Here is a 144,179-nt window from a genome sequence, read left to right as displayed (position 1 = left end):
TATCCAGTTCTATCGCATGTCGACCGTAATACGGTGTTCAACTGTTTATTGAATTTTGAATATTGAACAAAAATCAAAAGGAATATTCTTACGTATCGATTTAAGTTTAACTGAAGTAAAACATTCAAATTTATTTGACGTGCCGATGCGAGTTGTTATCACCTCAGATACTCCAGTAAACTTTCTAGGCGATCATCAGTTGATTCAAATAATGATTCATTGTTGAATGGACAAAAGTAAAAAGAACCTCAACATCGTTCAGTTAAACATACAAGTTTATTCAATTCAATTCAATTAATTGTTTGACATATTGTGGTCATTACAAATTATAAGTTAAAGACGTTTACAACATCATGAAACATTATTATAAAGAAGAAAAAAAAGTAGTAAAAGCTATAAAAATATTAAAAAAAACATCATATAAATATACAAAAGCAGTGAAAATACAATTATACCATCTATATAAGTTCAAAGAAGTATACCAAGTTTGCTAAAGAGATCCTATTTTAATAATTTATGAAAAAACGTCCACCTTAACTCAGCTCACGCTAGTGGAACTTTGTTGAAATAATTCTCCGATGTATCAACTGATTTTCAACTGTCATATCAATATACAGTTGAACGACAAAAATTCTACATAAAAACATAGTATTACAGTCATCAAAATTGACCTCGAATTAAGATTTTGTTCGTCTGAGCGCATTTTTTACAACTCTGAAAAATATTTATGAGGTTTAGTATTTTGCAGATTAATAAAGGGTTCGTTGACTTAATTTTATTTATAAACACTGCTTTAAATAATAATTATATATTTATGCATCCATAAATAAAGATTATTAAATATTTTACCCATTAGAGTGTCAATATCGTATAATGAGTAAATAAATATTAAATTACATTTTTTCTGTAAAAATTTTAAACTTACTTAATGACGTTTAATTTTAAATTGGTGATGTATTGTTAATTATATATATATTATAAACGTTTTAAATATATATATTCGAAAAACTTCAATGCAATAGTGTGTTGCGAAAATTCGCTAACGATGAAGATATGTACTTAAGATTAATTATGTCAAATTGTATAAAGGAACGCAAGTATGTAATCTTTTTTTACTGTTAATGATGTAACGTGAGCCCATATTGCTAGATGGGCATGTAATCGTGGCCACATTTTAAAAACCCGTTGTTCAAACAGCAAAAAATGCATCAAAAGTAAAATTAATTTATGAAAGTGGTTTGACATCTTCACGACTTCAACTGGAATAAAAGTAGAACAAGTGTAAACGAGATATGTAATAATATTATGTAATGGATATAATATAAAACGGATATTACCTTAGTCTAAGATAGTAAAAGATAATCATATATAGGACGTGATGAGTAAGGTTTTAATATAAATTTCTGGCTTCTATAACTAGAACTGGATATACATAATTTGAAAACACTTCTGAGAAATATAATCCCTATAACCATTAGAAAAAAACCTTTTTTTTTAAATACGGCACCCAGCATGATTCGAACCTGCGACTCTCGGGATTCGCACCCACGTGCATTAACCCCTATGCTATAGGTATCTTAACTAATGAAAGTAAAATAAAATGAATGAAAATAAAATAATGTTACATTCTTAAATCTTGTGAATTATTCGTTTGAATAGAAAAATAGTTAACTATAACTAGACTATTAATTGTTTTAGAAGGGCATGTTCTTGTTACACTGATAGGTAGGTATTAGATAAATCTTTATAATTGAACTATTTTTTTATTAATTTATAAATAACGCATGTGTCTATGAAAAAAAAATATTAAATACAACCGTAAAATAGAGCACACAGAATAATAATAATAATAAGATATTACAGTCGAGTAAAATATATACAATAAAAAAAATATTATTAAACAGAGGTATTGAACATGTCAATAGAATTATTATTCGAAAGACAATGAATCTAGTTTTTGGTTTGCATTCTGGAAGTTGGTTCTTAATTAAAAATCAGCATGAAACGGGGTAAAAAAATGTCAGCCTAATGGGGACATGAAACTGGATCATGCTCAATAGTTTGGGACAGTCAAAGATTGAAAATACGTAATTTTACGTAATATTAAATATATATATATATATATATATATATATATATAAACCTATTGAGACTTAAAGCCATTGCCAGTGACATGTGTATCATGTGAGGCTGAGATGTGTACTAGACCACCCCGTGTTCAGTTTGATACGATAGTCAAATCAGAACTGCTCAACTTATTAGGTGGCTACATGTTTTGGGTCCAAACACAGATTAAAAAACAATATGTGAATTTTTTCAAAACCTGTGATTCGAACCCGACTTACCAAGCGGATACGTTACCACTCGCCCATCTCGGATGCTTCTCTTTCTAATTAAATTTAGCTATGGTTGGACCGTTTTGAAGATGCTTTCTGTTTCAAAAATTGTTTAAAAACATAAAACCTTCATTTTAGAGTAACATAACATTCTTTACCATAAAATGTTTAAAAAAAAAAAAATAAGATGAATACGATGTCCAACGGAAAGTTTTTTTCTTTTTAATGTTTTTAGATTCGTATTGATTATTTAAAATACTTTAAAATGTAAATTATCTGTAAACTGTATTAAATAGTGACACTATCGTATTCTGTCAAGAGAAGTATTATAATAATCCGCCGTAACAATGTGAATCTGAGTAGAGAAAATCTTCTTCTTTTTAATTGGATTATGTGGAATTTAAGATTAAGCATGTACCTAGGTAATCTCTAATATTATAAAATTATATTTTTCAACGTAATAAATATCCACCAAGAATAATTACTATTAGTGGATACAATTTAAAAACATTACGATTCTTTTTTTTACAGATTATTCTCAAACGAGTATCAATTAAATGAAACGCATAGTGATTGTATACACTTTTCTTTTTAATCAGGTCTACACCTACTCTCAATAGTGCAAATTTTGTAATGTAAATTATAAGTCTGATTTGTTTAACAAAAAATGAAATGTTATAATAATTCTCTGAATTTTGCAATGTTTCTTCACATTAGCCACTCTTAATCCATTTATAATTGAAATTTGCAAACGTCAATTCTCTGTGTAATACCGTTTGGAAAAAATACATAAGTATTGCAATATTTTACTCAGGCATATAAAATTTCTTTTACGTTTTATATTCAATAAAAAATATATATTTGTAATATATTCACTGCGTAGTGGCGCGTATTGACGGACTATTAATTATGTGAGTATCATGTTATACGTATTACAATGTTTTTGCAATGTTTGTTCAAAGGTACTCAGATATCCAGATACTTAATGATATGGAGAAGTGCATGCTGGACAAAACGCGAATAGACAGAATGATTGAGTTTTTTAGTTCGGCAAAATACCAGTCACGACTTAAGCGCGAAATATATTACGGTACATGTTGCGGATTATCATGTGATGTCACACTGAGCTGCCGCTACAGGAAAAGGGTGTTTAATGTCGTCTTTCTTGTTGTTTAAAATGCTACTGGATGGTCCCATCCCGTAGCACATTTTGAACCTTCAAACAAACATTGAAAGTTGGCAAAACATGCCGATATCACCAAAACAACAATGAGGTCACCTCACGTTGAACCACACTGCATCGACACCTGCATGACGTTTTTAGATGTCTACACTTTTTCGAATCACGTAAAAATTACGTTTTTGTTTTAAGTGGTTAGCACTTTGTATTTTCAATAAGAATATTGTCTATTATCTGTGGTCTGCAGATTGGGTTCGGTTCAAAATATTATCTATGGATATAATATTGCAAGTAATTTTTACGTGCGTATACGTAGAAGCTGTTAAAATTAATTGAAATAAGCATGCATTATTAATAATATATCAAAATACTGATACATTAGAGTTGGCACTATCTATAATTGAATTTAGAGAGGTGATGATCGTTCAAAATATTATGCAAAATAACCAAACCATAGACTGAATTTGTCGCCGTGACAGCGTGACAGTGACGTGAGATGCATCTCAATTCGATCACAACTTAATATGCACCTAATCAACATTATTAAAAATGACCCAACAATACAGGGTGACTTTCTCCATCTTCCCCTACCCCGGCCCAATGTCATCAGATTGACAGTATCCAACCAGCGGAGTCTAGACCTGCTAATCGACTTTAGACCGGTATCCAGGATTCCTATCAGCAGTTAAGCACTGTCTATTCTTGCTACATGCCCGCACATCGAAACCTACTTAGTTTAACGAATGTAAAAATATATTTTTCTTCAGGTTATGCCAAATACGAAATTTTCTCATTCTAGTATAACAAGCCAATATATTCTACGTAGTACTTTCCTTTTAAATATATAGAACGCACGTTCATCGGCCTTGGTGAGAATCCAACCTTCCGAGCCGTTCGTAGGTAAGTATTGATCGGATCGGAGATCTAGGGATTTATGTATTTGGTGTAACTAATACCTTCTACCTACTGACTTACAATTTAATATAGATTAGTTCAACAGCAATAAGAGGTTAATAAATAACTTAACACACCTGTGCTAAATCAAAAAGTTTGCCACCATCCCCACTTAACTTTAACTTAAATGTTTGAAATTAGCCTTAAATCCCAGCTTAATTAAACAAAAACAACTTTAACAAGTTACGTTAATAATTATTAATTATATCACATCACATTATGTTTTATTGTATTACTCAAAATTATTAAAAATCGTATTATAAACACATAACTTATTTAAAAAATTAGGTTATATTTTGATTTATTCTCGTTATAAAATAATTACCGTTTTTTGTAGTATTAGACGGCGTTGTTGTATTTTCAATTATTAATTTTTATGTTAATTAAACGTCATGGGCCGAAAAATTTTACCTACTAACGGAAAAAAATATGTTACCTTTGCATTTTAAAACGTTATCACGATCTGAATACGTATTTTTTGTAATATTTTAAATTAATACATCACTAACTAATTTGCGGTAATTGTTACCTACAATTTAAATTTTGATTTATTAAGAGTTGGGTGAAAAATTTCTTATGCTAATATGCATTATTATGTATAAATAATGTAATCAGCTCTGATTCTACGATCCGTTATGGATTTTGGCCGACTCTCATGTGGATTCGCTCTACCGATTAGGTCCATGCTCTGCATCCAAACCCTTAAAAAAAACCACGTGTTAACGTGGGTAACGGAAACACCCCTCCCAATATCTCTTGTTTCATGCGCAAATTATCAAATATTGCTGGTGACGCAGGTAAATCAAATACAAATGAAACGCAAAACAAACATTTTATGAATAGAACAAAACATATTTTTTTCGAAATATATTATTATATTAATTAATTCATTCATTAATTATTTCGTTATTCTTTTGACTTCAAAATCAGATCGAACACACATTAATTTATTACACAACGTCGGGGACTATTAATTTGGTTTTGTGTATACAATGTAGAATCGCAAAGATCCTCATATTTCGATAGTGACACTTGGTGAATCATATACACCAGACGATAATCTGCACCAAGTATTTACAAAAAATGACTTCAGAACTCTATGTCTGCACAACAAAAAAGAAAGAATTCCACCAAATATGTATCTTAAATAGTATGTAAATTAAAAAATCGATAACTTTAAATTGAAAATAATAATAATAATAAATTACTTAATAATATGTCTTGCATTTGATGGTCGTACATTTTGATCTTTGCAGAAGATTTCAAATCATTTCACGACTAATGTATAACCTTAAATGATTGCTATATCGTATAATTAATTTCTTGGTATTAATATTTTCAATTAGTTTGGATCTATTTGATTTAATATTTATTATCTCTCACTTTTTTTGATCACTTACAACCTTGGTTCTGGGATGTATCACTCTTAATGATATACGTATTATTTACAACGTTTCCGGTATAATCAATATAACATCAGTATTAATTACTACTTTTTATTTATATTGTATAATAACATTTTATTCACCGTTGATAAATAATCAAAATATATTGAAGAGTCCTATTTTTGAGTCAATGAACAAGTTCATTTACTTTTTAAGTGTGTTGGTATCAACCCTAATACGATTTGTCATTTTTAGCATTGTGACCTCATTTTGAATTACATATTCCTTAAAAATATATAACTAGTTAATTTTTTATTTACCTATTATCATACAGCGTGTGGATTTGATTTATTTTTAAAATAAACTTTTGTGTTTAAATCTTATTAAGTATCAAGTCTTTGCTACCAATAATAATTATTATATGCCATATGTATAAACTTTAATTAACTATTTTATTCAACGAATAATTCACAAGATTTAAGAATGTAACATCTTTTTTTTAACGTACCTACATAACACTTCTGAGAAAATATATACCTGACCATTTAGATTACGTTTAGCTATTTTTGATTATGTAGACTTCGCTCTTTATTTCTATCCTATTTCTAAAGAAAACGATATCCGAAAGACTAACAACTTTTCCATCAATATGTTTCCATCTTGAACAATCCTGCGTAGATCTGTTTGCTCGATTTGCTTTTTTGATAATGTTACTCGTAGCTTAAGTTACGTTCTATTTCAATTGTGTTATGTATTTCTTTATAACTAACAATAAAAAGGATTTCTAGTTATACATATTTTTATAAAAGTTGATGTTTTTTAAAATAAATGTAAAAAATATTATTAAATAAATATAATAAATAAAAATAAATAATAATAAATTAGTCAAAAATCAGACTAAGAGAAAAAATATTAAAAGTTTAATAATAAAAATATGAACATAAAATATAATGCAATAATAAGATGTGGTCCTTTACATTTTATTTTTTACAATAATTGTAAGTGTTTATCTATGACTTAAAAAAAATCTTTTTAATGTTTTCAAAAAATGTCTCAAATTGCAAGCTTAGTATTTTTCCGCTAGGTAGCTCTATTGGTATAAGAATCCCCATTAGAAAAGATTTTTAACCAATTCATAGGTTTAATATTTTTTATATTTATTTTAAAAAACATCAATTTTTATAAAAAAAAATATGTATAACATGAATTCCTTTATATTTATATCAAATCGATTTTGATTTAGATCAGGATTTAGGCAGTTTAGTTGCGGGAGTGCGACTTATTATCACTGTTTTCTAACAAATTATTATTCACATTAGATTCAGCTAGAATAACAAGTTTTAAATTAATAAAACGTACAAATTAATACATATTGACATATATCAATAAGATAAATGTGAACTTAATACAATAAAAGATATTAACTTAGGAATGTATTTCAGAAGTAGTCTCACAAATTGAAATTTTGACATATCGGGATTATAACTTTACTCCAAGATAAGATGAAACCGCGATAAGTTGAATTTACGGTCGTTCCGCTCATAAAAAAGCTCCGGTGTTTTATCGCTCTCTTAATTAAAATTAAATTTCGACACTCGACGGTTACAACTACAATAACGAAATACTATACTTGTACGGAGATAAATTGTATTATACCTAATATATATCTCTGAAATCTGCACCATGTGCAAGAATAAATCAGCGTAAATTTGATCAACATGAGTAAGTACTATAATATCATTAACATCGAGTAAAACTGGAACACGCTTTTTCAACGCAAGATGAAATTTCTAGATCAGTTATTTTTTTACAGTTTAAACATTTTTGCACATAAATTATTTTGAAACCACTTTATTTTCGCCTAGATATCGAAAGTTGTGTGCAATTCATAATATAACAATACAAATATATCAATTCCAAAGTTTTTCAAGTGATATTTGAAATATATATACATTCTATTTAATATAAACCCAAGGAAAATTGGAAAGTTGAGCGGTTTATTCAAACATCATTTATTGACAATTTTTTTATGATGGAAATTCATTGTACTATTAATTTAAATAAAACAAAATTTTATCGTACTCATTCCACTTTTATTATATAACTGACCGGTTTTTTCCACCGCAGAGGGACAATTTCAACTAGTATAATTATAATATACAACAAACACACATTAAATGTATACTAATCATTTTAAATAGAGACAAAACCATTCACAAATAAAACAAATACATTCAACTACCTTTTTAATTATTTAAATAAATTTATTTATTTATGTATTCTGTGCATTTTTATATATTTTGAGTCATATAAACCCTATCTTCTTCTTCTTTTCATTTATAATATTCACTCATCAGTTAGAGTATATGGATAGAACCCCGTGCATTCATGAATTCTTGACTACAAGCAGACTATTATCAAATTAAAAACGTATATTTAAAACTCTTATCATATCAGTACACTAGATATGAATGATTTTACAACGTTTTTATTAGATCGTATTCTTGTTTGTCCGTTGTGTATCCAGTAAAAATCTTACAATCGATTTTTAACTAACTTTCCGACTAGCTAGACATTTGAAACTTTTAAAATATATCAGAACACGATGCCAATGCATTCTTTTAATACTTTTAGCCATCTTCAAGTAGAATAGAACTCATTTTCAGTTAATTCTGTTTTGTATGAACAGTTATTTCGGAAGAAATCCATAAAAAGTAAACCACCATTATTGGTTGCTAGGGGTCTGGGGTCCTAGCAACTAAATTATTTATATATACGTGCGTTATTATGGAAATCAATATGAAATGTAAAAAATGACATTTCAGTATTCTATATTATTTATTCAGTCTTTCTATCAAGTACAATTTTTTTTGATCGTTTAAGCTAGTCAAGTCAAGTTTATATGATTTAACAGAAAATTTAAAAACGTTGTATATAAAAAGTTATTTTTATCTTGTAATAATTATTTATAAATAAAATACATACACGTCATGATATTATCTAAACTTTAAAATAAGAATATTTGGCACATATTTTTGTAAACCAGTTTTCCACAATATTGCATATCTTTCTTTATACCCAAGATTTAATTAGCTTCTATATTTGTCAGTTTAAAATCATTTGAAAGGCTTGATTAGCTTTTCTTTTTTCACCAACGTGTTCACATTTTTCCAAAATATTTCATCGGCAGGCATCATTAATTGCTATGAGGAATAATGTAAACATTTTACTTATTCCCGAGATTCTAACCCATGACTTGTGATAATATGTTACAATAAGTAAACGTTACATATAAATTGTGCTTTATAATTAGCATGCATGTTGTATTTAAAATATTCAATTAATTCTCACAAACAATTTTTGAATCAAATAAAGTGAAAAATTATACATTTAACACCACCTCACCCTACGAATTATTGTTATTTTCAGATAATTACAGGTTAGTTTAATCGGTTTTTATTTATATTTTTGTCGGAATATAATTAGTTAAAATATTATATTATATCAATGAAATATATAAACATTTTAGAGCATTTTTAAGAATTATTTATTTATCATTTTTTTATTATATAGGTAAGGATAATCAATTTTCCACTGTGCTCTCCCAAAATGTAGGAAATATGTACTAAAGAGAGTGAATGCTTATAATTATATATGTTGTACATATAATATTTGAAGTCAAAAGTGTGGTTTAAATTAATATACTAGAATAACGACACAACTTACAAAATGAGAATTATAATGTTGTTTAATTATTAGTGTATTTTATCCGAAAGAAGAATTCAAGGTTTTAACGTTAGTTTCTTTTTCCATTTAATTGTATTTTAAAATTAGAACAATATGTCTATTTGTCTTATCCAATAAATCTTTTAATGCCATCAATCAAAATAAAATATTAAAGATATAAGCAACATCATTGTGTTAGTAGGTTATTAAAACATTTGTTTTATACTTTCGGCGGGGCTTGAAAGTTACATATCATTACAATAATATTATCTACCATTATTATTTTACATTTATTTTGACCGTATGCAATTTTTTTTAAATAGTCGCCTTTATTATAAGTGGTCTTATGATAAAATGTCGATCCCTAAAAATGAACGGAAGTTATAATATACTATAGATTTCAGTGGCTAAGGGAGGAAATAGGCTGTAAAATTCGACATGAATTAATAGTACACACTACACTTTGACAATCATACGTATTTGTTTCCATTGAATTTGGAAAACAATTTGCAGATTGCGCTGGATACTTTTTTAAATTTAATTAAACCCTGCCTAAACCAAACCATAATAGTTAAGGCATGTTATGGGCGATCCGACAAAAATATTGCACACCTTTCAGTCATACTTATTTGTTATCGCTGAATTAAGAATACATATTGCAGATGATGTTAGTTAATTTTTTAAAATTCATAGTTTAATGGCATACTTTTAGATATTTTATAAATAAAGTAATATTTTTCGACTATTATCTACTATGGCTTGGATGAGGCAAGGTTTAATTGAATTTTAAAAACTAACAAACACTATCTACTCATTGTAGACTTAGATCAATGAAAACAAATACGTTTGACTGACCAAGTTTAGTGTTCACTATTTATGTCAGATCTTAACAGCCTACCTTCACTTTTTTATTTTAAAAATTACACATATTATGCCAAAGTATGTAGGTAGGCTCAAATCATTCACATACATATTATGTTTTTTCAAAAGTGCTGTAATTTTTACACTTTTCTAAACTTCTGTTCCATAATTTAAAAAAAAGAACAGTAGTGATTTAGTAGTACCTAATAAGGTTTTATTTTAAGACCAATAATGAGTAGTAGGTAGGCATTCCCGGGATCCCAAGATATTTTCGATACTTATGAATCCCGGGATTGATAAACATAATCCCGAAACTTTCGGTATTGATTTTTTTATCAATTTTTATGGAAAATAAAATAAAAATGAAATATAACAGAAAAAATACTTTTAATAACAAATAACTTCATTAGAAATAAACTGAGTATGAATGGAGTTTGATTTATACCCATGTGTAAGTTGCCGATTCATTTTATTTTTTCACATAGATTCATAAAAATGAGAATGATTGGAAAAAACAATGCTTCGCACTATTAACAAAGTAATTCCACCATGATCTCATACGTATTACAGAAGTTTCATATTTGGCTGACTAATTAGATTTATGAAACGGAAAGGCCATAAGTACACCATGATTTACTTTACTATTTTTAATCTCACTAACCCTTTCATTAAGTCTTTACTATCAGAAACAGCAATCTCATATTAAATTCACATTATTATTTATATTACAATATTATTTACTCCATTAAACATATGCATTTCTAAGATTGAACGTATACAATATTAACAATAAATGTCTTAGATAGTATAAATTATACTAGATATATTTTTGACCGATTTTATCAATGTTATTTGTAAATATAAAAAGTTTATATTAACAATGGAACAAAATGCCAATCCCGGGACCAGTCCCGGGATCCCAGGATTGTCAAATTGTAATCCCGAAATCCCGGGATCAGAAGTTTGGCTCGGGATTGGATTCCCTAGTAGTAGGCATTGTAACAAAATATTCTATGGATTGCCAAACAACAAGTAATTCACAGTAATCAAACACAGAGCACTTAATTATTAACTTATTGTAAAAATTTAGAAAACATCTTCTCTATAAGATGCAAGCAATCTCTTTCAAAACGTTAAGTGCATGAAATGGAGAAATTATTCTCATTCACGGAACTGTTAATTTTATAAAAGTGGCACTCGTAATATTTTATTGGTAGACTTTATATTTTGCAATTTTTAATAATTTGCACTACAATGAATTACATTATTTAAAATGGATAATAATAACACACATCAATAAAGTAGGCTAAAAATAATTGTGATTAATTTTTATCTATTCTTTTTTCTTCTTTCGACCATGTCCGATCCTAATAGGATCATATGGGCCTCCACAGAGTGGAGACTTTACACAAAAAAATCACTTTATTTAATTGAAAAATGTGATAATAATTTTGTACTTTTATTTGAATGTATACAACAAATTGCATGGCTTTTGTGCAATCCAGTTAATTGCATCAAGATATTAAGCAAAAAGTATTCAACTTTCTATAGTGTTTCTAATTCAATAATTGAAACCACCCCCTCAATAATGACTTATATGTTATATTTGGGTATTTTGAGATAATCAAATAAAACTAATTTGTTGAGAAGAAAATATTTATAATCCCTTTCCCCGCGGAGCATTTAATTACTATTTAATTACCGCATTTAAATAACATGCTAATTATATCGAACGGCCAACTAATGAGGGCACTACAGTTGTGTCGTCAGAAAGCCTCTCCTGAATTCTTTAATCACTTATTTTTATTCCTCTTCCAATTTTTCATGTGAATTTTTCTCTGTGAAGTCTTTTTGCATCCGCAGGTTAACAAAAACTCTTGTGCCATCCTCCATTTTGACAGGTGCATAGATCATTATTGTAGGGAAGCCAATATAATGGATTGAAAACTAGTAACTTAATGTTGCTAGATCAAAAAAAAAAATGTCAAAAAAGAGGCAATGTAATGTAGATCATTGTTGCATATTATTTAGTTCAAAACTGCCAAAATATAACATAGATCATTATTGAAAGGAGGCTTCAATTATTACAAAAGCATTCTGTGATAGCTATGATGAAAAATCTAAAATGTCAGATGAGTTCTTCCTTATATAGTTTAATTTAATTAGTGAAGAACCGTATATCTAGAAGTCGTTCATATGTTATGATATAGCGTTCTAAGCGATGGTGCCCACAGACGCGTCGGGCGCGCGAAGTCGGCGATACAGTGTTTATTCATAACCATAATCACACGTCTCTTCCCGCGCATTACCCTTCACCTATGTTATAAGCGGCCCAAGCAGCACAAAATAAATATTATTACAGCGCCTCTCATAACAAAGCAATAAAAATATTATATTATTTCGGGCTTGTAATTAAAATTTACGATGACATTATTCAACCAGCGATAAACTGAACACGCAATAAAATAAAACAATGACTTCTCTGTAATTAAATAATTGCTTTCCGCCCGTCGATCGACGATGCCTCGCGCAGCATGTTTTTGCTCGCTGTGTTCAATGAATGGACTCATTGTATTTTCTTTCATTCGTATCGCCGAGAAGCGGTGATTCGCGAAAAAACGATGATTCATGCGGCGCGCGCGTATAATGCGTCGCCATATCCAGTGGGCGCTGGCGTATTTGATTACGTTGTATTTTCAATGATTTATGCGCCACTTGTAGAAATTTTGCGCGAGTGCGGCGCCCGACGCGTTCTGTGGGCACCATCGCTAAGAGAGGTGTTTGTTTGAATGTAATGACGGGGATAGGAGAGTTGTAGAAAATGTGTCATTACTGACCTAAATTGACAAAATACTGATGAAATATACCATAAGATCGTTATACTGACATCAATCATTTTCATCGAATAGAATTTGGACAGAGGATAAATTATTTTGTAACGGAGTGTGACCTTAGGGAAAGAGGCTCAAAAGTCATTTATTGACGACTCTGTACTCATTTAAAAGTGACATTAGTGATTTAGTTGTATCTACGAAACATTGATTTGTAGTAAGTAGTAAATTTAATTGGCGCTCCTAATGCAATACGTAATGCAATACGCAATGCACTAATATTAAATTTGAGGACTCTGAGTTCAATTCCCAGTAAGGTCATAATACGTCTATATGATTATCTCAACACCTAGGTGTTTTTTTTTAAATTTGATTCATTACTACTGCTATTGGAACAATGATAACATTAATAGGTAGTGTTTATTAATGCCACTGATGATTTTTATATATATATATTGTATTGAGGTGACGATATATATACAAAAAGAGGAATGAGTGGATAAGGAAGCAGACAAGGGTTTGCGATGTAATAGAGTTTATTAAAAGCCTTAAATGGAGATGGGCTGGACACATAGCTCGAAGAAGAGACAATCGTTGGACAAATCTAGTCATCCAGTGGTATCCAAGAAGTACAAAACGTCCACAAGGTAGACCTAGAGGCCGCTGGATCGATGAAATGATAAAGTTCTGCGGAAGTACGTGGCAACGCAATGCACAGGACCGAGAGAAGTGGAAGCAACTTGAAGAGGCCTTCATCCAGCAGTGGATAGATTCAGGCTGATGATGATATATATATATATCGTCACCTCAATACTACAACTAGATAACTCTGATTTGGTCATTAAAATTTAAACTTTACTTGATTAACATAAATATAGGCTATTATTATTATTTTAAATAGAAATAGGTGCTTGTCTAATTGGGAACAATTAAATAATGTTCAATTGTATCAACAAAATATTTTAGATAAATTATCTTATTTATTTATTGCATTTATGGTTTTAAAGTTATCTAATATTTTTAAACACAAAACTGATACAGTTCGCATTAACTTCTGACATACCTAGTTTTATTATTTTGTAGAGAAGGAAATGTAGATTCATATTCAATAGCTATCTCGAAAACAGTGAAAATCAAGTTATCTAGTTGTAGTATTGAGGTGACGATATAGTATGTTAAAAATATCACTGCCATGCATTGAGTGATGTTTTTTATAATTTTGTAGGGAGTGCTGTGCACTTTTTCGGTGTTGGAACAGCCGCCGTTGATTGTGATATAATTTGATTATCTTACTGCTTCTATGACACTGTCATTGGATCTCAAAACTTGTTGAACTGTTAAAAAATCAATGTATATTATATTATTCAAAATAAAACACTATTGTTCAGAGGTCAAAGTAGTATTTTTTCCGTTAGTTTAGAATAACAACAGCTGATATTAAAGGATTATACAACAACAAAACACTGCGTATACAAATAAAAATTCATAAATCTATGTGACGTCACAGTTTTGCAATAATAATAATTAGTATTAAAGCCTCTGACGCAATATACTTATTGACAGCACTTGTGCTCATTACCATTGTGTACTTAACTGGCAGCTTGTCCGTCTATACAACGCAGCCTTATAGAAAAAATGGCGACACAGTGATCCGGAACATTGCTTACTTTTTTCGCGCTTATTTTTAAAATCGAAAGTGTCTTTTTTAAATCGAAATATTTACGCAAATTGCATAAGTAATAAAATGTCCGCAGATGACATGATAATTTGGAATGCCTCAGAATAGATTAATAATATAGTAATGTGAAAAACAGTCGCCGTGGACTAAGATTTTGAATCAGTGTATAGTGTTTTACCGTATGGCGGTCAAACCATACATGAATGCGCGTTTTGTATACGTGATAAACTTCAATGTATCTTTGATACGTATTTCAATGTATCCTATATTTTTCTACACTCGAGAATTAAACATTGTTACAATGTCATCCAAGGTATTTCCTTCTGATTATCGACGGCCAAAACATCGAGAGCGTCGATAGCTTCATATACCTGGGGGTACACATTACGGGAGATGGCATTTTGCAGAGAGCTCGCTATCCGAATGGGAATGGCTGGAGCAACATTCATCTCGATGAGGAGTATCTGGGACTCACAATTGTACTCGGTCAAAACCAAAATCCGTCTATTCGACGCTTGCATTCTGATGGTGCTACTTTGCGGTAGCGAACCATGGCACCTTACGAAGGCTCAGAACAACCGTATATTGAGCTTTGATAACATGTTTGTGACGGATACTGGGTGTGCGGTGTCATGACTTTAGGAGCAACAAGGAGATAAGAAAACGCACCCAGCAACCTCTCATTATGCTGAGAGTGAAGAGGTTACGTTCTACCTGGCTCGGCAACGTGCTGCAGATTCCAGAAGAGAACCTCAACCCGGCTTGCCTGTTCTTCAAGCTAAATTCTATCATGTATATGGTGGAGTTACGGGATGCTGGTTGACCTGGAATGAAGCAAGAAGACTGGCGAGCGACAGGGATTCTTGGAGGCGCCGCGCCGCGTAGTGTCCATATGCTCCAACTAAGGGGCGGATATGGCAGAAAAAGTAGAAGACAGTATTATCCAAAAGACTAATTATTCCAACTAGTTAAACAATTATTAGGATTGGTTTCGTCCGCTTCAGTTGAAATATCTCATTGTAGCGAAGAAAATCGGTATTTATTGTATAGTATCTATCAACATAAAATGGAACTAATGATCTCAGATGATAAATAAATACTCGTCACTCGAACTCATCATATTACATTGTATTAGATAATGATTAGTCGATGTCAAACCTTTAAATTAAGCAATTCACAAATAATCGTTCCTTGAATACTGTGTTTGTTCGCAATAGACAGAAAACTATAAATGTAATATAAATGATTACAAGATAAAAAGAACTTTTTATAAACCACGTTTTTAAATTTTCTGTTAAATCATATAAACTTGACAATTATATGTATTAATAAATACTGTTTTTTGTACTTGATAGAAATACTGAATAAATATAGAATACTGAAATGTCATTTTGACATTTCATATTGATTTCCATAGTAACGCACGTTTATATTAATAATTTAGTTGCTAGGACCCCCTTAACAACCAATAATAAATTGTGTTCCGAAATAACTTTCCATACAAAACAGAATTAACTAAAAATGAATTCAATTCTCAACGTATTAAAAGAATGCATTGTCATCGTGTTCTGATATATTCTTAAAGTTTCAAATGTTTAGCTAGTCGGGAAGTTAGTTAAAAATCGATTGCAAGATTTGTATTGGACAAACAAGACAAAATTTGTACTGGACAAACAAGAATACGAGCTAATAAAAACGTGGTAAAATAGATATGAAACAATAAAAAACATTAAAACAGTTCTATGTTTATCAATCAATTATGTATCCATATAAAATTTAATTTGGTAACTGAACATCATACCAAATTAAAATACCAAACAACTACAAATGGTGACCCTGACGGAAAGTTTTAAGCAACTACAATTCGAGTGCTTAATCCGCAAACCAGTTAACTGCACTTTTGACCAAAAATGATATTTTATAAATAAATGCGTTATCGTTCTTCACACACAACAGTCAACTGCATGTGCCAAATTTCCAATATCGTAAATTAAACAACTCCGCTCTTTATATAATTTTTCATTATTTATATAAAAGGGAAGCTAATATAGCGTAGGAATTAATTCATAGTGCAGCTTATTTATAAAAAAAAATGTTTCCAAGTGTATTTTTGGAATTGTTAAATTCCGCTCGATAGTTATATTATTAAGTTTTTCTTCTTTCTCAACCATTTTCTCAAATGGAGTTAGCCGATTTGAAGATTAAGCAGTCAAATTATTATTAAACTATGTCAAAACTACGAAAAGATTTATAATGTAGTTACACTTTATTTTACCACGTTTTTGTTAGCTCGTATTCTTGTTTGTCTAGTACATATTTTTTCTTGTTTATCCAAGATTTGTATTGGACGATTGAAGATTTTTAACTGACTTCCCGACTAGCTAGACATTTGAAACTTTTAGAATATATCAGAGCACGACGACAATGCATTCTTTTAACACTTTTAGCCATTTTAAGCAGAATTGAATTCATTTTCAGTTAATTCTGTTTTGTAAGGAAAGATATTATTGTTGGTTGCTAAGGGGCTCCTAGCAACTAAATTATTAATATATATACGTGCGTTACAATAAAAATCATTATGAAATGTCAAAATGACATTTCAATATTCAATATTTATTCAGTATTTCTATCAAGTACAATTTAAAGTTTTTATTAATACATAGAATTGTCAAGTGTATATCATTCAACAGAATATTTAAAAACGTGGTATATAAAAAGTTCTTTTTATCTTGTAATTATTTAATATATGTATATAGATGACAATAGATGATAATATATATATAGACGAATAAGACATTGTGTCTTTAAAGTCGAGTATCCAAAGTTATTTTAGAAGTTTGTGGCTGTTATCGGATTCCTGTGACCCAGATCTTAATTATAATATTATTTATTAAACATACATTTTCACGTATATTCAGTCAGTACTATATAATACGATTTCGTAATATCATGAGATAGCAGATCCGCAATTTTTTGCATAATCATTTCAATATATTATTCCATAGTGCGCCGGTCAATAAATAGCGGGTCATAATTGATTGGACATGTCACTCGATTATGATTTCCTGTTAACAACACATCGCACAGAATTTTCATTGTATTTATTATATTGTATCGATTGTACGCTTGTAATTATTGAAACAGTAAATAATTTTTCGCCTCCTCCATCATCACAAAAAATTACTACTGTCTTGGTACAAGTCGGTAATGGGGAAACCAGCAGCAAAGACATTTTGAAAATAGCCGATATACTGTATTATTTGTTAGGTTGGGTTAGTTTAGGTTAGGTTAAGTTAGGTTAGGTTAGGTTAGGTTTTTATTCTTGAATTCATGAATTTTGCCAAAATTGGCTATGACAGTTAGCGTTTCCCGCCTGGCTACCCTATAACCGACTGTCTTTCATCTGCAACACCTATCCACCGCCGAAGTAGAATACCTACAAGTCCAATAAACAATTTATAATTTGTGATACTCGTACTTTGACTTACTTTTTGATCTGACGCACAGAAATGAATGTGATATTTTAATAACCAAATGTGTACACTGTTCACCGCAACTGCGTCTCATTTGCGGAAGGGAGCTCTCATCAAAGCCTCCGTGAAAAGTGTTATGTGACATAAGAAATTGTTCTCCGGAAGTGTGTCAATGGGTGGGACAACCATCTTAATAATAATTCAAGAGCTGTGTAGTACCAACGTAAGCACTAATCAGCCGAATGATATCCGGTTTTTCAACGCAATGCTCATTGTTATTAAAATGTCATAAAACTGGAATATAATAAATTTTACTATACAGCAAAAACTAAATGATCTTCCACCACATTACTCTGTTTTAATGCGGTGGTTATAATATTATAACAGTGGTCGTATTCCAATATACATATGAAGCACTTTATAAGAAAGAATGATTTTTTTTTAAATTACGGGTATTGTTCATATTACAAGTATACATATTATGTTTACGTAAACAAAATACATATCAATATAATAAGGAATCACCAACAATATGTAGAATATTAAAATTTGTAAAGTTACTAATTAAATAATTCCACTCTGACTATGGTATACAAATATTTCGGAAGAAATATTCTTTTTATAATCCAAACCAAGGCTTTCAGTTAACCGGTGGAAAACATTACCCGGTCAAATGGTTTTTCGAATAATTAACCGTTTAAATCCGTAGGTAAATCAGAAAATGAAAAATTGTCTATTCTGTGATTTTAGCCCGGTCGCAAATACAAAATCGTTTCCACTGGGACATGGTCATAGGTCAAAACCACTGGCAATGTTGCAACTCTCTTCCACGCGTATAAGTGAGAAAATGACGAGACTGTGACGTCACACGGCTAGCCGAAACGAATGAAAAATAATTTTATTAAACATTTATTAGTTAAAATTTCCATGATAATGTTTGCAGAAATGTTTATTTTATAATGCTACCACACTGACCCATTATTCTAAATTAAGTTAGACTTTGAAACGGTGCTTTTCGGTGGTTTTACACACGACTGTGATGAATTCTTCCCAGGTCAGAGATTTTAAACTCCTAATACAATTCCACGATGGCCGCGCAGTCAGTCAATAGCGTCTTAGATCGCAGGTTCGAATCCTGGGTATGGCAAGTACATACATTGTTTTTCAATTTATTTATGAGTCAGAGTATGGACCTAATATGTTGAGCAAGTGGCTGACATCCATTTATCGTAAAAACAAAATCTGTTAATACAAACTTTCACTATGTGGAGGCCCATATTATGATCTTATTAGGATCGGATAGGAAAATATGAATAGGTATCATCAGGTAATGTTTGTATATTTAGATGGTAAACGCCCCCCTTTGGCAGTAGGCAACGTAAATATTTATTTCATAACATATATCGGTTTATATAATTAAATAAAATATATGTTTACTAAAATCGTTTAAAGTGTATTTTTCAATCCCCACTTGGCGCATCCCTGATAAACTGTACATCGGTTAAATTTAATATAATACGTCATACAATTCACATGTAACTTGTAATTAAGAAAACATACATCATGCTATTATTTTACGTAGTATCAAAATAATTATTACCAACTTCGTGTGTCAATGTGGAAAATATTATGCATTTGTGAAAATATACATATTAATTATATAATTCATACGTAAGTAAGTGTTTTGCAATACTTTTTCTGATAATAATTTTATTGGTATTCTGTTGTTTTGGTTTCAGTTTTTGTTAATTTTTAACATAAGTATAATGGGCAATAATTATAGTTTTTGTCAAATTTTGTTTAATTTAACACTGATAAAAAAGGTGAGTTTTGAAGGTTTTGAATACAAAAAATGCATGGGTAAAGAACTGTCTAAAAAAACATGAAGACTTATCCCTACTATTGGTAAATATCATTATTTTATCACGGCTCTAGGATTTTTTTGGTACCTATGTAAATAATAATATTATACTTCTATGTAACAATAATCCATTTTTCTCAGTATGTTTTACGGACACGGACACTGTGGTTCTGCCTCCAAGTTGTCAGTTTGGATTAATAGAATCTCCTATTCTCTTATGTGACGAATTGCAGGATGCCGATTACATCCTCTAGGAGTGTCCCCATATGTCTATTGAAAGATAATAACTTATCAAGTCTGTCCGACCCTCAGTTGGACCGGTCAATCATTGCAAATCGATATCTATGAGGGAAAATTTCTCAGCTTTCATAAATTTCGCGGCATTTTACAACTGACAATAAGGTCTTTTTTTTCGTATCCGGAAATTTGTTCGTAAACTGTTCACCGCAGGACACTTATTCATGCGCCGCAGTACGTGAAACATGAGTTTGTGTAACATTTAATCAAATGACGAGTTCTTCGTTGAATATTTCATCGTGGAGTATATTTGTACGTATGCTACAACATGTGGCGAATTTTATGAGATGTCTTTACTTGGTAAGGTTAGATTAGAGTTAATCTAATTAGAACAGTGCTATTTGCAAACTATCGCCGCATTTTGTAAGATACGTACAAATGTATTCCACGGTGAAATATTCAACGAAGAACTCGTCATTTGATAAAATGTTATATGAACTCATGTTTCACGTACTGCGGCGCACGAATAAGTGTCCCACGATGAACTGCATACGTACAACTTACATGTAACCCTTTTTTATCGACAATTGACCATAATTCACTACACTTATCAAGATGGGTAACGCCAACCAAGGTTTTGGAGAGTTGCTCCTGGGGCATTCTCAGCACAACTTTGAAGGGCACTTAATGATATTATGCCACGGTATACGTCTGCATAACAAGTATGGAGACTTGTCGAGGGTGGAGGGAAAATAAAGTATGTTTTATCATACAAAGTAATATTATATCGCCTGAAGTGTTTGATTGTTTATATTTATTTACATACAACGAATATGCAATATAATTTATTGTATTCATCATTCTTTCATGTATTGAACATAATAAGATGTAGGTTTTATAGACAGATTAATAATTAGGGTCAGCTTATAATGTTGTGAGTCCCAAGTTCGAATCCTGGATCTGACAAATACACATATTGTTTTTCTATTTGAATTTGGAGTCAGAGTATGGAACTAATATTTCTCGTAAAAATAAAACTCTGTTAATATAAACCTACACTCTGTAGAGGTCCATATGATCCTATTAGGATCGGACATGGTCAAAAGAAGAATAATTAGGGTTTTGAACATTCTTTGAAAATTCGTACAGTGTATATTATAATTGGATTGAATTAGTGCTCTTGTCACTTATTATAACAATTTTCAGCTATCTTGTAAATCTGAAATAGTAAGCAATAGTTACATACCTACATAACTTATAAAAGCTTAATATATCCAATAGACAAATATAATATACTGGATGGAATTTGTACAGGATTTTTTACTATCTTCCAGAGGCTTTTATCACTGAGTTACTGATTCAAGAAAGTAAACCTTGTAGATATTACCAAATAACTACGCTATTTTTTTTTCAAATTCTATCAAGAGTGCAACTATATTTTTTGACGCGTTTTAAAGAATACTTCATTTCTAATTAGTTTGCATAAACCGTAAACAAATAAAACTAATTAATCATTGACAACTAGGTAGCTAGGAGCTTTTTAAGGAGTGAGGATTATGAAGATACCTATCTATTTTTTTATAGACTTTTATGAATGGTTTCTATTGAATTATGAATGCTGCATAAAATAAATAACTGAGTTGTAAAATTGAGGTGATGATAATATTATGCTCATAATATTATATATTGTATGACACATTTTCAATGAAATACAATACACAGTGTTGTGTGACCTACCAGTGTAGTATGAAATGACCTTTGGTTTATTTACATAACCGAATAACAAGTGGTAAAAGGCTGTACTTATCGAAAACAAAATGATAATTTTTAATAATAGACTTTCACAATGATAAAATAATTACCATCCGCTCGGAGAAAGATATAAAATTCAGAATCACACTTGTAAATAAGATGTTTACATTGAAAACTGTTGTAGGTAGTTTTTTCCTCATTACAACGTTTATATTAGCTCGAATTCATGTTTGTCCGGTGGTTGTTTGTCCAGTACAAATCTTGCAATCGATTTTTAACTAACTTCCCGACTAGCTAGATATTTGAAACTATTAGAATATAACAGAACACGATGCCAATGCATTCTTTTAATACTTTTAGACATCTTTAAGCAGAATTGAATTCATTTTCAGTTAATTCTGTTTTGTATGGAAATTTATTTCAGAAAAATCCGTAAAAAGTAAAAGACTATTATTGGTTGCTAAGAAGGTGGTCCTAGCAACTAAATTATCAATATAGACGTGCGTTACTATGGAAATCAAAATGACATTTCAGTATTCTATATTTGTTTGTTTATTTGTTTTTTGATTTACTTCATATCAAGTATAAGTTTGAGCATATTGAGCATAATAATTCAACAGAAAATTTAAAAACGTTGTATATAAAAAGTTCTTTTTATCTTGTAATTTATAAGACTTTTTTATAATTATAAAAAGGAATATAGTTATTATCTTTTTAAATCTCTGAATAACTTAATTTGTGTAAATAACAATAGTAAGGACCGTATAATTATTAAACTGTTTTTAATAGACCTGATATCACGACTATCCACGTAATATTGGTTTATTAAAATTGCATATTATATTATAATAATCTTTTTTTATTCATTCAACGAATAATACACAAGATTTTAGAATGTAACAATTTATATAATATGTAACATAAATAATTAATTTGATAACATCTCATGCATATACACTAGAAAAAAATCATTTTTAGAAAAAAGATACGCCACCCGACGAGACGCCAGTATCCCAGCCAAGTGAAGCATCTCGTAGTGATTACGTCACTCATAGAGGATTTCCATGTCCGCTCATGAACTCGAGTGTTTGTAACGCGGTCGTGCCAAAGTACTGACTCTAAGTTGGCTGAATGTCTCCGCCATACCCATGCGGATTCCAAGTACACCGGAAATACCACCATCATCTGAAACTGTAGCATCTAAGTATTTTAACCTGGTCATCAGCTCGCCGGGCAACCAGAAACCCACAGAAGAGTGCCGGCGCTAATACATCCAGTACTGCAGATAGATTTGATCTTCGTCGCATTCAGATGAAGACCTACACGGTTTAATTTCGATTTTGTGAACCGACTTTAGGTTATTTTATTCGTTATGATGATAGATAAACAATTATTGTACAATATAATTCATGTATAACCATACTGGCAAAACTTGATCATTGTCCTATATATTTGTCATTTTATTGTGCCATCACAGAACAGTTGTTGTTGTTGTTTTACGATGCTGTGTATCGTACAGTTGTGTTTTATGAATTATGTAATTTGTTTATATAATAAATACATACTATTACACCTTTCACGACGACATAAATTTCAACAAAAATTGATAAATGTACGAAACAAGATATTAATAATAATATTTTTTATATTTGTATGTATTACCATATATCACCGTCAAATTTCAATAGCAAAAATATCACTGTAAGGAAGAATATAAAACCAAATTAATAATAATTAATTTATGTAAAGTCTGTGAACGTGTTAAGTAGGTTAAATTTATAATTGCTTATTGCATAACCACTATAATTGATGATTTATACCTAAAAAGTATTTACATCTTCTATTATATAATATTGGTTTCTAAGTATGTACTACTTACATTGTATTATTTATATATTCTAGCAAATTTGTCAATAATTGTATGCTCACGATACTAAATTTATTATTCAGTACTGCTCCATATATGAGAAAATATAGTATGTTGTGGGCCAGAGAAGGGGAAGATTTTTATATTGTAAGACATATTAAGTTAGCTGCAACATAAGAGGCTCTATTTAATAAATTTCAAATATATGGAACTCAAAAGGAACATTATTTTCAAAAAATCTTACCACTATATATTATGGCTTAACTTGTTCTTTCTCAAACACTGAAAATATTATTGATTGTCTGCCAAACTGAGTACCGCAAAAGATTCCAGGTGTGCTGTAAAAGAAGAAGTATATGCATCTGTCCGTATTGTGTAGTAAACTTTAAAACTCAGAGTTTCATTGCTTCTCAGGCAATGGGTATACAGTTGATATTTAAATTGGAATAAAATTGAAAACACTTGAAAAAAGATCCTGTGCACAAAGCCTCATTTTATGTGCTGAAGTTTTTAGCATTTTAGATTACTGCTATTAAATCTATATTTCCGTTTGGATCGTTGTATCTTTTCGAAACAGATTTTTCAGCGCTCATGAAAACGAAATTAACAAAACAGTAACAAATAAACCTATCTATATTATATGCGTTGATCAAACAGCGTTATTTTATTGTTATAAATACTAAGAGTTTTTTTATTCATATTAATGAAGGATATTTTTTGGGAGATTTTTATTTGGTGTGCCGAGAAACAAACTACTCTTGCTCAATGTACTGTCAAGTAAAAACGTTTGACAGATACTGCTCTAGGTGGAAGGAAATCGTTGGCAGTTAAGAGTCAAAGGATGTGAAGTAAATCATATGTATTCATTCAAATTTCAATTGTTACATTTCTATTTTAGTAAATTTGATTTTGATAAGGATATATTATTGTGTCATAATAAATTAACTTATAAGTTGTTTGTAATTAAACTTGATTGTTCTTTTATTTTAATCCTACAGTGCACGCCATATTTTTGAGTTACGAAATATTACAAATTAAATATTACGTAAATTTTGAAATATTATGATCATGACTGAAAAAAATAGATTAGATAGCAAGAAATCATAACGTTCATTTAGTTTTGAATCATGACACCGTACAATTAGCACCATGTAATAGGTCTATTGTAGTAATACTTAGTGAGTTTTTGCGATATGAGATTCAGGTCACAGACCACTATGGGAGAAAGACATTACTTGGAAATAATCATGTGTGCTTATATAATCAATCAAACACTCGGGTAGAGACAAACCAAATGTCCAGAAATAATAATCTACAATCTTTTAATTTATCTTCAGCATCTGGGTCACAATTATTTATAGTCTACATTTTAAATCAGAGGCCAAAAATCTTTTTAGGGTATTAATAACTCTAATCTTTTATATGCTAAATAATACTACCCTTTCTTCTAGAGATCAAAATTAACAAAAAAAAACCTATTTTTTATTTATTTAGATACTTGTTTTTATGTTCCGGTAATGAAAAGGTTATATTTCCGTATCCAGAGAACGCTTAATTAAAATAAACGTATTCAAGTCCGAGTGAAAAGGGAATGGGACGATTTGACACCGCGAACTGGCCTCCGCCGATTGGCCTCCGGTAATTGGCCGCCGGTACAATCGGACGCCGGCCCAATTGGACGCCGACCCAATTCGACGCCGACCCAATTGGCCTCCGGGAGGATTGGACGCCGCACAGTTGAATTAAATGCGCAAAGGAATAGACGTACGTTACGATTTGCTGGAGTAAGTAAGCAAGTCAGTTTAATATGCTTTTATCTTCTCAGTAGTTGTACCTTATACATTTCGCGCTTGACACATTTTTAATATAGATTGAGAATAATTATTATGCCTTATGATGTTTATTAAAAGAAAATAAGTCTTCCCTCGTTAAAACTTAAAGATGTGCATAATCAATTAATTTATTGTCTATACACGGGTACTTATTTATATTTACAACAAATATTAAAAATAATGTTAGATGTTATAATGAAAAATACATTATATTTCAGCGTTTTATCGACTTAATATTATAATAAAGCTTAAACATGTATATTATTATGCATAAATGCGTATTTTAAGATAGTATGAAATTAAAAACAAAATATTAAGTAAGTTATCTGCTAAGTATAAATGTTTCAGTAGTTTGATTGATAAACTACTTAGGTACTGGGCGCTGGACGAAATCCCGAAGGCCGAAATCCCGAATGCTGAAATCCCGAATGGCCGAAATCCCGAAAAATAAAAAAATACAAACATCAATAATTGCGCAATTTTTGCAAGAGAGACAAAAACCCATTTTTTGTGGAAATATAAAAAAAAATGTAAAATATACACATCAATAATTGCGCAATCATGCGCGCAATTTTTGTAAGAGAGACAAATCCCATTTTTGCGGAAAATGGGTTTTCCGATTGCACAATTTTTTTTCAGGAGAGACCATTTTATAGAACGAATGGATTTTGTGTCTCTTGCAAAAATTGCGCAATTTACGGTTGCGCAATTACTGATGTTTGTATTTTACATTTTTTTTTATATTTCCACAAAAAATGGGTTTTTTGTCTCTTGCAAAAATTGCGCAATTATTGGTGTTTGTATTATTTTTATTTTTCGGGATTTCGGCCTTCGGGATTCCGGCCATTCGGGATTTCAGCGTTCGGGATTTCGGTATTCGGGATTTCGGCTTTCGGGATTTCGGCTTTCGGAATTTCGGCCATTCGGGATTTCGGCCATTCGGGATTTCAGCATTCGGGATTTCGGCCTTCGGGATTTCGTCCAGCACCCAGTACCTAAGTAGTTTATCAATCAAACTACTGAAACATTTATACTTAGCAGATAACTTACTTAATATTTTGTTTTTAATTTCATACTATCTTAAAATACGCATTTATGCATAATAATATACATGTTTAAGCTTTATTATAATATTAAGTCGATAAAACGCTGAAATATAATGTATTTTTCATTCTAACATCTAACATTATTTTTAATATTTGTTGTAAATATAAATAAGTACCCGTGTATAGACAATAAATTAATTGATTATGCACATCTTTAAGTTTTAGCGAGGGAAGACTTATTTTCTTTTAATAAACATCATAAGGCATAATAATTATTCTCAATCTATATTAAAAATGTGTCAAGTGCGAAATGTATAAGGTACAACTACTGAGAAGATAGAAGCATATTAAACTGACTTGCTTACTTACTCCAACAAATCGTAACGTACGTCTATTCCTTTGCGCATTTAATTCAACTGTGCGGCGTCCAATCCTCCCGGAGGCCAATTGGGTCGGCGTCGAATTGGGTCGGCGTCCAATTGGGCCGGCGTCCGATTGTACCGGCGGCCAATTACCGGAGGCCAATCGGCGGAGGCCAGTTCGCGGTGCCAAATCGTCCTAGACCCGAGTGAAAATCTTCCTGTATTCTCATTTCATGTTCTACTACTAGCACTTAATATTAATAATATATCATTTTGAAGATGAAATAAATAATATATTTAAATATAAAATTACACATAATATGACAATTATAATTTAAAAGGTTTGATTCAAAAACTTTTATTGTTTCATTGTTAATGATATAAATCTTTTTACAATTTAGCAAGAAAACCTCCAAATAAAATAAAGCACGATACAGATAATATTATGTGCGCACTTAAAAAAATAGTTAATTTAAAAATTTTACACATCTTACAATAATTTATTAGGTATATTTTTTTTACTAAAATTTTATTATTTTTCTTTTTATCGTCCTTAAACACTGGAAATGTGCGTGCCTTAAACCGCCTCTGGGATACGACTATAATAACGTTACGGTTATGAAACAGCGTTTCAAAAGCCAATGAAAAACTACCGGAATAAAATAATCGAAACATGTGGGTCGGGTCATCCATATATTATAACATCACATTTCAAAACGGGGGTGGTGTCTGCAATGCGATTATTTATGATGAACGGGATAGAAGATAGGAAGCGTGATGTCATAAAACTAACAAAATATAAACTGAGAATAAGGTATTCCATGAGAATAGGTATTATGCAGAATGAAATCAATAATTATTATAAAAGATTTTATCTTTTAACGAGTAGGTTATGTGAATTCAAAAATGTGACATACTTTATACAGGACGAATCAAAAATTCTGAAAATCATATGATGTCATTTATATACGACCCCATTATGTACCTACATATTACAACATATTTGAACATGTTCAGCTTCCGCTAAGAGAGTGGACTCGAAGAAGAAGCAAAATAAGTATTTATTTATATTTAAAAATAAACATCAAAAATTAACAGTGATTTTTAATAGTACCCACCTACCTAGGTACTTGTTGATCTAATGGAAATTTTAATAAGAATTGGTCTCAATTAACCTTACATGGATCATTGGTCACCTTCCTTATACCGAGGCACTTCTGAGGCATTAATACCGCCTACTCAAAGCACCTGTCTCAAAAATCAAAATATCTGCATACTATCCATTACCGGTAGGCAATTAAATTATTTGCAAACTACTTCACCTTGTGGGATTCGATCGAGGGACCCTGATGTGGAAAGAACTCTACACGGGCCAGTGTACCTACTGAAGTGAATAATTATTGGCCTTCGATGGTGTACAACAAAATTTTTATTTATTGCTCTCTGTAAATATTTGCCCGGACCGCAAAAGATATCAACGCACGGGTAAACTCGAAACCTGTGCCAAGTGATAATCATAATGATAAATTCATTTTTTATAAGTGAAGGTTGTGAATTTCGGAGATAATAATTCGAGAAAAATATCCAAAATGAAGGTTAATTTACTCATTTTTTAAAAAAAAATAAAAAATGTTGAATTTCTTTACAGAGAAATCGCATCTTGCTATTCGGATGTCTAAATGCGCTCCATCCTAACATGGTATACAAAATATCTCCTAACATAGTATAATAGTCTATTGGTACTTTTTGTTAGAGATATGTGTACATACTATTATATATATACGTATAGATCATCATTTTATATTGTCAAAATCGGCCTCAGTTTAATAAATGTGAAAAAATACCATTAATAAAAATAATATCATCAGTTAGTAGATCAATCTATTAGTGGATGAATAGCTGATCCCAGCTGATTCGATCATTTTTGCCCTATAAGTTACGTTGCTATGTATTTCTACCGAACACAACTATGTCATGGAGTCAATCTTTTAAAATAAAAAGTGTCTATAATATGCAAAAACAAAAAAAAATCAGGAGAAATGAAAAACACTTAGCGAAATAAATAACAACAATTTAATGTTTATGAGTATACTTTGAAATATAAACATTTCCTTATCTTAAAAACAATATTTTAATAGAATTGAGAGTAGAGCAAACAATAAAAAAATATCAAATAAAAAAAATCAAAGTAAAAGTATCAAATGTTACATCGCATGTAGACCCCTCTTCCACGTTATCCAACCTTTATGAACGAATTTTGATAATAAGTGTGGCGATATTATGAAAATTAAATCCCCCACGTTGTGTACACTGTTATAGGCCCTTTAAACACAATAAAATCACTTTTAATGCCAGTGTATATAGATCCCTTTTATAGGGATGCATTCAATTACTGTATCACTACATGACAATAATTTCACAGCGACTATCTTATCTTTTAGTTTTATATTCTGATTATTTCCATTTAAATAAAGTATTCAAAATCAAACAGGGATCATATAGTTAGCGGTTTCAAACAATGGAACAGATTATAGTTTTTTTTCGAAAAATGGATGTTAGCCACTTGTTCAGCCTAAAGAATATCTGTATTTGCCAGACCCATGATTCGAACCTGGGACCCACGACATTATATTATGCCGACGCGTAAACCACTATATATTACCAACATGATAATTTTAATTCAATTTACTAATAATTACCACGTTTTTCTTAGCTCGTATTCTTATTTTTCCGGTGGTTGTTTATCCAGTATAAATCTTGCAATCAATTTTTAACTGAATTCCCGACTAGCTAGACATTTGAAACTTTTAGAATATATCAGAACACGATGCCAATGCATTCTTTTATACTTTCAGCCATATTTAAGTAGAATTGAATTAATTTTCAGTTAATTCTGTTTTGTATACAAATTTATTTCGGAAGAAATCCATAATTCAATCCACTAATATTGGTTGCTAAGGAGGTGGTCCTAGCAAGTAAATTATTAATATATAAGTGCGTTAATATGGAAATCAAAATGATATTTCAGTATTCTATATTTGTTTGTTTGTTGCAAAATAGCAAAAAATGATTTGTTGACAATTGCCTTATTTGTCTTAAATTATTAATACATAGAATTATGAAGTTTATAATATGATTCAACAGAAAATTTAAAAACTTGGTAAATAAAAAGTTCTTTTTATCTTTTAATTATTTTTAAATTACCTAACATTATTTATTGACTGTGCCGTGCCTACTTGATCTAAATTGAATTTATATTCAAACGTATATGACTTATGTACGTAGATTTAAAGTTAAACATAAAACCATGTTTATATTTTTTGTGACATGTAGTTAACTGTTTGGCATCTTAATACCTTTATGTATATAACAATATGTATGTTGTGTGTATTCTTTTCATTATTATCTATTTTTTAAAGACAACATTTTTTTCTTCAGCTCGTAAGATCTCGTTAAAGTTCCATTTCACTAACCTTGTAAGAATGTCACCATATTATCTGTAGTATGTTCGCAAATCAATGGTTTTCAGTTGGACAGTCTGTGTTCTTCGAGTGAGATAGTCAGAGATGTTAAGTTGTTTCCATAATGCTTACCTTGCACTTATACCGTGTTTTTCATATTTGTTTATCATTAGTAAATACTGCTTTTGACTTAGGAAAGCATTATTTCTATCATCGCATAGATACACATTCGAAGTATTAAAATAAAAATGACTCATCAATAATGATTCATAAATGCAAGACAAGGAAAACTTTTCCTCCCACAAAATATTAGCGAAAATTCTAAATGAAGTACATATTCTTCGGTACTTACATTTTTTTAATCAATTCACAGAAAGAACTTCTTAAACTAAAAGCTAACATTACATATTATTTAAATCTCATCAAAGCAGGCAAATAATGTTAATATTTTAATGTATAAGCCTAATATTACCGTGATTTATGTCACATTATTTTTAACCTTGCTACACATCAGTCGTATTTTAAATAAACGTACAGCGTGTGTATATTTCATTTCGGTGACCTAAACATTATTTTTATTAATTATATTGAACACGCATTAACGCGATAGAACTTCAATATTTTATATGTAATTATAAAATTATCTACTTTGAGTGCAAACTAATCTAATAATGATATCTAAAAGTGAATTATTTTTTATTGAAAGCTCAATTTTTGTCGCAGAATTTCATATTTCATATATTCGTTTATATATATATTTCGTTTGTTATACATAACATTGGTATAGTGAATTAATATTTGTATATTATTTTTTTAATATGTAAACCTAGTTAAAAAGGAAAGTCTGCAATTATAGTACATACTAAAATTATTTGTTTTAATAATTATATAGTTGGATAGTATTATGTAATTCTAGTTTTTTTTAGATTAAAGAAATGTTTAAAATTATCGATGTAGTATTAAACATTGTTTTAATGGTGTTCACTGTCAAATTTTTGTGGAACGATTATATTGATTACTACTAACACGACTAAATTAAATGTAATATTATATAATTATGAACGATAAATTGTTTTATACTCATCTTAATTGACATACATTGTAAAGTTTATTTTATTCGTCAGGTTTATTGACTAAAAAACTGTTATTAAATTATGTTTTTTTTTGTTTATTTCAGATTGTCGCGACGAATGACCGCTGAGGCGTAACAATAGAAAAAAAACATTTTTTCCCGCCAAAATTGCATTTTTCCTGCATTCAAATAAATAAATAACCATGATAAGACACCATTCGGTCACACATAAAAAGAAGCACGGAAAAACAGAACATTGCGAACACACTCTAAACTAATAGGTATCATTTTAGTACTAATAAAAGAGCAATTAAAAAAATGTGAATCAAATCACTTTAACGGCTATTTTTTTATCGTAGAAAAAAATAGCTGGAAATATGTGTTGGATTCATTAATTAATAATTAATTGTCTAATAAAAAAAGTTTTTAATCCATAAAAATACAGTGCTTATAGTATTATTTATTTTAAAATTAAACGTATTATAAACCCATTAAAATTTATATACGAGAAGTATTATTAAATTGACAGTATAAAAATGTAAAAAGTGTTGAAAAAGTATAAGTATTAAAATTTCTAAATACCGTGGAATATTAATTAAAAAGTGCCTTATATTAAAAAAACTATTTTGGTAAATTTACCTCACGTGTTTAATTAATAATAACTGTTTTTTTAATATTTTAAATCATTTTCATTGAATGGAAAGTGACATCTATTGAATTTGCCGTAAGCAATAATTTAATTAAAATTTAAAGCGTGCCACTAAGTTAATTTATTGTGATTGTAAATAATAGTAAATAAATAAAAATGGGGCTGCATAAACAGTATATGAAAGTGGGCCAAAGCGCCAAGAATAAGCTGTTCGGGATAGGGGCCGGGGGAGAGTTTGGGGAGAGAAATAGCAACACTCCGCTCAACATGCTGATTTCGGAGCAAGGGAAAATCAACCAAGGTTTGTGCCAACATATTTTATTTAACTATTTTACTATTAAAGTATTTGTAACACATTAAACGAATTATTTGTTACAGCTTACAAAATTACGCAACGTGTCTAAAGAAATTACATAGGTAGACTATACATTTTATAATTTTGAACTTTTTGCTACACTGATACGCCTCTTTGCCTGATTACCTCGCATAAAATTAGATCAAATTATATTCATTGTTATTAATATACCGTAGAAATAAATAAATAAACTGACAATACGTCAAAAAATATATTTTTAGAATATATTACATCGTTTTCACCCTAGAGCCGGAGTACAAAGTTATGAAGCACATACTTTACAATGCTTTGAAAAAAGAACTACCTAATTTAATGTATTGTAGTGTTAATATTAATACTATCGACCGATGGTACATAATGGAATTTGAATTTAAATTCTTTGGATTTAAGTTTTGTACTATTCTATTTGAGTCGTTTTTTGCGGCCCGGGTTTCGCCTTTCGGAATCTTCAGGCGCTGTGTATACTCACCACTGACAACAAACACTTATATTATGTAAATGACATTATTTCATAATCCTTATTAGTCAGGGTCAATATACTGCTGGATGAAAGTCCCCCTAGCATCTTCCACTCTTCTCGGTCTATAGTAGTTTGTTTCCATGTACATCTACAGAACTTATGAGTTCATTATATATTCGGCAGTTTTTACGACAATCCTGTGGCTGTTTAGTGCCGCTTGGTTACCACTGTATGACGGCATCAGTCCATCAATAAATTTTGTCCGCTCACCGAGTGATATTTCTAGCCCATTGCCATTTCATTTGCTTAAAAACCTCTTTCATATAGCGCAATCTTGTCTGCCTTCTTCATAATAATCGGTAATTAGTTTCCTTGTAAACTTAGCGGTTTTTGTGGCGTGGTTTTCCATATTCTCTCACATATCTGCTATATTTGGTAAATTGCGAGATATAAGGGGTAGTGCGCTTGGATTTAATGTGGTAATGTATAAATTTTCCCATATAGATTACCACATCTGAAAAGAGTTCATTTGTTTTCTCTTCCATTGCTTTGTTGTATCGGTTGATATCGACTGCCTAATCTGCAAACCAGCTAACTGCACTTTTGACCAAAAATAAAATGTTGATGTCATTTTATTATAAAGCATGTTTTATATGCTCATGCAAATTGTAAAATCCCTAAACTTATAAATAAATGCGTTATAGTTATTCACACAAAACAGCCAACTGCAGTTGCCAAATTTCCAATGAACAACTTTGCTTTTTTATATAAATTTCCTTTATATTTAAAAGGGAAACTAAAATAGTATATTAATTCATAGTGGAGCTTTTTTGCAAAAAAAAAGTGTATTTTTGGAATTGTCAAATTCTGTTCGATAATAAAATTATTAAGTTTTTTCTCTTTCCTGATCAATTTGCTCAAATGGAGTTAGCCGGTTTGCAGAATAAGCAGTCGATATATATTATATATTCTTTATAACACCACAACAGGCCTAACGACAATAGTGTTAGTAATAGAAGTTTAATAATCAAAAACACCCAGGCTTTGAGAAAATCACATAAATATAATTATTGTAACTTCACCGGGATCGAACCTGGAGCTCTCAGATGAAAGACTAGCGCCTTGCGCATTACATTATGAAAGTTACACTGTTAATGCATATGAAGAAGACCAATGATCATAATATATACATAAAGTTTAATATTTATATTAGTAATAAACACACACAATGAAACGAAAAATTCAAATCAATATAAGAGTAATATTCACAATCTACTTAAAACTATAAGTATATAATTTATTTCATGAATATATTACGTATCACCTATTTTTATAGATCTTTAAAAAGAAACAAATTTTAATGGGTTAGTTAACCTTTTTTGTTACTTGATAATAACAGCTCTCAATATTCCTCGATTTATTTTTAGCTCAATTTGAGTTGTACTATATTTGCATACTGTTTTATATGCGTCATAAATGTAACGGTACGTGTTTAGTTTAAAATAGAAACTAAAAATATATTTTAATAGGTCAGGTTTTTTATGATAAACAGGTGCTATAAAGACATAAAAACGTGGTCGGTAGTGTTTATATTAAATAATGATACATATACAACTATATAAATAGTCTATTAGACAATAATCAATAGGTAGGTACCAAAATTATAGCTCTAAGCGCTCAAAGTGGACGAGTGGTAAAACGTACACTTTTTAATCCAAAACGCCAGTTCAAATTTAGCGTCTGGCAAATACAGATTATGTTTTTTCAATACGTATGAGAATGGGACGATTTCTTTTGGGATTCAGCCTAATTCAATTATTTTTAAACCGAAAAATATGTTAACTAAAACAACTAATTATCAGGGATCGAAATGCTTTCAAAATGATCGTCTATCCTGAAGTTTAGTGTACTAGAATCATTCGATGAGATTTTTATTCTTTCGTTTTAAATAGATAAATACAGCTAAAAACTTACAGTATAATAAGTGTCATTTTACAAATTATATCAATTTTTATACCTACGTTAATTTTATTGCACTAAACATTTTTTTTTGTCACAATGACGTTGTTCATTACCTGAACACAAAATAATAATACGAATCAAAAAAATAATGGTAATTATGATCAACAATGAACATTGACTTACTAATGAACATCTTCTTCTTGTGAGCGCTGAAACCTTGTCTGGGCCATGGCCTCCTCCAACATCTGCCTCCATCCAGGTCCGTCTAAAGCTGCTATTTTCCAGTTTATGGTGCCATTAAATCTTACTCGACGCTATCTCTTTGTCTTGTACGAAGTCGACCTGGTCATCGTTTGCCTTCTGATTTCCTCATGCGTGACTATTCCATCCTACAAGTACATGGCCCAGCCACCTAAGGCGGTTAAATTACTAATGTACATAACACGTAAAAAAATAAACGACCCAACTTACAGTTTAAACAGATTCCAGTATTTCGTAAATTGATAAATACAGATAGTTGTAGTTTAAAAAATTACTCTATCTGCCTTACAGTATTAGGTATCCGTTAAAACGCCATTATAAAAATATATAACGCTACAATATCACAATAATAATATCATAATAACTCACGGTGGCCGCGCACGGCCCACGTGCTCATCGTAGGTCAAAATTAAGTTTTTATTGTATTTTCAAACCATGATCCTGGACACTCCTTAAACATTGTAGATAATCTATTTATATAATTTTGAAGCCTTATTATCTTTTATAGTTATTTTAAACATTTGATGACTGCATAAAGTATTTTTGTTACATAAAATAGTATTCTTTTAAACCTCTCGCTCTAATGTTTTAGAATATAGTCATATTTCAGTACATCCATGTGCAGTGGTGTTAAGATTTTTTACGTTTATTAATTTTTAAACGCATTTATGAAACCATTAGTATAATTTATTACGAGATAATTTTTGTAAAATATTCACGATAAAAAATTATATTGATAATCTCTGTGATCCCAAATTTGACAAGAATTAGGCATTTTATTATTCAAAAAATCGGCAAGATTAACACATTTGAAGATGATTCTAAAGATACTTATTATAAGTTATGTCTTTGACCATTCAAGTGTGATAAACATCTTATGAATAATGATTGCTTTATAATAATTATTGACCTAAGAATAAGGTAGTGTTTTTTTGAAATACGCCATTTCTTTTGTCATTTCCCAGTGGTTAAGCTACAACATACGGCCATAGCCATAAATTGACATTAAACTTTGGACTATCACGCCGTGGGTCTCAGGTTTGAATCCTGAGTCTGGCAAGTACACATATTGTTTTTCAATTTGTGTGTGAGTCAGGGTATGGACCTAATAGGTTGAGCAAGTGGCTGACATCCAATTCTTGTAAAAAAAAAATCTGTTAATACAAACCTCTACTTTGTGGAGGTCAAAAAAAAATATATATAGATGACAAATGAACTCGACTGATAATGCAAGAAAAATTATTATTGTAGAGTTTCGTTCATGTATTGAATCTATTCTGCTAACATGTCCACTTTGACATTGAGATTTTGTATCCCGCTGTAATAATATATGTAAGGCAACATTTTACTATTGTTGAAAAATATTTGCCAATAGCTTTCTTACGGTGACAGTGTGGAGATGAGATTTCGATTTTGATTATGTATTAATTAACGAATGCGGAAAACTTTTTATTTTTCTCATCTGTAAACAATTAGAGCAAAATTTCTGTTGTCAATAATATTTTGAGTAGGTATGTATCAATAATTAATTGGTTTCATATTTCAACAAAAATTTACTCACATGTTCAAAAGATAATATAATGAAATATTTAAATTATATAATGCACCACTAGGTGGTACCTATACATCTGTTTGATAACACATACCATACAATTTTTAAAAATATCTTGCACAATTTTCAATTTGACAGTTATCCGGATGTGAAAAAAAATATAACTGCAAGTTTTTTTCAATTATGGGTATCGTGCAAGGTAGGCCTCTGTCTATTGACACCTGTTTTCTTATTCACAATGGCAATTATTTATGAGCACAATTGGGTTGACTTGATCCACTTTAGGAGTTTCAAAACTTTTTGGGTGCATGTACCACATTAGGGTATTTTTGTTTATATAACCTAAAATGAAATCAATACAAACTTATTTTGATTAGGTAATTAATATCTTCTAGTGAAAATAATATAAAGAGTGGTCGTTGTTATGCTATATGGATAATCGATTTGTTTTCTCTAGATCTCTGGCATTATTGGTGTAATTGACTTATATTATGTGCCTCTGATAACTATATAATAATTGAATACATTGGTTACTAAGTGTTCTCCCAATGAGTGTTCTCCCAACTTATATTAAGGGGGGACATGCTCAGCGTAGGTCAAAATGGAGCTTTTGTTCTATTTTTAAAGCATGATCTTATTTGATTTTATAATTTTGAAGCCGACAAAGATGTCTAAAATGACAAACATTCAACCGAATCAAACACATTTTTGCCAAAAACGAGAAACGCATCTGTACCTACGAGGTACAGTTTGGTTATGAGGAATACAGCGGAAAACACATTTTGAAAATACTCGATATACTGGATTATTAAATTTGTTAGTTTGGGTTAGTTTAGGTTAGGTTAGGTTGGGTTAGATTAGGTTAGGTTTGGTTAGGTTAACCTAACAAATAATTCAGTATATCGGCTATTTTCAAAATGTGTTTTCCACTGTATTCCTCATAACCGAACTGTACCCAATAAAATTATTATTTAATTATTCATACGTTCTCTAATATAACGTTTTCGACCAATTAGGCCCTGTTTATTTTTTTCTTTATATAATAATATTTTTTTTCGTATTTAATAAGATTGTTTTCAATCGAAAACTTGTACTTTTTTCCTATATTCAACTTTCTTGTCCCGTAAGTATATCGTTGATGTTGTGTGTTGTGGTTTTACGCGTCTTTGATTATTTTCCTTCAATAACTGCATTGCGCATTACGTTATTATATATAATATATGAAAACTGTCTCAATTATTTCACCGCTAGTGACTGACTGCAATTGTAAATATAAATTGAAACATGATGATTTCATTGCAATACTTAAATACTCGTATTCTCTTGAGGCTTTATTTTGTCTGTTTTACATACTTTTTACTTACACTTTAGTTATGATTTTTTTTTAAATATTAATATGTCCACAAAAGTCGATATTTTTTTTTGTAATTCCAAAAAAATGTAATTATTCAAATACTACCGGAAAATTAAAACTAGGTACCTACTTATATAAAAACTATAATTTATACTCCTAAAAAAATAAATATTATATTGTGGGCCTTTGTTATATATTTCAAATAATTAATATCGACCGTGTTTAGGATAAAGGGCGTAACCCTCGATTTTTCGAAAAGTGCTTTTATTAGATATTAACAATGTATACAACTGAACACATGTTCTATAAAAATTAAGTAAGCCGAAAATGCCGAATTATTACCTAAATTGAAGTTTTAATTGAGCTTTAATTAAGTTTTAAGTTAAAGAAAAAAAGCATTTACCCTCCATTTTAATGATTTTTCTGCAATAACTTCTTTAATTATTATTAGATCAAAAATATATTACACCAAATTATCAATCATCATGCACCCAATGTCTGTGCCTATTTTTTTTTATTATTAACGCATTTGCTGCTGAGTAGATAATATTTTTTTTAATTAGCACCTTTAAAATGCACATTAATTACATCGATCGGCCGCCTGGTCATTACGCGCCGGGTGCGTCTTCCGCGTCCAAAGTATTAAACCAAAATCTTTCAAAAAAAGTTTTTTTCCTCCTGTAAAATTTGTTCTGTGAGGGTTACGCCCTTTTTCCTACCTAAACATGGTCGATATGTAAACTATGCCTATCAAAGTCACTTAGCAGAAAAATATAAAGATTGGATTTTGACACTTTTTTCTGTTAATTTACACATTTTGTGTTACAAATGTTTTAAACTAAGAAATGTGTACGTACCTTAAACATTAAATAACTACTATTCTACTGCTGCTCTCTACCTTCCCCTGCATTATGAGTTGGTCAAATCATATATCTCAATCTCATTACGGAAAATATGGTCGAAATATTATTTTTTCCTGCAAAGCTATAATTATGTAAGTAAAGAATTAAGTTAGTCTAAGCATCATTTTTAAGATCAATGAATCGATTAAAAATTTATCCAGGAGCCCTTAAATTCCAAGATGGCGGAGAAACTTTTAATTGTAGGTATATTATAATTGTTGCGGTTTGGTTTGATTGATTTTCAGTTTGTTATTTTATGCTTTTATATGAAAGTTCACAATCTATTTAGCTATGCCGCTGGACTATTATTGCATATTACCAATTAGTCTACAGATTAAGCCCATACGTGTTCAACGCATCTTATTAGCAGTTAACTTACGTTATACATCCACTATAATATTACATCTATAGATGCTAGATTGCTTGATACTTTCATTACTCGACGTTTTATTTGCAAGTAATTGGATTATCACGAGATCGCCATTTATATTCTCCTCTTCGTATTTCACTTCACTATTCTAACTTCTGAGATAACTTCCGGTAAAAATAAAAATGACAGTAATGTCACGCTATTCCATCCAATATTCATTCTTATTTAAATAAAATAAAAAGGCGGGGATAGCCCGACCAATCAGCATTACTGTTTTCTGCCTCTCTACCATTCTTAGTAAGAGTTACCTATCTAAGAAATTTAGAGAACTAAATTGCACTGTTTTCAACAAAATTGCTTCAGAAATCAATATAATTTGTTTGAATGCAGGTGAATTTTTGTAGACTTAAATAAATTCAGTCAACCACATAAGCCTAGATCATCCCGAGGAGCAGAACTAACCTGCCATCGGTGATACCAATTGGGAGGGCAATAACTCTGTTCAACCAAATCGCTTCGAATGTTGATATATTCTACCTACGTGAGGATGATGTATAGGCGACGTTGTTTTACAAATTCTTCCATGCTTTATAATTTATATTTTTTGTACTTTTTTACTTTACTTTTCATAATGTTTTTGTAATACTGCATATATTTATTTCTTTGTTTTTAAATGTCATGTTGCGAACGTCTTAAATTTATAATTTGTAATATTCACGGTATGTAAAAATAAATAAATTTGAATTTATTACACCATACTTATTTGCTTGAAAATCAACATGGTAGCCTGTTAAACCATATATCTTAAGATTTAACTAAATGTAACAAACGATTTTTAAGCGATGTCCAAATTTGGGTTTCTAGATTTTAAAATTTTCAGAGACTCTATTTTTTCTATCGGCCAGCATATTATTTTCATTCCTTGTCATATAATATATAAACATATTTTAGTCAACAATAGTTGGAAACACTATCTGGACTTAACCCCATATTGTACTTTTATGGTGTTGTATTTAGTTATGTTATTACACTGTTATTTTTTATAAATATTGTTAATATTGGTAATTATATTATTATAATAATAATAATATGTAATGTTCACTTTATCTATATAATATAAATACATTTTAATTTGCTGACGAGCCACGATTTTGGAATCTCCGCATATTTTTTTAAAATATTTAAAATGTGGTATTTGGCAATGCAGAATATATTACACGCTACGATTTAAATGTAACCATTATCAATGTTATATAACAGTCATCGTCCATACCTACATAAAGTTAATAACTTTAATAATAATTCCTACATTATGTGAACACAATGCGCGGTGGGCCTTGTGACATAACCCGCCGCCAAGTAGGTAATACACGGACCAGAGTGTTTTATGTTTTACAGTAAGTTTGGTTTGGACTTAACCCTCTACTTCCCCATACACAAAAAAAAACTTTAAAATATGAAATCATATATTAATAATTATGATTATCGTCAGGGATTTTGTGTTAACTGACTATCACTAAACTCCGAATAAATACCACGTACATAGAGTTCATTAATCTACTGGGTTTTAAAGACGTCGTTTAGTGCCATTTTGGAACCATCATAAATAACTGCATTTGTCCACTTGCCAAGTGCTATTTGCAACCCTCTGACATTTCATAAGCTTGATGACCTCTATTATATCACGTACTCTAATCTACCCTCATCTTGACTATTTTTTCTTTCCACGATATGCAGTAATATCTCAGTCGGTGCTCTGGTACTTTGTCAAACATCTCTCATCATTAAAATTATGTTATACCCAATAATTTAAAACACGTGAAGTCATAAAATATGTGGTTATTATATTATACTTACATTAGAATTTTAAATATGTACCTAAATAATATATCCATACCCGGTAAACTGAAAATCCAAGGGGAGGGATAAAACAGTCGAATTCCGAAGTAATTATGGGAAAACGTATTGCTTTTTTTACTAACACCGACGTAAATGAAATAATTACAAGATAAAAATAACTTTTTATATAAAACTTTTTTAAATTTTCTGTTGAATCATATAAACTTGACTTGACTAGCTTAAACAATCAAAAAAATTGTACTTGATGGAAATAATACTGAAATGTCATTTTGACATTCATATTGATTTCCATAGTAACGCATGTTATATATTATTTATTTAGTTGCTAGGACCCCAGACCCCTAGCAACCAATAATAGTGGATTGGATTACAGATTTCTTCCGAAATAGCTTTTCATACAAAACAAAATTAATTGAAAATGAATTCAATTCTACATAAAGATGGCTAAAAAAATGCATTTGCATCGTGTTCTGATATATTCTAAAAGTTTCAAATGTCTAGCTAGTCGGGAAGTTAGTTAAAAATCGATTGCAAGATTTGTACCGGATAAACAACCACTGGACAAATAAGAATACGACCTAATAAAAACGTTGTTAAATTTTGATAAGTACATAAACGTTGAAAAAAATATCCTGGGTGTTAGGTTAAATAGCCAGTGTCTCAGCACTATTTTATTTAACACTACACTACTGACGATATGCCAAGCATGCATCTTTTCGTGCGATATAAACTTTTTAATATATTCAATGTATTATGTCTTCTTTCATTTAGATAAAACGAAATTTGTCGAGTTAATCAAATTAACGATTTTTTTTGTACCATTATTTATCTAGACCCACGATGGCCGCGCGGCTTAATCATTGGCCTATAGCGTCATGGATCCCAGGTTCGAATGTCTGGGTCTGGTCAATTTGTGCATGAATCAGAGTATTGACCTAATAGGTTGAGCAAGTGACTGACATCCATTTCTCGTATAAAAAAATCTTTTAATACAAACCTCCACTTAATGGATATCTATATGATCTTATTAGGATCTGACATGGTCAGGATTAATTAAAAACAATCATATTGAAGAAACATAACGATAAATTTAATGTACATTATGAGCGACATAGTTAACCGTCCGAATCAGACGATAGCGACATGCGACATTACTACTTCTTCTTCTTTCATTCTGTTACGTTTCAGCATTGGAGTAGTTTGCGCCACTTCCTCCGGTGCATCAACAACTCCGTCTCCCGCATAGCATGGCAACACTTATAATTAATAGGAACCATTTAATATATAGATCGCACTCGAATGGCTGTGTCGTGGTCGCCGAGTTCAAATGTTTTGATTTAATCGCATATCATGAATTAAATAAAGCAGATATTATGAAATCATGATTTTATTAGTTATCTAAGTTAAGGTATGTTGAAAATGGTCAGCACCAGGCATCAACTGTTTAATGGTATAATAATTATTAATTCAGATCTTATATAATTAATAACATAAGCTTGCTCTATTATTTCATGTCATATATTACAATATGTAAACATAATCGACATGGATAATTAAAAATTATCTAAATTTTGGAACACTTTCATGATATTTAATTATGTAATATTTATACAAATATCAAATACATTATAGATTAATCAAATATTACCACATCATACTTTAATGGGTAAATTCAAATAAAAAGTAGTCAAACGCAGGCATTGGTTTACCGGATCTCAAAGAAAGTTGTAATAAATTCTGTACATTTTGACGCGGTGAATAAATTTGGAAGAAATACATACACTTTATAATTAAATGTTTCGTCATTTATTCCTATTAGAAGATAATTTCTTCAATTATAAATCTTGTTTGAAGTTATAACCACTTTTTCATATATTTGTAATATACCCAAAAATATTTTAATACTAAATGTTTTAGGAACCGCATTACATAAGACTATGAAATAAACGTCATCAATACTACAAATTATTATATTGAACAACTAACATAATATAAGAAAAATACTTTTAACAAACTATTTCTTTTATTCAACGAATAAAACACAAGATTTCAGAACGTATCATTCTATATACTGAATATATATAATTTGAAAACATCTCATGCATATATACACACTAGAAAAAATCATTTGTAGAAAAAAAAATACGACACCCGACGGGACTTGAACATGTATCTGCGACGTCGGTTAGTAATTAAGGAATTAATTAATACCTACTTTAATTTAATATACTTAAACCGACAACCAACATTAAAACGCAATTCGATAAGCATTTCATGTAACAACTACTAGTTAAAATTGTCGTAATTAACTAAGATGCCCGTAGTTTAATTGAAAAAACATACTGAATCTGCTGGATATACAGCTTCAAGCCCCGTCGGGTGTCGTATTGTGTTTTACAAAATGATTTTTCTAGTGTTTATATGCATGAGATGTTTTCTAATTATCTGTATAAGAAAAATACATCTTTTGTCTATTATATATTTGTGAATTAAAAAAAATACATAATATATTATTTAAATATAAAATATTGAGACTTTCACGGTTTTTTTTTATTGTACCTAATAAATTTTTGGGTTTCCACCACGTATTCTTCGTCCTCTTTTCCTCGACGCTTCGAATTCTTGATAAAAGCCTCTGCAATGAAAACGAAACGTCTAAGGAAGAAGGAGGAAGGACATGTAGTGAAAGCTCAAAAATCTATTACAATATAATTCATTATACAGTATATAGATATTTGTGTATAATAATAATGCAGACGGGGAATTGTAATTTTGAGATCTTAATTTTAATTGAAAGAATTAGTCAATATGATGATTTCTATTAGAATTCATAATAATAATTATGACCATATTATGACAAAATATCATAACTTAGAGGTTTTCAAACTTTTACGCTTCGTGAATATGTTTAATCACGTCCTAAAAATATACCAATTAGTAGGATAAGTGAATCTGATATTCACCACATAATTTTTCAAATAATCTTGTCATCAAACTTTACACTGCTAACTATCTTCATTTCCCGTTCCACGTTTAAATTTGAACTGTGTTTCGTTTATACTCATATTGCAGCAAAACCTTTTTCGATTCTTCAGATTGGAGAATTCTTGAGTTCCAGATTTTTTCTCTCTTTATAATATCTTTTTATTTTTTAACTAATCCGGCCTAAATTTTCTTGCCAAATTATTTTCATCGGAAAATTTTAATAATTCCAATTCGGTTCAAAACATGCTGAATTGACACTCTTGCCAATTTGTTTTTTATAAGTAAAATGCATTCCAGGGAACACAACATTAATGGTAACTGGCTTACCCTACCTGGTATGGTTGCAGTTTTGAAACACGTTTCACTTTATTACTTTTTGCTAAAAAAACCAAGAGATACAACACGCGCCAACTGTCCTAAAATATTGAACGCTCTTTACGTTTACATGATAAACTTTAATGAATATTATGAGACAAACGTAACTATTGAAAATAGCATATTCTTTAACAAATGTTTCAGTTTGTCCCAAATTTTTACATACTCAAAACCTGTACCCTGTTATATGACACCCGGAAGGAAAAGGCAGTTTCCATTAAGTAATGCCTGATCCATAAATATCATTTGATTTTTTAATGCCACCGTGAAATTCAATAATACCTTTCAAATTACGTGTCGCTTTTACCCTACTGCACCATATAATGACTTTGATGCCTGATTCTTGGATAGATAAATACTTCCTTGCAAGCATTGCGAAATTGGACATAGAAATTTGGCATCAAACCATTTTGATTACATGGTATCAAAAATCAATCCATGTTACGGCCGAAATGCATTTCAAACGTATTATTATAAAATATTTCTTAGAAGCAATCACGGAGTCGATCATTGAATAAGATTAACACCCATTAATGGTTATATAACTCTATTTGGGTGAAATATTTTACGTACGGAAGTGGTACACATTACAGGTTTGAACACTTTTTATCTAGGCCGACTTCTGTGCTGTCATATTATGTAGTAAGACAGTGGCGTGCGAAGCAGGTGCGAGGCACTTCTTGCATATTTGCAGGTGCTATTTTGTTATATTTATGTATTTATTTAAAAAATACACATTAAGCACATAACAAATTATTCATTCAAGACGTTCACAATATGTCATTTCGAATTTCGAAAAGTACAGGTAAATCAACTTAATAAAGAAAAAAACAAAACAAAAAATTATTTTATAGAAATGAAATATAAGACAATAATTCAAAAAAAAAATACAAATTAAACAATAAAGTTGAATTTTATAAACAAAATAGATATTCATCTCTATGAAGTGCATTGACCAACCACACAATCCTCGCTATTGGTGCCTGGTGAGCCTGACATAAGGAAACAGCTTTCACCCAAAATAAGCCATGGCTGCGACCACGCATGTAATTGACGGGTGCATAAAAATTAAAATTTTCCAGAATATTGGGATTGGAAACTATACCACTTGACAGCAGGAAAAATGCTCTAAGAGCAGAAGTTACTTAATATTTTAAAGACGCATACAGACACAACGTTTCACCATAGCCAAGTCAATTGATGTATATACATGACATCACTCCTTAAGGGAGAGAAGATTTGATATAATCTGATAATTTGTGATGAAGACAAAAATCGATTATGTTCATCAAATGTGTTTTGAACGTGGTATAATTTGGGCAGGGGTGTTAAAGATTTTTGACAATGTGTGGAGAACGGCGAAAAAAAAATACCACATGACTTTATTTATGGGTGATCCTTGACATTACATTTAAATTAGTGCTATTTAAACACAATGATTTAATAGTATTATTGATTTTTTTTTGATAAAATATATAGGCATCAAAATATAGATGAAACAAAAATGATACGACTGAACAAAACTGTCTTGTTGCTGATCCTATCATAACGGGGTTGAAACATGGACTTTATGCTCCACTGATTATCGTAAATATGTTTAATAAAATTAAGTAAGTTGGCTTCGACTGATTGGATAATGTCAAGTTTATAATAATCCGAAGACTCCACTGGACGAGATCAGTAAGAATAAATGACAAATCGTCATCGTTGACAAAGATACTATAGAAAAAACGACCACAAGACTCTCGGAAAAAGAAATAGTGAGTGAAGAGCGATATTGATAACCCTGTGCCGTTAGCTAGTGATGATTCTAGCATTCTTTTTTTTGTATTTTACAACGTTTTAATTAGGTCGTATTCTTATTTGTCCGGTGGTTGTTTGTCTGGTATAAATCTTGCAATCGATTTTTAACTAACTTCCCGACTAGCTAGATATTTGAAACTATTAGAATATATCAGAACACGATGCCTATGCATTCTTTTAATACTTTTAGACATCTTTAAACAGAATTGAATTCATTTTCAGTTAATTCTGTTTTGTATGAAAAGTTATTTTAGAAGAAATTCGTAATCCAATCCACTAATATTGGTTGCTAGGGGTCTGGGGTCCTAGCAACTAAATTATTAATATATACGTGTGTTACTATGGAAATCAATATTGTCAAAAAGACATTTCAATATTATTTCTATCAAGTACAATTTTTTTGATCGTTTAATCTAGTCAAGTCAAGTTTATATGATTCAACAGAAAATTTAAAAACGTTGTATATAAAAAGTTATTTTTATCTTGTAATTATTTATTCTTCTGGTCGTAAATCCAGCGCCCGCCACTGCAGTGGGCAGATAATTCAGAAAAAATAATGATAGTCTGTTGAATGCCTGTAGTGTAATATTTAGATCATTTTGATAGAGTCGTTATTGATTTTTTTTTAATTTCAATTTCATTCATCAGTAAGTAATGTGTGTGAAGTTATGTACATAGCTATATTGATTTTTAAGCGTCATCGTGGTCACGTAAGTATTTTTTTTATACTGGCAACCTTTTTAATATTAGTGGTCTATTATTTTCCCGTCATAGAATGACAGTGCGTAAAATTAACAATGCAGTATATTATTACATTTGACAGCTGTCTTAGAAAAGTTTGAAATACTCTACATATAAAATAGTTGACACAGATTTATATTAAGATCAGTGCCTTTTACAGGACACAGCCTACATAGAACATTGTGATATTGAAGTAGACACGTTAGCAGAATTGGTCACATTTACTGCAAAGCACATTCCATTACAATACTGTAGGTATTAATAGATTTTACTCTGAATGGTGACGAAAATGGCAAATCGAGAAGTCCAATTAAATGAGTTAAATCATTGAATTTAAAAAAAATGATATCTGAACAAAGCAGTCACTATAATATAAACAAATGAATGGTAAAAAAATCATTCAATTAAAATAAACAACAAAATGCAGTCAATTTATTAATCGTCGTGAATTATAAATTAGTGATCAAATTATTGACATTCCAATTAATACCGAATGAAATATCACAAAATCTAGATTAAACTTTACTTATGCAAAAAGTTCAACAAATATGCTTGTATAAAAATATATACATCCCATTTTATTTGCAACAGAATATTACAAATGTTCCTAGGTAATGTAGCCGTCAAAAATGTTTATTGCTATTGAATGTACACATAATAAATGTATGCAAAAAATAGCAATAACCATAAATGAAGTAATAAAATTTTCAAATTAAGAAGTAAAAAATATATTATATTTGCCGCAAGTTTTTATAGCCATAAAGTATTTTTTTCTTCTGTGTCAGAAATGTTCTATTTTTTTAAATACTGGCGCACAGGATGAAATAATAATGTATAAAGTAAATTTATAAATAGGTATATACTCGTATATAAATAATATACCGTACTTTTGTTAAATTTATATGGAAAACGACAGAATTATTTTGGGTTTTGGATAAAATAAATCTGTATTATATAATAATGAACTTAAAATCTTCTTTGTAGATATTAAGACCACATTGATTTTAGCAGGAGAAACGCAAACATACTAAAACTAGAGCTGCAGGCTATTGTAGTGTGATATAATATTATAGAGTTGCCGAAATATCATGATATAAAAATTATGTACATGTCGAATGTCACGTACATGATATTATTATATATCTCTACAAACTTATATAAAAACATAGTTATATATTTTTTTATTAATAATCATGGTTATTAAATAATATATATATACAAAAGCAAATAAATTTCCATTCTAATGGATTTAAGTTTTGTATTATTCTATTTAAGTCGTTTTTTGCGACCCGGGTTTCGCCTTTCGGCATCTTCAGACACTGTGTACACTCACCGAAAGGCAAATACACACATATAACATATAAATACAATAAATTAGGTAAAAACTCTATCACCTACATATTAAGTCAAGGGTCACAATAAAAAAATATAACAAACAAATTATGAATAGTTGTAGTAATAATAATTGTTTAGTAAGTGAATAAATAAGTTTGTAAAAAATCCCAGACCTTATCAATAATCATACACTCCATAATCGTATAATAAATCGTAAACCTAATAATAGATCATTAGTAATTATAAACAATAAAAATACTCCACTCAAGAGGTGTAAAATCGTCCATTCTGGGAACAATAGTAACGCACTGGGAAAATAATAGAGTTAATTAATGAGATATAATATATATGATATCAGTCTTTAAAAGTTATTAATTAAATAATTAATATTCTCACAATATACCTATTTTTTATAATAAGTACGTATTATTTTTTTAAATATAACAAATCAACCCACCTAAAAAAGTATCGAAAGGCGAAACCCAGGTCGCAAAAAATGACTCAAATGGAATAGTACAAAACTTAAATCCATTAGAATTTAAATAAAAATTCCAACAAGTACCTTCGGTCGATAGTATTAGTAAAATAAATATCCGTTGAGCTAGTGGTAAATGCAATGCTTTAATGTTCTTTATTGTCAGTAATCCTTCGTTACTAAATCCACTAGGATTATATCATGATTTATTTATTCAATGCGAAGTTTATTGTAAACTTTCAACGAAGGTTAGTTTATATCCGTACGTTCAATTAATATTTAGTGAATTAAAACAAGGATATCATTATAAATACCCGTGACCTACATTTATTATATCTCAAAAATGAATACAGCAATATTTATGAAATTTGCATAATTTATAGACCACATTTGGGTAGCAATTCATCTTGATATATTAAAAGTTTCCAAAGATACAATATAAAACTTCTCGAAAATAATGTATGTGCAATAATCGATCACGAGTAGGTAAATTTGTCAGATAACCACTGTAAAGTGGTGAAGTGTGGTGCTGATAGAAAGGCATGCGCCTACAACCAACCGTTGTTCGGCGATCGAACTCTCAGTCAAGTGTGTTACTGACGTACGTGTCTAAAGATACTAACTGTATATTAGCAGCGAATACTCCATACTAGGCGATTATTTAAAACCTACCTTCTTAAAAGAAAAATTAATTGCGTATGAACGTACCTACTTATTTAAATAATAACTTGAATATTTTATATTCTATAAAAATAATTTAAATTGCCGAAAAAAATATGTTATAACGTATTTCTCAACTATTGTATGTGTCGGATTATTGTGGGAGGAATGAAGATTTTTTTGTATGTAGACTTTACCTCACGTAACCTCAGCCCCGTCTACGTAATGTATGCAATACGGTAGGCTTAAAAGACGAAACCTATAACCTTTGTGCATAATATGCCTGTAGCTTTGTCAAAATAATTAATAATAAGTTCATTTAAAAAAAATCTATTGCATTCAAACAATGTACCTGTAGATTGTTTTTAAATATAAAAAATAATTTTATCTAATGATTTTTGATGTGTAGAAGGAAGGAAAATACATAATTTGAAGTCATCGCTCAATTTAATATCGTCAGTGAGATTTTGAAATTCCATCTCTTTAGTGTTTCTTTATCATTAGTGTGTTTATATTCATCAGTAGTAATATCGTATTATTTTCTTATTTCCCTTAAGTATACCAGACAAGCATGCTTTTTTTCTCTGATCTACACAGCCTACCTCTTTCCAAAATTCACCCTTCGCCACTGTTGTATATTATTCATTAAAATTGGACAGTTAGGTAGAGGAGCGACCTCGCAAACATCCAACTGTTATCGATCACATCGATTTGAAAAATCAAATTCTCACTACTTTTTCATGTTTCACGCAGACGAAATCACGGGATATCACTAGTTTAAAATAACGCCACTCGTAAATAACTATAAGTGCTTTTATTTGACTATATGAAAACCAAATAAACAAATTAATATAAGTTTGTTTACAAACTGTCATAAAAAATCAGATTTTTCCCAGACCTGATAGCTTTACAACCAATATATATTTTTTTTTATTGGCACCAAGAGTGTTGATGTTTAATACGTCAATAAAAACTATAAACACTGATCTTATATTTTACTTTTTATTGCTTGTATAAACGCTTAAATTTATTTTGATAGTTTTAAAAATTAAACAAGCAAATCTGATTAAAACGCGCGTTCATATTAAACCTACATAATATTATATTGAGATAAAAAAAATCTAAATTTATTCAAAAATACATTTTTAGTATAAATTTATGTAAATAAATTAACATAAATTTAAATTTTTGTGTGCATTTTCGAATACTTAATCGATTTTTTATTTATAAACATTAATATTATTGTTTTGCTACTGTTGATTTTAAATAGTAACAAAATAAATCATTTATATTATTTATTGTTCTATATCGGTTACCGCGGGTTCGAATCCTACAACAAAGGTAAATTTACATGTTTACGGAAACTTGTTCGTATGCAGTTTGCTGCATCACACTTCACCGTGAAATGTTGTATCGGAAATAAATGAGTACCTTGGTATCAAAGTAGGACAAACGCCACCTCCCACTAAATTCATGTTTAATTGATTATGGTAGTGCAAGTGATGCTCTTTTCAAAAAATTCACCAAAAGTTTCAAAAACGGTAGTTTTCATAGAGATTTTTGAGTTTAAAGTTGGTATGTTATATGAAAAACAGACACTTTTCACACATGTTTGTGAGTCTCCTGTAAAATTTTGTAAATGGCTTATGTCCCACTTTGATACCAAGGCACTCAAATAACCGTATATTAATGACCGTCAAACTTCTTATAGTACTGACATAAAATTCATGTCTAAATGAAAAACGTTCTTGTCGATTTATACTTTACAGGAAGAGGATTTTGAAAATAGCCGATATACTGGATTATTTTTTAGGGTAGGATAGGTTTTCATTCTTGAATTTTGCCAAAATTAGCTATGAAAATTGAATTAATGTTCATATTGAATCTAATAAAATTGGAGTATACACTATACAGTCATCTCTTTCCGATAAGAAAGCTTACGGCGAACTGTACTACGGTGAAATATTTTTCGTATAATTTACATGTAACCAAATTTACATTCATTATGATCGCCAGTGCAACTAGTCAGTTATCCCTGATTTTCATAAACATTTTGTAAAGTATCGACTTTAAATGGCGAGACAAAAGATGTCTTCTCCAGTTACGGTTTTAGGTACGAGGAAGCTTGAGGCGTTAACAAGTTTGGAGCTTCCCTCGAGACGCTGACAGATTTGCAGTCTTTGTGAATTATATAACAATACTTATGTTGTCATGGTCTTTTTTAAGATTCGATACATGAGGAAGTGATCGCATTATCACCACTGCTCTTCTCATTTTAGAAAACTTCTCGATTGAAGTTACATACATAATATTATTAGAGTAGTCATATTAGGAGGCAGGAGTTGGCGATGGACCGAGGGAAGTGGCGCCATCTTGTGCTTACCCTGTGCCCCAATGTTGGGACGTAACATGGTGGAAGAAAAAGAAGAAGAAGAAGTCATATTAAGAATTCTGCCTACTATTATGCGTCATTCATAAACGGGTTGTTTGAAAGTGCTGCCAACACAATCTTTAAGTTCGTGTTCGTTAAGCGCTATTATATTATGGTGCATGTCGCGGACTATTACGTGACATCACAATAAGATGCCGCTACGGGAAAAAGTGTGTAATTTCGTTTTTCTTGGTGTTTAAAATATAGTCAGGCTGATGCTCCAGTCCCGTAGCAAACTAACATTGTCAGTTGGCAAAATCTGCCGAAATCACCAGAACAACAATGAGGTCACCTCACGTTGAACTGCACTGACTCGACGAACATTTTTATTATCTTCTACATGCCTACACTTTTTGACTGTCATGTCAAAATCACGTTTTTTTTGTTTTTAGCGATTGGCAATATGTATTTTCTAAAATAATGTTGTCTATTATCTATGATCTGCAGGTTGGGTTTTATTCAAAATATTATCTACAGATGTCGTATTGCAAGTAATTTTAACGTACGCATGCATAGAAACTGTTAAAATTAATTGAAATCAGTATGAATAATTCAAATTACTAATACATGTTGGCACTTTTCATCAGTGTCGTCATTTACAGAGATGGTGCTCGTTCAAAATATTCTACAAAATGACGAAACCATTGACTAAATTTGTCGCCGTAACGGCGTGACAGTAGGTGACATTTAGGCGACATGCACCTCAATTTGATCAGAACTTTACAGTCTTACAAACTTATCTGAATAACGGTAAAAAATGGCTACAGACTACCATATCGACGCCATTTTGATAATGTCAGATTCTGTCAAATCGCGAGTTTTGATTGGGTAGTTTTCGACTGTGTAGCTCCCCCATCCATTCTTCAAATACGTTTGTAGGTCTGTACGCAAATGTTGAAGAGAAAAAGGTGCCTATTTCAATAACTATTAAGGCTGTTTGTATCCCAATGTGTATTATTTCCACTTAAGATTCTCCACTGTCATGTTATTTTAAGCTTCAGATCATTCAGTTAGATGGCCAAGTTTCTAGTTTCCTCTCTCTCCATTTTATTGCACTTGGCGTTTCCACCCGTCTTGCCAGGCCAATCTTCGCTGGGGCTACCCCGAGAATTATTTATAATATATACTATTATTAGAAACTATTTTTTTTATATTGCCAATAAAACACATTGGAATATATTGTCTCAATTGTTTTTATTTCATAATTTTCAATATTTATTAAAGATGGACGCTTATTAATTATTTACAAAATTCAGTTTTACAAAACATTCCGTCAATATTTGATGTGCAATTTCAATGAACGTCCTGCCGCATTAATTGCTAAAGACGTTGAATTAAGAATATATTATTTATCATTGTTGTATTAAATAAAGTGGTTTTTGATTTATCTATTGTAGTGTTATAAATTAATAATTATTAGCACAATTGAATATAATAAAACTATATTGAATTAATTCTTTTTTTAACTTCGTGCAACACTGCAAGCAGGTATATATATACGTAAAGTCGGACTCATTACATAAGGCCACGACTTAGAAAGAGGTTTTTTCTTGATTCTCAAACTTCCACCATTATTACTGATGGTTTTATAATTCTATAGATATGCGTTTTGTACCATACGAGGTCCAAAACTTAACATCTTTAAAATATAATATATTATTAGGTAGATAGCAATCCTGACAATATCATATTTCATTTACTAGTCTTATATCAACTTCTTATATACTTCTACTACCATAATAATACATGTATTATTGTTCTTGTGATTTATTGATTAAATAAGAGTCAGTTTGATTTTTATTTGAAATTCGCGCCTTTTTAGCAATACGCGCTGCTCGCTGGCGAAAGTGGTAACATAAGCACTTCCGAATTCATAATACCTAATAATAGGTCAGTCATCCTTCGTCCAAGTATTCCATTCAAAATGTAACTTCTTCTTTCGGGGGCGAGAGAACGCGTTGTAATCTCGAGCTCCTTTTAATAAGCTATCAATCGATTTCATAACTATTTCACAACAATCATAATATAAATAATGTGCTTTGTTTAATGTGAAAATAAGTTCCAAAACAAATTTTGTGTTTGGTCAAATCCCACCATAAACGAAATACCTATTATCAATTACCTACCACTTGAATTGAAATCATGCAAGCTTTTAGTTTTGTAAAATGTCCGCAAATCATTAAAAATATCGTATTTCTTTCTAATAAGTAATGGTTCTGAAAAACTATTAAATGTTGTTCATATAATGATAAAATATATAGCATTTAAAACTTTTTTTTAGAAATTAATGATAGATACCTAAATGAAAAAATAAAAAAAAATGTTGAATTCGTAATATTTTTCGAAATAGAAAACTGCCGTTTTTGTTTCCAGAGCCCTCAATTATACGGATATGATAATTACTATAAACTAATATTTATTTGAATACTTACGTCTTTAAGAATGTCAACATTACTATCATCAGCCTGAATCAATCCACTGCTGGATAAAAACCTTTCCAACCAATCTCCGTCCCTTTTATTTGTACGCGTTGAGTTAAAACGTAACTAACTTTATCTATCCAGCAGTGGCGATGACTCCATACTAGGCGATTATTTAAAGCCTACCTTCTTAAGAAAAATATTTTTTATTTTCATGTTGACGTATTTATATAATCACAAATAATAATTATTCAATATGCCCAAAGACATCTATCGTATAATTGTCATAATTTTACGATCTTTTCCCATATTTCAATAAGCACCATCTATGGCATCTCTCGAAAGTTTAAAAAAATAGAACACACTGCGTTTCGCTTCACATATTGTATAGGATTATTTTCGCGTGAATCGACGGGTTTTTCAATGAAGTTTTTTTCTCATTATTTCAAAATGTCTGGCGTCCCGCATACAAATGTACAAGCTGTTTCGTTAGCGCTTACGTCGCGAGAGCACATTTATTCGAAATAATTAATAAGAAGATAATTTAAAAAATAATTTCTATGGGATTCAATCACATGAATATGTATTGATTGTTGTTAAAAATATAAAATAATTTATCTCATGATTTTTATTTATTTATTAGTTCACTCATTAGACAATTTAAATATCTGATATTGTACTTACCTAAGTCTGTGTTTTAAAAATAGAAGTAATTTAAAATGTCTAGTTTTACGGGTTAAATTATAAATTGTTATGGAACATAATATATATTTATACAACAACGGATATTTTCATAGATGATAGGTAATATATTTTGAGCGTATGTTAAAATAATAAAACAAATACATAAGTAGGTAATTCAAACTTATTGCTTATATTTATGAACTTATTATAACAAACCAATTAAGCTTTTGAAATTTCTTCGTTTTAGCGTACCTATTCATCAGTAGTAATATTGAGTTATCTTCTCATTTCCTGCAAATATATCTGACAAGCATGGTTACTCCCACAGCCTACCTCTTTCAAAAAGTCACCCTTTGCCACTGCTATCCAGTAACTATTTAGCATTATTTATTTAGTATTCATAATTGCAGTGGCGGCTCGACAACTTTCTAGGTGGTGGGGCTTAGTCAATAATTATCAAATATATATACAAGTATGTACATATTATTGTAGGTACATTATGTACGAAGCTACTTATAAGAATGAAGAAATGTGTAATTTTTCAGAATAAATAATATAATTATCTGAGACAGTTACTTAATCACATCTAAAAATCGTGCTTAAAAATATAAACCTAATTAATAATAATAATAATTATTATAGATTTACCATCATCAGTTTTGAACAACAGCATACAACAAGCGTTTTACTCACCTATGGGGTCATTCTATTTGGTCCCTAGTATGCGTATAATAACGCTGATGCATTCACATACTTTATAGAAAGAGATTTGTACCACAGCAACGGGATGGAACTGAGTGACACCATCAGCGAAAAATAGACGCCATAGCTTTCTTAATTTGTACATAGGTGTCACCGTGAAATAGGGCGTATTTAATTTAATTAGTTATTTTAATACCGCGTAATCATTATTTTCTTATTACATAATATACAATTATTGCTTTATTTATTTGTATAATAATAATAAATATCTCTATATAATTGCATTCATTTAATCATTTAATTAAGTAGGTATATTATGATAATGATAAAAATATCATTATCATAATATTATTATGCATTCTCCACATGATAACAATGTGGGGATGGTCCCTATGAACCCTTAAGGTAGAGCCACCCCTGCATAATTGTAAACAACCTCGAAAACTAAATAATTGTTCCCACATCCACCAAAGGTCGGCCAGAATCGGTACAACCACGCAATTCTTTCTGTAATATGTATCAACATATTATTATTATATTTCTAAGGCTATTTTAAATCATATGGATTCTAATGGTTAAAAAGTTTGAGAACAAGCAATAGAATAGTAATGTGAATTATTTTCCTGCACGCAGTTAATAAAATTCGCCGCGAAATGACATTGATACCAACTTTAATTTTATAATATTATCTTTTAGTTTTGGCGGTAAACACGGTATTGGATGGATGACAGGCAAGGTAGAGTATAATATGATAAATGACCATGGCTAATGATAATTAATGTCTCGGCATAGTTCTTTTGTTGCCAAGTTCTTCTAATTTGCCCACCTAGTAGAAAAATCAGGTTGGGGAATAATTCAACATATTATCTTTCAATGTTTAAATATATCTATAAATATTATCTTGTCAATATCAAAATGCAAGGCATAATTAATTACTCTTGTCGATTAAACTATGTATCTAATAAATATATATTAAACCGATAAATTTATTAAATACAAGGACTGATTTTTCGTAATTCTTTAACTGAGTATCGTATTTATTACAGTTTCAAGCAGTTTCTATATTATACTATACTACCAAATTGACTTATTTTCATTGATTAAGCCGCAACCAGCTTCTAATAATTTATTCTAAAAATTTGTTTATATTTATTAATATTTAGATGTATTTTATGTTTCTATATAAATTTTATGAGCTTTAATAATTATAAACTATAACTAAATACTCTCCAAAATTTTGAAAAGGTCACATGGCACTTCAACCAGCGATGACTTCGGGTAAAAGAGAAAGCGATAGAGGGGCATGATTAGATATTGTTGTCATTTGACACTTACCTGAGAGTCGTAGGTAACAAGCAACTCTCCGATGATTTATAATTTTAAATGTATGCTGTAATCGTTTAAATAAATTTTAAATAAATACATATCCTCCATGAAATTCTTTTTACTTGACTTCTCTCCCTTTCAACCATAGCAATAGGTATTGTTAACAAATCCTTACCATAAAATGAATGCCGGAATTCCCCATCGGAAACCTTAAAATAATCAGAAGCAGTCTAAAAATAATAAATTTTATATAACGCCCCTCTAATGGAATCCCAAAAATAAAGGACTCCTGATCATCACAACACTGCATCCAGCCAAAAGAAGTATCCGTATATAAATATCTGATTTTTAAGAAAATTTTACCAGTGCCCGCATTGAATGTAATCATTAAAAATAGATATTCTCACATATATCATTGGGTTACCAACAAACCTGGTGATGAGATACGTACAATATTTATTAAACTATAATTGTAATAATTTAAAATTTATGCTCAATAATGCTTATATATAACGGGCTAAGTGTGTCGTAATTTGAACATCTCGTTAAATTCTTGCAGTGAAAAATAGTATCTTTACTGTGAATCAAGGTTAAATAAAACTGATTACTTAAAAAGACGGTATTGATTGGCTAACATAAAAATACCTGTCCCTTTTATTCGGCCCTAAATGGAAAGTTGACTTAAAAATAATTGACTTTTGCGAAATGTGCAAGTTTTCGGTTTTTTGACACCAAGGTTTCTGGCTCTCAGGGTGACAAGTTATTGACCGATTTCGCGTTGATTTGAAAATGAAACAATATGGACTTTGTTAATAACATCTGCATGATATAATCAAACGAAACATATTATATTAATTTAATTAAATTATAAAAGGTCTTTGTTGCCACTAGGGATTACAATACCGAATGAAAATATCAATACCGGTGTTTCGGTATTTCTTAATGAATACCGGTATTAATACCGATATTCGTTGAAACATAGATATTTCTTTAAAAAAATATTTTACAGCAAAAACCTACCTACCTACAATTTTATTTTATTATGTTGACATTTAAAATATGTATTGATATTTTAGAATTGGTGATTTTTACAAATAATTTGAAAAAATTGATAATAAATTGATAACACCCTCAAAAAGACTAGTTCAGTAAGACGTACAAATAAGTGCGTTTGCAGGAAATGCTTCTTCAATTGTATCATCAATAATTTTATTATAGAATAATAAAATTGGATATTTGTCTAGGATGTTTTCTATTTCGAAATAATGTTATGTTAATTTATCGAAATAATTTTATAAATAGGTATATTCGATGGATTTTGTTTTATTACTATTTCAACTTTGTTGAGTTCAGTAAATATATTTGCATTTTAGCACCACATAGATTATACATTAAATTTAATAGGCAATACAGTATAAAGTAATGTAGAAATAACATTCAATTCATTTTCAAAAACGTAAACGAGTCTGGTTTTGAATACCGAAAATTCCGGTATTTAAGATTTTTAAAACCGGTATTTCGGTATTGACAAATACTGAAATACCGGTTTTGAAATACCGGTATTGCAATCCATAGTTGGCACGTACATCCACTGAAGTTTATTAGCTCGTCTATCCAGCGGATTTTAGGGCGTCATTGAGAGTGTTTAGTGCCAGTGAATGACGACATTTGTCGAACGGTTGTCCACTCACCGAGTGACATTCCAGCCCATTGCCATTTCATCTACTTAGCGACCTCTATCACATCGCGTACTCTTGTATGTTCTTTTATGATCTTTGCGTGTTATGCTCAACATGCACCTTTCCATGCCACGTTGCGATACTTGTAATTTTTGAATTTCTCTTAGATTAAGAGTCATGTTTCACTTGTATACGTGAGCGATGAACACTTTACACTTTAGACACAGTGAGAATTCACTTTTGAAGATACTATTCAGGCCCCAAAATGCATTCCACATCAGTTTGGTTCTGCGAGCAATCTTGTCATACATACCACCGTCAATAATTGACATTTATTGTCAAAAATAGACGTAGTTCTTGACTCGCTCGATTTGTGTAAGGATTCCTTTTGGCTCAGTATAACAGTTTATCATTACTTTTGTCTTTGAGGCATTTATCTTTAAACCTGCTTTGCGGCTTTCATTTGTAAGCTCCTGCATCGTATTCTGAAGGTCTTCTAGGTTATTTTCAAATACAACATTGTCGTCTGCAAAACACAGACGATAAAATCATAATATCGTGGTGTTACTGCCTAAAGTTGTTAATTCTCTAAATCATGTTAGGAGTACTTGCAATTTAAAGCTTGATAAATGTCTTCTAAAATCAGGCAAAATGCTAATTTCTTCGTACTGTGCATGTTCTATAGCGGATGACTTGAATTTTTTTTCTACCATACATATTAATATATAGACACATAATTCGCTGTTATCTCTAAATATCTAAAACTATTAAGGATATAATAAAATGAGTTCCGCAGTAGTTATTTATCAACGTGAGTCTTGGGCCTGAACCCCGGGTTTGACAAATTTAAAGAATTTTCGAATGCAGAGAATTATCTAATAAGTTGCGCAAGTGGCTAACATCCATTTCTCGTTAAATAAACAGTTCCACGGATGGCGGCCATGATCCACGTCAGATTGCAAAAAAATAGTTTATTGTATTTTACCTAAACATACAATTTGATTGCATTAAATACGTCTTAGTTACTGACTCGCTGGTGCGTGCAAGGGCAATTAGTTGGATAGTAAATAAATGGATGCTTATATTGCAAATGGTTTCTATTATGTTTTGAAATAATAACATTGGTTTAAATTAATAGTATACTATTACTTGAATACGTACCTACTTACCTAGAACTAAATGCACTGATTTAATGCACTTCAATATGACCTTCATTTCCCTTCTTCTGTATGTGCAGTTTTTTTTTAATGAAGGTTGGTTATCATTATTTTAAACTCCGTCATATTTATTACGACTCTTAAAAGTAACTCTGTGTTTTGTGGTCGTCCATAAATAATGACGTCGCTAATCCCTTCCAATAGAAATAATTGTATTTTATTAGACACTTCTCCCCCCCTTTGACGTCATATCCGGTCGACTTTTTTATTCAAACCACTAATACAGATCACTTAGCTAATAAATGCGTCATTTTCCCAGATTATTTTTGCCTTCTATCTATCCCTTGTAACCTTTTCTCCTTCTGTTACTTAGCATGGCAGTGCCGATAGAACCATGAAGCACCATTTCAACATGGCTATATTATTTTTTGACAACAAAAAACTAAACGTAGTCAATCGACTTGACAAAGCTATTCTACCACGTTTTTATTAGCTCGTTTTCTTGTTTGTCCAGTACAAATCTTGCAATCGATTTTAACTAACTTCCCGACTAGCCAGACATTTGAAACTTTTAAAATATATCAGAACACGGTGACAATGCATTATTTTAATACTTTTAGCTATCTTTAAGCATAATTGAATTCATTTTCAGTTAATTATTCTGCTTTGTATGGAAAGTTAGTTCGGAAAAAATCCGCAAGGTGGCGGATCGATCGAATTCAATGCTTGCACTTTTGCGTAACGGCGTTCGACGATTTTGAAAAAAGAATTAACTCGCTTTCTTGTTTTTTGTTTGTTTGTTTTTTTCTTCATATCAAGTACAAGTTTTAAAAATCTCATATACCTATGTTATTCAATTAATAAATGTTTGAAAATTTCTTATAATTGCTCTCTTCATTACGCATTTGATCATTTTCTTTCAAGTTGATGGGATAATTCATCAACAAAAATATATAAAAGTATTTATTAATACATAGAATTGTCAAGTTTATTATAATTCAACAGATTTTAAAAACGTGGTAAGTATATAAAAAGTTCTTTTTATCTTGTAATTATTTATACTTTATTTTACGTCAAAAATACGGTAGGAAGAAGTAATATGATTTGTTTTCTCTTCTTCGGCCATATCTGCCCCTTAGTTGGAGCATATGGACACCACACAGCGCCTCCACGAATCCCTATCGCTATCCAGTTTTATTACATTGTTCCAGACCAAACCAGCATCCCTTAGCTCCGCCGTATACACTCTTATATTATAATTAGGTGTTAGTTAATAAAAACGATTATTAGAAATAGTCGGCAAAGCGATATGCTCAAACAAAACTGATCAGAGAAGGACGCCGTATACTTTGCTACTTTGCGCAATGTTTCAAGGTATTCACAGAATGATTTTTTTTAATTAATCACCTTTTTTGATTAACTGAAATAGTACATCTTTGTCATTTCGCATGTTGTAGTCAAATAATTTTTGTTTATGAGAAATACAATGATGTCATTGTTGATGACATTTTATAAAAAAATAATATACTGCAGGCTTAGCATTCATTTTGCAATAATTATTTTTTTAAAGATACCTACATAACTATTGCCGCTACAAATTAATGAAATCAAAAGATGGAATGCAAATAATTAAGTGTATTGTTTTGGTTAACATAAATGTTTTTTTAATTTTTATCACACTTGGCGATCTTGTAAGGTATGAGCTTTTATAATTTTTATTGTATTTTGTCAGAAAATAATCGTATATTTACTAAAAACTAACAAAATATAAATAATAGTTAATAAAATATGGTACATATTATGAAAACAAGGCAATTAGTTCCAGTCAATATAAAATTTCTGCCAGCTGTAACACAGTGGTAATGCATTACCTACACAATATAGAGATTTTGAATTCAATTCTAATAATTAGCTGATTTATTTATTTACACGCATGAACATTACAAATTACATAACCTTCACGATATATCATCAAATAAAAGTAAGTAAATCAATGAAATGAATCCATACAAAAAGTTTTTTAGATACAATTTATTAAACCATATCATCATCATCAGCATCATCGCCTGAATCTATCCACTGCTCGATGATGGCCTCTCCAAGCTGATTCCACTTCTCTCGATCTTGTGCGTTGCGTTGCCAAGTACGTCCGCAGAAATTTATCATTTCATCGATCCAGCGGCCTCTAGGTCTACCTTGCGGACGTTTTGTACCTCTTGGATATCACTGGATGACTAAATTTGTACAATGATTGTCCCTTCTTCGAGCTATATGTTCAGCTTCCCGTAAACACATATGCGTGTGATACATGGACCCTAAGTAAAAGAGAGATTCATTAACTTAGAGTAGCACAACGTGCATGCTGGGCATAACGCAAAAGGACAAAAAAGGAATGAATGGAATAAACTATATATAGTATCAGCTAAATAGATAATATAATAATAATTTATAAAACAACCCCCACTTAAGTGGAAACGTAATGTTACTACCACTTTCTAGAGGGCGAATGCAAAACAAACAATTGACTGATAATTTTTACTCTCGATATAATATTAAAAACATCGATTATTTTAAAATATTATTTAAATATTTACCTAAATTTAATTTTAAAATATTTTATTATTTATATCGAACGGAGGTTTTTGCATTCACTCATATGGTGTCACGGTGTTGGCGATTTCATACTGGAGATATACAATAATAAAAGTACAGTCACCGTAATATACAAATTACATTGTCAATACCACTACAGAGGCACCAGTATTATAGGTGTAAACAGCGCGTTTTACCAGCCAGGTGGATGGCAGAGAGTCATCAACATGCTGTGAACGGTTTGGATTTCTCCGCACTGACATAGAGGAGAGAGAATTAATTCCAACTTATGCATGCTATAAGCACAGCTAGTATATCCGCAGCGTACGTGGTTTTGATCATATTGTATTTTTAATATTCATTTTCATTTATAAAAGCTCCACTTTTAGTTTCCAGGGAACTCAGAAATAATGGTAAATGAAATACCTAACGGGCAAGGAGTACCGGGAAACCGATCTCGAGTAAGAAAGAATGCGGGATAATCTTAAACACGTGTCAAGAATACGTCATACTGACATGACCCGGCTCACGGCTAGCTCAGTAATGCTACCGGGCCGTCACTGAGGAGACCAGTGATGAATTAGGAGAGGTGGATCTCCTTTGTAGTATCACAACCTTTGAATTCCCGAATAAAACTCTCAGCTGGTGTGGTGCCGAATTTATTCAGGTTCTAGAGTTCACGGTTTCACAATAAAGTTAACTGTCATTGTTCCCATGATTAAATCTCATTTAAGTATCAGTAAACTATTTATTTGTTCACTATAGGATCTCTGTGAAATCTTTCACAAATTTCCAAAAGTCACACCTAACTCGGAGAATGTATACGCAGATATTCTTTGAATATTTTTATTTCATGAAATATTTTCCCGTAAGAAAAATATAAATGTTCTTTAGTCACATAGTATTGGGTTTATAAAAAAGAATAGAATTTATTTTATTGTTGTTTATAAAGTTTATTTATGTTCACAGTATGTTTACAAATATTTATTTGTGTTTACAAAAGGTTTATTAATGTTTACAATTTTATTTACTAAAATTTGTTTTTATAATTATGTTTACTTAATAAAGTTTCAAAATTTATTTTATAATTCCGAAAAAGATTTGTAAAATTTATTATTACAAACTGAGTTTATTAATTTGTTTTTATAAAACAAATCCGATCGCGTAATTTATCCCGATTACGTCACCTCGTATGATGAGTAATGAAAAATAAAAATTACTCCGCGTGTGCGTCACTACCGGCAGATACGAGATATTCGCGCTACGTTTTAGCGGCATACGTCACTACCGACAGATACGTGGTGTTCGCGCTACGTTTAGCGGCACACGTCACTACCGGCAGATACGAGATATTCGCGTTACTTTTTGCCCGCCGATGGGGACTTATTGTAGGTAAATTTCACGAATGTTACTGAGAACCGTATCTCGTATCCGCGGAAGGACTGCTGCTTAGTAGGAGATCGCTGGTGAGAAGTGTAGAAACTAATGATTTTACGGAAAAAGGATGTCACCTTTTATACCCTCTGGATAGAGGTTTAACAGGAAACAGTCCGTAAGGGATAGCAGATCTATATCTCTCTCCCACGGGATAAATTTACGTATATCTCCCGTTCCTGACAACTTTCTAATAGAGATATCTTCTACTTTAGTCGGGTTAAATTTACTCTACCTTATTTTCACAAAATAAAGTCTTAATAGGGATGCTTTAGACACCCTCTAGAACAAGTTTCTCAAATGCGCAGTTACGGTGACGTCAGCAAAATAGTTGATTTTATATGATTTTTCGTGTTCAAACGAAGGGGAAAGTTTTTAGCTTTCCAACGAGGTATCGGAATAGGTACTCGTGTACTAGATAAGGGGATGGCAGTCTTTAAATTTAAAACGTCAAAACGAAAGGTTGACACCCACGTACTAGTCCTTTCCACCACTCTTGGCCTTTTTAGGCCAATAGAATTTTACTAAGTTTTAATAAAACTATTTATTCCCGCAGAAAACGTTTCATTCGATATTTACCTTTCGGGCGAACATTATTACGTGAAAATTCTATAATATTATACTTAACATTCCAACTTAAATATATAAATGCTTAATCCTAACAAGATGTTAATTACGAGCGACTACAAATTTATTTAATCTTTAATAGTGGCTTTTCCATAGTAATCTAAACGTAACTTTGAATCTATTTTTATCTTGCAACTCAACACAGCTGGGCCGTAAATTTGAGTCGAACAGAATTCAGTTAAAGTTCAAGGTTAGGTGATAATTCGTATTTTTAGTTGTGATTTTTGATTCTTTTATTACTTAGGAGGCAATTAAGATTTATTACTGTTTATGAGTAGAAACCCATCTATACCAGAATCTTAAGTTTTTCCAATTATTACTTTTACAATATTTATAATGGTTAGCGAGTTATAGCATTAACAAAATCTATAATTATAAATACGCGTCTATAGATATAGATACGCGTTTACAATATTTTTATAACGGTAGTTAGCTTCTATCTTGTATTGATAAAATTAGTATTAAAATTCTTTATTCATAATTATACAGTATATAAATTTATAAATATTCAATTTTCTTTTTCAATTTTCATACATTTCCATTATTGCTATAAAAGTTATTGAAGCATGTACTTGCTAAATTTTACGTAAACAATCTCTTCCATAACTTATTTTCTAAGTTTAATGGAGATTTCCCGGAAATTATTTCCAAAATAGATCGATTTGAAATTTCACGACGTGACATTGCGAGGTCTGTGGTCACAGCGTTCCAATTACACTTGAGCAGTCTCGATTCTCTGAGGCGAAATTTTTTACGTAAAATTTTTGTTACATTTACAAAGAAAAGGTTAACAACATACATTTTACTTCCTATTACTAAACGATTACGCTACTGGTTACCTGTTCATGGTCTTTTTCGACCATTTCTTCCCTGCTTCTTCCATAGTTTAGAACCATGGGACTTATATATTCTGTTTGTACCCTGTCGTGAGGTTGTCGCACGGCTATTGAGAAGTAGAATTGACTACAAGGCTAGATTTGTATAGTTATGTCGTTAAACCATACTCTGCCACAAACACTAACTGAAGGTCGGCGTTTCTGCTCGTGTCAATACGTCGAATACTGCTCTCGGTTAATGCATTCTTCTTCTTCTTCTTCTTCTTCCACCCTGTCACGTTCTAACATTGGGGCATAGGGCAAGCACAAGTTGGCGCCACTTCTTTCGGTCCATCGCCAACTCCTGCGCCTCCCGCCATGTCAGACCTGCATCACGTAGGTCGCTTTTATAGCACCGCTGCAGGGTGAGGGAGGACCGGCCACGGCGACGGAACCCTTGAGGCTGTGCCACAAGGGTACGAAGTGCCGCACTCATTGGCGGCATCCGGAATACGTGTCCCAGCCACGTAAAGCTTATGCAAAGTTTATGCATTAACACTCATTTAATATTGGTTGTGGTACACACAATATTGCACGTGCATAATGCATGTTTCATTTTCGTAGGACACTCACACATTCAAAACCCTGCGTTAAAATGTAGCGTATTGAATATAGCCTATCGGAATTATATTTATTATCTGTTCTGTAGTTTTTATGCGTTTTTATTTTTCGACTTTCCATTATCTACATTAAAAACATGTACATACTTAGTTTTTTATTGATATTCATAATTCGCGCAATAAAAGTTTGTTCATAATCACTCACTGTGCCATTCATAACTCATTATATTATTATGTTATTATTTATATTTATTCATTTACAAGGCTTTTAGCCGGTTTAATGGTATATGATGTGCTAAATAGATAATATCATAATATAATATTGCATTTACATATGAATTTCTTTAAAAACAAACAACCGTGAATACCTTAAATGAATCATGAGACACTTTTACGTGATCAGAAAATTAATACACGCTATGGGGAATTCATGGAAAATAACGGTGATGTTTTTTTAAACTAGACGTATTGTTTTTTTTTAAATATAATGAAAGTGAAATTGTAATCATAATAGTATTGGACGTATTTGTATTCTTACAACTTAAATAAAAATAAATCTGGCATCTTCATCTGCATGGCGACATATATTACATACGCGTATTCTTGTATGTTTCCTTATCCATTGGTTTCTTTTGTAGTCTTTTCAATTTATGCCCAACATGCACCTTTCCATGCCACATGAGCACTATTAACGCACATCGGTTGAACACTTGACGCTTATAACAATGGGAGGTCACTTTTGAACATAGTATTCAAGCAGTTTGGTTTTGCGAGGAATCTCGTCATATGTATATAAATATCTTTACTTTATGTACATAATATTATATAAAATATACCTTTTGGTATGATGTACCTACAATTTTACTCATTTCACCATATTCGTTATAATAAACTCGATGATTTTATTTGTTTATCGAAACGTGTATAAAATATCAATTCAATATCAAACACTTTTATAATATATCTTTCCTTCCGATGAATTTACAACAAATTTCAAAGAAATTTGGTAGTGAATCAAACTATAACGTCCATAATTTGTATGAGTAATTTCAATATGTAATACACATTTCGATGTGTAAAGTATTGTCCTTTTAAATTATCAAGTATTCAATTGTCTTTGCCCTAAACAAAGAAACAGGTGGTTGGGTACTTCCTTTTTTATTTATTTTCAATGTAATATTATTTTGCAATATAATTAGTAAATCAATGGTGGCAATGAACTTAAGTATAAAAAATAACGATCGTACCAACACGGTGGTACATAATATATATTATTATTTTTGTATTTTTCATAAAAAAAATTAATGAACTATTAGTTGGTAGTTTATCTCATATATACTTAGTGTTACACAATTTTAATGATTAAAATGTCTTTTAAAATTCGTTTTTCAGATATTAAAAAATAAATAGATACGTACACAGTTGTACCTAATGACTTAACTTAGACCATTAGGTGCGACCGTTTGAATGAATAATTCAAATTTTGCAGGATAACCCGTTTTTCATTCATAATAATATATTTTTTACAACTTCTTTTTAATAACATTAAAATTAACATATTTAGATGTTAGACATAACTTCAAACATTGTAAATATATTAGTAAAAATATTATGTTTTCGGCAACGGAAATCCTTACCAACGGGCCCTGATCCTTCACGAGGTCCAGTGGAAGGTGTACGACAGTTTTCATTCATAATAATATGTTTTTTACAACTTTTTTAGATGTTAGAGATAACTTCAAACTTTATAAATATACTAGTAAAATTGTTATGTTTTCGGCAACGGAAATCCTTACCCATGATGGGCCCCGATCCTTCTCGTGCTCCAGTGAACGGTGTATATCAGTAATAACACTCAGATGGATGTTAATCTTAAGAGAGGTTTATTTGTCATATCATATCATAAGTACAGTTACATTTTGTAAATAACAGTGAAACAACTCGTTGAGCAGAGCTGAGTTTAGTTTGAACATGTTGAATGGTCCGAGTTGAACGATATTAAATCATTTACAATAGTATAAATATGAAATAGTAAGTAAGTAATAATAGTGCCAAGGGTTTATATATGTGTGGTAATATAGCTAGATAGGGTGGATAAATTATTGAGGTTGATTAATACTATAATATTGAGTAGGTACATTTCAATAGTCGAAATCAACCGATAGAATATTCTTAACAATCTTAGCGTATCAATGAACTAAACAAAAGACAATTTATTGTCATTGTGTAGATATTATAGAGAGAGGAGTTACGGGTATATGTGTCAAAATGACATGATGTAACATTATGTCAAAATAAATCATGAAAGCGTCGGCAATAAGCTGATTTGTGTATTTATTGTGCTCCAAGACCCAATTATTATAATATCACATTAAGGGGGGACATGCTCGTCGAAGGTCAAAATTGAGTTTTTATTGTATTTTCAAACCATGATCCTGGACACTCCTTAAACGTTGTAGATAATCTATTTATATAATTTTCAAGCCTTATTATCCTTTATAGTTATTTTAAACATTTGATGACTGCATAAAGTATTTTTGTTACATAAAATAGTATTCTTTTAAACCTCTCGCTCTAATGTTTTAGAATATAGTCATATTTCGGTACATAACTGTGCAGTGGTGTTAAGATTTTTTACGTTTATTAATTTTTAATCGCATTTACAAAACCATTAGTATAATTTATTACGAGATATTTTTTGTAAAATATTCACGATAAAAAATTATATTGATAATCTCTGTGATCCCAAATTTGACAAGAATTAGGCATTTTATTATTCAAAAAATCGGCAAGATTAACACATTTGAAGATAATTCTAAAGATACTTATTATAAGCTATGTCTTTGACCATTCAAGTGTGATAAACATCTTATGAATAATGATTGCTTTATAATAATTATTGACCTAAGAATAAGGTAGTGTTTTTTGAAATTCGCTATTTCTTTTGTCATTCCCTAGTGGTTAAGCTACAACATACGGCCGTAGCCATAAATTGACAAACTATAATTAAAGTAGGGAGTAAAATTATGTTAACGCGCGTGTATGAACATGTACCCAACCGAATTTTTTTTATTTTTTTTTTAACGGTACATGTTCAAACACGCGCGTTAATATCATTTTACTCCCTACTTCAATTATAGTTTGTCAATTTATGGCTACGGCCGTATATTGTAGCTTAACCACTGGGGAATGACAAAAGAAATGGCGTATTTCAAAAAAACACTACCTTATTCTTAGGTCAATAATTATTATAAAGCAATCATTATTCATAAGATGTTTATCACACTTGAATGGTTAAAGACATAGTTTATAATAAGTATCTTTGGAATCATCTTCAAATGTGTTAATTTTGCCGATTTTTTGAATAATAAAATGCCTAATTCTTGTCAAATTTGGGATCACAGAGATTATCAATTTAATTTTTTATCGTGAATATTTTACAAAAAATATCTCGTCCGCGTGCCGTTGGCGGCAGTGGTACAATGCATTATAAATTTGACAGCTGATGTTACAAAAAAATGTTCTTTGATGTGATTAACCTTTTGGAATCGTAACACGTTGTGCATAATGATATAATATCAAAATTCAATTCTCTTATATGACAAATTTAAAAAAAATGTATATAAGGAAAGTGGATGATAAAAAAAAACATATCTAAGCCATTGTTGTAAATTTATTGATATTCTTCAAATTGATGACAATGGGAAAGGCGATTTATTGTTTATAAAAAATCACTCGGTGTTTCAAAACATTATTTTACATTTTTATTATATATTAAAAATAAATTTAAAAAAGCGGAATAGAAAATGTAAGTAATAATTTAAAAAAAATCTTCAAAAATAATAATAATATGTATAATAAACTCGAATTTGATGCATACCTTTATAAAGTTCAAATTTTTAATTTTCGATGTAAAATATTGAAGAAATTTAAAAAAAAAAGTGTATAATCAGAACTGCCAATTAAAAATTTTCCCTACATTACACTCGATAGATTTAATCTATTGAGTGTATACGGCGGAGCTACGGGATGCCGGTTGGACCTGGAACGAAGCAAGAAGACTGGCAAGCGACAGGGATTCTTGGAGGCGCCGCGTGGTGTACATATGCTCCAATTAAGGGGCGGATATGGCCGAAGAAGAAGATTTAATATTTAGCTTTTTTGAAAGAACTCCGGTGTTGATACGTGATTTGAAAAATAAATAAATAAAGAAATACTTGCTAAGAATCTTCCAACTGGCTTAAAAATCGATACTTTTTTTAAGGGGGGACATGCTCGTACAGAAGTACAAAAAAAGAACTTACTAGAATGTTAGTTTTTTACTTGTAGTTTTTTTGAAGTGTCGATTAGCGTACGTGCGATACTAATTCAGTGATATAAAAACCGTAATATAAAATTATTTCATTACGTTCTATAATGCAAAATATTGAAACACTCATAACAAGATTTTAACAAAAAATTCATTACTTTAATTTATAATTTACATAATGACAATTTATTTACCTAATGAACAAACTCATACGCAAGAGAAAACGACATCTTGAAGTCGATTAAGATAGCTATCATCGCAAACTTTTAATATTTATAACATATGTAGGTATTAATATATATATTATATTCTATCAACGGCCCAGATCTAAATGGGTTTCAAGTCATCACATATTTTGTTAAGATTTACCACTGCTAAGATGACAATCATTTAATAAGATCATCATCAAAATTTCGGAGTCAAATAGTCATAGGCCTCAGATTTAGATATTTGTCTATCTCTATAATCATTTTAATCCTGGGTATAGGTTTCGTCCGGCAATAAACATTAAAAGCATGCTTGCAAAATGTACAACATTTCTTAATTTGATATAATTAATTTAGTATCATATTGTTTATTTATTCGGGAAATTTTGTGTTAAATAGATAGATTGTTGTGCATCTAGTTTTAGGATATTGTATAAAAAATTCAATAACATGAATACTACAGCACTGGTTACACTCCAGCATCATAGCATAGTGACATAAGCATGGTTCTCACATCCTGAAGTGGGATGTTTGGCATGCCACTACCTATCGTTAATGTTAAGGGCGGTGATGTTCTACAGTAGTGTTCCATATATTTTTTAATTAATCCATATGTATTATTGAGGTGTTGGTACGCATCATCATATTATGAAGCACTTGTCATGACCCCCTTCTGTGGTGGCCAAGTAACTGGCGACCTCTCGCCATATTGGACAAATAGGTATTTTTATCAGTCAGGAACTAAAAATAAGTATACAATAAAATTCAACACGTGAATTTTAAACATACATAATTTTGAAAAATACTTTCTGACAAAATATATTAAGTATAACCAATAGAAAAAATCTTTTTGAAAAAAGTAAGCCACCCCGGCAGGGAATCGAACCCTGCATCTCCCCGTCCGTGCATTACCTCTATGCTACAAGGCGACGTACTAATTGCGACAAATTTTAACTATTGGCCTTTTTTAATACCCACTCATCAGCGTTCTTATAAATCAAGCTACTTTGGCAATCGGTTTTTGTTTATTTAATCAAAGTAGATACCTATTATTTAAATTACTAACCAACGTCGTGGATTTCTCCAATATTTTTTATGATATAACTTACTTGAACTTGCTAATAATTTATAATTAACTATTTCTTTCATTCAACGAATAATTTTATATCAATTATCATATCACATCAAATTGCATACCTACTATAGCCACATTTTTTATTATATATTTATATAATTTATCTTTCATAAGAATAATATATCGTTTTATTCATTTTCCGTATTTTCGTTTTCCACTCAAAATTAACATTTTTTTAAATATTTATTGACACTTACTTTTAATTGAAAAGAGCTTTTTTAAATTTAAGAATTTCTTATTTGTAATACTATATTTTTTCAGATTACGTTCAAATAAGTTAAGTTATTGTTTACTAATTCATAGTCGAGTTATATATCGTTTGTAAAATAGATATATTATTTAGATTAGAATTAAACGAGGTTAATTACCAATGCATAGAACGATAAATGACTATATACATACTTCAATTAATTTAGCTACTATATCAACTTTTTAACAAATTATATAACGTCATCCAAACCATCTTTAATAGAAACAAAATAAAAGGAAGGACTCCGAAGCTGACGCATTCATTTTTCTTATTTTTTAACACTTCAACAGTGCATCATGCATGATTTTTTTACACATATATAATAACATATTATACTCAACAACCGGCATTACAATTAGACGAATTGTTGAGATCAAAAGTGTTAGTTTTTATTTTCACGTTTCCTTGTATTATAATAATATTCTTTTCTTCTGCACACCTTGACACGTCTTCTCCACGTGAAGTAATCATCGTGGTGAAGGCTTCCGTCTTTTAAATTACTTGTATATATAATAATATATTAGTTGAATATACTAGAAGCAAATCCAAAACCATCTCAAGTTTTAATGCATTATAATATAATTAATTTAAAAATAATCGATTGTTCTAAAAAAATATATTAGATCGGTATGGTCACAATATCAAACCTACATGGATACCGACCACAAATAATTGATAAATTCAAATCGATAGAATCAATAACAGAAAAATAGGAAAGTGGCCCATAACACACACCATCTTGCATCTAGTGGGCTCTGCAATAACACATTTTATTTTGATTGAGAGCTCGCGCCATTGGAAAACTTTAAAAGCGCGTCGTCGCCTCGCCACATCATGTGGGCGTTGAAGCTATTAGCGAAATTTAAGGAAAAGCGCACAGTGATACCCCAAACACAATAATTTATAATCAACATTTTTTCACATTCACAGAATAATTATTTGATTTAATGAACATTCAATTTCACTTTTGGTGTTAATAATATTTTGTACTGTGATGGCAAACGGTTATAACTGCTGTTTACACAATTTTACAGGAGAGATAAACAAAGTTTTGAAATCAGTCTGACAAGTTAGTTTATAAGATATTTTGAAGTATGTTATATCAAAATAAGCAAAATTGGCATCCCAATACAAATCTTTAATTATTTGTTTTTAAAATATTGAAGTTTTATTGCTATCTTGCATTTTAGGCAGATATATTTTTGGCATATCAACTTTTTTTCATATTTGGTCAGATGTAGATATCTTTTCTTCTTCTTGGTCGTACACTCATGGCTCAGGATCGTGACCACTTTTTAATTTTGCCATCCTTTAAGCGACCAAGACTTTCCATCCTTCTCGATCTTCCACTTCTCTCAGTGCAAAATGAATGGTGCCCCCAGTCAGCTCTTTCACTTGGTCGCTCCGGCGCGCCGACGCTCTTTCTCTGCTTCGCCTTACCTGGAGGCCACCCAAAACCTCCAGTCTCTCCAGGTTGTCCGGTCCGCGCCGGACAATAGGTCCAAAAAACTGCAGAATAATAAATTCGTCTCAGACATATTGTCAAGAGCCGTTCTTTTATCTACAGTCTTTGGATGATTGACTGGTTCGTCCTGTGCTCCAATCCAAGAAATACGAAGCATTCGGCGCCAACACCACATCTCAAAGGCATCAATTGCCTTCCGCTCTCTTGCTTTCAGGGTCCATGACTCGACTCCGTATAACTTAACATTACTATATCTTTTAACATTGCTTTAAATAAAGTTGCAGCTCTAATATTTTTCCACATCAAACAATATACAATTTAGAACATAATACCATGAAAGAAAACTTCAAGAGTGAAAAAACTGCAGTTATAACCATCTTCAACGCCGAATTAAATAATTAATTACGTATTGTTTAATCTGCAAGTTAAATTTAATGGTTTTATACTTGTAACCTAGAGATATAAATCTTTCAAAATTTTCCGTAAGTATAGCAAACAGCCCTGAAATCGTGACATAATTTACATCTAATGTTAGTTTTGATTTTAATCTCATATCCTGATTTTGAAATAGTTAACAAATATTATTATTTGCCAAAAGTGCCGCACCTAGTACTCGAAGCAAGGTAATTGTCAAAAAAATCATTGAAGTTTAAGTGATTGCGTAAAGATAGACATTGCTAACTTCAATTTTCGGCAATGCCAAACAGACGTGGTCAACACTGTCAAAACGGCAAATAACGATCACTAAACGACTTATGGGAGAAACTACATTAGGTACATAAAATGATATACTTTTTATCCCTATTTTTTTAACTTATATATATTTAGTTATAATATAGCTGTCTACCGACATATTATAGAAATAATTTAAGAAAGCTCATTGCTTTTGTATGTCGTTTAAAGTGTGTCGCTATTTTTCATTAATAATAGTCATTATAGCTATAATATTATGGTCAATTATTGGTAATACTTCTGGAGACTTAATAATTACTTTAAATATTTTGACACTGTTACGTGACGGGATTGGTAGAAATCAAAAATATATAGAAGATAGATACGACATTATAAATAGTTATTATGTGCTTTGAGACAGCACCTACTTATGTTGGTTAGATGTAAATTGAACATAAAATATTTTACCGTGGCACAGTTCGCCGTGAGCTTTCTTATCGGAAAGAGATGACCGTATAATATACGGTCTCCAATTTTATTAGATTCAATATTAACATTAATTCAATTTTCATTGCTGATTTTGGCAACACTCATAAATTCAATAATGAAAACCTTACCTGACCTAACAAACAATCAAGTATATCAGTTATTTTCAAAATTTGTTTGCTGCTGGCATTCTGTAATGTGTAAACCGACAAGAATCGTGTTTTATTTAGACATGGATTTTATGTCAGTACTATACGACCAAAAGAGATTGACTACATAAAATTATATACTTTTACCCAAATGATCCTTATTTTTTTTTGGTAACTTGTATATTGTACGTAAAATATTTTACCTTGGCACAGTTCCCCATGAGCTTTCTTATCGAAAATAGATGACCGCATACTATACGGTTTACAATTTTATTCGATTCAATATGAACATTAATTCAATTTTCATAGCTGATTATGGCAAAATGTATGAATTCAAGAATGAAAACCTATCAAATAATCCAGTATATCGGCTATTTTCAAAATTTGTTTGCTGCTGGCTTTCTGTAATGTGTAAACCGACAAGAACTGTGTTTTATTTAGACATAAATTTTATGTCAGTACTATACGACCCAAAGAGGTTGGATGGTCTTTAATATACAAACATATATTATTTCCGATACAACATTTCACGGTGAAGTGTGATACGGCGAACTGCATACGTAAAATTTTCCGGACACGATTGTTTTTTTGGTGCGGTCTTATATCAAAGGATTCTTCGATCAATTTTCAGTTTAATACTTCTCTATCCTGGGGCAGTCATATCAAATTCCCAACGCCTTGAACATTCATCCATTTACGGCATTCGTGGAAGATGAAGACTTTCTGCTGCGTTCTAAATTTAAATAAATTATACTTCTCATTACGGAAAATATGGCTGAAGTATGCAGCTAATTCTCTTGTTCCATCGGCTTGTCATTAAACCTTCTCATTGGTATAATAGTAAGTATATTATGTTCTATAACTTTGCACTTTTTTGCACTTTTTACTGCACGGATTTTCTGATTATCTCGCATAAAATTAGATCAAATAATATTCACTTGTGTTAATGTAATAATATGTAGTAATAAATAAATAAATGGATAATTTATGTAAAAATATATATTTTTAGATTATATTACATCAGTTTTCATGCTAGAGCTGGAGTGCAAAGTTATGAAGCATATACTCTAATGTGATCAGCTTAAGATGTATTCATTGTACGTCGATATAGCCACAATTTGAAAACATCCAGTCTTATTATGCTCGATTCTCAAGTCGGTCCAATCAGCTGGTGGGCACATCGAGCAGTCAATATGCATAATTTTCAAACACCTCACTAGAAAAAATAAAAAAATACGATGCCACCCCAGACTCGAATCATCATCCACTGGGTAGGAACTAATGTGTTTCACCTATTGAACTAAGTGCATTCTATCTAATTAACTAATATGAACTTCAAATTACTTATGTGTATGTTCAATAAAGAATGTTACATTAATTTAATGAATTATTAGTTGAATAAAAAAATAGCTTGTCAAATTAGAATTTTGTTTGTATCCAGACTGGCGTCATATTATATTAAAATGATAGATTACATAAATTCGTAATATTTATTGAAATAGTTCTCATTCAATTTTTTTACACATAGTAATTTGTAGACAGGAATTTTCCTGATATTAATTTGTGAATGAAAACTCGTGAAGATTCAAAGGGGAGTGACTGCAGAAACACAATATTACGAGGCACCATGCGGTCACCTTTTGGTTTGGCCGCTCGATGAGGCACTTCCAAGTAGAAAATCGTATCATTATATAAATAAATTACTATAAATACGATAATTCAAAAACTTATTTACTCCAACCGCAAGCTTTGATTATTTTTAAGGTAGAGTGTAACGGAATTGTGAGGTGAAATTAAATACAATTTACTGGGAAATCACCTTTGGCATACATCTCTAGAGAAAATAATATCAATAAAATATTTTTTTCAAGGAATTCAGCGTTTAATTTGGTAGTTGTTTGTGACAATTTAAATGTGTTTTTCAAATAGTATTCACCGCAAAATAAAAATAAATATTTTAATATACGTATATCGCTCACACGTTGAGCTTTATCAATACTTTTTGATTCTTGAAAAGGCTCACAATATGAGGGGAACACGTGTTGTACCATTCCAATTCCTCTTAAACAGTTTTCTTGCGTCTTTCCAGGACATGGCAATTGCCAGTATCTAGTAACCTTAAATACTCATATTATAAGCCTGTAGTCATACATAGTAGTAACAGTCATAGAATATTACAATAATTTCTGATCAAATTTTGAAGTAAATGTAAAAACAAAATAGAAAAATAAATCAACAGACAAATGATTATCACTTTTATTTCATAAATATTTCGACGTAAACTTTTGACATTTTATTTGTGATGAATGATAAAATAACCTCCGCGTATTGGTTAAATAAACAATATTTATTAATATATATATAAATATATCTTTCATAAGAATCGCACGTTATTTTATTTATAATTTGTTTGTTATAAATCAGTGGTGAGGGCCGGATATAGGCTGTTAAGATTTAACATTTTAAATATAGTGCACACTAAACTTTTTCAGTCATTCTTATTTATTTGCATTGAACTAAGAATAAAATTTACAGATGGTATTGATAAGTTTTCAAAATTTATTTAAAACCTTACCTAACCCAAATCAAAACAGTATACGTATGCTATGGGTGATCTGACAAAAATAGTGCACACTTTTTCAGTCATACTTATTTGCTTTCATTGAATTAAGAGTAGGTACAATTATGACAGACGGTGTTGGTTAGTTTTTTTAATTCAATAAATCCTGCCTAACTAAATATTCTTCTATCTATACAATACCTAAAATTATGTGAAGTATTATAATGTCATAATTTTAAATATTTTATATCTGTACATGGGAGGTAAACTACACTATGTCAAAAAAGACACTTTTTCACAATGGCTGTTCAAAGTTTTTTCGTGAAGTTTTTGTTAGAATACTACCGGTTTTCTCATACTATTTGTTATGATCTCTGGTTTAATGATACTTGAGGTGTTTCTCTACAATATTCAAGGAAAGTTTAAAAGAAAATGCATTTGATTCTTAAAATAAATGATGTTTAATGTACATAGTGCTGTTTACCTCTAAAAAGTTTTACACATTCAAATTACATGGTGCAGAATTCTCTAAAAAACTTTTACTGCAATCAAAATACCTACCTTTAAGAAAGTGAAAGAACCATTCGATTTGCGTAATATTAATAATTTTCAGTATTAAAAGATAACAAGATATTAATTTTCAAATTTTATTAGGATTATAGTGATAGTAAGTATCTAAGTATGAAAAATTAGACAGCAAATTATTATACACAAAAAATATGATAGGTACATAAAAATATTGATAATAAATTCAATCATCCTCGGGGAAATCTGGAGTCTGGTCTTCTTTTTGTAGCGTCTTATAAAATTCGTGACACTCACTGGGTATAAATGAGAGAAGTGCCATCAAATCGTTGTATTTTGCCGAGGAAATAGGCTTTAAAGTATTCCTACGTGGCCCCAAAGAAGCTGGAAATCTCCCAGACCTTATTTTTAATGAAATTAAATAATTCTTCTTCATTAAAAGAAGTTTTATAATGGAGATCTCTTATATTTTCCTGACGAATTTGGAGATGAGTGCACTGAGAAAGTAAAAATGCTTCCTTATCATTATTCACTTTCCTGTTAACAAAAGGTGAGTGTGTACCATCAAAGAGAACTTTAAAATTTTTAAAATCACTAAATTCTAAATTATGTACACGGAATTTATTAGAACAGCTCCTTATGAATTGCTGCCAATCCCATAGTGTCATTATGGAGAGATTGTTAATTTTCTTTCTTTTTCATTTAATTCTACTGCAATAACAGTAATTGTTTTTCAATTTGTGTGTGTCAGGGTATGGACCTAATAGGTTGAGCAAGTGGCTGACATCCATTTCTCGTAAAAAACAAAATCTGTCAATACAAACCTCCACTCTGTGGAGGCCCATATGATCCTATCAGGATCGGACATGGTCGAAAAGTCCTCGGCAAAATACAACGATTTGATGGCACTTCTCTCATTTATACCCAGTGAGTGTCACGAATTTTATAAGACGCTACAAAAAGAAGACCAGACTCCAGATTTCCCCGAGGATGATTGAATTTATTATCAATATTTTTATGTACCTATCATATTTTTTGTGTATAATAATTTGCTGTCTAATTTTTCATACTTAGATACTTACTATCACTATAATCCTAATAAAATTTGAAAATTAATATCTTGTTATCTTTTAATACTGAAAATTATTAATATTACGCAAATCGAATGGTTCTTTCACTTTCTTAAAGGTAGGTATTTTGATTGCAGTAAAAGTTTTTTAGAGAATTCTGCACCATGTAATTTGAATGTGTAAAACTTTTTAGAGGTAAACAGCACTATGTACATTAAACATCATTTATTTTAAGAATCAAATGCATTTTCTTTTAAACTTTCCTTGAATATTGTAGAGAAACACCTCAAGTATCATTAAACCAAAGATCATAAAAATAGTATGAGAAAACCGGTAGTATTCTAACAAAAGCTTCACGAAAAAACTTTGATGGCCAGTGGTCAACTGCACCAAGTCGTTTCGGTGTTGTTTCCCTCTAACCACTTATCACTTAGCACAATGGGGTAATGAACACCATATCTTCTTGGTGTTCTATCCCTCGGATATAATACATAACATAGTGTAATATGCCTTTCATTAAATTCGTTTCTGGCAGGGTTACGACATAGTTGAGTATATCACTGGAAAGAGCGTCGCGAGCTATGTAAAAATATGTAAAAATCTCAATTTTGCCAAAAATCGACATGGTGTAGTTTACCTCCCATGTACAGATATATATAAACGAATATTTTTTGGCTATTATCTACTATCGTTTAATTGAATTTTAAAAACGAACAAACACAATCTACATAATATTGAAGTCTTAGTTCAATGAAAACACACACGTTTGACTGACATAGTTTAGTGTGCACTACGTATGTCGGATCTTAACAGCCTTTTGCCACTATTATGAATAATAGTGTTTCGAAACCCTGCATTTTTTTTGTTACAATGTAGGTTAATTTATTAATGATCTCTTTATCGGAATCTTGATTATCAACGCCTGACTTTCTGATATCATAAAAGACCGAATCTCTCGTTTGATCTAATGATTTTAGTAAGTAATATTTATATGCTATATTAATTTATGATTTGGTTATAAAATACTAAAACGAATGATTAGTATTGATAAAATAACTGATTTTGAGTGTATTATAATAGCGGGTGAAGGCCAAAATATTGTTGACATAACTCATCATCGTAAACGTTCGCCAAAAATTTGATGCCACAATTCAAATAAAGCGTCCAGCGTTAACTACAAAATCAAACACGACGCACGGGTTTTCTTCAAAATCCATAACCATTCAAATAAAATCAATGATGAATTGGCTATTTTGATTTATTTGCATGATAGAAAAGTAAATAATATTAATTAGTGTGATAACGTCATAAAAGATAATGGAAGTTGCACCTGCCTTGCGGTAAACTTATATATTTTAATGAATAATTCTTTGAATTTTCTCGAAAAGTCACATTTAACTGAAAGATGATAAATTTTTATATGATTAATCATATTATCGCTAATAAAATACAAATAAGGATGCTGATTGATACTTAAATTGTTATGTTCAATTTTCGACAGTATACCACTAGTAAATTTAGACTCTAGTAGTCATTAGTGCAATAATGAGTGAAGTAAAATTGTTTATTAGTATAGGTATATATTTAATTTTTAAAGCAAAGTGACAATCAGGATATGATCATATTATTTTACACCCACGGTAGCTGCGAGGCTTAAGCATTGGACTATAACGCCGTGGGTCCCAGGTTCGAATCCTGGGTCTGGCAAGTACACATATTGTTTTTCAATTTGTGTGTGAGTCAGGGTATGTACCTAATAGGTTGAGCAAGTAGCTGACATCGATTTCTCGTAAAAAAACAAAATCTGTAAATACAAACCTCTACTCAGTGGAGGCCCATATGATTCCATTAGGATCGGACATGGTCGGAAAAAAGAAGATAATAATTATAATGTCACAAGATTTTCGGGATTTCGGTCAATCATCTATAGCTTCTGGAAATCGCTAACCGTTTATGTCCACTTTACTAAACCGTACTACAATATTTAATCAACAATACAGTATATTATTATAATATATAATTTCGTGTTTATTTATAATCTGGTGAATCTTGAAGATTATCTTTTAACTCTATTAATACACCAAAAATCGCAATACTATGAAACATATTAGATAATATATATTATAAATAAAAATACTTTAATTCATTGAATGATTGACTTATTATAACGAGTAGAGTATTTTTCCATCGTATGTTTCCAATTATTTCTTAAATTTGCTAATTATTATTCTTATACAATTAAGAATGCAGGATTGGAATTCAGTTATGGATATATTGTATTACAATTGACCATTCAGCTATCACGTATATGCTTTAAATACTCACTAGTTTTAGGTTATAATATGAATGATAAGAATGAATGAATTCAATGTACTACCTACAAATTTTCTTATAAACCACTGGCTGTAAAATAAATGTTATATGACTCCACTGAAGCTCGCAAGGCTTTGACTAATATTATTGTTAGGTACCTACTATTTAAAAGCAAACTGCATTTAACACACCCCATGATTTAAGCGATTTTTCATCACACAAACAATTAAAGACAACACTTTATTTATAATTACGTATTTTATTCATAAAAATATACAAATAAATTGTAAATATAGAGAATTTTATAAAATACTAGCTGACCCGGCAAACGTTGTTCTGCCATATAAATTATTTCTAGTGAATACTTTGGTTGTTAAATAAAAAAATAACGAATATATCGTAAGTATGTGGGGATGGGATCTATGACAGAAAGAGGAATAGAGCGCTGTAGACGATGACCGCCGATAAAAACAAAAAAAAACATCAACCATTCACTGTCTCAATTCAAAATGAGTAATGATGTTCATAATGAATGAATTACCTGTGACAGGATCTCGTTGTTTAATGTTTATGCAATATCCGTCTTGTCCCTTCCAGAAAATTAGCGGATATTGGAGAGCGTCGTATGAACGGTGTGTGTCAGCGATGAACTCCAGATTATTGTTTCTTCTTCGAATCACGATTTCTCGGGTCGATGTGCGGTCGCCAACCATGATTCCAACAATGTCATCAATAACAGGCGCATTGAATCGACGCACGTGCTCTCCAGCTGGTGTTTTATCATGATTGATGACAATAGCGTGATTGGCACTTTGCAATTCGTGCATGTGTGCTTTGAAGAATTTCAATAATTCATTGTGCTCATTCAACAGGGCGTCCAGTTCGCCGACGATGCGCCTGGCATTAGGCGAATTGAGGCTATTGTAGCCGCAACGTGCATCCACATGATTGATGTCCTCACCGCCCATGAAGTAGATTTGTAAAAAAATATGTGGTTCGTTTGGCATTGGCAGCAATGAGCCTACTATGTGGTATACTTGGCCTTTGATTTTGAACGTAGAATGGAATTGTTGAACATTTACCGCAGTATTGTGAACTATTTCTGTTGCTCCGAACGAAGTCATTTGGAAGCATGAATTGAATGTGCGAATGGACTTCAGGAACAGGTTTGAATCTGGAACCGTGCCGATGAGCAAGCCGTTCAATGGTTCTGGTGGTATCTCAATTTCTGGTAGTTGCACATTTCCTGATGCGCAACACATCCCGGCTGACTCATGTTTGAATTTGAGCGCATGTCAATGGGGACATTCTTTGTCCATAGCACCAATCAGCACTTTCGGATGAGCGGAATATTCAATATCTGGCTCGTACTCGAATGCGAGACGAAGGAACGAAGCGGATGTAAATGTTCGATGTACTTGTTGGCGTTGTCGGTCATTTGCTCTGCGTGTGTTAACTACGAACCGGCGCGCTTGACTCCGTTCCAATTGTCGTTGTTGATTTCGTTCAGCTCGTGCCTCTTGTGGTTGAGATGCACGCAATTGCGACATGCTTACACGCACGTTTTTGTTATCTTGTTGGATTTGTTTGTCTGTTCTTTCTGCTCTACTATTTTGCATGTTTGTTGCTTTATTCGTTCGATGGCCCAAATGGCCCCCCTTGCGTCTTGCTGGCATTATGCACTGTAATACACGCACATAAAAATAGATAAATTAAAATAAATCGTACAAAATTTTGCACGCACTGCGTTGTGATATGCCGAATAAAATGTCAAAATGACGCGACGCTTCTCTTGAATTCTTCTCGGACGTAGCGCCATCTGTCATTCAACAACATAAACAATTTCGTTCTGTTTGAAATACGAACGACGGTTAAATTTGTTCATACAAAAATAATAAAATCGCGATTAAAAAATGGGAGGGTGGGGGTTAGGAGGGTGAAAATTTGGGGATATAGGTATTTTTTTTATGCCAAATAATAAAAAAAATACAAAAAAAAATTGTCAAAAAAAATAAAAGAAAATTTTTCTGGATAGAGATACCCTAATCACCTAGCGGTATGAAATATACTTGTTGACCTATTCTCATACCTAGCAAATATACATAAAAAAAAATCATAAAAATCGGTCGAGCCATTTCGGAGGAGTTCGACCACAAACATCGTGACACGAGATTTTTATATATATAGAGATGTATTCATAGTAAACAAAGATTTTAGGCTTTTTTAGACAAGAACGTAGTGGTCGCGCGGGGGCGGCGCGGCGACGTCTTGCGAAACTCAAACGTATAACCGTGTGTAAAATTTTCGTAGACAGTGTGTTTTTTGGGGCATAATACACATGGTTATACGTTTGAGTTTTGCAAGACGCCGCCGCGCCGCGCCCGCCAAATGACTACGGACGAGCACTTACAGTCTCAGTTTTAGATGTGTTGAGAGTCTTGCAAATATTTTGCCTGTACGACAAACTGCCATTGACTTTTTTTATTTTGTTAACTGTCAATTCATGGTGGAACTGCATTGTATTATTGTTTTTATTTAATAAAACGCAATTTTTTTATAGTACTTATTCCACTTTAATTAATATATTAGGACCGGTTTTGTCCGCCTCAGTGGGACATTTTCAACTGAAATTGCCATTGACTGTTAAAATATAATAATACGCAGTACTCAAAATGAACCAGGGCTCCACACTTCTGGTTCGTACAATTATTAAAACTACCGCTCCGTCTCGTGGAAATATTGAAAATAGTGTTCCAGTTAATATGAACATAATTATATTATTTTATTTTATATATTGTTTACCAAGTTTAATAAGAAACTTGACATATCGTAAATCAATATTTTTACAAACAATGATAAATTATCGTACGGTGGAGCTACACTCATACCAATCACGGATGTTCTTTAGTCGCGTCGTCGTTTTTACACTCAGATTATATTAAATTTATAAAAATAAAGCTACGTCAAAGTAGACTACCAACCGCTCGGTAACGATGTCCAAAAAAGTGTTGCATTAGAATTCTTTATAAATTTTATAATATTATATTATAAATAAACGGACTAATGGAAGCAGACCATATTTTTTGGAAAATATTAATGGAGAGTGATTAATGAGAATTCCCATTCAACAAACCATACTGGTGAATTGAAAACACAACTTTTGGCAAGTAAATTTAACTTTTCAATTTACCAGCATAGGGTTTAAATTGAATATGAAATCTGAAAACGTTCATATTCACTCCGTTTTTTTCCGACCATGTCCAATCCTAATAGGATCATATTATGGACCTCAATAGAGTGGAAGATTGACAGATTTTTGTTTTTACGAGAAATGGATGCCAGCCACTTGCTCAACCCATTAGGTCCATACTCTGACTCATACACAAATTGAAAACAATATATCACGTCTTGTCAGACCCAGGATTCGAACTTGGGACCCACGACGCAATAGGCTAACGATCAACCCCGTTTTACCGTAGTTTTATTCCAATTTTTTAAAGTATATTTATGAGTAATAATAATGAAAGCAGGAAGAATAACAACACCTTATAAAAGCATAATCAATGCAAAATATTTTTTCAGCATTTACGAAGTTATTATAAGTAGGTAAGTAAAACACACATTCATTTTAAAAAAAAAAACCAACCAGTCGATTGATGTATTGGTTTGAATACTTAATGAATTACACAAATATTGTCAGTTTTTATTATTAACTTATCAGGTTGACACATGTCCGTAGCACACGTCCGTGATCGAAGTCCGCTATTTGCTCACTATTACTAATATTCTATTTTAAAAGTAGATTCTAGAATATGTTGCAAATATAAAATATATAAAATAAAAAAGCCTTTTTATTTCTTACAGACAAAAAGTAAATGACATAATGTATATATAACCTATAATTATATCTGTTATATAATATATCTGTTATATAATATTATATATATATATATATCTATCTATGATTTTTAATATTTTATCTAAGTATATTTTTATATATTTGTATAATATTAAGTTTTTTATTTTATATATTATAATACTTATAAATAATGTTTATATATTAAACATTGCTATGTAACGTTTATATAGTATATATTTATGTACCCTCCCTCCAAACCCTCCAAAGAAAAATACAACCACGCAATACAACAAACCTTGCATCTATCCCAGAGTCTAGTGGGATTTCTTTCTTTCTTTGGAAGAGGCCTTCACCCGAAGAGGGGTTCTTACAAACCAAACAAACAAACATACCAAAATGTTGCAAATATTAATATTAATATAGTAATTTGGTTGTACCTGCTTAATACAAATTATTTTATTGGCTGCCTCTTTATTACCCAAAAGTATTGGTTTTTAATAATGTTTTTCGCTTTGTCGCCGTGCCTTTTTTATGTATAATTGTATTTTTAAATAAAAGGTTGGCTTTTGGAAAACTAAAAATATTTGAAAAATATTAAAATATCTCCCTTTTAATGAAATTACTACTCTGTTTTTCACTGTGTTTCCCTGCACAATGAATTATTATCCAATATAGTTCACATCATTGAAAATGCAGCTGAAGTAGAGTTTTCAGCTCTTGAGAATTTAGTCACTTAGTAATAGATAAACAAATAAATTTAGAACTGAAAACGTGACATGGACAAGTGCATGTTGAGTATAACGTGTAAAAACAGGAAAAAAATCGAATAAATAAGGAAGCAAACAAAAGTATGTAATGTTATTAAGTATGTATACTAAAACTATTAAATGGAGATAAACCAGACGCGTATCGCCTCACTGCGATTACCCATAAGTACCAGAGGGGTATAATACAATCGTAAAGTCACCCCAAGCCGCAGTAGCGAAGGGTAGAGGTAGGTTATTAAGATCCACCATACATGGTGCACATTAAACTTTGTTAATCAAACGTTTTATTTTTTATTGAACTAAAACTATAATTTACAGATGATGTTGGTTAGTTTTTAAAAATCAACTAAGCCCTACCTAACCAAACCATAATAGTTTTGGTATATTTTAGGGGATACGAAAAAATTGTGCACACCTTTTCATTAATAGAGACTTATTATTTGTTTTCGTTGAATTACATATTACCCATATTGTTGGTTCATTTTTTTACCTAATCCAAAATATAATAGATACAAAATATTCTTCTGTCTATAAAATATCCAAAGTTATGTATGTTTTAATTCAATAATTTTAGATATTTTATTGATAGAGGAATATTTTTTGACTATTATCTATTATGGCTTGGTTTTCGCAGGGTTTAATGGAAATTTTAAAAACAAACCAATACAATCTGTAAATTGTAGTCTTGTTTCAATGGGAAAAAAATACGTATGACTGACAAAGTTTAGTGTGCACTATTCATGGTGGATCTTAACGGTCTACCTTCACTCTTCACCACTGCCCCATGGTATGTTGGATTCACAAAATATTAATGTATGCAAGAATTGCGTGGCAGCAAAAATAGATATCCAAGAAGAGTGTGATACAGTACAAATAACATAAACACAGGTGTACACCTCTTGAATGTAGTATTTTTATTGTTCAAAAGAATAATGATCTATTATTATGTTTTGACGATTTATTATAATATGCTATCTATCGAGAGTATTGTTATTAAAAAGATAGGGTTTTTACTAATTAGGTTTTTTAATGACACTTCAACTATTCATAAGTTGTTTATTGTATTTTTTGTAACAATGGAATAGTACAGAGCTTGAATCCATTATAATTTAAATTCAAATTCCATCAAGTACCTTTAGTCGATAGTATTAATATAATACAATTAGTTTTTTCCAATAAAAACAATAGATGCATTATTTCTTTTAACCAAAAAATGTTTTAAAACGATATTATTAATTGAAACTATCAATACAGTTTTGTAACCTATGACGAATAATATTTACGCATGACTCGGGTAATACCTATATCTTTTAAACAATAATAATAATAAATTTTAAGGCCACACACATTTTTTTTCTGGGATGTTAGCAATGAAAAATTATTAAATGGATAGGTATACATCATTATTACAGCTGGTTCTTTGAGAACCATAAATAATTTCTCTCGCGTGGTACGCGTGTATGCATGCCTAAGCCAATATGGCGACGAGTTTATTGAACGTCAAGTGGTTTGCTTTTCATTGAAACTAAAATACATAGGTACTGAGCATTGCAGGCTGCCTGGCTGGACAAGCGAAGGCTTCGTTTAATAACAAAAACTCACCTTGAATTTTTATCAATCAGATTTAACGTCCGTTGAAACCCATACGTGATGATTAGTTTTCAACGATTTATTTAGAAACGGCTTTAGAAGGGCAAAAGATAGTCATAAATTACATACTTACATTATTTAAGCTTTATAACCCGTTTACACGTGCATGGATTTACTGTTTACAGTACGCAATACCGCGGCCACAACAAGAAAATGCACATATAAACAAGTACTATCATGCAAGTTGCAAGATTGCATGCATGAATCAAAAAAGTTTAGAAGCTTCTAAATTTCCACGCGATTATTGGATTTGTTCGATATCTACGCCTGCGCAGTGGAACGATAATGGCAAATCTGCCGGTAAAAAAACAAACTACACAGCGCAATTTTGAGATTAATCGATTTTTACGACCTCTCAAATAGTACTATAAAATGAGAACATCGCGCCTCGCTTACTCTTAAGAATAAGATTGTCAAGACAGTCAGCACTTTTACGTGTAGGCAGTTATCGCGATAATTTAAAATACACACTATTGCTGCAAGTAAATCCATTTACGTGTACAGGCGCTATTATATTATAAATACATTTAATACAAACATTGGCATGATACTCATCATCGTTGGGGGTTGATTCACTGCTATAACTCATTCCATTCTTCTCGGTCTCTAGTTATTCGCTGCTATTAGCATCCATCGAACGATTCAGTTAGTTATATAATAGCACTGTGATCGTTAATGTCTTTCAATTACGTATGACTGAATTTATCCAGCGATTGTCCACTCTGTTGCCATGTCATCATTCATGAAAGGGGAGAGATGCTCAAGGCAGTCCAACCCATAAAGCCGTCCGATCTGGTCGCCACAAAGACCTACTACGTTTCGTTTACGAAATTCAAAGCGACGAAAGATCTCTTTGTATTGTTTTGATTTCCATATTGTTTTAGCTTCGTTTTGAATATTATATATTTAATTTATTAGAATCATTTTTCAATCAACTTTTTTTAAAATTATTATTAACCATGTCCTTGCTTTTTCGTACAAGGTGGTTGTTAGTAATTTTAAACAATTACAAACACCCAGGCTTTGATAAAAACACTTAAATATTGTGTCCTCACCGGGATCGAACCCAGAACTTTCGCGTGGAAGGCCAGCGCATTACGCACTGCACCACGAATGCCGTCTTATATACTTTAACTTTTAAACATTTTTTAAATTAAGTTTGCATTAATATTCTTCCAAACCAATTAATCTTATATGGATCTTATTTTACTGAAAGTTAAACCATAAATATGATTTAAATACATTATTATTTTATGCATAAGACGTAATCATGGTTTGCGGTAAGGAATAATAATTTAGGAGAAAGTTAATTTTATTTTTACCTATATTAATAATTTCTTAATGTTTATATATCGGATCTTATTTTTAAGCTCCGTGACGTGAGATTAAAATAGTATACCCATGAGTACTACACACCAGTACACATAATATATCCGCAAATGTGTAATTAATATTATATGAAAACTTACTGTTTACAAAACATTTTTTTTTTGTTTTCCGCAGATTATGTAAAATATGTGCAAATTATATTGACCCTACCACAAAAAAGATAATAAATAGAATACCGATAGGCTATATTCAATACGCCGCATGTTGATGCAGGCTTTGGAATGTGTGAGTGTCCTACAAAAATGAAGCACGCATTATGCAGTGCAATAGTGTGTGTAATATACCAACATTAGATGAGCGTAAATGCATAAACCGAGAGCAGTTTTCAGTATTCGACATAAAAAGTATTCTTGACACGTGTGTAAGTTTAACACGAATTCTTCCTTACTCGAGTCGGTTACCTGCTATCGCCTTACCTGTTATATATTTCAGTTCTGATTATTTCTGAGTTCCCTGGACCCTACTGTCAGATATGGATATCGGCCGGAGGATTCTTAACATAATTTTTTACTCAGTCTATCTTCTGAGTCCAAACACATATTGAAAGAGAACATGTTAATTTGCCAGATCATGTTAACGTTAAGTTTTTCCATATTATTTAGAAGACATTTATACTGTTACCACGGATGAATCGACGCATGTTTCTGTGTAATTGTGTAGCATTTTTTACACATAAGAATGTTCAGATCACATTAAAATATGACATTAATGTTTTTAGGAAGTTGATTTTCGAACAAATAATTTTGCATGTGCAAAAAATTTACAAACTGTAGTATGGTAAATGCAAATTAAGGAATGTCTTAATCTAGATTTTGCATTAAAAATCCAACCACTAAAAAAACTATAATAACTGCCAAAACCAACTGAAGATAGTCAGTAATCTCGCTAGGTCTTGCATCTAGCTTGCAATAACAATCGTTTATCGTTTCGTAAACTTAAGAGATGTTTTTCAAAATATTTTTTCATTACGCAGGTACCTACACATAACAAAAATAATGATATTGTGTGTTAATCATATATATATGGAAAATATTAAGATTTTACTAGGTAAGTGAGCTTGCGTCGAATATAATAAATAAATTTCAATAATTTAGCGGTCCCGAGGTCTAAAAAAATATTGCGATGAGGAAAATTCCTTTTCCAGATTGCCACAAATCAAAAACATGAACACGATCAGTCAATGTCCAATGCGCAATGAGTTTTAATTGTTAAATTTAATAAATTTGCATTTTAAGTTTTGAAACAATCGAGAATTTTATTTAAATAAAAAGAATATCTTTTTTGTTGAGCCCCTGTCGATTAATGTTATGTTAGCCAAGTGTCTATTTAGGTCATGGCCCCGATAAAGGGGGGGATGACAGGGCTCTAGCCTGGGGGCCCGGGCTCAGGAAGGGCACGGCGTGGGGAATCGACCAGATAAGTGATTTAAACACAAATTCTCTCGAATAGTAAAAAGAAAGTCGCGCTATTTATCTTCAATATTATTATTATTTAAAATTATGTGGTTGTACTATACAATTTTTACGACAACTCCATAATTCAAATAGATGAATTCAAATATACAAAAAGCACTAAATATAGGTACACATTAATTTTACCGCGTACACCGTTTGGAAAACCCTATTGTAGAGCGTCACACTGCCTTTATCTTTAGCGATAGGTAGGGGACCCGTCAAAGATCCCTAGCCTGGGGGCCCGCTTCAGGATGTGGGGGCCATGATTTAGGAATAAATCCACTTTGTTCACAAAACATTGTAATCTTTTCTTATAATATTATGGACATTTTTAGAATTCGGCTGTTCATTTTTACAACGTTTTTCTTAGCTCGTATTCCTATTTGTCCGATGGTTCTTTGTCCGGTACAAATCTTGCAATCGATTTTCAACTAACTTCTCGACTAGCTAGACATTTGAAACTTTTAGAATATATCAGAACACGATGCCAATGCATTTTTTTAATACTTTTAGCCATCTTTAAATAGAATTATCAGTAGAATTTTCAGTTAATTCTGTTTTGTATGAAAAGTTATTTCGACACCATTGTTAGTTGCTAGGGATCTGGGTTGGTAGCAACTAAATTATTAATATATATGTGCGTTACTATGGAAATCAATATGACATGTCAAAATGACATTTTAGTATTATTTCTATCAAGTAAAAATTTTTTTGATCGTTTAATCTAGTCAAGTCAAGTTTATATGATTCAACAGAAAAAATAAAAAACGTTTTATATAAAAAGTTATTTTTATCTTGTAATTATTTTTTCAATAATATTATATTGTTTACAATTTCAATTCATGTGTTGATAAAACTCGCGATATCGATCACATACTGAATTATTTGCGCGGGGAATGCAGTATCGTGGAGAGGGTTTAGTTCAAGAAACGACCGTGGCGTCGTAAAAGACTTGATATAAAAGTCACACTGTAGATGGAAAGCGTTGACTAGTTTATAATATAACATGTATTTTTTACGTATTATTATTTATATAGCCATAATTATTATGGAGTGGGTATTTTTTGTAGGTATATAAATACTATTAAGACTTACTATTAAGATTTCCATGACTACTAAATTTTTTAACCGGTATGTACTGATGTGACATCTGTGATTAATACATTTAACAAATAATACAACTAAATGTTCATAATATTATGTCTAATAGAAATGTGTCTATTCATGTGATTAATAAGTAATGATGTAATGACCCACTGCACAATGCGGAAATATAAACACTATTATAAAACACTTTTATAATAATGTAATATATTTATTAATGGTAAATAACTAATTACTAATTAAACATTAAAACATAATATAACAATTAATAAACGTGTAAAACAACTTAGTTCTTTACAAGTATTGTATGTATAGTCATTGGTGTTCATTGGTACCCACTCAAGTAACTAAATATATACAATTGACAATATTGTACATGCGGCCAGATTCACGTCATGTTTGTTAGAACTGTCCGTCATACGCAAAGAAAACACGCCTTCATATAGTTTATCTTATTTTAGTATTATTGCTCTGAGGTCTCCGCCCATTAAATTTGTTAAATATTTCCACAGATAGGAAGCAGTAAATCGCAGGTCTCATAAAATACAAAGTATTATACTTAATAAAAAATGTATAAATATTATATATTAATATACTTATGTTGAAAATGTCCCTCTGAGGCGGACAAAACCGGTCCTAATCTATTGATTAAAAGTGGAATAAGTACTACAAAAAAAATGCGTTTTATTAAATTAAAACAACAAATCGTCTCTGTTCTGGCAGAACACACTAACTGGAGAATACTAGTTTTGAGTAATTTGACTTTGAAGTTGTTAAAATGTTTGAAATAATGGCCCTATCATGTGAGTTTATGAAATAATCGTAAAAAATAAGACTTTAAAATAAATACTGTTTATTTATTAAGAAGGTTTCCAGACGGTAAAGTTCTAAATAAGGAACATTTTGGTACTAACTCAATATGTCATTTTTTCGAATAAGTGTCTTCTGCCAGAACAGTGACGAAATATACTTATAAGCTACCCTGTAAGTAAAGTAGGTAGGTAATTATATTAGAAAAAAAAATATTGATTGAACATGATCTCTAGATACAAGTTCACCTATGCATTAAGTGAATTATTTAAATGGATTTAAATGTAATACTAAGATAAAAATAATTATGCATCTATTATATCTGTACCGCCTACTAGCGGCTATTATTTATTTTAACGACATAAATACTCACAAATAAAGGTTAAAAAAACATTTGTAACCTTTGATTGATCGAATTAATCGTTCATTATTCAAATAATTTGTAATACGGAACGATTAGTAGTTCTAACAAGCAATTATTCACGGTAAAAAAAAGTAAATAAAACTTTCAAAACAATATCAATAAGTTATAAAATGTGAGGACGTACATAATCATTGCTAATTGAATAATTTTCTATAATACATTGGACGCTAAAGACGCACCTAAAGCGTAACGATTAGGTGGCCATTCGATATAATTAACATGCTATTTAAATGTGGTAATTAACTTAATACCCACGGTGGCCGCGCGGCTTAACCGTTGGACTATCACGCCGTGGGTCTCAGGTTCGAATCCTGGATCTGGCAAGTACACATATTGTTTTTCAATCTGTGTGTGAGTCAGGGTATGGACCCAATAGGTTGAGCAAGTGGCTGACATCCATTTCTCGTAAAAAACAAAATCTGTTTATACAAACATCTACTTTGTGGAGGCCCATATGATCCTATTAGGATCGGACATGGTCGAAAAAAAAAGTAATTATCTAGTCAGCAGTCAATGTGTTATTTATAACCTATTAAATATGCCTAATTTAATAATAATACGATAAATTAACACTGATATAATTAGCGAAAAGCGGCCCTCATTTTATGATGATGACTTATTTACCATTGGTGTATATTTCAAAATATATATCTTTGTTCGGCCATAGTCTGTGAACATAGTCGTATAATATTACGTAATTTTTTTAATGTCCAACGAAATCAATGTATGATGATAATTTTCATTAGATCTAGTTAATGGAAATTTTATGTTTTATCTGCTTATATTATTATGTATAGGTAGGTAATAGGTACATTTCATTAACTTGTTTTCATAATAATTATAAAGTTGACCATAATTAATATTGCAACACTAATAATGAATAATAGTGTCTGTGGACAATGTGGGCGAACATATGAATAAATTAGTACATAAACTATATACATTATTAAATAGCTTTGGTCTCGTTAAATACAATGTTTCTTTAGTCCGTGTTTGATATAAACTACGTAGGGCTATATTTTTCAACATGTCGTTCATGATTCATGTGGGTCACAAAATGCTCTCTTCTCGGTCTTGCCCTTATTTCTGAGGATTGTGACTACTCTGAAATGAAGTTATCTTCTACGCGATCATGACTCCCCACCCCTCATGGTTCTTTGCTTCTCTCAGGGCAGAGTGAAGATTTGTCCCCGTAAGCTCCTCCTATTCGTTTCAGCGCGCTGGCACTCTTCCTCTGCCTCGCTTTGTCTGAATGATACTCAAAACCACCAGTCTCTCCAGGATATCATAGGCAACATGGGGCTCGACATAATGATTGTTGTATTAATAGATTTTTGTTTTATACGAGAATGGATATTAACCACTTGCTCAGGCTATTATGTTCATACTCTGGGTCCGAACACACATTGAAAAATAACATGGGAATTTACCAAATCCGGAACCCGCAACATGACGTAACCGCTCGGCCATCGTTTAGAGAGCGACAAACATTTTTTTCTGTTAAACAAAATTCAGTAAAATGTGTGTACGTCAGTGCTTTAATAATTAAAGTATCATTTGTAATTGTCAACTAAATCACATGGATACAGCTGATGAAATAAATAAAATTGTGTCAAGTTTATATGTGCGAGCCTGCTTACTATTAAGAGATACCTAATAATAAATAATGGTATTATTAAATGCAAAAATAATGTTATTTACATTTCTTCACGTTGTATGCTAGAGTAAATGTGCAAAGACTTAAAATAATAATATGTAGGTACCTACTTCTCTTCCCATTATTATAAAAGTTTTATGTGCTTAGTTAATAGCTTTATTTACATTTGTATAAAAAAATACCTAAATGCAAAAATATACCAACCCAGACAAGACGAGACAGACCAGAGAGGCCAGAGATTAACACTTTGGAGGAGGCCTTCACCCGAAGAGGGGTTCTTACAAACCAAACAAACTAATTACATATCATTGTTTAATTTATAAACATTATCTAATAGTATTATATACAAAAATAAAAAAATCTTAATATATATAATATGTATTATACAAGCATATAAAAAATAATAATAATTATTATTATATAAAGAAAATAAGTAGATAATAAAACCATAGATAGATATATTCATAGGTTATATATAAGTATATTCATTAGATATAGTCATTTAACTGTCATTTACTTTTGTTTGTAAGAAATAAAAAGGCTTTTTTATTTTATTTTAAACCTACCTCTCTTTACAGGCTTAGCACAATATATCTATTCACGCGTTTGACTTTATTGAGGTGACGGCCAGAACCCTAAAGATCATTCATATTGTAGTTAAGATATTAAAATAACAAACGCATTCATTTATTTGCACCAACTCTAGAATAGAATGATTATGGAACGCTCACCTCTTGTTATATTTGTGAGAGAGCGAATCTCAAGACGGGATAAAATTAATTTGACTTCTTGTTTTGGATGTATAAAGCTGTTTTGGGAAACCATTTTGAAAGCGTGTATTCCGGTAACGCACCGGAACACTCCACGCGTAAAAAATGTAAATATCCAAATCTTGCTGTGGAATTAACAAAACAAATATTGCAATATTAACTGTTATAATTATATAGAACAGCGCATATATTTTATTCACAAGAATGTGCTATCGGTCGCTATCGGCAGCTATTGAGGGTAGTTTCTCATATGTTTGTATTGAAGTATTAGCAATAATTGTAACAATTACAATAAGTTAGTTGTAATTGTTGCAATAAGTGATATGTTTTAAAAGCACCTCTATTGGGTGTGCTAAATTTTAGATTTTAGCCTCTCCGATTTGCAGCATGGTTTTCGACTTAGACGGTCCACAGTAACAAATCTTATAGTGTATAATAATTTTATTTCAAATTCTATGGATAAGTCAATTCAAGTTGATTCTGTGTACACAGATATTTCCAAGGCATTTGATCGTGTTGATCACGATATTTTATTACAAAAACTTTGTACATTTGGCGCGTCATATAGTATAATATGTTTTTTTGCTTCTTATTTGAAAAATCGCCGTCAATTTGTTGATTACCATGGGAATGAATCGCGGATTTTTAGAACAAACTCTGGTGTTCCTCAAGGTTCAAATCTTGGCCCAATTTTGTTTTTAATATTTTTTGATTATATTGTCAAAGTCATAACCAATTCTTCTTGTTTGCTATTCGCAGATGATCTTAAACTTTTTCGAACTATTGAAACCCCATTATGCTGTGCGATGATGCAGTCTGACCTAGATGCTATCTCGCAATGGTCTATATTGAATAAAATTGAATTCACTACCTCCAAATGTAATATTATTTCATTCAGTCGTTCAAGGCACGCCTTATTGTTCCCATGCACATTGTTTGGTATAATATTGAGTAGGGTAACGGAGATACAAGATTTGGGTGTATTGTATGATGCAAAGTTTACTTTCAATCAGCATATTCTTGACATCAGTACTAGATCTAGCAAAATGCTTGGTTTTGTAATGAGGGTTTCAAAATCATTCGAAAACGTCCGAGTGCTACGTACATTATACGTATCATTTGTGTTGAGTATTCTTGAATATGCCAGCATTATTTGGAGTCCTAATAGGTCCATCCACACAATTAAGTTGGATCGAGTCCACAATAGATTTCTTAGATTTCTCTATTTAAGAACATATGGGTTCTTTCCTTATGATAATGACAATAAAATGAATTTCCCGACTCGTTTTCTTCTGGGTATGCTATCAATGCAATCCCTGTCTACCCGAAGAGTGATTGTTCTTTTAAAGCATTTCTTTTTACTTCTTCGTGGGTTCATTTACAATCCGCATATACTGGCGAATACTACTTTTCATGTTCCCACCAATATCACTCGCAGCTCCACGGTCTTCAAGACACCTCGTCGCAGGACAGATGTTAAGTTTCATGATGCTGTGTATCGTGCAATTAGCTTATTTGATGGCACCATAAAGGTTGATTTGTTTTTTATTAACTATATATAACGTTTGTGGACGCATTAAATAGGCTAAATTTATAATTGTATAAATTATCATATTTCATTAATATTTACACATGCTGTCTTTTTATTGTTATTTGTAAATAAGATATTTTTATACATTTGTATATATTTTATATTATGGCGCATTGGCCAATAGCTGTAATGCCGTAATACTCTTTTTATAAATAAATAAATAAATAAATTAAAGCTAAGTTTTGGAGAAATTGCATAATTTTAAACAACCGATACAAAAATAATAATAACCGTACCATTGAATTCTGGACGCTGTGATTGATCAAATTAACCTGTGAATGCATTCAGTAATCACGCCAAAATTATTATTAAATAAAGTATTTGATAACAACTCAAATTTAATATCTGAGCTATACCGTTAACATTGCTGACCGTCGTTTGTTATATTAAATCACAGAACAGATAATAAATAGAATTCCGATAGGCTATAATACCAATACTGTAAATTTTGACGCATGATTTTGAATGTGTGAGTGTCCTACGAAAATGCACCACACATTTTAGGCGTGTAATGGTGTGTGTAATACACCGATATTATAATATGAGCTTCAATGCATAAGCCGAGAGCAGTCGTCAGTATTCAACGTATGACGTATTCTTGACACGTGTTTAAATTTATCCCGTATTTTTCCTTACTCGAGATCGGTTGCCTGCTTCTCCACACCCGTTAGGTATTTCAGTTCCCATTATTTCTGAGTTCCCTGTATTAAATTAAAGTAGGTAGTAACAATGGGTACATACTGACTTTTTAAATGAAAATGCCACAAGCGATTTCAGGATATTATGAAGGGCATTTAAGTTTAAGATACAATTTCTAATCACAACAAAATTTCTAACAAAGAAATGTGCGTTTGAGGTTTTATTTACTTAACTTATGACATTAATAAATTTATTTCAATTATCTAGAGCAGTATTTCCCAACCTTATTTCTGCTAAGCCCCACTTCAACGCTTCAAAAATCTTCACCCCCACCCCCAAATATAGTTACCTAAATAATTAATTCTGAAAAAAAATGAATTGCTTTAAATAAAAATGCACATAGGCAATAATATTTTTAATTTAACTTTCGTAAGTAAATATGTATATTACGTTACATGTACAACTCAGAAGAAAATTAGTGCGATCCTCGTGCTATGCTTCGTCTTCAAATGATTTTCAAGACGACCTTTTTGCATCCCAAAACATTCAAATTGCCCCACGTTGGGAAATACTGGTCTAGAGAATAATAATATGATTAGTTTATTATTGTTCATTGGGATATATTATTATAGTGTCAGCGCACACAAAAAGCGATCAAATGCAGCCATGAACTTGCTAGGCCTTAAATAGAGCTATTAATAGTAATCGCAAATAATCACGTTTTTTGTGATTGTTTGCGGTCCATATTATGAATCGGCGTGTCATAAGTCTATAGCGCCAGTTAAGTTCCTACAGTAATTTAACATTATTATTATCTACAACATGTTAAAGGTATTTAAGTTGATAGGTCAATTTTATGTTAAAAACGGTGCCTACATTGTTGTCATACCGAGAAAGGATTATTAAAAAAACTCGTCTGTGATCATCTAATAGTCTTACGACTCTGAGAATTAATCTTGTGGTCGTATATCGTAATTATAAATTTAATTATCCTGAAGTAATTAAACTTTACGACAACATTTGCACGCAAGTAATTAATAAAGACGTTATTATGTAGACACTTTGGAAAATGTCGACAGTTTTATTGAAAACAATTACCAATATTGACATTCATTTGATGAAAAACAAACAAAATTCAACCTTTTCTACATACTAGCAGAAAAAAAAACAATTAATTATGTAATATTTTTTCAGTTATTTAGTCATGTAAATCGGCGTGTCCGGAAACTTGTACGTATGTAGTTCGCCGTGTCACACTTCATCATGAAATGTTGTATTGGAAATATATGGCCGTATATTAAAGACTCTCAAACCTCTTTGGGTTGTATAGTTCTGACATAAAATTCATGTCTAAATAAAATACGGTTCTTGTCGGTTTACACTTTACAGGAAGCCAGCAGCAAACAAATTTTAAAAATAGCCAATTTACTGGATTATTTGTTAGGTTAGGTTTTCATTCTTGAATTCATAAATTTTGCTAAAATCAGCTTTGAAAATTAAATTAATGTTCATATTATTATTGATTCTAATAAAAGTGGATACCGTATAGCATACGGTCATCTCTTTCCGATAAGAAAGCTCACGGCAAACTGTGCCACGGTGAAATGTTTTATGTACAATTTGCATTTCACCGTAAAGTAGGGGGATGCTTGATTGCACTGAAAGCCTGAATATGATTAGTAATATTAAAAGACTAAATATGACGAGGTATTATAAGTCACGTTGGTATTATAATTATTTTTTATGTAAAGTGGGAAAATACCCTCGTGTCACCAACCAGATGTTTTACAACCCGTAGAGAAATAAAAACTACCTACCAGTAGCGAAGGGTGGAGGTAGGCTGTTAAGATCCGCCATAAATAGTACATATTATTAAATTGGGTAAACGTGGTATTGGTTAGTTTTAAAAAATCAATTAAACCCTACCTATAAACTAAACCATAATAATGTTGGTATATTTTGTGCGATACGATAAAATTTTGCACACTTTTTCATTCATACTTATTTTGTTTTTGTTCGATTATGAATACATATTTATTATACATATTGTTAGTACATTTTTTTAAATGCCAAACGATGATAGATAAAAAATATTATTCTATCTATAAAATATCCAAAGTTATGTATGATTTAATTGTATATTTTTAGATATTTTATAGATATACGTGTATTTTTTAACTATTATCTATTATGGCTTGGTTTTCAAAGGGTTTAATTAATTTTTAAAAACTAACCAACAACATCTTTAAATTGTAGTCTTATTTTCAATGAAAACAAATACATATTATGACTGACAAAGTTTAGTGTGCACTATGTACGGTGGATTTTAACAGCCTGCCTCCACACTTCGCCACTGCTACCTACAAAATAACTTTCGAATGAATTGATTCATTAATTTGTCAAGTAATAGTAGAGTTTGTATTGCTTGATAGGAAAAAATGTTTTCAAGTAAAATTGTAGTTACATATTTGTATTTACATTGTAAAGGTGTAATAAAGATTTTTTTAATGATAATAATAATATTATATGTAATAATTATAATATACTAGTTTTCTAAGAAGCATTAACCGGATCAAATAGCTCATTTTCAGTCTAATTTATATACCTTCAGTAAATCTTCCGATTGCCACGTGCGAAGAGAATGACCACAGTAGTTTTATTACAATAATATAACACTTAAAATAATATAATTATTGTTCTTACAAGTTACAAGATGTTTAAGCAGGGCTCTAAATGGACCGGAGCGCAACAGAGCGCCGCGGTTCATAAAATCCCTTAAATTATCACTTCGTCTCGTAGAAAAATTAATTTGGTCGTATGAGCTAGATAGGTTATATAACAAAAAATCAAAGACACTTTTATACACATAAAATTAGATAACTATGTTAATATTTTCGTAAAATTATCGAGCGCTCCCGTTCGTAAAAATTTCCATTTCGGGCGCTAGTGATTATTTATAAATGCATGAACATAGTGAATACTGCAGTTCAGTATGTGACCCTCACTATACTATTCATGTCAACTGATTGGAACAAGTGTAAAAACGTTTTTTAAATCATCTATCTTTCAGTCTAAGCCTGGGTATTTGTGATTGTTCAAAATTACTAATAACCACCATGTACGAAAAAACAAGGACATGGTTATTAATAATTCTAAAAAAAAAATCATTCAGATTCTCTATAATTACTGTACAACATAAAATTTAATGTACCCTGAGTCAATATTCATTCTCATATTTTCACACTTTTATACATTCAAAAAATCAATCTAGGGTACAACAATAATTATTATTGTCCGGTGGCTCAACTCTACAGTACCTCGAATATTAACTGTGATTGAGTGGATCTGTTTTGCTCTCTTGCCTCTTTAAAATTAAGTTGCTTCAAAATCTACGACTAATTATTGTATCTGGATGACTTTTTTTATTGTATTTTTTTTAATTTTTCTTATGATAACTACTAATGTGTTTTTCTTTTTTAACCATTTTCAACAACTCTTCAATTATATTCTATACAGCTGTACCTAATATTTGATCTTTTATGGTGTAAAAATACATATTTTTTCCGCGATGTAAAATTAAAAATATGACTTTTGTGTGGTAAGCGATTGAAACTTTTTATATTTCTCTCTATTTTTATCATATTCGACATTGACGTTGTCAATTTATGGCAACTGTGCACGGAATTTTCGCCATCACTGTAATTCATCCCATCTTCACCTCCACTAAGATTCTCCTATACATACTCACAAAGTTGGCACCCCGACAAAACCGCCCCGACATTGCCGGCCAGACATTACCACCCGGACAAATCCGCCCGCAAAAAATATATAAAACAAGTGCTTTTTTGGTTTTTCGAATTGCGTATCGATAGAAATTTACATACTTAACGATAATCAGTGTAATTTGACATTTAATCCGTTGCAGCAGTTAGTAGGGTAATAACTTAAAATCATCAGCTTTTAACACTTAGTTAATGCCTGTGTATGGTAGTATTTCTAATTTAGAATATTTAAGAAGGTTTGCACACAATATTGAAATTTAATTTCAAATAATTTTAAGTATATTTATTTATATCTCTATTAGTATTTTTTTATTTGTGTATCAAAAATCTAATATTAATAATATAAAAATAATTATAAAATAAAAATAACTTTTCATATACAACGTTTTTAAATTTTCTATTGAATTATTATGTTCAATATGCCCAAACATGTACTTGATATGAAGTAAATAGAAAAAAATAAACAAACAAATAAAGAATACTGAAATGTCATTTTGACATTTCATTTTGATTTCCATAGTAACGCACGTATATATTAATAATTTAGTTGCTAGGACCACCCCCTTAGCAACCAATAATAGTCTTTTACTTTTTACGGATTTTTCTGAAATAACTTTCCATACAAAACGGAATTAACTGAAAATGAATTCAATTCTGCTTGAAGATGGCTAAAAGTATTAAAAGAATGCATTGGCATCGTGTTCTGATATAATATTCTAAAGGTTTCAAATGTCTAGTTAGTCGGGAAGTTATTTTAAAATCGATTGCAAGATTTGTACTGGACGAACAACTACCGGACAAACAAGAATACGAGCTTATAAAAACGATGTAAAAGCGTTGTAATAATAATAATTGTCTCATTTCTAAAGTGTTTTGGCAGCAATATCAGGGCGGTAATGTCAGTTATGTTATAATAGTCTTCACGATGTATTATATTATTCGAATACGTAAAAGACACGTCCACTATCACCGAGCGGCTAATGCATCGGCTTTTAATGTGGTGCATGCATGGCGTCTGGCGAATGGTGTCTATCACAAATCTTCTTCTTCTTCCACGGTGCTACATCCCGGGGTGGGATTTGGCCTCCTCCACACCGCTCTCCACTCACTCCGGTCTCTCGCCATATTTCCTATATATCTTCCTACATGAAACCAGTCCACTTCTACGGCGTCAGCCCATCTCCTTCTTGGACGGCCTCTGGGTCTCTTCCGTTGGGGTAACCACTTCGTCATGATCATTGGCGCTCTAACTTCAGGCATTCTCTACACATGTCCTGCATCGTAGTCTTTGGGACTTACAGTATCTTATGATTGTTTGCTGTTCAATCAGCTCTTCCAACACGTAGTTCATTTTTATTCTGTAGTTCCCATTTTTCAACCTGGGTCCAAAGATTTTTCGGAGTATTTTGCGCTCGAAGACGATGAGCCTACTCTATCATAAATCTATCGAATATATTTCGTAGATGGATAAATATAGCAATTTGTTAGAATGGGACACTTATAACGAGTGAGTCATGCTGCAAGAGTGGAGGAATTGCAACCCTACTTTTTGACTACTGACAGATTAATTATTTATAACAAATCATTGTGGGTAGAAGAAAAATTTGAAAATTCCAATTTTAGGCCGTTTTCAATTTTTGGGTTGTAATCGTGTGTTTTTTCACCTTATTTTCTAAACATTTTGGCCTCGTTGCTAACGCTATTTTCAAAAGATAATCTATTTAAGTGTGTCATTAAGAAGCTTGACGTGTCTATAGTGCATTAGGTAATATAGACGCTACCTTGGCGGCTCTCGTGGTGCAGTGCGTAAGGCGCTTGCCTTCCACCCGAGATTTCTGGGTTCGATTCCCGGTCTGTACACAATATTTATGTATTTTTCTCAAAGCCTGGGTGTTAGTGATTGTTCAAAATTACTAAAAACCACCTTGTACGAAAAAGCAAGGACATGGTTATTAATAATTCTGAAAAATATATATATATATATAGACACTACCATAATGGATCTTCAACATTAATTAGGCAGGTTTGGATAAATATCATGAAGGTGCCCAAGATCCATACAGGATTGTACTCGTAGATACAACGATAATGACGATGGTGATAACTTAATATATATTAAATTGTAATAAAACAATTGTTTTGCTTATTTTAAAATTACTAATTTATATTTTCTTCTTCTTTCAGGCCGATTATACGTCATCATGTTCGCAATCTTCACCCTAACCCTAGGAATTATTCTGAGCTCAGTGCCCTGGGTCGACTACTTAATACTAAAGGTAAGATTTTAAATTACTAAATACTATTATAAAAAAAACTATCAAATATATACGGGAAAATATTAATTATTTTTTTTGGTTAGTTATTAGAAAGCTTGTGCTGGCATTTATAGTTATTAAGGAACGTACTCCGTGTAAAGTAACAAAAGAAAAACTCCCTACCCAGTCGGTACATAATCCCATCATCATGTTTTAACGCTGCGCAAGAAAAATGTGTCACCAACGTAAAACTATGACCAGAACGTCTTCGAGAGCTCGCACATCAGAACTCGCCGCAAGCGTCTTACGACGAATTCGTCGATGTGATTTCATCGTAAACCAAGACACAAACGTTATCAAATGGAGCTTCGCCGATTGGCCGATACAACTGCGACGCTGCGACGCTCCTGCATGCGACGAATTGCGTTTGCTTCGAGTTTTGATGTCGATATCGAAAAATGTTGACTCCGCGCATGCGCACAGCCGCACAATCGGCCATTTCTGTCTCTGTCTCTGTCTACACTGTCATTGCTCGCTCATCGCTGGTCACCGCGTTTGACGTTTTTTCATACAATCAACACAATAAAAATGGCAGACGAGAGACTTCTCCTTTTTCGCGTTTGACGTTTGCCGCTAGGCAGATGTGCGAGGTTGTAGCATGCAACATTCGCCGGCGGTGTCGGAAGTTTTGATTTATGGCCGTCAGGCACACATGGCGAGTTGTGATGTGCGAGCCAGCTAATAAAACCTTAAAGTTTTGAAAATAATACCCTATTGTTTTAAGGAGCCATCACATCCAAAATATATGCAGTGGACGTATAATCTAAATAATAATTATTTTTCCAGTGCTTAATGAGAATAAAAGTACCGAATGCTATACTAAGTTGTTTTATTTATCGGTCTTGTCATATTTTTCTTACATAGAAGACCCGTGCGTATATTAGTTTTCAAAATTAGAAAAAATGTTAAATTATTATGTAAGATAATAACCGAATACATACGTCGTCTAAATATCACCTAAGGGCATAATGCTCAATTCGTACTTACCATAAACTTACAGTAAAATTGGTAAGTAGCCGAAATCCATCTGTTAACTATAGATTATAAAGTTAAGGAATCCTTAACCATAGACTACTTTTGTTATGAACTCGCCTCCTTCTGTATTACCATTTACCACTGACAGCTGCTGTCAAAATAAATTTACGTGTCTATAATACAGCCCATACACTCAAATTCATTTAACAAAATTTAATTCACTAATTGCGGAGACATTTAATCATTTTAATTAAATATTAATTGTGTATTTATAGTTATTGAATTTATTTTGTATATTTTTCATATTTTTGTCATCGTTTAAGGTGATTCATCAGTGAAACGGCAAATAATTTTCAACCATAGGCGCGACGATATTTTGCACTCGCTCCCATTTGGAGAGAGAATGTAGAGCTGGAAACACGTCATTTTGCTTCGTGATGGCGACGGCCGTAATAATTCTTAAATCGTGTAAAGATGACTTAAAACGTTACCCATTTACTTTAAAAAGAAAACATGTCAATGAATATATTATTATTGTTACTGATAAAACAATAAGCAGAACATTAAATGGACACATGTTGGATTTATAAGACAAATTATATTAGGTTTGACATGCCTCATTTGCACCCGCGAATAATTAAGACATAAATTAAGAAAAAGAGAATTTTTATATATGGTATTATTTTGAATAGAAAAACAGAACGAAGCTATTGCAGATCTGGTGGACCATAGACAACTCGATCATAACTATGAAAGGCTTTCTGGATAGTGTTTTGTTGTAAATAAATTTTAGTTATGACAGACGATTATGCATAGGGCTCTTAGAGTCTGAAATTTTCTGAAATTTTAGTTGTCAAAAATACATATATAATTTCATTGTTGCCCACAATGTTTCTTTTTCTTTTCATGCCATATGCATTATTAAACGTCGGTAATGAGTTCAGCCACCACCATCTTTAGCTTAATAAAGCCTGAGCATAACTTTTTGCACAAGCAACGATTGGTCCACTTTTCATGTATCAAAATCAGATCCCAGATTGCTTGACATATTGATTCGACCTTTCTCGTTTCAAATTGAATTATAAAACATTCTCACAACAGTGTTATTTATAAATAATATACATTCCTGTCATTCATCAGCTGACAAAGTCAGACTAGACCTTCACACAAAAACCGGTGATAATATTGATTTCCAAAAAATATGTAGCATTGATCTATGCATTACATTTGTAGAAGGTGTATTAATGCTAGTATATTATTTATCATGTAACTCATCTGTCCAAATAACCAAATCAAGTCAATTCCCTGTGTGAACACGACAGACGCGTCAGTATGAGCACTCTATAGAACAATGACAGGCAATGACAGCTCATACATAGACAACAACGGGAGGGGCGGAAAAAGTAGGACCAGTCGTTGTGAATGTATCAGCTTTCTACTTGAGTCGGCAATGGTTCAGCCAATTTTTCTCTGTCCATCGCTACCTAAATATAATTCATTCAACTTTGTTTTTCCAGCTGATACAGAGCACGCGTCTGTACACTAATATTTCTCAACCTATATATTTTCTCAGCATTATTTATATGAGTATCCACGCCTCCTGCACCAAATATATTATATTGTAATAAGTAAAGTTATATTTGTATAAATAATAACCAATATCACCTTAAATGCTGGTAATTGAATGTCACTCTGGGTTATTATTCCACTCCTCTTTTTTCTGTGAATTGTGTTTCTACGTATTTCTGCGGAATTGAACCAAATTTGTCTTTTTCTCCGAAGTTTTTTTATCTCCTATGTATAACTGAGTGACTATATTTGTCCAGTATTTTGTTGTTATTAAGCTAAACATTCGATGTTTTTAGCTAACTGTATCCATCACATTTCCCTATATGTTCTCTTTTACAATTACTCTGTTTTTTGCCCTTACACATCATGCCCAGAAACATATTTTAAATTTTTACAATACTTTTAAAAGTGAACTATTACAATATATTAATATCTAAGTATATTATTAAACAGGTAATGTCTGACACCCACGGTGGCCGCGCGGTTTAAGTGTTGGACTATAACGCAGTGGGTCCCAGGTTCGAATCCTGGGGCTGGCAAGTACACATATTGTTTTTCAATTTGTGTGTGTCAGGGTATGGACCTAATAAGTTGAGCAAGTGGCTGACATCCATTTCTCGTAAAAAACAAAATCTGTTAATACAAACCTCTACTATGTGGAGGCCCATATGATCCTATTAGGATCGGATATGGTCGACAGAAAAGAAAGAAGAATATCTGAACTTTTTGACTATGTTTTTATTTATTTGAGAAGGCGACCTTTGTGACGAATAACAAATCAACCCTACCATAAATATCGTAGAATTAACAAAATATTTGTTTCAACACCATTATAATGACGGTAAACCTACTAAACGTCAACTTGTTATCACATTAAAACACTGCAGTGTAATTATATTATAATTACTATCATAGTAGATTTTTGGGTTTCCACCGTGTGTCCTTCTTCCTTCTTTCCTCGATGATACCATCTCTTGATAAAGACCTCTACAACGAGCCCGAAACGTCGAGGAAAAAAGGAAAAAGGACACACGGTGGAAACCCAAAAATCTACTACGATGAAAAACAACCGTGAAAGCCTCAAACATTATATAATTACTATAATTATGTAGTGTGGATTTTGAGGCAGTTTCTTATGTTTTAAATGGAAAATTAATATTGTTTTTTTATTTCAACAGAATCTCCGATTAGCAAATGGCTCCCTGAGCTTTCACTACTGGCAGAAACCAGGAGTTGTTCGACTGACGAAGGTCTACATCTTCAACGTATCCAATCCGCAAGAGTTTTTGGACTACGGAGAGAAACCGAAGCTTCAGGAGGTCGGACCTTTCGTTTATAGGTAAAAATATTGATTTACTGTCGAACAATAAAAAAGCACTCTGCTATATTTTACCTGCTTTCAAATGTAACAATTATTAGAGAATCTTATGATGGAACTACGAAACAATCGATTAATGCGAGTTCTTTACCGTAACTAATAAATACGTATAATATACAAAACTGTATGTATAACTTTTGAATTTTCCATGAAGTAAAAATGTTTTCCACCGGAAATACTTTTCATTTTTTGTATCTAATCGAACGATTAATTTCCCTATTGTAACAATGATTGTTCAAGGTAATATTTGGATAGTTTATTAAATAATAAAATTTACCTGATTTATATTATACCTATAAAGATTTAAAGTATTGTCTAGAATAGCTATTGTGCTATATATTAATTATAAAGAAATTTATATTAGTTCATCTAAGTGTCATGAGTATTTTTTCTGTAAATTAAATAATTACATCGTCATTAGATGTTTTTATTATCTCAGGTGTAAAACCCGTGTAAAGTCATATAAAAATATCTACAATATTATTAATTATTAGAAACGCTATCTACTTTTTTTCATTTATAGTGTTAACTGTCAATTCATGGTGGAACTGCATTGTATTATTTGATTGATTATTTGTTTAATTAAATAAAACACATTTTTAGTACTTATTCTACTTTTTTAATTAAATTTTGGACCAGTTTCGTCATCCTCAAAGGGAAATTTTCAACTACTTTCCAACAAGAAGATTAACTAAATGGGAGGAGCTTGTTAGTTCACAGTTTTGACACGTAGCCAAGAAGATGTTGTTCGAGTATAAATAATAATCTTAAAACAGGCATTTATCAAATAAAATCATAAATGCGACAGAATCTGTCAGATACCTACGAATATATCGATACGAACGTCCAGAATAATCAATAAATTTAATATTAGAATACAATTACAGGAGTCATATTAATAATTCTTGATACGTATAGCCAGGGGTTTTTTATTTTTAAAAAAAAGGTGCTGAAAGTCACTTCTTGCCAAATAATTTACCTACTGTAAAAACGTCATATATTTGAATAAAAGTATATTGTGATTTCCATGGTACCCACATCCTTCAGTGGGCCCTCTACCTATCACTAAGGTTAAAGGCAGTGTGATGTTCTATAGTAGCGTTTTTCAATTGGTGTTCGAGGTAAAATTAAAGGTGTTCAGTGTATCAACAAACATTAACCAAGAAATGGAATTACACAAACACATATTTTAAAATGTTAATATGTCCGAAGGAATTCCGAAAGGATTTTTTTACAATTAGAGCAAATTTGTGATGTGCGTTATTTCAATTATCTGGTCGATCCCCCAGGCTAAAGGCCTGTCAGAACCCCCTCCCCCCCTTTGTGGGGACCATGATGGTTTCCAAAGTTCAGTCCAATTTTTGTCTGATAAATCGTCTCTATTCCTTTTCTTATAGTTAGTCTATGGCCGAATATATTTTGAATGCTCGAAAAGTGTCAAATGTGGTCCGACGAGTTTGATGACCAAAAGTGCCAAAATTATTATGGTCTTCAACGAAGCTCTTATTGGGGTAATAATTACATTCATTTGCAAAAATTCGCGTTCACATTCACTTGAAAAAATGGTAATAGAATCCAATACACATATCAAACGCGATAGTTTTTCAGGATATGTCTTTTCATATGAGATGATTCAGGAAAATTAACTTTTACTATGTAATCGCGAACAATGTTTCATCTAATTGCTTTTGAAACATTAAAAATACCGTGAAAAAAGGTGCCGGAACGCCGTTCCACCGCGTTACATTACAAAAAAAACCCTGCGTATAGCATTAAGCAAACAGCACCAACTATTCTAAAAGATAATGAAACATATTATAAAAAAATATAATGAAACAAAAATTATTTACAAAAAACATTTCAATAAATTAGACACGTGTGTCATAAGACTAAATATTAATAGTAGTTGATAGTAATTTGGATTTAAATCAAATGGAATTTGAATTTTAGAATAGTATTTTATTTAAAACACACATTAGTCACAGCTGTACAGATTAGACCAGTGTTTCCCAACGTGGGGAGTACGCCCCACCGGGGGACAATTTGAATGTTTTGGGGGGCAATGTGCAAATCAATAAATATTTAGTAAGTACATTTTTTTGTTAATAAACGCATTTTCAAAAATATTTCTTTTATATTGCAACCATGACATTTCGAGAAAATTACTGTTGCCATTCCTATCATAATATTTAGTTGAATGCGGCGCTTTAGCGCTGTAAGTGATGTTACTGAAAAAAAATCATTTTGATATCACAAACAGTGGAGATTTAAGATTAAAATTGACCAAATTAGTACCTCACATAAAAACTCTTTGCAGCTCACATCAAGCATAAGGATCGCACTAATTTTCTTGCGAGAGTTGTACATCTAATATAATAATTACTATACATAGGTAGGTACTTTTAAGGGGGGACATGCTCGTCGAAGGTCAAAATTGAGTTTTTATTGTATTTTCAAACCATGATCCTAGACACTCCTTAAACGTTGTAGATAATCTATTTATATAATTTTGAAGCCTTATTATCCTTTATAATTATTTTAAACATTTGATGACTGCATAAAGTATTTTTGTTACATAAAATAGTATTCTTTTAAACCTCTCGCTCTAATGTTTTAGAATATAGTCATATTTCGGTACATAACTGTGCAGTGGTGTTAAGATTTTTTACGTTTATTAATTTTTAAACGCATTTATAAAACCATTAGCATAATTTATTATGAGATAATTTTTGTAAAATATTCACGATAAAAAATTATATTGATAATCTCTGTGATCGCAAATTTGACAAGAATTAGGCATTTTATTATTCAAAAAATCGGCAAGATTAACACATTTGAAGATGATTCTAAAGATACTTATTAAAAGCTATGTCTTTGACCATTCAAGTGTGATAAACATCTTATGAATAATAATTGATTTAAAATAATTATTGACCTAAGAATAAGGTAGTGTTTTTTTGAAATACGTCATTTCTTTTGTCATTCCCCAGTGGTTAAGCTACAACATACGGCCGTAACCATAAATTGACAAACTATAATTGAAGTAGGGAGTCAAATGATATTAACGCGCGTGTTTGAACATGTACCGTTTAAAAAAAAATAAAAAAAAATCGGTTAGGTACATGTTCAAACACGCGCGTTAACATAATTTTACTCCCTACTTTAATTTTAGTTTGTCAATTTATGGCTATGACCGTATGTTGTAGCTTAACTACTGGGGAATGACAAAAGAAATGGCGTATTTCAAAAAAACACTACCTTATTCTTAGGTCAATAATTATTATAAAGCAATCATTATTCATAAGATGTTTATCACACTTGAATGGTCAAAAACATAGCTTATAATAAATATCTTTAGAATCATCTTCAAATTTGTTAATCTTGCCGATTTTTTGAATAATAAAATGCCTAATTCTTGTCAAATTTGGGATCACAGAGATTATCAATATAATTTTTTATCGTGAATATTTTACAAAAATTATCTCGTAATAAATTATGCTAATGGTTTTATAAATGCGTTTAAAAATTAATAAATGTAAAAAATCTTAACACCACTGCACAGTTATGTACCGAAATATGACTATATTCTAAAACATTAGAGCGAGAGGTTTAAAAGAATACTATTTTATGTAACAAAAATACTTTATGCAGTCATCAAATGTTTAAAATAATTATAAAGGATAATAAGGCTTCAAAATTATATAAATAGATTATCTACAACGTTTAAGGAGTGTCCAGGATCATGGTTTGAAAATACAATAAAAACTCAATTTTGACCTTCGACGAGCATGTCCCCCCTTAAGCAATTCATTTTTTTCAGAATTTATTAGTTAACTATGAAATTTTGATAGGGGGGCATGGAGATTTTTGAAGCGTTGAAGTGGGGCATGGTTCAAATAAGGTTGGGAAACACTAGATTAGACGAAATATCGGTAAAAGTCGGTTATGTGGAATACAGCGGCAACCACATTTTGAAAATGCCCGATATACCTACTGGATTATTTGTTAGTTTGGGTTAGTTTAGGTTAGGTTAGGTTTGGTTGGGATAACCTAACAAATAATCCAGTTTATCGTCTAGTACCGAAATATCTTTGAAAACTATCGAGTGAAATCATCTGAAAATGCATGGAAAACCCAGTATGTTTAACCATAGTAAATTTAAAACTGTTAAATATTAAACTAGTAATGTCAGGAAAATTTAGTGTGGGAATTCAATAACTGTGACCGCAAGTCATCAATGTGTCATGGTCGCTTATTTTTCTTTTTTGAGGCCACGGCATCTTCTATAATAATAATTTACAGTACTTATTCGCTTACTTGCCGATATTGTTTCAATAACTTTACTCATTCATTGCACAAAAGGTATTATTTTTATTTATTTAATACAAAAAAACGAGGTCGTGCTCTTGTGACATGTCATCCTGTTTAAAATTAAATCAATGTCACTACGACAACGATTTGCAATCATTCATAATAATGAATAAACTAATATATCTTTTGTTACTTCGCTTGACAGTGCTTTACAACAACAAAAATACTGGCACATTCAAATTCCTTTTATTACTATAAGTGCATAAATCGAAAAAACGTCTATACCATAAATACATAGGCGGAACCAAGGGTGGCAATGGAAGTCATGGCCACAGCGTTGAACGAATTTACATATAATAACATATATTGTTTTTCAAAATCTTTAAGAAAAATGTACTATCTTCATATTCTATCGATAACGTGGCGGGCGTTTAGTGCCTCTTAAGTACCACTGTATGACGACATTTGTCCACTTCTCGAGTGATGTCCAGTCCATTGCATTTCACCTGTTTCGCGACCTCGATCAAATGACGTACTCTTGTCTGTTTTCTTATCGATTGGCTTATTTTGTGATTTTTTGTGTTATGCCCATCATGCACCTTTACATGCCACGCTGCGCTACTTACCCATAATTTTTGGATTCTTCTTACATTAAAAGTCCATATTTCACACGCATACACGAGCGTTTGTAGCATACGATGTTTAAAAACTTTACGTTCAAGACACAATGTATAATATCGGGAATGGGACAACTGGTCGCCAGAACAATTTGGGCGCCGCACTGTCGAATGAATTATATGGACATTCGTTACGATTTTATACAGAAAGCAGACGAAGAATTTTAATCAATTTCGATCCACTCTTTACTAGTTTTAATTGAGAATTATCATGCCTGAGACTTTATATTAAAATAAAATAACTCTCTTTTCGTTGGAGTTTAAACATATGCACAATTAAATCATTATTTACGTGCTCACCAAGTATTTAATAATAATTTAATTATAAATAAGTTATAATATATTTTAAAAGTACCTATAATTGACGAACGACTGTTTATTTTCAAATTTCATTAGATTGCGTGGAGACCAGTTGTCCCGGCGCCGAATCGTCCTAGACCTATATTCTATGTAGGTTTCTATAGTCTAAGTCCTAGACTCATTATATTATATTATGTACAAGTATATTATAATCGTGCAGTTATTCATGTTATTTTTTTATTTATGTACCAACTTTTTCGGATTTCTAATAAATTTTACGTGGTATTAGATGATCGCTATATTTTGATATAATTTCAATAAAACGTACCGTTAATAGATATTTTAAAATCACATATTTAAATGTAGGTATGTATTTTTTAATTTTAATTTCATTAACCATTTTCTGGATTCACTAGTGCAGGGGTATTCAACCTTTTTATGCCTACCGCCCACTGTTGTATCTCTGTTAGTGGTAAAATTTTCTAACCGCCCACCGGTTCCACAGTAATTTCAATTTTAATTTATTTTAACATAATGTGGATATTACAAATTATAAGTTTAAGACGTTTATAACATGACATGAAACATTATTATAAAGAACAAAAAGTAATAAAAACTATGGGGATGTAACTTTACTTAATAACATTTATAAAGCAGAGTTACAACAAGTTTAAGCATTTATTAATAATTACTTACCAAATACTTCATGTCAGACTTCCGCTAAGTTTGGCAGAATACATCTTTATAAAACAACTTACTGTAGTTAAATCTATCTTTTTATTTATAACTAGTTGACCCGGCGAACTTCGTACCGCCTCAGAATCAATAATCTTGTGTTAACTTATTAGCTGAATTAAATTCATTTTTTTATTAAGTTAAAATGAATATTCAAAATGAATTAAGTTCAATAAATGTGCAAAAATCAAACCAAAATGAAATGGATTACATAGTTTTGGTTGGTTAAGATTTCGAAGCATGATGACTACCGAGCCAACCTTCAGTTGTAAATTATGCGGTGGCAAGCCAGGAAGATCCAATGAGTTTAAAAATTCAGTTGGCTAGTTGGTTGCTTCGTCTTCGTTTGTTAGTGCAAGAACGTAGTGGTCACGCGGGGGTGGCGCGCCGGCATCTTGCGAAACTCAAACGTATAACCGTGTGTAAAATGTTCTTAGACAGTGTCTTTTTTCGGGCATAATACACATAGCTATACGTTTGAGTTTCGCAAGACGCCGCCGCACCACGCCCGCCAAATTACTACGGCCGAGCACTTACACAGTCGATAGATTTGAAGGAATGCAGTAGACCAACGATTTGATTTTGAATTGTGAAGTTTAAGTGATCCACATCTTTGTTCTTTGCCGCAAGAATTGCTCGTTCACTCAACCAATTGTTGACACAAAATTGCAAAAATTCAGCGGAAACGAAATCAATCCGTTTGATTCGTCGACAGGAACACGGCCGTTACCGATAGTCAGAAATTGCTTAGAGAATTTTTCGGCAGACGGATCGTTTAGCAATATAACTCGCATGTTTGTCGTCAGCTGAAGGTTCTTTACATAGCGACATTTATCAGCGACAGGATTTTTTGTTTGAAGACACGTGCCGATCACTTGATGTTTGTCCGGGGAGTAGCAGTTGAACAATTTCTATTCATTTCGGATTTCATGTAAAGGTGATGAATAGATCTGGACGACCGTAATGACGAACATATTTCATTGCATCTAGCGCATATTCATGCATATGACGTGGGCTGCCAATGTACATCGCCGATAGAATAGTCAATCGACCAACATTAGCTGCATCTCCTACGGTGCTGATTGCATCGCGTAAATGAATATACTCCTCCGATCGCAGTTTGGCTTGGTTCAACCGAATGAAAGTGAGGCGCTCCGTCTCGATTTTAAGCAATCAACAAAATCGCAGCAAATAGTTGTCAGCATTTTGACGAATCATCAAATGATAAACACTGGAAAATTAATCACATAATTCAAAATTACATAATGAAGCAGTTATCGATGCACACACAATCACAAATTTGATAACCTCACAAAGTGACCATCTTCGAAGGCAACTTACCGTTTTAAAATCACGATCGAAATAGCTATTTGCGCACCTAGCTGGTAATCGGCTCGATTATTCACGTAGATCGATTGTCGAATGAAGTTCGAAGGATGGATTTTGAAATTGGTAGGTAAATAATGAGCAATACCAGCAATGAGATCATGTAATTTTATCCTTGGCTTTATTTTTGGACGCTGTCGAAGAAGTAAAAAAGATTCAGGCAGGACAACTTCCTCCAAAATTCACCGGAGTATACAACAAAGTCTTTCGGGATTATCTGAGGCTGAACTTAATCAACTGTCAAAGGATAGATAATGCACACAACGCCTTTCATTTGTTTCTTGTTTATTCTTTCTGTCATGTATCGTTGTATATGGATTAAAATTGTTTGTGATTTTCTTTTATTTTAGAATGCGCGAGGTCATTTTTCAAAATGTCAAAATGTATGAGAAAATGAATTGTCTTCATAATGTATTTTTTCCGTGATTTATCCGATATTTTAATAGTTATTCTGCTATTCCGAGCGGAGACAAATCTAACAAATCAAAGATCATAAAAATTGGTCCAGCCGTTCTCGAGTTATAAATGGTGTAACTAACCCGACTTTGTTTTATATATATATATAGATTTGCATACATAGAAGCATGAAGTCTGATAAAATTACATTTAATTAATTATATTATCAGTGAGATCTATGAGGCTTTAAATTGTCATGGAAAATTTGATGAAAATATAATGAAAATGTTTTTAAAACCCCTACCGCCCACCATGAAAGCTGGAACGCCCACTAGTGTGCGGCATGGACAGCACTCGAAATGTAAAATTTTATGAACCGGAGCGCTCGATAATTTTACAAAAATATTACCTAACAGTATTATCTAATTGTATGTGTATTTAAAAAAATAAGTGTGTTACATTTTTTTTATTATATGGCATATTATGTCGCTCAGACGGTCAAATTAATATTTCCACGAGACGTAGCGATAATTTTGGGGATGTTACGAATCGGAACGGCGCTCCGGTGCATTCCGATCCATTTCGAGCCCTGAGTAGGGACCAGGTTGACTACCCTTGCACTAGTGCGTAGTGCTAGAAGATAAATGGATCAATTTTCAATGTGTGCGTGATCTGATACGAATGGCCCGAGATAGAGAGACTTTTGATAAAAGAAGTGCAAGAAAATGGTCAAAACTATCATATATTTTCAATAATATTAATGGCAATTCAAATATGTTTTTTTATTTACAAGTTCCATTACAAAACGTGTTGTCGATATTATGTATACAAAAGTTATTCTTTTTAGCACATATCGACATAACGCAGCTATTTTAAGCCCCTGTCAAATAATAAAACAAATAACACGGAAGAAGATTCTCAATTTTCTTTGTGGCAATACGTACTAGTGTGTATCCAATAAGTTGTTTTTCCTAAATGTAATGACATAATGCATTGACATTATTTTTTCCTAATCGCTCTAAGCAAAAATCAAATAAATGCATTGACCTAAAAACATTGAACGATTTCGTGTTGGCAAATATTGTATAATGCATTTTTCGCAATGTCAAATGAAGTAAGTATCTACATATTATATACTTAGAACTGAATTCAAGGATAATTCTGAGTCATTAGGGTAAAAATACGTCGATTGAAAAACTATTTCATGGTAGATACAAAACATTTTTTTAAATTTTAAATACGCAACTAAAACTAAATTGAATAAATACATTTTTTTTAATAAACGGGAGTATGCAAAACAACATAACACTGTCATTGCATAGCTCATCTGTGACAAAATTAAAATTTTTCAATGGAAATAAATAAATGTAGATATTCTAAATAATTTAATTTATCTGAATAACAAGACATCAGTGGCAAAGGGTGGAAAGTAGGCTGTTAAGATTCAATATAAATAGTGAACACTAAACATTGTCAAACATACTTATTTGTTTTCATTGAGCTAAGAATACAATTTAGAGATGGTGCTCTTTACTTTTTAAAAATTCAATTAAACTCTGCCTAAACCAAACCATAATAGTTTAGGTATGCTATGGGCGATCCGACAAAAATATTGCACTCCTTTTCAGTCATACTTATTTGTTTTCGATGAATTAAGAATATATAATATTACAAAGGGTGTGGGTTAGTTTTTTTTTAGTTCATTACGAACTGCCAATATCAAACCATAGTCGATAACAAATAATATTCTTCTATGTATCTATATTATATCTAAAATTATCTATGGTTTAACGACATAGTTTTAGATATTTTATATACAAACGAATATATTTTAACTATTATATACTATGGATTGGATTAGGCAGGGTTTAATTGAATTTTAAAAACTAATAAATACCACCAACACATTACAGTCTAGGAGTGTAATGAAAACAAGTACATTTGACTGACAAAGTTTAGTGTGAATTATTTACGTCGGATCTTAACAGCCTTCCTCCACCCTTCGCCACTGCAAGACATAGTCGTGGGCACGTCATCGCCGAAGATTTATTATGTACTACATTGGTGGTATTGGGTGGTATTATTAAAGTCCCACAGCTACAAGTCTGTTAATATATTCTCAGATAGCCAATCCAATCTGATAGCTCTCCATAACCCTTCATACACACACCTACTAGTAAGAAACATTTTAATACTACCAATACAGCTCCGAATGATGGGAACAACCCCTAGATTGATTCTTCTGGATAAGAAGTTATAGTCGAAAACTATGAATCTCACAAATATTAAAATACAATGTGACGGCTACACAACAGTGTGGCAGGTCATCAACGACTGCCCAATACTTGATAAGATGCGTATCAAAGCTCTGTGTAGATAACATAATCACGAAATATACCTTCAAACACCAGTTCACGAAATAATAAATAACAAAATATGTAATTCTATCTGTAAAGAATATTAAAGAAATAAATGGAGGAATATAATTAACTGTACATTTCACTTAAAACTGTTATAAAAATATATATATCATATAATCATAAATCCGAATATATAAATAAATTAATGAACTCAATAACACATTCATCATCAATTATCTTTTTGAACTACCTTGTATAAAAAAACAAGGGCGTAGTTCGCAATTTTTTAATGGTTTTATTTAAATCCGACAATGTCATGTTACATTGGAGGTTTAATTTTTGATGTTATATAATATTATTATAACATTGAAAGTTTTGATGTATTCTGTCATACATAAATTAATTGACGATTATTTTGGACAAATTTGTCACATCGATTTTTAACAACTTTTAAAGTTACCGACAACTAATTACTTATATACATAAACGTGTCCGGAAACTTGTACGTATGCAGTTCGCCGTATCACACTTCACCGTAAAATGTTGTATCGGAAATATATGGCCGTATATTAAAAACCATCCAACCTCTTTGGGACTTAGTACTGACATAAAATCCATGTCTAAATAAAACACAGCTCTTGTCTGTTGAAGCCAGCAGCAAACAAATTTTAAAAATAGCCGATATACTGGATTATTTTTTAGGTTAGTTTAGGTTAGGTTTTCATTTTTGAATTCTGCCAAAATCAGCTATGAAAATTGAATTAATGTTCATATTGAATCTAATAAAATTTGAGAGCGTATAGTATACGGTAAACTCTTTCAGATAAAAAAGCTCACGACCAACTGTACCACTGTGAAATGTTTTACGTAAAATTTACATGTAACCATACATAAAGGTGGAGCAAAAATTCCCGTAAGAGTAATATATAACCGTTGAAAATCGCGAGTAAATTAGAGAAAATTGTGATATGGCGTATGTGTAAATCATTCAACTGTGGTACCATGGGTACAGCAAAATAGATTGCAGTTGTAGTGGCATTGTTGGCTGCATTAAAACATGCATCCTAGCAAACGTTGCCAATACACCTGCGAATCGCCTATGATGCCGCTGAAGAATGATTTACCTCTACCTGCCAATATGTTAATAATCGTTTTATTACTTTTTTCTTTCAGAGAAGACATGGAGAAGGTCAATATAAAATTTCACGAGAATGGAACCGTGACGTATCAACACAAGAAAATTTTAGAGTTCGTTCCAGAGATGTCGGTCAATAAGGATGAGAGATTAGTCGTTCCTAATATCCCTTTACTGGTAAGTAAGATTCTAATTGTATTATCAAATTATTCATTCGAATACAGATGATCATATTACTTAATGTAGCCACTAGCTGCCTAAGAGTTTTAATATTTCACAAAAGTTAAATATTATTATAATAATTTGTAAATAAGGTTGTAACATTTAGATTTCCCACTCCACGCCTGTGCGTAATGTGAATGTGACACTATATTATATTATACTACATTCTTTTGTTTTGAATATCTGTCATCGAGTATATTATTCAGTAGAACAAAACTTATTTTAAAATTGGAATATCGGGTGTTAAAAAAATATTACAATATGCGAATTAAAGCTCGAACACTAGTATGTTAAAAGAGAATATGCGATTCTTATGCTTTGAAAGCTACAAGGCCCCAATTAATAAAATTAGGTGACCATTAGATATATCCCCTTTATACATATTTAAAATCTAGTCCTAGTTACTGATACAGGCGGCGACGTTTCTAGAAAAAATCTGATTAAAAAGTGGAAACGAAAAATAATCTTATCACACAAGTATTTCGAATAGGTATACTCGATTCTATTTAGGACGGCAATTAACTGAATTACATTTTTATTCACGCAATTATTAATAAGATATCAGTTCAATAATACATTGTATTTAATGTCAATGTTGTTAGGCATTACCTTATTCTTATATAAATAATATATTAGTCTTGAATTTATCTGTAACACGCGAGAGAACGTGTATAATAGAGCGCGAGACAGGAAGCAGTATAACCACAAATTCGAAATTTGAAAATTCGGGGGAACCGTTTATTTTAATCGGAAGATGAAAGAAAATGTATGTCAATAGTAATAGTTTGACAGCTGATGCCTACAGTGCGGTTTTGACATATTGAGAAATTATTGTGGTTTAGATTTAACGAAAATTATAATAGGGATATGGTGCGCTATAACCTTAGGCAACATACTCAATCAATGAAAAAAATATGAACATTATGGATGAGGAATAACCATCAGGTAAGCGTCGCGTCGCCGCTTGACTAATGAACGAGTTCGGCGATGGCATGCTCGGTAAAGTCAGGAGACTCTACAGAAACTTCGCTGGGCTTATGCAGCAACTCACAGACAATCAATTGAGTCTGAAACACCACAACAAAGACAGTAAGACAAAATATAAACGTAAACGTATAATAGAGAGGAAGACAGTGATAAAACGTATGAGAATATTGACAGGTGGTACTGCCACCTGATAATATTTGATAGTGATAGTGTTCTTATAATGACTAATGTCATCAATTAAGAAAGAAACAGATAATTTAAATATAGTATCGTGAGTTCATAGTCGATCTGCGTGATTGACTGATTCTACGTACATATATACAATGTTAGATGCCAAAGGACAGGGACAGCATGTCCGATATAGCTATCTCTCTTCTCACTGTGGATAAAATAAATAGTAAATAAGCAGTGTTAGCAAGTTATCTACACCCACGGGACATCAGAGTGCATAAATAGATTTACGTATTATTTAAGAGGTTCTTTCTGCATTCGCTACTAACTGCTGACTAATTATTTTATTCAAATTTTATTTATTTCTTCACAAACCTAAAGTGAACATTATAAATTATTAATTTAAGACGTTCACAACATGACATTTAGAAATAAAGAAATATTATTAAAACAGTATTAAGTATATAAAAGTTATTAAACAGTAGGAAAGTGTAAATACAATATATATATATATATACATATATAAATTAGATACAAGGAAGTACCCTGAATGCGCTAAGCAGACCCTATTTTAAGAATTTATAAAACAATGCCCACCTATAAACCGTCACGCAGGTGGAATATGTCAATATCCGAAGTGATTGGTTGAACATAGTTATATATTATTATCCGTATTATGGAGTCGTTGCAGAATCATTAAAAAATAATAATTGCAGAATATATTATATTTGTTTAGTTGCATCATTTATTTTGTAATATTAAACTTTTTAATGTATCATTGGACTATGAAAACATTTCCGAAGAAATAATCAGTTAAATTCAATAATAGTAATAGTATGAAGGTCAAGTTATTGGGTCGCCATTTTCATCGCAAAAATGGCGTGATGCGTCAAAATCAAGGTCACTGAATATTCTTTTTGGATGATCAAATAATGCAATGTTTTCCTTGTTTTCAGGCCTTTGCAAAAAAAAGTGTTTTTCACATCTCGTGAGTACTTATCGAAATCTTTCAGTCTAAATGTCCCGTGTTGTTTTTTTATGGATGGACATAATGAATTCAATGTTTTCTCTGTATATTAACATCTTTATGTCTTTAGCGAGAAGTTTCCGTTTAAACAATGACACTTACAAAGTAAACGTAAACTTGAATAAACGAATACCATTTAAGTACCTACCTACCATCTATATACCTTTCGCAGTTTCACTTTTTTAAATGTACCTATATTTTTTATAGCTTTTATAACCTTCCTATGTCATGCATTAAAATGAAGTAAGTAAGTATGAAGTAGTGTTATAGTATTGCAACATTACTAAAGTTTATTTACTGGAAGCCAGGCGAACAGCGCCTACATATAAGTTGGTTAGATGTAAATTGTACGTAAAACATTTCACCGTGGAACAGCTGGGAATGGGACAACTGGACGCTAGGACAATTGGACGCCGCACTGTCGTAGACGCGTATACAGAACGTAGACGCGAAATTTTAATCAGTTTCTATCTACAACTTAGTAGTTTTAATTCATTTTACTCTTAACATAATGTTTTTTTATTACGGATTGAGAATTATCACACCTAAGCCTTTATATAAAATAAAAAACTCTTTTTTCGATGGAACTTAAACATATGCACGATTAAATCATTATTTACGTGTGCATATTTAAATTCTCACCAACTATTAAATCATAAAATAATAATTTAAATATTAATAATAATATTAAATATATTTTTTTAAAGTACCTAACGTCTATTTAATTTCGAATTGCGTGGCGTCCCGTTGTCCCGGGCCAAATCGTCCTAGACCCGGCACAGTTCCACGTGAGCTTTCTTATCGGGAAAAAAGATGACTATACTATACGGTCTCCAATTTTATTAGATTCAATATGAACATTAATTCAATTTTCATAGCCGATTTTGGCAAAATTCATGAATTCAAGAATGATAACCTAACCTAACCTATCCTAAAAAATAATCCAGTACCTATATCGTTTTTTTTAATTCTTTGCCGCTGGCTTCTACTAAATAGACAAATACTAAAAATGATTTCAAGTTAAATACATTTATTTTTTTCCAGTTAGAAAACAAACTAAGTAAATAAAATAAAAAATACATTACAACAATGAATTAGTCAAAAAATCTTTTCTACACTTTCAAGAGAGCTTATGAAACTTCATTTCAATATTTATAATAAAATAAGTCACAACAATCTTAATGAACATCTTTGAAAGAAAAATTCTCCGCCGTATATATGGACCGATCAGGGGTGGCACCAATTGGAGGAGAAGATGTAATGCTGACTTCTACGGGCTGTATGAAGATTGCAGCGCAGTTCAATCAATTAAGATTTGGAGACTGCGATGGCTAGGTCACGTGCACCGTATGAATGACAATGAACCGGCAAAGAGAGTGATGTCCAGCAATCCAATAGGACGTAGAAGAAGAGGGAGGCCAAAGATTCGCTGGTTAGATGGAGCTGCCAGTGACTGCCGAATTCTGGGGGTATCAAATTGGAAAGCGGCCACACTGGATAGGGACAGGTGGAGAGAGCTGTTGGAGGAGGCCAGGACCCACACCGGGTTGTCGCGCCCCTGATGATGATGACAACAATCTAAAATCATTCAACAATCGCTCATTTTATAACAGTTTTTTTTAATTATAAATTTATTTTTCGGTTTAAAAAACATATTTATTTTTTCTTTCAGAAACATTTTTGATAAAAAATGTCCATATAGATTAATTAAAATACATGTAAGTTGAGTTGCCACTTCATAACTTTGCACTAGGATGACAATTAATATGTAATATATTCTAAAAATATTTTATTAATATTATTATATATATATTTATTTATTACTTCAAAATATTATATTAATACAAGTCAATATGATTTTACCTATTTTATGCGAGGTAATCAATCAGACAAAGAGGCGTATCACTGTAGTAAAAAATAGTTGTGCTTCGCCCCCCTGGACCCCTCAGTTGATGGTTACTTAAACCCTGACGTCTAAAATTATTAAACATGGAACATGCTTTGCCTACCGATTCTCTGAATGCTGGTTGTCCAAATTCGAAAAGAAAATTTATATGTCAGAATAACCGAATCCAAAGGATTCAAAAAAAATTACTTTTCTGAAAATTATGTAATTACAATAATAAAACCAAAGAAGTAATAATAACGGACGAACAATACGTCGCACAGAATATAGGCTACTGAACGTAAAATGAAAATAATCGGCGCGCGTAAGTAATCGGGGCGGGGCACGGGCCGCGGGCGGGCTGCGCGTCTATAGTTATTCTACGTATATTTTTCGTAACGCCTTTGCGTCGGAGATCATGAGTAAAACATGTTCCATGTTAAAAGTGCAAAGTTATGAATTGTATAAAGCGTATACTCTATCTAATGGTAAATTGAATTGTATTAAATGGCATGTTTCATTATTCCGTCAGTAGTACTTACTTAGTACCTAGTAATTTACACTACCCCTTTTATTATAGTATTCCTTGGCTACATATTCATAACTTTTAATAATCCCAAATATGCTTGTTGTTTGTTTTTGCGGCTGTCTTGAAATAAATATTCCTGAAGGTAACCGTCTTTGAAACCAATACCCTCAATTGCCGGCATATTCCAGTTACGTACAAATTTATAATGTTATTTCTGAAATTCACGTATTGTTCTCATTGTATTCCGTCAGACCCTGTCAACGAAGAGCAACCAGTTGGGATATTTCATTCAGAAGACGATATCCTTGGCGCTGCTGATCGCAAAGGTGGAGCCGTTCGTGAAGGTGACTGCCGACGAGCTGGTCTTCGGCTACGATGACCCCCTCGTGATGCTGGCCCACAAGTTCTACCCCAGGAACAAAAGACCGATGAGTAAAATGGGACTTCTAATTGCGGTAAGTCAATATAGTGACGTAGAGGACGGATGCACTGACTGATTTGGAGGCCCCTTACTATAAAAAAATCAACAATTTCACGCCCATGAAATTTACTGTCAATGGTGTAGATAAGTATAATATAATATTCGCAATCTCTGCATTAATTTGTTGTTTCTTAACAACGCATGGTCTGGTCGACCTACTCTGACGAGACGTCATTGATTTTAATATTGTTAACTCATTGGAGTCAGGGTGAATTTTTCAGGATCACTTAAGGCTATATCACTGGGCTAGGCACGGTCTAAAATGATCGTGACTACGCGACGCGAAGATTGAGCAAACGACGCGTGCAGAACAAAACATAATTTGTCATAAAAATTCAACATGCGTCCATTTAATGTTATGTTTATTGTTCTATTAGTAATAATAATAATATATTCATTGACATGTTTTCTTTTTCAAGTAAATGGGTAACGTTTTTTAGTCAAGAATTAATTCCCCCGACGCCATCACAAAACAAATTGACGTGTTCACAGCTCGACTTTCGCTCTACGATTAACAGCGAGCCCGAAATTTCGTCACACCTATAGTTGAAAATTATTTGCCATATCACTGAAGTATGCTCTTAAAGCTACACTGATTTCTAAAATTGATATAACTCAGTAATTATTCATTTTATTTAAATAAATCTTTTCAACATTTATAGGTATTGAATTCTTTTATTATATACTTTTTGTATCTGTGGAATCAAGAAAACATGTCAAAATAGTATTTTTATACAAACAGAAATAAGTAGGTAAAAAGTCCATGATAGAAGTAAATTATAAAAGTGTATGTAGGGTTTGTCATTTTTTTAATTCAATTAAACCCTGTCTAAACCAAACTATAGTAGATAATAGTAAAAAAAATATCCGTTTATTTTTAAATTATCTCAAATTAATCCATTAAACCATACATAATTTTAGATATTTTAAAGATAGATGAATATTTTTTATCGATTATGGATTGCTATAATAGGCAGGGTATAATGATTTTTAAAATACTAACCAACACCATCTGTAATAAGTATGTATTCAACGAAAACAAATAAGTATGAAAGAAAAATTGTGCACAATTTTGTCGGATAGCCCAAAGCATACCTAAACTATTATGGTTTGGTTTAGGCAGGGTTTAATTGATCTTTAAAAACTAACTAACACCATTTATAAATTGTAGACCTTATTCAATAAAAACAAATACACATGACTAACTAAGTAAACCTACCTCCACCCTTCGCCACTGATGTACCATAAGATTCATATTTTCATTCATTCTGAATTATTCGATTTCCCATACTAATCTTTTAAATGATTGTACGTCTTTTCCTATGGCGTACTTCTCGGATAACGGTCCAATATAATATGGTTTAATCGATTTTTATAGAAAATTTATCTTCAATAATTGTGTTTCAATACATTCGACAGAAACTATTTGTTAGATTGTCGATTATTATATTACAGGTTATCACAACACTTTCAAAATATACATTGCACCTATAAAAACTAATTTAATCTGTTCTAAATTGGTAGGTACGTGTTTTTCCTACCCGATACGTTAATGCTACTCGATCTCGTATCCGGAATTTTGTACGTAAACAGTTCACCGCAGGACACTTATTCGTGCGCCGCAGTATATGAAACATGAGTTCGTGTAACATTTAATCAAATGACGAGTTCTTCGTTGAACATTTCACCGTGGACTATATTTGTACGTAAGCTACAACATGACGTGGCGAATTTATGAGATGTCTTTACTAGGTTAGGTTAGGTTAGGGTTAATCTAATTGGAACAGTACTATTTGCAAACTATCGCCGCATTTTGTAAGATACATACAAATGTATTCCACGGTGAAATGTTCAACGAAGAACTCGTCATTTGATAAAATGTTATACGAACTCATGTTTTACGTACTGCGGCGCACGAATAAGTGTCCCACGATGAACTGCATACGTATATCTTACATGTAACCACCCGATCTTTGGTCTTAATAAAACAAACAATATTCATTAGTATAGATACTATTATTATAGTAAAGGTGATCGGTTAGTGACCGACGGTTTATTTAATTATTACTTATTGACTAAAGGTAAAAAAATGATCAAATCATTACAGGTTAATGAGATCAAAAATTTACATCGTATTATTATTATTTTAAACGTAATTTTTTTAACCTTTGCAACATTTTATTACCCTCAGAGTAAAGTAGTTATTTATACTTACTTAATCGGAATAACAATTATCTATTCAATATTCATTTTTTACCGGAAAATATACAAACTAAATAAATAGTTTTTCTTTATTAAAAAACAATACTACAGCCAATACGTTACGATGTCAATTAATAGTCCTAAACCGCCGCCATCTTTAAATTAATAAAGCCTGAGCATAACTTTTTGCACAAGCAACGAGTGGTACACTTTTCAGCTGTTAAAATCAGATCCCAGACTGCATATTGATTCGCCATTTCTCGTTTCAAATTGAATTATAAAAAAATCTCACATCAAATATATTAACTATCAGTGTTATTTATAAATAATATACATTCCTGTTATTCATCAGCTGTCAAAGTCAGACTAGTCCTTCACACAAAAACCGGTGGTAATATCGATTTCAAAAAAATATGTAGCATTGATCTATGCATTACATTTGTAGAAGGTGTATTAATTAATGCTAGTGTATTATTTATTATTTAACTCATCTATAAGTGAACACGAGAGACGCGTCAGTATGAGCACCCTATATACAATGACAGGCAATGACAGGTCATCCATAGACAACGGGAGGGGCGGAAAGATAGGACCAGTCGTGAATGTATTGGCTTTCTCTTCAGTCGGCAATGCCTAAACACATTTTTTCCTTCGATTCAGTGATGGAAATGTTATTATTATTAAAATAATTTTAGTTATCATCTAAAAATATGCATGACAATGCCATGTTTATTATGTTATATATATACTAAATTTGTACACCTGCTTGTAAATTCTCGCGTACCTAACCGCGACCAGTGCATCTATTCTCTACACAAGACTGCTATTGGCGGCTATCGATATTTATGTTTGAGGTATTATAATTTTATTGTTACAATAAGTTAGCCGTCTAAACCGACAAAACTGCCTATCTAATAAGCACAATTGCCGATAGTAGTTCCATGCATGTGTACAGGCGCTATTATTTTAAACTATCATGACAATAACTGTTTACACGTAAAAGTGCTGACTGTCTCTCCAATCTCATTCTTCAAGAGTAAGCGAGACGCGAGGTTGTCATCTTATACTACTATCTGACAGGTCGTTTTGAAAATCGGAGCTCAAAATGAGTAGTTCGTTTTTTTACCGGCATGTTGCTATTGCTCAGGCGCAGGCGCAGATTGAAAATAATCTTACTTGCGGGCAATAAATCATCACAATTTGGAATCTTCCAATCCTGTTTGATTTATGCACGCAATCTTGCCAACTGCAGGATAATACATATTTCCCCATACATTTTCTTACTGTGCACAGTACATCCATGCACGTATAAATCAGTCGATCTAATAATCATGACGTAGGTATCAAATGGAGAAATATTCAAATAATTGTTTCAATTTTGATTTAAAATAAGATTCAAAGTCCTACAATCTGTCAGTCTGTCAGTGTGTTGATATTTATTTTATCCACTTCCATCACTGGTTTAATATCTCGTGAGTCACTCGATACAAGTTTTTTTTTATCATTGATTGCTAATTATTATTACAAATGTGAACTTGAAAAATAAACGTTGCATACTTATCTAAACAGCGTCGTTAACCCTGGTTAGTAATTATCTTAATTGCGAAGCTTTTTTCCATAAATGGATCGCTTTTTACAATGTAGGTGGATAAAGTTCATTCGTTGTTTTAAAAAAACATATTTTCCTTATTTGATATTAATGTCATTGTCTCACGAGTACTGTTTTTCCAGTTTTCGATGCATGGCAGAGTTCTCTCGCGAATATCATCCGTAAGGCATCCTGGCATTACGTTTGACAGTACACTGACCTTTATTAGTCATATGGATATACCTAATTACTTGTAAAAAGGCGCTACACGTGTTGGGTTTTGTCTTGAGTACTTCCCGGGTCTTTTCGAATGTTACCTTGTTACGGTATTAAAAATTCTCTATATCTCCTTAGTTAGAAGCAGACTTGAGAGTGGGCTTATTGTCTGGGAAAGGGTTGAGACTCATTTACTTTCGGCCGTATAGATATTATTCATGGCTCTATCCGACTAATTTTCTTTTGGGTATGCTTACATACTGTAGATTAAGGCATAAAGCCCACCAAAAAAGCGTTCGGTGCGCTCACTACTGAGTAGGCCCCCTCCCACCCTCCCACCCGCGCATTACCCTTCACCTATGTAATAAGGGGCTCAAGGAGCACAAAATAATTATTATTATCAGCGTCTCTCATAACAAAGCAATAAAAATATTATTAAATTTCTCGGGGCTTGTAATTAATATCGGACACGCAATAACTAAACAAAGAGTTCACTGTTCTTAAATAATGGCTTCTCGCCCGTCTATCGACGACGCTTCGAGGAGCGTGATTTTGCTTGCCGTGTTCAATGAATGGACTACGTTGTATTTTCGTTAATTCGTATCGCTGAGAAGCGAAAAACGGTGACTCATGGGGCAGGCGGGCACAATGCGTCGTCAAATCCAGTGTGCGCTGGCGTATTTGATTACGTTGTATTTTCGATGATTCACATAGAAAATGCGCGAGCGCCCCGCAAGCCTGCTTTAGTGGACTTTATGCCTAAGGTTTAGAAGGGATCTGTATTTAGCTACATATTTTTTTTTCGACTTATATTCTGTAATTCTTGGTAGTATTGACTTGTGTGTTTCTGATAATTATCTTAGACATCGAGGGCATACGTTGTTTGTCCTCTCGATGTGGTAAAGTATTAATGTGTCTCTTTCTTAGAATCACAACCTGTAACTAAAAGTAATTATGATAAATTGATAGTGATGTGATGACACTGTCTTGTGGTTCATTTTTTTTTACTCCCAAGGAGAGAGTACGTTTTATAACTTTGCACTTTTTTTGCACTTTTTACTAGGTACATGAAATACCTCGCATAAAATGAAATCTAATGAGATTCAGTTGTATTAATATAAGTAGTAATAAATAAATAAATAAATAAATAAATAGATAATTTATGTAAAAAAAAAAATATTTATAGAATAATAATATTGCATCATTTTCATCCTAGAGCCGGAGTGCAAAGTCATGAAGCACATACTCTACGTACCTATACGTGTGAGTGATTATCTTATGGGGCCCGTTGATGTTAGTCATAAATAACATAGGTAAATGTTAGTTTGAGAGATTTTGTTTGCCTAGGCCCTAGGCCCTAGGGGCCTAGGGTAATATTGTGTAGGTACTCGATTTGTGAGATAAGTACGTTTCTTTTTAAGATTTAGATATAATTTCAGAGCTGACCCAAAATTGCCGCCTACCGAAATATTAATATATTTTTTTAAATGAAGTAAGTATATTAGAAATGAAAATAGTTCATCATCATCGAAATATCAGAAAAACCTTTTTATTACCTACATTGTTTAATATTATGTGCGAAAATTGCACCACAGGCGATTTTTTTACTATCCATTCAACTGATTTATTAGAATAATAATAACACTTCAAATATTATAGTTTAATGACTTAATTTCCCCGCTAAGTATAGATAATTACATTTTGGTAGAAACATAATTTATGTGTATTATGAAAGGACGCTGAATCATTATTGAGACTTCGAGAGAATGCTTTTCACTTTATTTATATACAACTGTGATGCATGTCACCTGTCGTAGATCAGACATCTTGAACTCATATTATGTAGGTACCCATGTAACCGGTTCTATGCCTTCAGCGAGTTTTCTCGCTCTATGACGCCATGATCGACAGGCTGCACATACAAATTTCGCGAGTTATCTGGTCAAACTTTAAACCCGAATTACTAGCCACTGTCGATTGATTTGCATAATCTAAAATATTGAACATACAGTGATGTCTGTTTGAATAATTATGAAATACAAAACCACATATCAACGTATGTCGTTAAAAATCTGCGGCCTGTCAGATACTGCCATAGTAATATTGTGAGGCAAAGAAAAGGTTTTGCGTTAATTCTTTGATTTGACACAACCAGTGTCATCATTAGTATGCAACACACCTAAACACTCATATATTTTAACAATAGAGATAATATTGTATTTTGCCGCCACTTAAATCCTGCTGCCCGAGTGTTGTGCACCCCAACGTGCCGCGTCCCTATATAATTTATTAATTGTATGACCGTCAACTATTTCTAAACTAAACTTTGATACAGTTTGGTTATGAGGAATACAGCGGAAAACACATTTTGAAAATACCTGATATACTGGATTATTTATTAGTTTGGGTTAGTTTAGGTTAAGTTAGGTTGGGTTAGGTTAGGTTAGGTTAGGTTAGGTTAGGTTAGGTTAGGTTAGGTTTGGTTAGGTTAATCTAACAAATAATCCAGTATATCGGGTATTTTCAAAATGTGTTTTCCGCTGTATTCCTCATAACCGAACTGTACCTAAGCTTTTAGTTTTAAATCATGTGATAAATCCATTTTATACCCAATAAATTTAATAATAACATGTGGTAATAAGATAGGAGGGATACATAGTTTAACGATTTTTTTTTAAAATATTTAGTTTTAGATAATTAGGTATTGTTAAAATGTAAAATGTAAATAATTAACAATAAATTTTCTCAAATTGCAAGCTTCGTTTTTATACGCTAGGTGCCTCTGGTAGACAGAGCATTCACCTTATTAAAACACACTGGCTCTGAGGGACAGAATAATATATTGTAATATTTGCAAAAACCGACTGTACCATAAAAATGTCATAATAGAGGTACATAAAAAAGAAATAGAATATTCTATTTTAGTTATATTACTATCATAATATATATGATATATTTTTAAGTAGGTATATATTATAATGTAACTGTGACATTTATGTGTACTTTGTAATTACTTTAAGAGATGTCGCTAGTTGACTTTCAAAATAAGGAAGATTTTTCCAGGAAGTCTTCTTCTACAAATATTTGATAAGGAAAATTTCAAAATATTTTTTAATACGTAAGTATAATAATTGTTGATCAAATATGAAGGCTTTGTGCAAAGACTATGAAATATTTGAAATAAGTACTTACTTAATAAAGTGTTTGTTGCTGTAAAAATTTTAAAAAGTTGCTGTCAAAAAAAAAAAATTTTTCACTAATCATTGTAAATATTTATTTTATACTTTAAATTGCCATTACCACACCACGGTGGAACAGCATTACGGCAGTTTTTTTCATGGTATTTTTAATGTTTCAAAAGCAATTAGACATAACAATATTCACGCTTACAATCCATATTTATATAATTCGTCAATTGATAAATATGGTATTGTTGAGTCGGATGAAATGTGGATGGATTCGAAATTGGCACTCTCATGTGGCAAGAAGTGAGAATTGGACTCGTCCATGTTCCCATTATTAGTCACTCGTGGTCAACGATTGATGACAGTGATACATGCGTGGCCAATAACGTCTGACGTACATGTGCGTAGCGATTGACATTGTGTGGAACATTTTACTTACTTATTTTTACGTAAATTTTATGTAAAAATGAGCGTCAAAATGATTTGTCAGGCTATCCCTTGTATGGGGGCTGACAGAGTTCTAGCCTGGGGACCCGGCGTGGCGGGTCGACTTGATAAGTGAAATAAACACACATTACAAATTTTCTTCTAATGTCGAAAAAAGTTGCCTGCTTGAAGAGTATTAACATTATATAATAAGTAGAGACCGGATTATATGCATTTGCATATGCAATTACATATTTAGCCCATTCTCACCGGTTATTGCATATTTTACCTAAAATCTAGTGATGATGCATATTTTCGCTATATTTACTAACAATATTGTGTAGTATACTTTGTCGCCGGCCAAACCTATTAGCCGCACGGCTCTTAGAGCGCACTTAGTAGCCGCGCGTCTAATATTTTGGTAGGATAATATTATGAGGCCAAGTAAAACACAGACTCATGCGAGACAAGGACGGACGATACCGTTCTGCATTGCGCTCGCCTACTGCAGCACTCCTCCCACTAGGCAATTAAATTACGCATGTTATTGTTGACTCGCTCATTGCATCAGTTAAGTTTTTTATTTATTTCTGCTAAGTTTAATGTGTACCATGCCTCCCGAAAAAAAAAGTGTCCTGGAACATTTACATACGACGGAAATATTTTATATTGTTGAGTTTGGAAGAAAAATATTTCGTCAACAATAAGTGCCAACAGTGCCTCAGTGGATGTGGAACAGTCCTTTCCACTTATAAAAATATCTTGAGTGATCGAAGACACAATCTTACTACTGAACATTTTGAACAGTACCTGATTGTTAACGTTTACAAGAGTAACAAAATGTTAAATAATTGTTAATTAATAATTATCGTCAATACTTACTAATTCCATGCTGACTTTGAAATAAAAAAACTAAAAATTAATATTTTTTTACTATTTAATGTTGCATATTTTGACACTTTTCATGCATATTTCAAGCCATTATGTTGCATCTAATAATAAGTATCTAATAATTGTGTGATGCAATTTTTTATTATTGTGTCAATATTCGACTACTTCATAATTCAAATGGATTTGTACAACAATATACCATTAATTTTACCTGAATATTTTTCTGTAGAGCATTCCACTGCCTTTAATCCTAGCGATGGGTAGGGAGGCTTACCAAAGATCCTGTTCTGGGGGCTTGCTTCAGGATGTGGGGGCCATGATCCACGTAGTCAGCATTATAGTCAATTATTAGTTTATTGCCGTAAAGTCAACAGTGTTTGTTTTATTGCAGCCACCATATAATTACTTGCACAAACTAAACTTGATCTTGACTCTCGGTTACTTGTCAAGGTAAACGTGACATTAACAATTAAATATTGTCTATTAATTTTATATTATACTTAAAGGCAATGATAATATTATGGCTATTATGTCATTGATAGTGCTGTATCATATTATTATGACAAGTACTTATTTAAAATTATCATGAAATATGTTATAATAAGTACACGATATTATATTTATTTTATGTCAATCCGTAAATATAATCACCTCTTGATATATTATGGAGGTAGATCGAAATAAATATTTCGCGATCAATTTTCCAGTGAATCCAAAACATCTATGAAAATATTCAAAACTACACAAAAAAAATATTTTAATAGTCTTAACTAATTTCACTATACGTATTAAACAATATAGAAAATGAATCTACAATAAAAATATAATATTAATAATGGATCACCTAGCACTTTTCACTAGGGTTACCATCAAGTGGCGAAGGGTGGGATTAGTCTGTGAAGATGCGACATAAATATTGCATACTAAACTTGTCAGTCATACGCAGGGCTCAAATTGGAGCGGACCGCACTGTAAAATTGGTAAAATTATCACTCCGTCTCGTGGAAAAAATAATTTGACCGTCTGGGCTAGATAGGCCATATTATTATAACAAAAAACTCCAATATACTTATTTTTAGCACACATAAAATTTAATAACTATGTTAATATTTTCAGAAAATTGTTAAACTTTTTCATTTCGAGCGCTGGTCATACGTATTTGTTTTCATTGAACTAAGACAACAAATTGCAGATAGTGTTGGTTAGTTTTTAAAATTCAATTAAACCCTGCGTAAACCAAGCCATAATAGTTAACAGTCAAAAAATATTTGTCTATCTATGAAATATCTAAAATTATGCCATTAAATCATAATTTTAGATACTAACATGAATTTTGAAAAACTATCACCATCTGCAATTAATTTGTTCAATGAAAACATTATTTTACGTATGACAGAAAAGATGTCCACATTTTTTGTCAAATCTCTACAAGCTATCTTAACTATGATGGGTTAGTTTAGGCAGGGTTTAATTGCATTTTAAAAGCTAACCAGCATTATCTGCAAATTGTATTATTAGTTCAATGAAAACAAATACGTATTACCTACTTAACTGACAAAGTTTAGTGTGCACTATTTATGTCAGATCGTACCAGGCCACCACCACCTTTCGCCACTGCTACCACCATATTGTTTCAATTTTTAAAATAACGTTTCAAACAACAGCTGGTTTGTTAGGCAAAATATTAAAAGCTTGCATTGGTTTAGGCTATTTAGGGCTCCGGATATAATAAATGAAAACCGTATCCACAATATAATCTTTTTACATCTACAGTATCCTAAAGAAAGCACGAAGATTGTATATTAATCTAAAATATAAATTCTATATTATACGTCACCCTGCCATGCCCAAGCATTGGCGCTTAGGGCAAACACAATGTTGCGACACTTCTATTAGTACATCGCCAAGTCTCCCACTTCCCGTCATATGAGACCTGCAATGCGTAGATCGCGTTACAAACACTCGTGTTTGTGAGCCGACACAGTAGCGACTGTGTTCTGGATGCTGCCAGAGAGTACAACACCCCGTACCCTCCTGGTACAATATCAAGGGTTCCATCACCATAGTCGACCCTCCCTCACCCTGCAGTGATGCTAAAGTATAAATACCTACTCTGAATACTATTATGAGTCTAATTTGTGTATATTTTAATTCCAGAGAAACGGAACATTGAACGAGGTGTCAACGATTTATACGGGTCATGCCGGAATGGACACATTTGGATATTTGGACAGGCTGAACGGTCTTGACCATCTACCTTACTGGCGGGATAGGCCATGCACAGATATCAGGTAATAAAGAATTATATACATTAATCGTGTTCTCTACTCACACTACTGCTATGACATTTATTTGCCAATTTTCAAGGCGTGTAAAAAGGCAATTTGTCACGACGAGTATATTTTATAAGCAGCTAATAATGCTCGAGACTGACAAGTTTAACGTGAGGCTCCACTGCATAGTGTCAGCTATGCAGCGGAGCCTCACGTTAGACTTGTCAGTCTCTACGCGTTGTCATTATTATTTAGTTGAACAATCTTGCAAACCTTGTGTAAAATCGTTTATGCAGTCGAGTAAGTAATCACAATGAACATAAAAAAATCACAGCCATTGCGTGTGTCAGAAAATCGGAATGCCAACTGAATGTTTTTAATATTTGTGTGTGTATTTGAGTTACCAACTTAATCATACTTCATGTGTTTGCCTCATTCTATTTATAGTCCAAATTCTTTAAGTGAATACCAGGTGTCAAATGAATCATAAATAACATCACGAATACAAAGCTTTCATACGAGTTTAAGATAGGTAGGTACTGACAACTCCAACACCGGCCATTGCTCTCAATGACAGAATGTTAATTTCTTCTTTATTTTTGTTATCCACAGAGCATCTGAAGGATCGTTTTTTCCTCCAAGAGACGTGACAAAGTCCGACATAGTCCACGTGTACGACAAAGACCTGTGCAGAATCCTTCCACTGCAGTATAGAGGACCGACAGTTAAAGATGGTTAGTATATACATAATTAAAAAATATGTATGCGTATTCTCATGGAATCCCAGACACAGCTCGTGGAACCTGGTTGGGAATGACTCCTTTAAAATCATGAGACTCACCTGCTCTCTGTATCACATTCAAATTTTAAAATTGTCACTCTGAGTAATTCAATATTAAATTTACTTTTATTCTCTTCTAGGCTTTACCTAAATGCTAAGTAAAGCTACAACAATTTTTTAAGCTTTTGCAATTATTCATAAATTCTTGTATACTTAGTAAAAAGACGAAAAGTAGTTAAGTACCTACTGTGAAATTTATTATAAATTTGCTATGAATATGATAATAAATGTGAGGTGATGTGAATTTTCAGGAATCAGTGCTGACATCTATACACCTCCAGAAAATGTCTTTCAAACAATCGAGAGAGTACCAGACAATAAGTGTTACTGTCCCGGAACAGAATACTGTCCTCCCAAAGGGCTACAGAATATAAGTCCATGCCAATACGGTAAGCAAATTCTATATTTAATTTTCCTGCAATTTGAGAATGCCCTCTCCAGGGAACTCAGAAATAATGGGAACTGCGCATCTATTCTATACAGAACACTGCTTTAGGCCACTACGGCAGCTATCTATAGTAGGTTTGTAACGAAGTTTTACCACTTATTGTATCAATTACAATAAGTGATATGTTTTAATAGCACATCTTTTGGCTGTGGTAAATTTTAGATTGATATAGACAGTTTTGACTATTTAGACGGCTAACTTATTGTAATTGTTACAATAAGTGCTAATACTTCAATACAAACCTACCCTAGATAGCTGACGTAGCGGCTGAAAACAGTCTTGTGTATAGAATAGATGCGCTGAAATACCTAACGGGTAAGGAGTAACAGGCAACCGATCTCGAGTGCAGCAGAATAAGGGATAAACTTAAACACATGTCAAGAATACGCTATACGTCGAATACTGACAACTGCTCTCGGTTTATGCATTAATGCTCATTTAATATTGGTGTATTACACACACTATTGCACGTGTGGTTCATTTTCGTAGCACACTCACACATTCAAAACCTGTAGTGTATTGAATATAGCTTATCGGAATTCTATAATATATATCGTCACTGTTCTGGCAGAAGACACTAATTCGAAAAAATGACATATTGAGTTAGTTATACCAAAATGTTCCTTATTTCAAACTTTACTGTCTGGAAACCTTCTTAATAAATAAGCAGTCTTTATTTTAAAGTCATCCTTTTTACGATTACTTAATAAACTCACATGATAGACCATTTCAAACATTTTAACAACTTCAAAGTCAAATTACTCAAAACGAGTATTCTCCAGTTAGTGTGTTCTGCCAGAACAGAGACGATATTATATTAATCAGTCCTCTCCAACAAATCCGAAACATTGAAGAAAGAAGGAGAAATAATAAATCTGATGCTAATAAGGATACTTTTAATTGCATGTTCAGAAAAACTAAAAAAGAAGGTCTTGAATCTAATTCTGAATGGAAAATGGTCAATTGGCAGCTCATTACATACATTTTTTGTTTAAAGCGCAGTAAAAAATCTTTATAGGTAGGTACCTACCTTATGAAACTACTGATTTATGTTACCAATGCAAATGTTTATATTTTTCAGATGCTCCGGTCTATTTATCATTTCCTCATTTCTATGAAGCTGATCCAGCTCTGATAGAGCCATTTGAAGGTTTGAAACCCGACAAAGAAAAGCACGAGACCTACTTCAAAATACAACCGGTACTTCATCTCATAACTACCTTAATAATCTACTTAGTTGGGAAATTAGTATGAACTTTTATGCCATATTTAACTTAACAAAAACAAAGTGCAACATATCAATATTTTTGTGTTATATACAGTTTTATTAAAACTGTTTAACATAATCTAAAATATAACACTGTTACTTTTATAAGTCAATAGTAAAGTAAATAGGTATAGATCACATGGAGTCAATTATTGTTCTCCGTGAGTTAACAGCGGGGATAAGCTGTTACATATAATCATACCCCATGGCCCCCACATCCTGAAACGGTCTCGCAGGCTAGAATCTTTGGTGGGCCCCCCCTACCTATCGCTAAGGTTACAGGCAAGGTGACACTACGTCGCTATAGGATTGGTTTTTCGAATATCCATTTTTGTCGAAATCGACCTTTTAATGCAGAAAGCTTTTTTGTATCTAAATGGACTAGAACCATCCTTTTCTTTAAATTACTTTGTTATAGTAATGAATACATCATTCATATGCTGTAAAAATAACAATTTAAATATCTCCATGTATTTAAATATAGGATTATGAAATTGGTTTTTCTGCTCCTGAACATTTGGTCTATTCGACAAACCAATCCTACAACGACGACTATACAACCATTTTCCAAATGGTGTTTGAGGTAAAATTATTTAGCGATTTTTGTATTTTTGAAAACATCTAGGTACTTAGGTACTTGAATTATGGAGTTTTTGAGTATTGACATACAATTAATATCAAAAATTGTATCGCATAACCACATATTATAAAATGTTAATATCTTTGAAGTAAACTTTTAACTAAGTTAACTAAGACTTTTTTACTATTAGAGCAAATTTTTAATGTGCATTTATCTCACTTATCGGTCACTTCCTGTCAGCCTCCCCCCCCCCCTTGTGGGGACCATGATCATACCGCATTAGCACGAGTTTCAATAATTTTTGCAGAAAACTAGACAATAATAATTATAGTCTGATGGCCATTGTGAAAAATAAATTGATGCAAGTACTTAGTACAGTACGCAATTGTAGCCATAACAATAAACAAAATACCCCTGCCTAATTCATGCACACTAGAAGAAATCGCATCTCGCAAGTTCAAGGTTAACTTGTTACACTATAACCAGTGTCACAAAAATGCATCGAAATTGACAAAATCATGAAGGAGTCTTCACAGATAGGAAAGGTTTCCTTATCAAAAGAAGTAAGTAGGTACTTATCAACATCTCTTCAATGTGAAATTCTGACTGTTTTAGAAACTTGGAGTTCCTGTGGAAGGCAAAGTGCGTGTTCAGCTGAATCTCAGAGTGGAGCAGGCCAAGAACGTAGCGAGTGTTGCTAAATTCCCTGACATCATATATCCGGTCATGTGGATTGAAGAGGTTGGTAATTAATACATGGAGATCCCACATTGCTATGTCCTATACTTAATGTAGTAATTCTGTCATTGTTTTATGTTTTTCTGTCAAGTTAAAGAAATACATTTTTCTCGGTAACCATTATCTACTTTCTTATTATATAAGAATACTTGTGTACTTTATTTGATAACAGCAAGAACTCAGCAACCTTCTGTGTACATACCACCGATCCACTGATAATCATAATTATGGTTAGAACACCAAAATTATTGTCTGAATATAGTTGTACCAGTGAACGTTTAATGGCACACTGAAACTATAATTTAATAAACAAAACACACAGGTCAGTGGCTTAGCTAGCTATTGGCTCAGTATGCAAAATATTGGAGCCCAACCACTCAAGGGGGCCACAATCTCGTGTTATTCTCTAACCAATAGTTAGTTGTTAATGGAATTCCAATATATTTTATAACATCGACGAAAGTTATATTTTATATTTATATATTATCAATCATAATACATACAACCTTTAGTAATATAAATCCGTAACCCACAAGCAAGAAAGAAGCAAATATTTTTAAATCACCTATAACTAGTTATAATGTAAGATATTATATTATTACATAACATCTAATAAGATGATAAATATTTAATTGTGTGTATTATAATTATAATATAATAAAAGGGCACGTCCAGACGCATGTAATGTAACGAGAATTTGTCGTCCATACGTTCTACAATCCTTACATGTAATCCTCGTAGCGACGTTCGCGCTGATCCATCGGCGGTCAGTTTTTGACACGAACACAAAGGCGCTTGCAGTGCTCGATAATTCAAACAACAACAGGATTCGCGTAGAGATTGTGTACCGTGCATACAATCCGCATTACATTATATTTTACATTACACATTGTCTGAACCTGGCATAAGGGAAAATAGTGACATTTAATTTTTAGAAATACATTATTTATAATAGATTTTTAGAAATGTCTCATTAGATATTTGCATAGAGGCCCAATATTTGTAGCTACGTCACTGATACTGGTATAAAATTGAATTATCTATACACCTGTTTGTCTCTGATTCCAGGGTATATCCGAGCTGACCCCTGCCATCAAGCGGTGGGTATACTTAGCTACCACCTTCACATCGGTAGCCGCGCCTCTGGTGGCGTACGGCATGATAGTCTTCGGGGTGTTCCTGCTCATGTGTGTCTTCGTCAGAGCGTATAAGAGCTTTGTCTTCAACCGAGACACCATAGAACTCATCGAGATGGGCAAAAGACAGATTAGGAGGGGTTCAAACTTGATAGTCAATAGCCAACACCGGCTAATGGTGGCCAGGGATTCATATGTTCCTCTTCCGACGTCATCGAGTAGTACAGGACTTAGATTGGCCAATAGTCATAATAAAGACGATGAAGAAGGCCCGATGCTGTGATAATCAGACACTAGTGTAAGAACAAGACTTATAAATTTGAAAAAAAGTGACTTATATTTTTTTTTTAATAACTATGAACCAAATAGTGATAATTATAAGTGATTGGTGTTATGATTTAAGACTATGATAGATCCAAAGTTATTAGTTTTTAATTTGGATAAGGTTTAAAACATTCCATGGACACTGAAAATTGTAATTTTAATGGTTGACGCTACTAACATTAATTTCTTACAGATAGTAAAATGACAGTTCATAGGTAGGTAAATAAAACATTGACACACATTCCATTTCCGTTTCACACAACATATTCTAGATATTAGGGAATCATCAAAATATAATAAAATTACTTCACATGTACCTAATGCAACCTTTATGACACTTGTCAAATTTTTATATTCACACCCAAATACATAAGACCATTAGGGTATCAAAATGTTTTGACCTGAGAGCTTTATAGCGCCTGTATGTATGGATTTACTGCCACCTATCTATCATGATACAAACTGTTTACACATTGTAAAAGTGATAAATCTCATTCTTGAAGCGTAAGCGAGATGTGACGTTGTCATTGTATGGTGCTATTTGACAGGTTCAGACTGGTTTGTAGATAATCGGTAAACGTCAAAATGTTCTGTGCGGTGTAGTTCATATATCTTTTGGCAGGTTCGCCACTATCGTTCTACAACGTCATGCGAGTACTAATTATTGCGTGAAAATTCAGAAGCTTCTGAACTTGTTTTACATGTGTTTACAATGTGCATTTTCTTGCGATAATACGTACCATCAGCAGTAAATCCATGAACGTGTAAACGGGATTAAAAATATTAGACAATGTGCGATGATTGCTTCAACATAATTATTACTGTCATATGCACAGTGACAGACACAAAATAAATTGTCAAATATAATATTAAATAATATAATCTCTCTAAAATTCAATACTTACATCATATTATTACTACCAAGGAAGCCTAAAATATCTACCATCATCAGCATTCAGAGTTTTGACTGCCTGCAGGAAACTGTTTCATTCCACCATTCCTTATAGTGCCTGTACGCGTGCATGGATTTATTTGCAGCAATAGTGAGTACTTTAAACTATCGTGACAATAACTGTTTACATGTAAAAGTGCTCACTGTCTCTCATTCTTCTAGAGTAAGCGAGACGCGATGTTGTCATTTTATAGTACTATTTGACAGGTTGTAAAAATCAGTTAACCTCAAAATGAGTTTAAGCGGCATAGTTCGCTTTTTTGCCGGCAGATTCGCCACTATCATTCTACTACGCAGGAGTAGATCGAAAAAATCCCAGCTGTCGCATGAAAATTCAGAAGCTTCCGAACTTTTTTGATTCATGCATTCAATCTTGCTATTTGCATGACAATACGTATTTACACATGCATTTTCTTGTTATAGCCGCGATAATACGTACTGTCAACAGTTAATCCATGCATGGGTAAACGGGGTATTAGAATAATTTGTTTCTTCCCACACAATTCAGTCACTTTAGTTTGACTTCTTTTTCCTTCTGGTCTAATGAAAAGGAGCTTCTTGTGTAGTTGGGTTTTATTCCATCCATGTGATAATATATGGCCTGTCCAATGGAGTCGTCTCACATTTGTGAGATAATAATATAAAGATCGTTGCACAACACATATAGTTCATACTTGTATCTTCCTCGTTATGTGCCATTTAGATCATTTGTTTATTTGATAATGCCTAGAGCTCAGTATGAATCTGAAGAGACTTCATACAAATTCACATTCAAGAGAAAACAATGACCTTATGCTACCACAACATTAAATAAAGTATGTGCTTTTTTTTCATTATGTGGTGAAAGAGGAATTTCAACTGGTCCGAGTAAAAGATTTAAATGGACAAGGAAATTCGGTTCTGGGCACCTCTTTTACTTAATGGCTACCCATGTAAACTGATATTGAGATACTGACGTTGATTTATTTTTCTCTTTGAAGTAATTATTATACATACCTCAACAATCTATCAATTTTGTTTTGGGAAATGATGTTTTTTTTAGTTTTGTAACAAAAAGATATAAAATTAAAAATTGTTTTTGTTGAAATTGGCCCAATAATAAATTATTACATATTGTTGCTTTTACAGTACCTATTGATACTTTATCCATAAACATAAAATAAATGAATGATGATATTATTGTATCTATGGAAATGGTGGATATTGGAAATGGACAAATCATACTGTAATACAAAATGCTTTAATGACGCCACATTCTATAACGTCTTCGTTTATCATAAGAATAAGCCCAATAATTAGGTATCCCCCACTCCATGAACCATATAGACCAAAAACAACGTTTCATCCAAAAATACTGAAAGATTTTACAAAATTGAAGGATTGAAAGTATTAGGTCTAAGTGCCAAAAATTTCTATAACAAGATTTTTACTTCAATACAATCTATATCCCAAGCCTAATGATATTCTGAAGGGTCTAAGTTCCTAACTCTACCATTTTTGTCACACAAATATATTAAAATATGGGCAGGGTCTATGTGCCCCTACATACCCCTCTACATAGAATGATTCAATATTGTCCATGTATAAATATTTTATTCTTCCTTTGTTTATTATATCTTTAGATTTATGTAAAGTTATCAAATTATATGTTCTTCTGTAACTTTGTAAAAATAAAAATGTAAGTGTTTTATTCTTTTTTCTATTATATCTCAGTTTCACATTTTTGGCACTTAGACCCTATAATAGACTTTCAACCATTCTATTTATAATTGTATAGTTTGAACTCATATTTTTATCAGTGTATCTTTGATTATTTGGTCCTGGCTTATGCCTTATGCTGGATTTTACAAAGGTCTGATTCTAGTAATGCCCTTTATTTATAAGCTTTTATATAATTTAAACTATGTACCTATATGCAATGTAAATAAGTCAAAGCAGTTATTTTTTTATGAAAAATATACATTTTAATATAGTATTTATTTTTTAAATTATGCTTCATAATAATTTGGACTGCTTCAGTTATAAAATCATTGGTAAATTTTATTGCTCAAATTTTTAAAGAATTTTAAATTTTAAAAAAAGATGTAAGTACATGATATGCATTGTTATACTGTTATTGTAAACCAGATTCTGGATAATAAGAATATATTTTGTAATTTTATTGAATACCTAGTATAAAACAATTCAAGTGCCGGTAATTAAATTATAAAAATAAATAACACATAAGTTATCGTCGTGGTAAATGCAATAGGTTGTATGTCAAAAATACCAAACTTTTCAGGAGAGACAAAAAACTATCCCATCTTAACCCCATTTCACCGATTTTTTTCACAAATTTATTTTCATGGTTAAATTTGTTCCCTGTTAAGATGGTTATCAACATTTTTACGTAAGATGAATATTTAGAAAGTTAGGTTGACATACGACTATTTGCTCATCAATGTTGGCCACTTTTGTTGACATAAGTCCAATTTTTATGTATACATACCTATATTTAATTCACTAAAATTTGGTATTTATAATGAAACGAATATAATATTATACAGATTATATTATATTAATATACATATTGTTATACACTTGTACATAAACGCTTAAAAAGTAAGCTTAGACTAATGAAAAAGTAGATTTATTATAAATTGGAGATCTGTTTAATTAGGTACTTTTAAAAACAATTACAATTTTTAAAAGAAAAGATTAAAGTTAAAATACAATACATAAAATATTTTTTAAAAAA

At 31.5% G+C, this 144,179-nt stretch overlaps 1 protein-coding gene across 1 annotated transcript; it reads left to right on the top strand.

Moving 5' to 3' along the window:
* The first annotated feature begins 32,719 nt into the window (after nucleotides 1-32,719).
* Nucleotides 32,720-143,237, top strand: dsb (scavenger receptor class B member debris buster). Its single transcript, XM_085957110.1, has 11 exons — nucleotides 32,720-32,864; nucleotides 103,721-103,812; nucleotides 107,574-107,734; nucleotides 119,112-119,250; nucleotides 124,146-124,349; nucleotides 135,041-135,174; nucleotides 135,769-135,890; nucleotides 136,249-136,386; nucleotides 137,527-137,645; nucleotides 138,908-139,033; nucleotides 140,099-143,237. Exons 1-11 carry the CDS (start codon nucleotides 32,720-32,722, stop codon nucleotides 140,447-140,449), a joined length of 1,731 nt encoding a protein of 576 aa, XP_085813236.1. The 3' UTR covers nucleotides 140,450-143,237.
* The last annotated feature ends 942 nt before the right edge of the window (nucleotides 143,238-144,179 follow it).

This window comes from Rhyacophila brunnea, unplaced genomic scaffold (assembly GCF_057557595.1).
Source record: "Rhyacophila brunnea isolate RB1 unplaced genomic scaffold, BYU_Rbru_1.0 scaffold_6, whole genome shotgun sequence".
In the NCBI taxonomy this organism is placed as follows: Eukaryota; Metazoa; Arthropoda; class Insecta; order Trichoptera; family Rhyacophilidae; genus Rhyacophila; species Rhyacophila brunnea.
Note: the sequence above shows the minus strand (reverse complement) of the source record. Positions and strands in the feature narration are given on the sequence as shown.

Excerpts from the sequence above, each read along its gene's own strand:
- dsb (XM_085957110.1), top strand. The coding sequence starts at position 32,720 with ATGGGGCTGCATAAACAGTATATGAAAGTGGGCCAAAGCGCCAAGAAT. Across the intron at positions 32,865-103,720 it reads GCAAGGGAAAATCAACCAAG|GCCGATTATACGTCATCATG; the intron begins GTTTGTGCCAAC and ends TTCTTCTTTCAG. Across the intron at positions 135,891-136,248 it reads AGGACCGACAGTTAAAGATG|GAATCAGTGCTGACATCTAT; the intron begins GTTAGTATATAC and ends GTGAATTTTCAG.